Source organism: Medicago truncatula, chromosome 4 (genome assembly GCF_003473485.1).
Source record: "Medicago truncatula cultivar Jemalong A17 chromosome 4, MtrunA17r5.0-ANR, whole genome shotgun sequence".
Classification (NCBI taxonomy): domain Eukaryota; kingdom Viridiplantae; phylum Streptophyta; class Magnoliopsida; order Fabales; family Fabaceae; genus Medicago; species Medicago truncatula.
Genome location: NC_053045.1, coordinates 64,613,845 through 64,751,493, shown reverse-complemented (window position 1 = coordinate 64,751,493; position 137,649 = coordinate 64,613,845). Strand labels below are relative to the sequence as shown.

General features: G+C 33.4%; 11 protein-coding genes and 3 pseudogenes across 16 annotated transcripts; 6 read left to right on the top strand and 8 right to left on the bottom strand.

Moving 5' to 3' along the window:
• Positions 1–2,812: 2,812 nt before the first annotated feature.
• On the bottom strand, positions 2,813–10,035 carry LOC25494387 (ankyrin repeat protein SKIP35). The gene is made up of 4 exons (XM_013603286.3): positions 9,878–10,035; positions 8,864–9,561; positions 8,004–8,436; positions 2,813–4,225 (listed from the first exon to the last, which is right to left on the bottom strand). The coding sequence occupies exons 2-4, from the start codon at positions 9,424–9,426 to the stop codon at positions 3,419–3,421; spliced, it is 1,803 nt and encodes a 600-aa protein (XP_013458740.1). The 5' UTR covers positions 9,427–9,561; positions 9,878–10,035; the 3' UTR covers positions 2,813–3,418.
• Positions 10,036–11,040: 1,005 nt separating this feature from the next.
• Positions 11,041–14,727, bottom strand: LOC25494386 (outer envelope pore protein 37, chloroplastic). The gene is made up of 5 exons (XM_013603284.3): positions 14,137–14,727; positions 13,880–14,071; positions 13,647–13,741; positions 12,005–12,125; positions 11,041–11,483 (listed from the first exon to the last, which is right to left on the bottom strand). Exons 1-5 carry the CDS (start codon positions 14,605–14,607, stop codon positions 11,352–11,354), a joined length of 1,011 nt encoding a protein of 336 aa, XP_013458738.1. The 5' UTR covers positions 14,608–14,727; the 3' UTR covers positions 11,041–11,351.
• Positions 14,728–18,348: 3,621 nt separating this feature from the next.
• On the bottom strand, positions 18,349–18,930 carry LOC120580002 (secreted RxLR effector protein 161-like). The gene has a single exon (XM_039832844.1). The coding sequence runs from the start codon at positions 18,928–18,930 to the stop codon at positions 18,349–18,351; it is 582 nt and encodes a 193-aa protein (XP_039688778.1).
• Positions 18,931–19,823: 893 nt separating this feature from the next.
• On the bottom strand, positions 19,824–21,291 carry LOC120580001 (uncharacterized). The gene is made up of 3 exons (XM_039832843.1): positions 21,162–21,291; positions 20,636–21,086; positions 19,824–20,169 (listed from the first exon to the last, which is right to left on the bottom strand). The coding sequence occupies exons 1-3, from the start codon at positions 21,289–21,291 to the stop codon at positions 19,824–19,826; spliced, it is 927 nt and encodes a 308-aa protein (XP_039688777.1).
• A 5,263-nt stretch (positions 21,292–26,554) lies between these two features.
• On the top strand, positions 26,555–35,904 carry LOC25494385 (uncharacterized). The gene is made up of 6 exons (XM_024782850.2): positions 26,555–26,868; positions 26,979–27,167; positions 28,051–28,167; positions 28,283–28,432; positions 34,281–34,339; positions 35,468–35,904. The coding sequence occupies exons 1-6, from the start codon at positions 26,653–26,655 to the stop codon at positions 35,601–35,603; spliced, it is 867 nt and encodes a 288-aa protein (XP_024638618.1). The 5' UTR covers positions 26,555–26,652; the 3' UTR covers positions 35,604–35,904.
• A 1,985-nt stretch (positions 35,905–37,889) lies between these two features.
• On the top strand, positions 37,890–39,454 carry LOC25494384 (cx9C motif-containing protein 4). 4 transcript variants are annotated; one of them, XR_003011157.2, is made up of 3 exons: positions 37,919–38,045; positions 38,931–39,051; positions 39,135–39,454. XR_003011157.2 is itself a non-coding variant. In XM_024781477.2 (2 exons), exons 1-2 carry the CDS (start codon positions 37,960–37,962, stop codon positions 39,053–39,055), a joined length of 192 nt encoding a protein of 63 aa, XP_024637245.1. In that variant the 5' UTR covers positions 37,890–37,959. The 4 variants fall into 4 exon arrangements, 1 of the variants encoding a protein (XP_024637245.1); XR_003011156.2 differs by having other exon boundaries at positions 38,005–38,045; positions 38,950–39,051; XR_005645603.1 differs by lacking the exon at positions 37,919–38,045 and adding an exon at positions 38,066–38,560 and having other exon boundaries at positions 38,950–39,051.
• Positions 39,455–41,924: 2,470 nt separating this feature from the next.
• On the bottom strand, positions 41,925–47,700 carry LOC25494382 (uncharacterized). The gene is given in 9 exon segments (XM_039833881.1): positions 41,925–42,827; positions 42,830–43,259; positions 43,487–44,304; positions 44,422–44,533; positions 44,633–45,240; positions 46,467–46,552; positions 46,680–46,711; positions 47,016–47,110; positions 47,205–47,700. Coding segments are annotated over 2 exon segments (516 nt in total). The 5' UTR covers positions 43,217–43,259; positions 43,487–44,304; positions 44,422–44,533; positions 44,633–45,240; positions 46,467–46,552; positions 46,680–46,711; positions 47,016–47,110; positions 47,205–47,700; the 3' UTR covers positions 41,925–42,698.
• LOC112420989 (ethylene-responsive transcription factor 1B-like) lies at positions 42,111–42,640 on the bottom strand. The gene is made up of 2 exons (XM_024780867.1): positions 42,573–42,640; positions 42,111–42,372 (listed from the first exon to the last, which is right to left on the bottom strand). The coding sequence occupies exons 1-2, from the start codon at positions 42,638–42,640 to the stop codon at positions 42,111–42,113; spliced, it is 330 nt and encodes a 109-aa protein (XP_024636635.1).
• Positions 47,701–51,543: 3,843 nt separating the features above from the next.
• Positions 51,544–85,964, top strand: LOC25494381 (DExH-box ATP-dependent RNA helicase DExH7, chloroplastic). Its single transcript, XM_039833669.1, is given in 36 exon segments — positions 51,544–51,841; positions 51,914–52,231; positions 52,310–52,366; positions 52,597–52,747; positions 52,835–53,235; positions 53,844–54,062; positions 57,124–57,235; positions 57,604–57,795; positions 59,046–59,125; positions 62,166–62,288; positions 62,457–62,543; positions 65,895–65,995; positions 66,482–66,539; positions 68,073–68,138; positions 68,654–68,736; positions 68,853–69,036; positions 72,558–72,704; positions 72,785–73,061; positions 73,064–73,089; positions 74,120–74,224; positions 75,900–76,040; positions 77,126–77,215; positions 77,298–77,354; positions 77,565–77,577; positions 77,580–77,647; positions 79,215–79,313; positions 79,400–79,511; positions 79,514–79,539; positions 79,992–80,062; positions 81,439–81,508; positions 82,256–82,348; positions 82,926–83,109; positions 83,112–83,137; positions 84,391–84,483; positions 85,357–85,479; positions 85,728–85,964. Coding segments are annotated over 36 exon segments (4,389 nt in total). The 5' UTR covers positions 51,544–51,583; the 3' UTR covers positions 85,806–85,964.
• Positions 85,965–86,614: 650 nt separating this feature from the next.
• Positions 86,615–89,321, bottom strand: LOC120575838 (prolycopene isomerase 1, chloroplastic-like; annotated as a pseudogene).
• Positions 89,322–91,500: 2,179 nt separating this feature from the next.
• On the bottom strand, positions 91,501–93,865 carry LOC120580288 (elongation factor 1-gamma-like; annotated as a pseudogene).
• Positions 93,866–95,914: 2,049 nt separating this feature from the next.
• On the top strand, positions 95,915–101,232 carry LOC120580165 (non-lysosomal glucosylceramidase-like; annotated as a pseudogene).
• A 7,307-nt stretch (positions 101,233–108,539) lies between these two features.
• On the top strand, positions 108,540–112,904 carry LOC25494376 (chloride channel protein CLC-c). 2 transcript variants are annotated; one of them, XM_039832846.1, is made up of 7 exons: positions 108,540–109,540; positions 109,615–109,815; positions 109,938–110,115; positions 110,250–110,512; positions 110,963–111,232; positions 111,320–112,445; positions 112,602–112,904. In XM_039832846.1, the coding sequence occupies exons 1-7, from the start codon at positions 109,341–109,343 to the stop codon at positions 112,689–112,691; spliced, it is 2,328 nt and encodes a 775-aa protein (XP_039688780.1). In that variant the 5' UTR covers positions 108,540–109,340; the 3' UTR covers positions 112,692–112,904. The 2 variants fall into 2 exon arrangements, with proteins under 2 accessions (XP_039688780.1, XP_039688781.1); XM_039832847.1 differs by lacking the exon at positions 108,540–109,540 and having other exon boundaries at positions 109,675–109,815; positions 109,933–110,115.
• A 10,296-nt stretch (positions 112,905–123,200) lies between these two features.
• LOC25494375 (dynamin-2A) lies at positions 123,201–133,981 on the top strand. 2 transcript variants are annotated; one of them, XM_013603268.3, is made up of 18 exons: positions 123,201–123,457; positions 123,558–123,608; positions 123,715–124,454; positions 124,645–124,792; positions 125,573–125,674; positions 125,779–125,898; positions 126,043–126,126; positions 126,204–126,331; positions 128,076–128,160; positions 128,272–128,407; positions 129,210–129,280; positions 130,047–130,103; positions 130,823–130,970; positions 131,081–131,229; positions 131,675–131,788; positions 131,872–131,939; positions 132,645–132,820; positions 133,403–133,981. In XM_013603268.3, exons 1-18 carry the CDS (start codon positions 123,326–123,328, stop codon positions 133,633–133,635), a joined length of 2,742 nt encoding a protein of 913 aa, XP_013458722.1. In that variant the 5' UTR covers positions 123,201–123,325; the 3' UTR covers positions 133,636–133,981. The 2 variants fall into 2 exon arrangements, with proteins under 2 accessions (XP_013458722.1, XP_013458721.1); XM_013603267.3 differs by having other exon boundaries at positions 132,645–132,844; positions 133,403–133,536.
• The last annotated feature ends 3,668 nt before the right edge of the window (positions 133,982–137,649 follow it).

Below are 137,649 nucleotides of genomic sequence, written 5' to 3'. Positions count from 1 at the left end.
TTTCTTCAGTCCATAAGTTCATAAAACGTATTTTAGCATCAAAAACCTCAATTTCAAGTCTCCTAATGTACCTTATACTTTCGGAACACATAAAAACAGTCAAAGATAAAATGCATGGCAACATTAACATGTTTTCGACAATCATGGCACAATGGGTAATAAAATCCCTAATCATTAGAATCTAACTCCACACACCTTCTTACACAATCAAACACACAAACCTAAGGGTATGGACTATCTAAGGGAACTCCACACACCTTCTTACACAATGCGTTCTAATTTTAGTGGTACGTTAACCTTTAAAAATTCTCAAAGTAAAAATAGTATAAGTTAGTATAAAGGAGTTTATAAAAAGTCAAGCTAAAATTTATTTCAAGGCATGTTATCTTGAAGGTAATGTTATCTTGAAAAAGAAACTTTAAAAGGCATCATTGAATCTAGATTGAGGAAGGGGGTAGGCCCTACAACTTCCTACGTGAAGATGATGTTTTAAGGGGCACCATTGAATCTAGATTGGGGAAGGGGGTAGGCCCTCCAACCTCCTACGTGAAGGTGTTGTTCCTTAAATAAAGTACACAAAATGTAATTGGCAAAAGATCAAAAGGTCACAAAAACTCCCATCTCTCTTATATGAAATGAAGGAAGAATTTTTCTTGGTTGATTTAGTACTAGGATTAGAACATGTTCCTCATTATATCTATCTTATACAGGAGCAAGAAAATGGTTGGACTACACACACACTCACTTAAGACTTGATTTATGGGTTGAAAAATGATTACAAGAAATGCTTGAGTTTGTGATTAGTGTACTCTTTGAAATAAAAGCCTTTGAGGAGACATGTGCTTTAATTTAATTGTCAGATGATAATGTTATTTTATGCTACCATGTTTATGCCTTTTGCTTGAGGACAAGCAAAGATTCAAGTGTGGGGGAGTTTGATGAGTCATTTAATATCTATTTTTATATGTTATTTAGTTTAGTTTTAAATAGATTTTATTTTGAGTTAGTTTACTACAAATTGCACTTTATTATATTTCAGGAACGAATATTCGATGGATTGAGTCTTGGAGCAAAAGAAAGGGACTTGGAGCTGATTTAGTACGAAAATATGAAGATTCAGAGACAAAAATACGTCTCCCCAAAGTCAGAAGCTTCGCACGGCCCGTGCTAGCATTGGCATGGCCGTGCCACCCTCCAGAGTCACTTTTGCTGCTTTTGCTTAGATTTTAAGCTACTCTATTTTAGCCCGCAGTTTCTTGTGGAACATTCCAGTAATGTAATTGCTTAGATTTTAAGTCGAATGTATGCTATAAATAGAGTAGCTATCCATCACAAATATTCATCTTTTCTTGGAATTCAATAAGTGACAATTGCTTTTCTAATAAAAGTTCTTTTCTTTTCCTTTATTTTCTTGTCATTTACTTTTATGCTTTCTCTCTTCTTCCCCGTGTCTACGATGAACATGAGTGAGTAGACTTCTCCTTGTCTTGGGATTGTTGGATAAGTCTAAATGACATAATCCTAATCAAGCCAAGCTCTAAGCCTTAATCTTATGTAACCCTAATTTCTTATCTAAATTCACCGCTTTAACATGGATCAATCATTATCAAACTGTGGAAACGAAAGTGGAGGGTTTGATAATTGTTTATCCATTATCTCAAATATCAATTCATAAAACGAAAGTGGAGCTTTGATATTCGAACAAGTGAATTTAGACAAGGATTGCAAAGGCAGCGAAATAGTCTTTGCAATCTTTGAGACATATAGTTTCGATCTTCAAGGGAACTAATAGTGATCAAGTCAGCGAAATAGGCTTGGTTGTTAGAGGAACCAAAATCTAATAGTAATCAAGTCAGCGAAATAGGCTTGGTTGCTAAACGAACACAAGAGAAACTATCTTGAGAAATTAGGTCTAACATAAAGTTATAAGCTTATAGTTTGGTTTGTGAAGGACTTGTTATTTAGATGAACCAATGATCCCAAGGCTCCTTTTATTATTATTATCTTTCAATCGCTTGAAAACCCCAACTTACAACTCTTTTCTCCTCTAATCATTATCAAAGGTTAATTGAATTAAACTACTCCCTGTCGGAACGATACTCTTTTCATACTACTTCGGTAAGACCGTGCAGTTGCGGTTTTATCTCATCACTCCCTACGTGCAAGTATCAAAATACCCTTCTTCTTAAGCGTACCAAAATCTAGGTTATCAGATAAAATATCGTGGAACCGATAAGCGGGATATTACAAAACCCTTCAAAAATTAAACTTAAACACAGTCTGGGACGGTTCGGATTATACAATCTGAAAATGCTTTGAATTTTGGATTATATAATCCGAAATCTCCTAGATTGTGTGGACGCTTTGTGTGTTTAATGCATTTTTGGTCTGTTTATGCTTTTTAAATATTTCATTTGACTGTAGTTACAGTCTAGGATAGGTTAATGACTGACCGCTCATATTCATTTAAACAGATTGTATGAGTGTTTACGACATTTTCTTTATATTTTGTTTTGTTTCATATTATAAAAACCGAAAATACCTAATAATCTGTTTCAAATTATAGAATCCAAACAGAGGGTGTTTTCGAAGAAGAAGAAATAAGACGCACAAGAATAAGATAGCGTGGGAAAATTAATAGTCTTTAAAAAATACAGTTAGTTGGGCTTATACATATCACCTATCAATTTAGGGGGTTTGGACCCGAACCGATGCCCAACCATAGGCATTTGTGGCATTTTTTTGCCTGATGTTTAAAATTGGAAATGTTATTTCGACATTTGTGATACAAGGATCTCATAAACTTACCATGTTTAAAATTGGAAATGTTACTTGGACATTTGTGATATACAAGGATCTCATAAACTTACCAAAATGCATTACATCTTCCAAAAGAAATCTTAACCCAAAAAAAAATGGGAACATTATCATAGACATCACTAATCAATCCAAAAGAAAGCCCTCTTTTTCCCAAGCAATCTGCAGCTTGATTAGCACTTGTAGGAACATATCTAAAACTACTAATCGCCATAGGTTTAGCCATATCCACTATTCTGACCACCAGCACAGAACACAGATGAGTCGGACAACAATTCTGCTGTAGCAGACTTTTTGCCATAAGAGCATCCGATTCCATCATCGCCTGATTGTATCCACCTCCCTTGCTAACTTTATACTCATGTACACAGCCAACAACTCATAAACTTACTATGCATGGTATAACACGCTAGTTCTAATAATAAATTAAAAAATATGAAATTTAAGACACTAGGTTGTAGATGGTGAGAAAAACCTACCATAAAACTTCGTTTCTCAGTAAGAAAAGAAAAACATCAATAGTGGCATTCATTACATAATAAAGAAGGGTGGCAAAAGGAAATAAAAATGCAAAATATATAACAATGGTAGCCAAATCTACCTAAGCGACGCTGGTAAGAGGGAGCAGAAATTGGGGAAGATGACGCTCCAAAATCACTAGTAAATCTCTAGCATTAGTCACTTCATCAAAGACCCTATCCCCAAGCCTTCTTGCAGCTTCAACCAATTGTCCCCTAAGTCGTTGAGAAAACAAGCAGCCACCCGCCTTGACACACTCTCTATAAAGTGGGAGATAAGCAATTGCCACAGTCAGTGGGGATGGAAGATCTCTCAAGCAAATAGGAGACTCACCCCGTTCAATGATTCTCACAAGGTTCATGTAATGCTCTTGCCCTAACTTTAATCCTTCTATGTAAGCTCCTTCTGACCAATGCTCTTTAAGAAAAGCCTTTAGCTCGGGAGCAACAGCCTCATCCTCCAATTTAGCAATAATGTCTGCAACAGCATAAGTTGCTGCGGGATCACCTAAGAAGTCAGATTGGAGGAGAAATGACACACCTTCAAGAGATCCACCACTGCGTTCACCAGCAGCTTTGAGAATTTCAACACTAAGCGCTGCAAGAACCTGTTGGGGTACATGGGGAAGAAGATACGAAGCAATGTGAACTTGACAGCTAGAAGTGGCTGCAGTAAGGGCAAGGCAGAGTTCCATGTCTCGGCAACCCCTCTGCACAAACCACTCAACAACTTGCATACAACCCCTTTCAGCAGCTCTCATCAAAGGGCCCAAAAAGGCTATGGCATTTCCCTCTTCCACCAAGCACTCCATAGTGCCTATCTTGCAGTAATGGGAGGCAAAGCCCAAGGCTAAGTCAACATCAACATCCAAGTTGTTTCTTTGTGCAATCTGCATCAGTTTGATTCCCAAACCAGACAAACATGAACCAAATATTTTAAGAACACTTTGCATTATTAAAATATCCAAAATCAGTAAAATTCATTACCTAACTTCACATGTATATATAAAGGGGAGAAAGTGATAATGCTGAAACATCTCATCCCAAAATTCCTCTAACATATGTAGTAGAATGGATACCCACTGCTAAATTAACATAAACAAGACAAAAACATATATACACAATCCTTAGTTAAGAACCATAGCATTTCGCGATTCATTGGTAAATCTACTTTGATTCTCTATCAACCAATAATTTTGGAGCATTACCATGGTTAAAGCTAACCAGTTTGAAGTTTAGACGCAATGTAGTATTCTTTCTACCACTATGTTAATACGGAAATTGTAATTTTTTCGATATAGAACACTCATGTCGATAAAATGACTTGAATTCTCTTTACGATGAAAAATAGGAAAAACAGGTGTTTTGTTTAACGCCTCCTTTTATACAATGCGGAATTGATGACCTACGTATAAATTAATCAGAATTCTTTGGATTTGAATAAAAAAAAAAAACAACTTTGCGATATGACACTCGGTAATAATACAACTGGAACTAAATGCACCATCATTTAATAAATATGCTTTCAGTCACTGTCCAAAATAGCTGCTTTTAAAAAAAAAAATTGGTCGAATAGCTGCAATTAACTAAAAAAAATATGTGTTAACCCTCCGGTTCATAGGGGACGGGGCCTAGTAACCCGGAGTTCGGCCGGGAGGTAAGTAAAGTTTGGCTAGAATTATTCCCACCAGGTATCAAACTCGGGTTCTCTCGAACGATTCATCCCAAGGGGAGCTCATTAACCACTTGAGTTCAATCACTTGGTTTACTTTTAACTAATTACTCCCTCCGTTCCTTTTTAAGTGTCACTTTTGGAGAAAAATTTTGTTCCTATTTAACTGTCACTTTCAAAGTTCAATGCAACATTAAATATTGTTTTACCAATATTATCCTTAGTTATTTATTGTGGAGAGAAAAATATATGAAATGGATATTAAATGAATAAGGTCATTATAGTAAAAGTATAGCTTATTGCATCAAAGGTAGTATCAATTGTTGATTATCTTGGTTTGTGTAAAACGTCAAAATGTGACAATTAAAAAGGAACGGAGGTAGTATAATAAAAGAAGTTGGCTAATACCATTAGAAATTTAAAAGGGAAGGGGAACTAACTATGAAGCCCAGAACGTGTCCGACACATTCATCTTCGAAACGTTTTACTCGCTAAAGACAAATTTTTTCTGTGTTTGCGACACGTTCAGTTAGAAGGATATATTCTGGTATAGATGGAGAAAATATGTCACTATGGCTTCTTGTTATGATCACAAGCATTACTTTAAAAAAGTCATGTGACCATCTCATTGCAGTCAGGTTCTGGTTCTTGCTATTTTTGGCTCCCTTTCATGCGTGACACAAATGGTTTACAGTTTACACATTTCCTCAACAGCATCTTATCTCGATTTTGTCTCAACCCAAAGACTAAAAACCATCCATTGCTATTATTACTAGGCTTTGACTTATAAATTCAAAACAAAAAAATTGATGTCTAAATTCAAAAAACATTATGATTCTATTATCTTAATAAAAACAATAATCTTAACCGAAATTATAATAGGACGAATCAAGAGATTTTTTTGAGAGAAAAATGAATCAAGAGATCGCAAATTAAAACTGGTGATTCTTCATCATCTAAAAGGTAAAAAAGGCATGGAAGGATATTAAGTTAAATATAAATATATTTTATTCTTTTTTCAATTCATCTCCACCACTAATTGAATTATGGGTTTTTAATTTCTATGAGCAGCACATTAGATAAACAAAACCTATGAACAGGTGCACGCAATGGAGAAGGAGATGAACGAAAACCACAAAAAGCGCAAAAGAAGGAGAGAGTGAAGAATGGAGAATATGAGGGTCACATGCAAGATTAAGTGAATTCAGAGCCTTCGGATTAAATGAGATAGATATGGTTTGGTGTCAAAATAAAGTTTGACGCATGGTGTCAATTGATCCTATCTCATATATGGGGCATATCTAATGGGAATGCATTTTTTATGTGAGAATGAGAGGAGCAATTAGTAACCTTTGGATTGATAAATGGCTAGGATTAAAAGTTATATTTTGAATGATCACGTGCCGGGTATCATAGACGTTTCAGATCCATTTTCATTTGCAGACTATTCACTCAATTCAACTTTTCATCTTCTCCCCACTATCATCCCCTTACACCACTAACATGATGTTTCTCCCTTATTTCACTGGAGTTCTATCTCTGCATTTTTTACTTTCTAAGCAAACAGCCCAAAATGTTAAAATCCACCTGTCGCACAATCTCTATTTAGCGACACCTTTTCTCATATTGTATACACCTAACTGTTTCATTTAACACTTATCTTCCGTGTCTTTCTGGTGCTGGAATAAAAATTAAACCCTTTTAAAAGTGTTCATGGAACATATATTTTGAAGTGGTGTGGATCATATATTTTCATACAAAGAATAAAGTTGGTGGGAATAGTTTACTAATTCATGAACTTATACTTCTGTCATAGATATTTAAAAGAGAGCCATTTATACTTTAGCAGGAAAATGGATAGTGCTGGAAAAGATTAATCGGTCCACTTAGTGGTTGATCGATGTACTTCCTTTGTGATTCGCCTCAAGAATTGCTAAATAAAAGAGATGTCAATATTGTGCAAAGTGAGAAACATAGGAAAGTATGGATGAGGCAGAAGTGCAAGCGCTGCATTTTTTTCTATGAACGAAGTCATGTGAATCTCAGCCATAAGTTCTGATCTAATGGTTGTAAATTGTTTCTATCATTCTCAAATACACACACACATGGGATGCATCAAGTGAGAGGAGTTTCTAATGAGAGGTGAGAGGAATACATAATAGCCATTAGATTAAGTCCATGGTTTCAATTAAATTCTTTTCTAAAGTATGTCGCCCTCGCCTCTTCTGATTTCTCTCTCACAGAAACCTAAATGTTATGCCTATGATTTATGTCGCAGAAACCTAACAAAGATTTAGCGGTGGCTGTCTCTTTTGTTTTTGCATCTTTTCTCTTACTCTCCTCTCATTCATTGTTATTTGATTATACCCAGTATGTTGATTTATAGGTAGAGGCAGTAAGCAGTGATTATAGCATTCAGTGGATAAAAAATACTCCTTATTTATTATGGATTAAATCAAACATATTGTAAAGTAACATATAAACACAATTGCCCAAATGAAAAGGTAATTCTCAGGTGGGTCCAAAGAGTCGATGCATATGTGAAAGATGAAGGCAGAGTTTGGGTTTATATTATCCAACAGTGTCTAACGTGAATTTGGGTAGGTTTTTGCGAGAGAGAAATCATAAGGGGTGGTATACTTTAAAAAGGAATTTAATCTGAACCATTAATTTAATCTAATGGCTATTATGAATTCCTCTCATATTAAGAAACTCATCTCACTTGATACACCCCCTACACACACACACTCCGGAATGAAATATAAGCAAAAAGTGTATTTGAAAAGTTGACGTATGTGGTCAAAATTTAAATCACATACATCAACTGTTCAAATACCCTTTTTGCTTATATTTCATTATGGAGGAAGTGTGTGTGTATAACGTATCTTGATTATAAACATATTTAGATATCCTTGTATATGTCTCGTATGATTTTCTTATCTTAGATGTGGAAACATTAATTGTTAAGGAATAGAAGAATATGAAAGCTAGATTACCTGCAACAGTACACGGACAAGTTCTGTACTTCCAAAACGTGAAGCCTCCAAGAAACACTGATTGACATTGTCTGCACCCCCCTCTACTAACATGCCCAGCAACCCTTGGATCACAGCAGCCGACATGCCAAATGCCCAGCCTGGATCAAATGAGCTTGAGAAAAGAGTAAGAGGAAAGCAAGCCGCATCAAAGGCCTCACTGAAGTCCTTCCCCGTAAGGCGGTTGCCAGCAAGATCAATGAAGGTCTTAAAGGCAGATAATCGGAGCTGGGTCTCAACAGCTGAGATGTGTATCACATTATTACTATCATCCTGAAGATTGGAATGGATGCCAATACATTTCAGAGCCCATTCAGTAAACTTTTGCACCTTAGCACCAGCTTCTGCCTTCAAGACTTCATCTCCATTGCATTCCTGGAGACGCTCATGCAACCTAGCAAAAAGTGGAGTTCACTTTACTGCAATTACAATAGCTGCAGAAATTTGAACAGAAACACGCTAAACGATGCATTTATTGTTTCCATATTAGTCAAACCCCTCTACCATATGACTGGAAAAGGCATCATTTGAGATTACCTAGTAACACGCCAGCTGATAGAGTCATAGAGAAACTAGCATCAAATTTTACTTGTAAGCCATGCATTGCATGAATAACCGAGATTAAATAAAATATAAATCATATAACATTTTAAGAATGTTTTAATCCTAACAATACATCCAATAAAACTGCTAATGTTTGCTCTCATTCTGACAAGAAACAAGTTCTCTTACCATCCTACCCTCTTTCCCCTCCCGAAAATAAATCTTTAAAATCAACTACTTTATTGATGACTAGAGTAGAAATGGAAACTTGTACATACCTCTGAGCCATTACAGTAATAGTATCAACAAGACTCATTGTTCTGCTCTGGCATGCAGAAACACATGAAGCAAGGAATGAAGTCCTTAGAGTAGCCCTAGTGAAGTCATAAGCACCGTTCGCAATGATCTTCTTGATAAATAGAGTTATTCCATTAAGTTCAAACTCAGTGGTCAAAAACCAGATGGAATCGAGGGTAATACACAAGGCATCATTAAGTGTTTGTGGATCAGCAACAAGAATCAAACTTTCTGCAAGATCCCAGTTATGGGAACTGACTGCACCTTGCAATGACCGGCCCAATTCAATCCTGTCTTGTCTACATAGTTTCTTCTCCAACAGAATATTGTCACTACTCCCAAGCTCATGATCCGTTGTAGCGGCCCTGGATTTGAGCTTCTTGGTATTACAACAATGAAGAGAACTGGACATGGTTGAGTCTTTCCTCATTAGAGGTGTTTCCCTTGAGAAAACTACACTGCTATTTTCTCCTTTCTCTGATGCATAAGCTTGATTTTCATTTACTTGGAATTCAACTTTGTTATCTTGTGATTTGATTTCCATTTAATTAAACCCAATGGTGGTGGTGGTGTTTCAATCAATGGTCACAAATAAATTATTACTCTCACCTAGACAGATATCATGATGTCCTCTTTTAATCAAAAGCTAAAACTCGTTCTTCAAGAGACAATCCAAAAACTAGCATATGAAATTTCAAACCCAAACAAACACAATTGAGTTAGTTAGTTAATATTGTAACAACCAATTGAGAATACATACATGGATAGATGGTGATGATATGCTTAAATTAAATTAAATTAAGGAATCTAAATTGTCCGATCAACCCAGCCACAGTAAATAACGATTATTAATTAGAAATTAACATTGCATACAACACGATTTCATTTCGAAAGGTAATAGTTGCGTTGCGACGGGGAAAGAGAAAAATGCCACAAAAGAATCAATCGTAAATAATAATAAATAATCGAAAAGCATGAATGAATTGGCAGAAAACCTGATTGCGTTACGAGATAGAGAAAGACGAAAACCCACTCTGCCTGACCAATGAATTGTGAATTTTATTTTCTTTTTGAAGAATTGTGATTGTTTATGCGAGTTCCATTTCATTTCAGACGTCAAATATAGATGATAGCAATACCCTATATTATTTGTCAAAAAAAAAAAAAAAAAAAGCAAATACCCTATATTAAACTTTTATTTTATTGTCCCCGTCAACTTAACTTACTCGGTTCAAACCAGAAACATCTCACTTATTTACCTTCCGAATATCTCTAACCCCTGGAGTATTTGACAAAAAAAACCTTTTGCAACTTGCAAAGACAATAGGAATGGAATTTAAGTGAGTATTAATGTTAGGCTATTTGATCCAAAAAATATATATTTTATTTTACTTTTTATTTAAACAAATTTATCATTTTTATCTTGTCAAAAATAAAATATTTTAGCATTTTTATAAAATCATTTAAATTATCAATTAAAAATAGTTAAATCTTATTAAAATATTACATATTTATAATAACAACATGATTAACGATCTACGATAGTATCATCTCTCAAAGAAAAAATACACGATAGTATCTTTTAGAAGAAAAATAAACAATCCACGATAGTATAACAATATTGGACATTCTTTAAAAAAAAATATTGAACATTACAAAAAACCGTATTTTGATCTTATATAAAGAAAAAAAAATGCTAACAAATGTTTAAAGACATTTGTTAAGAAGTCTAAAAAATAAATTTTTCCTTGGAAATCAGTTAATCAACACATTGAAAGTATAAAAAGTAACCTTTTTTACATAAAATTTAAAAATTCTTACATTTTTGAATTCTTTACTTGTTAGCAAGACCGGAAGAAATATTGTATCTCTTTGTTATCATAAAAAGATTTAGAGTTTGCTTGTTCTAGTTTTTTTTTAAATAATCACTTTTAACAATATTGTATCTCTTTGTTATCATAAAAAGACTCCAAATGAGAAGTAGTTATGAATAGCTTCTCAAAAAATGCATCTTTTTAAGGAGAGAAAAAATATAAGAGATATTTTCGGAAAAAGATATCTAAAAAAAATTAATATTTCAATTTTATCCTTGTGTTTCCCTATTTTTAGTATCCTTCATAGTAATTTTACAATAAAAAAGTCAACTTTTGTACAGTTGTATCCAAACAAGTTAAAAATCATTTATTTAAGGTCGTGTTGCAAGACGGAGAGTAACTAACTTCAGCGTCATCTTTCTGATAACTATAATTCGCCAGCAGCGTACAAAGATGAAAACAATCTTTACAGATTTTGAAGGATTGAATATTGTTAAATTATCTGACAGTAACTTCGTGCAATCTAGCCAGCCACACCGCTAAGGAATTAGATGGACTTGCAGATATCGACTAGCCAAATGCCACCTTTGGAGAATACCCATATTTTTTTTTAATAATTGACATATGAATTGCAGGAAATTTCGGTAGGAGACCATTAAATGTCCCATCTCTTCTTAATCCGAAACATCAAAACCGAAGATTTTATGTCATCCTGTGGCACTTGAAGCATGAATTGAACTTTCATCTTCATTGGAGCTGTTTTTGCTTTCCCACCTTCATCTCCAACCTGAAGGAAGCTAATGTGTCACTAATGAATTATAGACACTAAGCTTATACTTTTCATGCTATCATTCTGAATTTCTCAGTATAAAGATGAGAGACTAATTTCCGAATACTGAAAACTGAATTTTAATTTAATAGTTGAGAGATAAAATTAGTAGAATTTTGAAATTACAACAAAAAAAATAAAAAGGAGATAAAAGCAAAGTATTGACAATAATGTTATACTGAACAAACGGCTAAAGCATTAAGCTATTTTAACTAGATCATTTGTTATGGTTCAAAAAATCCTTTATATGCAGGAAGGAAGCAGTATCGTGTTATGTCTAAAACTGTAAAATCCCAATTTAAGTGCAACATATCTCTAATAGTAACATCAGTTGTAATTTGAAATATGTGCGCCCAAAGTCAACAGATAGTTAGTAGTGTATAGCCACAATTAGAAATGTAAAATCGAAAGGAGTATTCACAGATGGCATTAATGAAATTGGTAATGGAAAAAAAAAAATTGCGAAATGAGACACATACCCAAAGGGATGCCCAGCCAAGGCGAACCTCTGAATCATAACCAGCTTTAAGTTTGAAATCTTCACCATAGGTATGCTTGTAGACAGCACTCCAATAGTTGGAATCACAATTGTACCAGTAACTATCCATAAAGCATTTTAAAAGCCATATTAGTAAGGAGCTTATTATTTTAAGGATCTTGTTAACGAATACCCTTAGAGCATCTTTGGCCAAAAAGGTAAGTGGGACCCATGTGATTTGCAAAGGAAACACCAAAATAAGGGCTCAAATGAGTGTCTTAGGCCAAAATACCTTGTTCTCTTGTTGGTGCCCTACCCATCAACGTGTGTCTCCACTCTCCAATGAAGAGACAGACAAAGGAAATAACCCACAAACCATAGCCAAAAAAGAAAATGCTAACAATCAATTACTTTTAGGTTGGATTCAGTAAGTGCATGCTATCGAAGGAGCGTTTAATTGGGGTAAGCTGTATCGTGTTTCAGTAGTGTTCTTGTTTTAGATTATGCAGAAACCAGTTGATGCTTACATTGTAGTTGATTACTATGTGTTGGTCCGAATGTAAAGTAGTTGATTAAAGTTTTAAACAATAAATGAACGTTTCGTGTAAAAAGAGTCGGTAATTCCAATGAAATTATATTAAGGGTCATAGTTCTCACTCACAGCAAATAAAAAAAATTAGGGACTAATCACTTTTTAAAAACATTTTTAATTTTCACTTTCTAAAATTTGTTTATTTTAAATTACAAGGAGATGGAACACTCAAGTAGTAACAATTGTAATAGAGAGAAGATGGAAGACACGTTATGAAGAATGTAATTTTAAGAACAATGAAAACAGTGTTGTGCCACTGAAAGTTTCTGAAAATTTGTTTTCAAATATCATAAAAGAAAATGGTGAAGGAAACATTTGATTTTTATTCCCTTATGTCTATTAGTTGAAGTTACTCAAAACCCGTCTAATTTGCAAAAACATTTCCTATTTTCATTTTCTAAGATTTATGTTAATTTTACTTGCTAACAAGAAGTTAATAGACTCTTGCAGTTAACAATTGTCTGCATTTTTTGGAAACTATGAAAATGACAAAATGTTGTTTTCATTAATTCAACATTCAAGAAATGAATAATCTCTAACTAGCATCTCATCTTCTCTTCATCACAATGGGTTCAATTCAAGAGCCCCACATCCCTGTATTATCAAGTTAAAATGAACACATATTTTTAGAAAAGGAAAAACAAAATGATTTCACAAAGTGAATGGGGCCTCAATTTTCCGTTCTCTTCATTTTCTTTCTTATTTATCTCATAGGGTTAAAAACAAAACAAAGAAATGTAGCAAGGCGTGACAAGCAAATTTGTGTAGAGTAGTTTTGGATGGGATTGACTGTTTTGTTCCTTCTTCCTGAGGCTGTATTTTCTTTCTTTTCTAACCTGTTTATATTTCAAGAAATTCAGAATTCTATTCTGATAAGCAGCTAGTCTGAGTGGTCTTCACTTTTGTTATCAGTAAAATCAGTTCTTATCAGATTTGAACTCGAGTGTCACCACCACTTGATAAAACAATTTTAACATAACATTTATAGATGGATCACATATTATTGCAAGTAATAGAAAAAAAATCTTGAGAGGGTGTTATAAGTTCTAACCTTAACTTGTCGGATAGACCAAACCTACGCTTGAAGGCAAATGACAAATCATTTGAAGGGAGAGAAAGTATGGGAAGAAATGACATCTCGTCGTCCTGCATTTATTTGAAACATTTAAAAACAATCTTATATGAGTGTCAAATAACTACTCAAGCAGCTAAGGTAATAAATTGAAGAGATGGTAGAAATTATAGATAAAATGATAAAAATTGGGAAGATAAGCAGTAATATACCTTGTAGCGGTATCTTAACTTCAATTCATCATCCTTGTAGTGGGCAGTGCAGACACCTTTCAAAAATTGACCTTTAAGAATCCCGCTGACTAACAAGGAATTTTTTATCTTGACTTGTTCCTCCTCCTGCTGCTCCTCCTCTTTCTCTTGTAACGAAACTTCACCTAGAGGAAATCTGAAAGTTGCTTTTGGCTGCAAAATAGAAGTAAATGAATGATAGTAGAGGCAATCAAATCAACTCAAGAAAAAGAACATACCAATCCAGCGGATGGAAGTGGTGTTGATAGTTGAAGTGCATAGCCGGGGTCAGCGATATTAGCAACCATTGTAACCTCTCCTTGTTGAGCCTTAACATCATGAGCACCAGTGAGTTTGAATCTGGGACCAACGTCAACGGAACTCTTAACGAGAGCGCTATGGTCTTCAAGGTCGTAGTGGAGGCTAAGGTGCTTCGATACGAAGCTGATCTGAGGCTCGGAGATATCGCCTTTACTGTTGTTGTGAAACGATAATTTCAATTTGGCGAGACTGTCCAAAAATTTACAGGAAACTTTGTGGAAGAAGTTTGCGCTTTCGCTGTCGAACTCGGTGGTAATTCTGAGGGCAGGCCTACTCGGAAATGACAAGATATGATTGGTTGACGACGGCGGCGGCGGATCAGCTACCGCCGGTGAGGATTGGATTTTTTGGAGCGTGTAATTATTAGGGTTTCCGGTTGCTGAATCCATCTCCACCACCCACTAGTCACTTATCTCACTCTACTCTGCAACACTAACTAAAATTGAAACAAATCCCTTGTGGCCAGCACCGCGGATTTTATTTTATTCGCTAAAACATGATAAAGTCATTTTTGCTGCTTAGTGCTTACATTTGCCCATTTTTATTTTTCTCGTTGAAGTGTCCAAAATTTTGAGAATTGTTGTTTACACGTTACATAAGGCTGTGTCACACGAGTACTTTACAAAAATGCCCTTCGACAGAACTGCCGAAACCTATTTTTTTTTTATAACAAAAATCATAAATTGTAATTAATAATATTTATTGATTTTGAATGTTTCAATCATTATTTTGGTACGTTTCAAACAATTGCAGTATTATATTTATGCGTATATATCTTAATAAGAATAGCATTTAAATCAATGTAAAAATTAAGCATTTGAATATTGTTTTGCACATTACTTAATTTTTACATTGATTTAAATGTAAAAATACTTCAAACTCTTGTGATCGCTAAACTCTTGTGATCACTAAACACCTCAAATCTCGAACCATACAAGTAATGTCTCCATATCTTCAATACAAAGACCACAGCAGCTAACTCTAAATCGTGCGTAGGGTAATTCTTCTCATGAATTCTCAACTGTCTCGAAGCATAAGCTACTACTTTTCCATCTTGCATAAGCACACCACCTATACCCAACTTGGACGCATCACAATATACCACAAAAGGTTCATCGAACTTTGGCAAAATCAAAATCGGAGTTGTCGTTAACCGCTTCTTCAATTCACTAAAACTGTTCTCACATTGAATATTGTAACACCCCGTTTTCCCAACTTAAAAATTTCAAACCCAAGACATATACACATAAATATAATACTGCAATTGTTTGAAACGTACCAAAATAATAATTGAAACATTTAAAATCAATAAATATTATTAAGACAATTTATGGTTTTTGTTAAAAAAAATAAACAGTTTCAGGTTTACTCGGCAGTTAACTGCCGAAGTTTTCAGTAGTATTCCTCGGTAGTTAACTGCAGAAGTTTTCCTCGGTAGTTAACTCCCGAGGTTTTCCTCGGCAGTTAACTGCCGCCGGTTTACTAAAACTTCGACAGTTAACTGCTGAAGAGAATTTTCGTAAACTACTCGTGTGGCACAGCCTTATGTAATGTGTAAACAGCAATTCTTCAAAAAATTTCAAGTGACCAAATTTTTTATTGTTTTTTTTAAAGAACAAGTGACCAAATTTGTAGACGCACGTTTAAATGCGATCACATATACTTGTGTGCTACCTAACATCAACACATTTTTAAATATATATTTTTCACGTTAAAATCATATTTAATGCATGTTTTATTAAAAAATTAAAAAAAAAATCTAGAAATTGTTATGATATTCTACCTATTTTTGAAAATTTTATTAAAAAATATAAAAATTATAAATAAGTTGACTAAAAAGTATTGATGAAAAACATATTTAACCTTCTTTTTTTAAAGCCAAAATAAAATATGTATGAGATGTGATAGCCCCTGGAGCATTGGTTAAAAAATCTATAAATGAAAATTTTATCTTAAAAATATATTCCATCTTTTTTTTTTTTTTGTTGCAAAAAATATATTTCATCTATTTCAAAGTAAATGTCGTTTAAGATTTTTACATACATGTTAAAAAATGCAATTATTAAAAGAAAAAAATATTATTTTATCAAAATCTCCTTATTAACGATTGGTTTTTTTTTTAGGGATTATTATGGGTTGATTTGTTTTCGACTAAAGAAAGATTAATATTTTGAGAGTAGTGTAAGCGATATTAATTGAAATATACAATTGTCCTCGTGAGCTTAGCTCAATTGATATGGACAATGCATAAAATATGCAAGGTCTAGGGTTCGAACCCCGAACACCACAAAAAAAAAATTAAAATGTACAATTGAAAAGAACAAATTATTATTACATTGATAACTGAAAATCGGATTAAGATCCTCTCCATTTATAAAAATAAATGGAAGATGCAGTTTAAAGAGATATAGACACAAAAAATAGGGATAAGGATCATCTCCATTTAGCAAAATAAATGTAGTATGCAATTTGGAGAGAGGGAGATAGACACATAAAATATATAGTAGGTCCCACCATCATTAATTACTTTTGATTTTTTTCAAAAAAAAAATATGTCTTTATCTCTCCAAATGGTAGAAATGGAGAGGATCTTGACTCAAAAAATAGTTAGTGGATCCTATCATTAAATGTAGAGTTGTCAAATGGGTCGGCCCTACCCAGCCCGCCTCAGTGGGCCAGCTCATATAAATGGGTATGAGTGGGTCAGCCCACTGGATTCATGGGCTACTAAAATTGAGCCCAGCCCAATTAGTAGTGGGCTACAAGGCCCGATGGGCCAGCCCAACCCATATTTTAAAATGTGTTATTTTGTTTTTTTCGAAAAAAAATCTTTGGAATGAACAATAAAGCTACATATCACATATTTTTTTTAATAGAAACATATTACGTAAATTATTATACATCAAATAAATCACATGTCCTCGTAAACTTAGTTAAATTATATATAAAATGTCTATTAAGTCAACATCCATAAAGATAAATAGCACAAAAGAATCAATGCAAAAGTAGAGTATTTATCATAACTCACAAAGTGAACCTTGAAGACAACAAAATTTAATATTACATAATAAAATAATTCAATCTTACCTAATAAAACTATTTATAAACTATTTATTTTTTTAAAAAGGGCCGACCCATCTAAAATGCAGGCCCGATGAGCTGGCCCAAAAAGATAGGGTCGTTTTTTCATGGCTTTTTTACGGCCCGGCCCACACTAAAATAAAGGCCAGCCCGGTCGCCCTGACCCATTTTGACAACTCTAATTAAATGGGTCCCACCATCATTGATTATTTTTTACTTTTTTATGTGTCTTTATCTCTCTAAATGGAGAAAATAGAGAGGGAAATAAATGGAGAGGATCTTGACCCCTGAAAAATCACTTTGAAAAAAGACACCCATTTAAAAATGGATGGAGTAAGTTGTTATTTTTTGATCAAGTAATAATAACTACACAACTTTTCATAAAAACTTACTTATTTTTATTGCTTAATTTATACCCCTATGACACTGCTTAACATTCTCCATATATAAATAACCGCAAAGAATCCTAAAAGCAGCCACATACAAAATACTGAATCAACGCAAAAATAAAAACAAAAAAGTCAGTTATAAGCTATAAAAAAATCAGGTGGCAAACTCATACATTGAAGAAGATTTTGCCACATAAAATGTCATTATTCGCTTTCAATCATGAAAAAACTAAAAGTTTTACTTTGTCGAATAAATGGTACATTGAAGTATCATTATGATGAAAGACGCAAATATTTCTTTCCTTTCAAATAACTCAAATTTAACCCACCCAAATCAATTGAATGGTAGACCGAATTTGAGGTATTATCCATATTTTTTTATTGTGTTTTTTGTAGTCATTGTAGTAACATTTACTACTCAATAGGATGGCATGTTAGGTCGACCAAATTAGTGTGTGCATGTCGACATGGCAGAATTGATGGAACAATGTATGAAATTAGAATGAAACCAGCACTTAAAATTAGCGTGTTAACTACCTTGGTTAACACGCTAACCAAGGTTTGTTAGTAGACTCTGCTTCTGAAGACATCAGAAGCTGCACTTCATAAGCTAAAACTAACTAAACTGAATTATTAAACCAATACACTTCCTTAATTCATTTAGTTAGATGCTTCAGCCATTCCTAACTTCTTCTTCAAGTAATCAAAGCTGCTTAGCTTCAATGGCTTTGTGAGCATGTCTGCTATCTGTTCATCTGTTTTGCAGTGCTTTACTTCAAACTTTCCATTGTTCCACTGGTCTCTTAGAAAATGGAATCTGGTTTCAATATGCTTGCTCCTACCATGTGCTACTGGATGTTTTGCCAAGCCTATAGTAGATTTGCTATCAATTCTGAGTTCCATCTTCTCATCCTTCACCAATTGCAATTCCATCAGTAACATGTTGATCCATTTAGCTTGACATGCTGTCATGGAAGTTGCAATGTACTCTGCTTCACATGAAGATAGTGCAACTACTGATTCCTTCTTAGAACTCCATGAAAAGGCTGCATTTCCAATCATGAACACATAAGCAGCATTGTTTTTCCTGTCATCTTTATCTCCACTCCAATCAGAGTCTGAGTACCCTACTAGTTCACCACTCGGATTCTTAGAGTACTGGATACCATAATTGCTAGTACCCTTCACATATCTCAAAATCCTCTTTGCTGCAACTAGGTGTGAGGTGGTAGGTTTCACCATGTACCTGCTGATCAAACCTACACCATATGTAATATCAGGTCTTGTATGGCACAAATACCTTAATGAACCCACAATTTGCTTGAATAGAGTTGGATCCACTTCTTTCTCATCATTTACCAAAGACAATTTCACTCATGTGTCAACTAGAGTTGAAATTGGTTTGTAGTTCATCATATTAAACATTTTCAAAACATTTTGTGCATACTTCCTTTGATGTATCAGAATTCCTTGTGAATTCATTTCAAACTCAATTCCTAGAAAGTATGTGAGATTGCCCAGATCAGACATCTCAAACCTCTTCATCATGTTTTTCTTAAAAACCTTCATTTCTTCTTCATTGTTTCCAGTAACAATCACGTCATCCACATATAAGCATACAATAAGCTTATTAGTGGTGTTTCTGCAGTAAATTCCATGTTCAGTTACACATTTCAGGAAACCTTGTTGAACAAGAAAACTATCTATTTTCTTATTCCAAACTCTTGGAGCTTTCTTTAAACCATACAGAGCTTTGTCAAACTTATATACATACTCCTCCTTTCCCTTTATCTCAAATCCTGGTGGTTGATTCACATATACTTCTTCTTCAAGCTCACCATTGAGAAATGTTGATTTCACATCTAACTGGTACATTGACCAATTGTTCTTGACTGTTATAGCAACAATCAATCTGATTGTTTCCATCCTTGCCACTGGAGCATATACTTCATAATAATCTTGACCATACTTCTGTAAGAATCCTCTAGCAACTAGCCCGGCCTTGTATTTTGCAACCTGACCATCTGGCTTCAGTTTTGTCTTGAAAACCCACTTAACATCAATACACTTCTTATCAGTAGGTAGTTGAACTAATCTCCAAGTTTCATTCTTCTCTATAGAGTCTAGTTCTTCAATCATTGCTTTCTTCCAGTGATTTTGTTTAAGAGCTTCCTCAAAAGATACTGGTTCAGCTTTAGCAAGCATTGTTGATTGCACAATTTCACCTTCATATGTGACTGCTTGATCAGGAAATCTCTCAACCTGACTGGTGGTTGAGTATTCCTTGTTGGCCTATTAACAACACCTGCACCTCCTTCATCTGTATCACCAACTACTTCTTCTTGTTCTTCAGTCCCAGCATCTTCTGTTTCTGAATCAGATAGATAGAAGTGACTTTCAAAGTTATTTGATGTCTTGTCTTTCCAGTTCCACCACTTTGTTTCATCAAACTTTACATCCTTGCTGAATACTATTTTCTTACTATTTGGATCATATAGTTTGTAGGCACTAGTCACTACAAGAAATTTAGCATTTTGCGACACTTAGTGTGTGTTTGGTTTAACTTTAGATAGAATTGATTCTGACATAATTGATTCTGATAGAATTGATTCTCACAGAATTGATTATGAGAGAATTGATTTATGTTTGGATACAATAACGCAGAATTGATTAAACAAACTGAATGTTGGTTGGATAGTTTTATCAAAATTGCTTTTGAATGTATAATTACTAAAATGGACATAGCTAACTAAATTAGGATAATTAAGTGCAATATAGTTAAAATATAAGTTATTACAATACTAATAGCATGAAAATAAAAATTACAAATAGATAATAGAATTTAAATTGCAACAAAGTACTAATATTATTACAAAACTAATTTAAAGTGTATTATAGTACTAAAATATTGATATAATAATTTAAAGAACAATACTAATTATTTTGCCTGTGCTCAATAATTTCATTGCGAATTATGTTTCGAACGCGATCCATCTCTGACGACGAAACTACATTTAAAACATGGGATTGATCCAAGTTAGATGAGCTATCATCATGGTGAATGATCGTGCTTTCATCTTCATAAACATTAAAATCAATATCAATTTCTGCCTTCCTTCGGATAAAGTTGTGTATAACCATTGTTGCGACAACTATTTGAACTTGTGTCTCAAATTTAAAGTTAGGCATGCGACGTAGGATTGCAAATCTGTTCTTCCATACCCCAAAAGTTCTTTCTATTGTGCACCTTAAACTTGAGTGATAATAATTAAATACTTCATTATGATTTGCAAACCCGTTAGAACGCCTAAATTCAGGAAGATGATACCGTTCATGTCTGTATGGACCAATGTACCCTATTGGTGTTGGATAGCCAGAATCTACCAAATAATACTTACCTAGAAAGAAAGAAAAAAATATTTAAACGTAAGTTAAATATAACAAATCATTTGGAGTAATATTAAATAACAAACCTGGCGGAGGGTGTGGAAAATTAAGATTTGCATTTGTTAAAGCTTGGTAAAAAACACGAGCATCATGAGGAGTACTTTCCCAACCAGCCAATACAAAAGTGAAACACATATTCCAATCACATACGGCCATTACATTTTGTGTAGTATCACATACATGGCACAAGTATAGTTTTTCCTAAATTGCGGTAGCACAAGACTATGACCATATTGTGATTTGGTTGAAGTGCTCAACTATGTTTTTGCCTAAATTGTCTGGTAGCACGTTTTAATTCTGTCAAACTCACCACGAATCCAAACATACTTTTGCCTTTAGTTTAATCTGCCCTGCTGCTTTATTAACAGCTTAAATATGTGTTTCTAGACTAGTGTGAGGTGAATACTAGCTCAAGTTTTGTATCATTTATGAACTGAACTTATAATCCTAGATCAGTTTTGCTTGGTGTTTTTTGTCCATCCTTGCGAGGCTTCTGAATTTTTTTGGCTGTTGAATTTCCAGAAAGCCATGTTCAGAGTATAAGATGAAGGAGATTACTGGCAGTGGAATATTTGTAGCCAATGGAGAAGATGAGGCCTCAGAGGATGGCAGTGCCAACCCTTCAGCAAATAAAACCGGAATTTGCATGTACCAGGTATTGCGTTTTTTATAAAAAAGAAAACAGACTTCGAATTATTGTATCTATCAGGCTAGCATAGTTTTGCAATGGATTTATGCTAACTTGTATTTTATTTGTTTGTTTTGCAATGGATTTATGCTAACTTGTATTTTATTTGTTTGTTGTTGAAAATTGAAGCGGTTTTTCTATATGAATTTATCCAAGATTTTGCTGTGATTTTGTGCAGTTGATGATTGAAGGATGACGACTATAGGCAGACTTGTGACAATGGAGGGATGACATCTACAATTGGACTTAATTACTGTACATGTGTATACCACATTTGTTGTGGGGATTATTACATTTAGTAGTTAATTCTAATCTATACTTGTCTATTGAAATTGTCTACGATGAGTAGTTAATTTTTTTTAAATGTCATTTTCGCAGTGGCGAAGAATATTAGATACATGGATTATATGTGTACTTACAACTCTTATAATACAAATATTAGTTTTATTAAAAAGGTTTTTTGTTTCAATATTTTTCTATTCTTACAAGTCAAGTTTTAGAGAATAATCCAAATTCATTTCCATTTCACGTGATTTTGCTAATAATTGATGTATAATATGCCAGATGTTTAATAGAAGGAATTATTAGGGAAGAAAATATAGTTATTTTGTTTCAATTATTAAAAAAAAAAATGAACGATTGTAAAAAAAAAGTGAATGAAATCGAGTCAAGAAATTTAATAAATTATGATAGAAAAAAATTTAAATTAATTATTTTTTTAGGATTTTTTTTTCCAGTTAATTAGTTTAAAAATGGAAGTAATTATAAGAAATAAAATGTAGTCAAATAAAGGAATTCAATTACTTTGTCATCCAAACAATGAATTTTGAAAATGAAGGAATTCATTCACTTTACCCAAACAATGAATTTTGAAAATGAAAGGAATTCAATTGAAGCATTTGAATTCCTTAGAATTTCAAATTCCCTTGAATTTTCAAATGCTCTATCCAAACACACTCTAAAGAATTGGCAAATTAAAAGGAACGCCAATCATGATATGTCAAAATTAATACCCTCTTCATCGTTACTATTTCCTGCAAGGGTCCATAAATTTGAATTAAAACTGAACAAGCCAAAATAAAATTCTGCCTATTATTAATATAGCATGCCTTTTCAATTTGTTTTGCACATGATTACTGTTAATGGAATCAAATTTGGTTAAAAACTCACTGGTCTGCATATTTGGTGCAGTCAGACAGATTTGGCACAAATTCAGTAAATAATCATGAGTTCCTTACAAAGCAATAATATAACAGGGGTGAAGATCCTCTCCATTTGGCAAAATAAATGGAGTTTTGCAAGTTGGAGAGAGATAGACACAAAAAATAGATGGTGGGTCCTATCACTAAGTGGGTCCCACCATCATTAATTATATTTTACTTTTTTCAAAATTTTATGTGTCTTTATCTCTCCAAATTGAAGAAATAGAGAAACATATAAATGGAGAGGATCCTAACCCTATAACAGAAGTATACGATTAAGCAAGATGCAAGAGACAAGTAATGGTGTGAAGCCAGTTGTGTTTTGGTGGAAAAGTGATGAAAGGTCAGGTGACAACGATTCATATTCCTAGTTTTTGGGAGAAAAGGCAAATTAGGGTTTAACTTTTGATGTTAGAGATAAACAGTGGATGTAGAAAACGTTAGTTAACGGTATCAGTATAAGGGAGGTTAATGTTTTTTCTAAAAAGAAGTGTTATTTGAACAACTATTTTTTTTAGAGGATTTGAACAACCATTTTTTTTAGAGGATTTGAACAACCATTTTTGTTGACAACTTTTGGGACAACCTAAATATAGAAAGAAATATGAGTATTGGCACAAATACCAAAGCAATAGAGAGAAGGTAAAAACACAATGTGAGTATGAGAGAGAAAATTGTCACAAAAGTTGTCATAAAATTGTTGTTCAAATATCATTTCTCTTTTCTAAACTAAAGGCGAGGTGAATGTCTTTTAAAAAAACCTTAGGGGAGGTGAGTGCAATTTGCTCTAATAAATGGTAAAATATGTAATGAAAAAGGTAGTTTAAACTCACGTATCTTCTTTATATATAGTAATAAATCAATTATTTGAGGTTCCTAGTTATTATTCGTGATGTTTTCGTGAACATTTTATTACGTATTTTTAATGTTTGAATTTACTTTTATTTATTTATTTATTAAGTGTGTTATTTGTATTGAAAGTAGATAATAATTTTGAAAAGAGAAAAAGTGTTAGCTATTTTTTTTAAGCTTAAATATGCTTTTCATCCCTCTAATTATAGGCCGTTTGATTTTTCATCCATGAACTTACTAATCCTTCCATTTTGCCCCTGTAATTACTAATCATTTGAAAGTTCGTCCCTCTTCCCGGATAATCACTGCCACGTCATCAAATTAGCAAAATGGCATAGGAATTGACAAAAATACCCCTGACTTATTTTTAAAATTCTGAAAATTGTTTTTATAAATTAAAAAATCTGAAAATAATTTTAAAAATAACTTTTTCGAAAAAAAATGAAATAATTTTTCACATAATTTTAAAAAATATATAATCAGATTTTTTCGAAATTAATATTCTGATTTTTAAAAAAATCTTTAAAAAAAATCAGATTTTTTAATAATTTTCGAAATTATATATTCTGATTTTAAAAAAGTATATATAATTTTCCATTTTTTTTTCATATTTCAAAAAATATATTTTTTAAAATTATATAATCGTAAATTTTTTCGAAATTATTATTATGATTTTTAAAAAAATCAGATTTTTTAATAATTTTCGAAATTATATATTCAGATTTTAAAAAATTATATAATTTTATATTTTTTTCATATTTCAAAAAATTATATTTTTAATTTTTTTTTTATTTTTCAAAATTATTTTCAGATTTTTAAATTTTTAAAAATAAGCCAGGGGTATTTTTGTCAATTCCCATGCCATTTTGCTAATTTGATGACGTGGCAGTGATTATCCGGGAAGAGGGACGAACTTTCAAATGATTAGTAATTACAGGGGCAAAATGGAAGGATTAGTAAGTTCATGGATGAAAAATCAAACGGCCTATAATTACAGGGATGAAAAGCATATTTAAGCCTTTTTTTTATATATTGTATAAAATATATGATTGTTGTTGACGTCATTACAAAGATAAAAATTTAGATCATATATTTTTTTTATATATTGTTGGTGTCATTTAAATAGATAAAGATGGTCAATTTAGTACTCCATCTGTTTTAAAATGAGTGTCACTTTAGCAAAAAAAAAATTGTTTCAAAATGAATGTCACTTTACATTTCCAATACAACTTTAATTTTTTTTCTTCCAACTTTTCTCTCACACAATTTTCAATGTAATGTTAAGTTTGTATTTTTCTTATAAAGCAAGGATAATTTAGTAAAAGTGTTATGTCTAATGATTTCATTCAATTCCTTAATCTGTGTGCAATTGGTTAAAGCGACACTCATTTTAAAACGGAGGGAGTATTTTTTAGTGGTGGCCGGAGTTTGAACCTTGCACCTTTCATATATCCTGCACTGTCTCTACCAACTGAGTTAAACTCACGAAGACATGGTTAATTTAGTTTGTTATAATTTGAATGCAACAAACTTTTTGTTTTTACTTTTAATCAAAATTTTATAAAATCGTTCATACTTTTCAAACGTTTACATAATAAAAATAACGGGAAGACATATTCTCGTTAGTTTAAATAAAAAAGGTCTTGTAACGAGTGCCCCAGATGCAACTCTTTAAGGATTCCAAATTTAGAAAATATTTCTCCGTTTCAAAATGAGTGTCGCTTTAGCAAAAAAAAAAATTGTTTTAAAATGAATGTCACTTTCAGTTTAATAACTTTTTCTTTTCAATTGTACATTCCAATTAATGCTCATTCCAAAATATTACTTTTAAAACTAACAATAGTTAATAAGGATAATTTGGTAAAATAACCATTTTTTTTATTGGTGGTTCATTCTCTTTCTTTTAAAACGGAGAGAGTAAATTTTTTTTTTGGTCAGGTAGCCTAACGGCTAGAGAAATTCACCTTAAAGGTGAATAAGTGGGGTGTTCGAGGTTCGAACCCCGACCCCTGCATATAAATGCATTATCCCTTTACCATGTGAGCCTAAGCTCACGGGGACAAATTCAAATGTTACAATTTTTAATAAAGTCAAATGTTACAAATTCCAATACATTGGTGGTAGTAAAAAAAAGGTCAAATGCATCTAAAGGTCCTTTAAGTTTTTTCGTTTTTCCCAAAATCGTCATTTAAGTTTCAAAAGTCCCAAAGTGACCCTTTAAGTTTCAAAAGTCCCAAACAAGTCTTTTTAGTTTTTGAATCGTTTCAAAGAAGTCATTTTAGAGGATGATGATGATGATGATTCAGATAATAGCAACAAAGAGCATTATCCACCATTTGTCATGCCTAAAAAGATGACTAATTTTAAGTGGGTGTCAGGAGCCAGATTTGGTACCAAAGATATGTTATCTACAATAGGACTTGTTTGAAACGATTCAAAAACTAAAAAGATTTGTTTGGAATCTTTGAAACTTAAAAAGACCACTTTAAAAAAAATGAAAAACTTAAACCCTTTAGATACATCTGACAAAAAAAAACAAAACTTCCGATGCATTGATTACCATTTTTATTTTTATTTTTAAATATGGATTTTATTTTTGGTAACGGAATATGAGAGAAAAGAGTGGGTGGAGGCGGTTTTATTATCTGAGAAAGGTATAAGCATTTAGTAGGAGTAGGATTCGAATAATCGTAAAGAGAGAATAAAATATTAAAAAAAAAAAAGAAGAAAGAAAGCAAAGCAGAGGTGAGTGAGGGAAAAATCGAGGAAGAAGGAATGAGTGCCACTGCTACTCTAACTCCAAACTTGTTTGGGGGTTACTACACCACCAATACCATCATCGCTTCATCTTCATATCTATTCTATCCACATCCACATTTTTATTCTTCTTTCAACAAGGACAAGCCAAACCCTAATTTCAATGCCTTCTCCTCCACTTTGTCTGCGTCTCTCTCGCCCAAACCCAAACAATCCCTCTCAACACGGACAACGGTATCTCTCTCTCTCTCTCATACTCTTACTCTTTTTTTATTTTGAATTTTAATGTATTACTAGCAACATCCACACACTTCCCAATCCTATTATTGTTTGTTATATTACAGTGTCATTATGGACATAATAACATGAATAGAGATCAAGATCCCGATTACCAATTCCAGAATGGTCCAGGCTTATTTGATTCCGATGAAGAACGCACTCAAATTCCAACCCAGGTTCAAACTATGGTCGAAGGTTCAGGTTCCATCAGGGTATCCGACTACAACCCTGCTCCTGATGTTGATTATCTACAGGTCTCTTTCTATTTTCTGTTATTTTGTTTTTTTATCCAACTCCTCCAACAGCGTTCACTTGTGATATTATTTCATTTCTATTAACTTAATTTATTATTACTGTTCTTCACATATTCTGTTGGGGGAAATATTTTACACCTGCATATTAAATGTTTTTTTTTGTAACCGCAAAATATTCTGATGCAAAAATACTATCCATCATCTTCATCATCCCTGCAGAACTAATTGCTAATGTAACACTGATACACTAATTTATACAATTGGGAATTTTCCTTTTGCTCATTTTCTTTATCACCCCCTGTATCCTCCTTTTTCTCATAGTGTATTCATCATGTCTTGTAGTTTCGGATTTTCTTTTGTTTGATATTCAATCGGTAGAAAAGAAAATCAGAGAATCAATGACTTTTATGTTTTGATCATAAGAAAAAAAAAAAAAAAACCGAGAATCAGTAGATCACGTCCTTGATAGGTGTGTGGGGCTATGTTTATTTACAAAATTATTCTTTTGTTAATACTAGTTTAAAATAGTAGAAAATGGGTTTTTAGTCAATACTAAGTGGGTATAGGTTACTAACTTACTCCTTAATGTTTTTAGGTAGGAGTAAGTTATCAGCCTCCTATATTGTGTGTCTGTAGGTGTGTGTTTGTTATTGTGGACGCTTTCCCCCTGCCACATCGCCATTGACCATATTTTTATGACGGATTTTTGGCTTGCCCCTATGAATCGCAGCCATTGACATAGCACTGCACTTGTTTTTGACTTGACAATGCCTTTTCACACAATCATCAAATATTCATTATCTATAATGGTTACAATCTTGAAAGCAACCTCAGTTGTCTGCTGGACATTAAGTTGTGCAGTAATTAAATTGATTTGTTGCAGGAGTTATTGGCTATTCAACAACAAGGACCTAGAGCTATTGGCTTTTTTGGAACACGGAACATGGGATTCATGCACCAGGAACTAATTGAGATTCTTAGCTATGCCATGGTTATAACTGTAAGAGATGCTGCTTGCTTGTAGAGCACAAGTGATGCCGTACAAGCTCTATGATTTTTGTTGACAATCCCTATGACTATGTTTCACAACTTAGGTTGCAAATTTTTCTTTGTAGAAAAACCACATATACACATCTGGAGCATCTGGGACCAATGCAGCTGTTATTCGGGGTGCTTTAAGAGCAGAGAAACCTGAGTTGCTTACAGTTATATTACCCCAAAGTTTAAGCAAACAGCCTCCAGAGAGTCAGGAGCTGTTATCCAAGGTAAAGTTTACATTTGAAAGTTTTTGTACAATATCTTTAAGGTTTGAATTTTAAAGTGTTCTCGTAATCTATTTTACATAGGATTATTTTAACTTTGTGGTAGGATCGTTTGCTGAACATCTGTCCTTTTTCTCTTCCTGTTTGTGATATTTTATTCTCAATGAAGAAAAGATGTTCATATTTTTTATAGTCTGCTCTATATGTATTATTAGTTATAACGACTGGGATAAAGGCAGGTAAAAATAAGAGAGTTCAACAAAAAGTAGAATATGATAGAGACATGATAAAGTCTTATTCTACCTGGTGTTTAATGCACATGCAGTAACAAACTAAATATATTATTCTACTATATATTTGAGATAAACCAAATAATGATATACTAGTATATAGCTAAAATTCTCCTTGTTATAAATGTATATTTAATTTATTAAATAATTTAAATTTGAATTAATTTTATATTCTTAATATTAATTCTAGTTTTAATTTTAAGTATTTTTTTATTTCTATATTTTTTTATATTCTTAAATTTAAATTATTTCTATATTTTGATCCGTTTTAATATTCTTATAATGATATGTAACAAAAATAAGATTATATAAAAATAATTACTCTTGTGTTAAAATTAAACATACATTTTAAAATTTAATCATAATTTTTTATATTAAATTAAAGTCAATATATTTATAATGTTAAATATCAATTTTTTATTTAAAACATGTTTATGAAATTATTGGATAAGAAGAACAAAACAAAAATTACGAAGACCAATGCAATTATTTAATGTTATAAATTTGATAGGTACCAAATATGGCCCTATATTTAAGGATGTGCATTTCCTTAGTGCTTATCGTATGGTTCTTAAATAAATTAACCATGATTTCCTCAAATCCATAATTTTCTCAAAGTTTGTTATAACCAAGGAAAGTGTATTTTTAGTTGAGAACCATACAAAAAGCACCTAAGGAAATGTACCTGAGTTTTCAATTATCTTTAATGCTCGTAGGGAATAGGGATCATTCACGTATATAGAAAAAATTCATTCATTTATTTATTTTTTGACAATGATGCATTTTTTTAAATATAAAATAAGGGCATAAAAGTAAATTAAGCAACCGATGCATCTTAACATGTGTGAATTTTTCTTATATTTGGGACTTCAAAAAATTCCAATATTTTCCTTATATATGGGATTGGAGGGAGTATTTTATAATGGTGAATTTGGAAATCATTTTCTTATCTTGGTTTTTAGTCTGGCCTCCACCACGGAACAAAATTTAACTAGAGAAACATGATTAACTAACATTTGATGATGTTGGGTTAAGATATGATATCTTATGTCAATATTTTTGGTCCTTTTTATAAGAAACATTGACCAATTTTCAATTGTATTAGACGCTCTTAGCTCAGTTGGTAAGGACAATGCATAATATATGCAAGGTCCGAGGTTCAAACCCCGGCCACCACAAAAAAAAAAGCTAAATTTCATTTGTGCCCTTAATTATTATTAGAGAGAATACTAAAAGCAAGTTTGTGGAATTAAGAGTAATTAATATAGGGGTATACATGAAATAAATTTAAATTTATAGGAATATTAAATGAAAATAACTATTTTTAATGTGTTTCCTTGGTCTAGATGATTTATGTATTTTACTTCTTCCTTTAAAAAAAAAAATGTATTTTGCTTCATATATTGGGTTTTTTAACGTGTCCTCGCCCCTCGGAGCACTATTAAGGAATCAAAGAAAAATTGTTGATTATAGTCATAATTATAATTATTCTCTCTATTTAATATCATAATACAGTTTCCTTTGATTATTATTTTTACTTATTTTGAGAGATCCCCTTTTGTATATATTTGTACATCTCTTTTGTGCAATGCATGTTGATAATTCTAAATCAATGTAGTCAAACACGAGATCCTGATAAAGTATGATCAGGAGGGGGATAGAAGATCGTAACTTGACCGTAATACAATTTGTAAGATCCTACCTAAGGGTAAAATTGCACTTATATGTATAATGCACACACACACACACACACACAAACGTAAGCATAAAAATCATCATACATGAACAACATAACCTCTAAATCTCATCATCAAAGTTAATTAAAAAATTCATAACCGTCATTCCCTAAGTTCACAACACCCAAGTATTCATAAGTAACTCAAAAGACTAAGTTCATAATAAGTAACTGAAATTACACAGGAGGGGCAAAGGAGTGTGTTATACTTGTTATGGATCATATTCAACGTGGAACACATGTAAAAGATTGTTTTGGATTGAGATTTCCATGACAAAAGTGGATCAGAAGGCAACAGATTCTTATGAGAATTTAAAGGGGAAGGAAAACAAGATATGAGAATTTAAAGGGGAAGGAAAATAAGATGAACCTGAAGAGTAATTGATAGAACTTGACCATTACCAGTGAAACTATGGTTTGGTCCTTCAAAAAGAGCAATCTGTTAATATTCTGTGAAGCTCGAGATAGGGTGCCAATTTTGTGAGTTGCTGTAATTGGCAACCAGGGTTTGATGTTTCTGTTGCATGAGATCATTGTTATTGGAAAAAACTTGAGGTTGCTGTGGGCAAAATTGCTGGAGGAGGTTGTCCATAGGACTATAGTGACAGGTGGCTCTCCCTTGAGGTACGGGAGGGTTGAACAGCATGTTAAAATGATGATAGCTAACTCCAGCTATGTGGCTGAACTTGAAGCAGACCTGCTATTGCAGAGTTATAATGACCTGCACAGCCACGACTAGAATGGCCATAATTTGATAAGGAGTTGGGCTGATTTGACGAGAATATGGAATCAACTCTGGCTGAGCAATACTTGCTTGTGGTGGACGATGGCTGATTATTGAGAAAGATTAATAGCGGGGCATTAGAAATTTTTTTCTGCATCTCTTGATGCAAGTTTTGTGGGCCAACATTAGGGCGTCAATTCATCCACACTGATAGGCTCAAACTTGCTATTGGCAAAGCATTCAGAGACTCATTCTTGTAGTAGACGTTTAAGGATGATATCAAAACCAACAACGGCTTTGACTTATAAAAGGAACTCTAAAATGGAGTGCCTTCCAAAGTGTTATTGCATAGTTTTGTATGCAATTGATGAGCTTTTGCTCATGTTCGCGCATGAAAATATGTATGAATCATCTCTGAGTTCTTATGGGGGCACAAATCCAATTACACTAGTCAAAATAGCATTGTAAAGTGACAGCTGTAACCAAGAAGGCAGAAACTGGTCTTGTTGTCCATTATTTATATGGTTTATGGAATCAACTCTGGCTGAGCAATACTTGCTTGTGGTGGACGGTGGCTGATTGTTGAGAAAGATTAATAGAAGGGCATTAGAAAAAAAATTCTGCATCTTTCGATGCAAGTTTTGTGGGCCAACATTAGGGCGCCAATTCATCCACATTGATAGAGTCAAACATGCTACTAGCAAAGCATTCAGAGACTCATTCTTGTTGTAGACGCTAAAGGATGATATCAAAACCAACGATGGCTTTGACTTATAAAAGGAACTCTAAAATGGAGTTACCTTCCAAAGTGTTGTGGCATAGTTTTGTATGCAATTGATGAGCTTTTGCTCATTTTCGTGCATGAAAATATGTATGAATCATCTCTGAGTTCTTATAGGGGCACAGAATTACACTAGTCAAAATAGCACTATAAAGTGACAGCTGTAACCAAGGCAGAAACTGGTCTTGTAAGACAGGCTTCATTATATTTTCTATATCTTGTCTTCTGTCACCTCATAGTGGTGAAAACAAAAATATTTTATAACATGTTCTGCAATTCTTATAAAAAAAAAAAAAAACTATTCAACCATTGGTCCATGGAAGGAAGTTATGATCATTGTGCTTCTCATACGATCATGTGAAAAAAATTGGTTGGGGGCAGAATGTAAAACAGAAGTTGCAGAAATTTATTTTAGGTGTTTTAATTGAAGAGGCAATGGTGCCACAACCTCCAGCGAAGGTAGAACGTGTGAAGCCATCGGAGATCTCCAGCTCTAACACCATATTAGTTTTCATGCAAACTGAAAATAAACTTTGAAAGAAAAATTCTGAGTTCAATCTGAACATTTTGTATTACACATAATCAATCAACGAGGTACATGTGATTTATAGTAGAGTAACAGTTACTATAGTTGCAACCAACTGGTAACCAGAAGTTGTAAAATAGTTACCAGATATTATAGAAAATATTAAAATAGAAGACCCTAGATTTATGAAAATGGAGCGACGACGACGAAACCTGGAGCTAAAATGATAGTTAATATAATACTCTTCTTAAAATTTGGGTTGGGTCTAACTCAACAATTGCAATATCGGCTTGTAAGCGGAGGGATGTTTTCCACTTATAAACACATTTTTAGGTCATACTCATTTCATCCAACGTGGGAGTCTCAACACAGATGCCTAGGACTAGACATCTAGAGTGTGACATGAGTAGCCCAATGGTGGGTGGCCCAACGAATCTTGAATAATATTGATACGTCTTAAAATTTGGGTTGGGTTTAATTTAACTCACACAGAACTGGCTTGTAAGGCGAGAGATGGCACACACTTCTAAACACATTTTCATACCATACTTCATCCAATGTGGGGATCGGAAAAACTCTATTACACCCTTTGCAAGGTCAACGAGTTTGGGAGACTGCAGAAGGCTCACACACGCACAGACACACTAAGCTTGGAGCACAAACCAAGAAATCTGGTAGGGAAGAGGTGTGGTAAGAATATCACCCATTGTTCTTGAGCTAAAACATGAACTACTGCAAGTTGCTTGAAGCTAAGCTGAATGCTAATAATCTGCTGATACTATATCACCCTACATAATACTCCAATTTGTCAGTTTTACTCGTCTACTTTGTCTAACTCTTGACTTTTGCTTTTGTTAGAATTTGTTCATTTTTGTACCAATTTTGATATAAGAACTCAGACTCTTGACTTTCTCTTTTATGTTTTAAATCTCTTTTTAGTCTGGATTTATTCTCTTAGTAGATATAGATTTTTTTTACAAACCACCTGGTAATCAAAAACCCCCTTTCATGTCTATTTATTTACCTTTTTATCTGGACTGCTGTACTGAACCAGATGAACTCTAATGCCTGCTATAAAAATTTAGGTTTCATTCTGCTTTGTCTCCTAGTTTGTATATATTGTACCGTTCTCGATCCAAAACTGGATTTATCTCTTTTTGCATTGGTATGCCGCGATTTTTCTTTGGCATGAACTCTTCAGGTCCTTTAGACATTGGTTATGCCCTATGCTCTTTTGTGGTTTTGGCACTCGTGAATAGAAGCTATGGTCTGTGTTGAATTACTTCATCTTTGCTGTTCTCTGGTGTTTACGACAGCCGTGGCTGGAAATAGGCATGGCTGGGTAGAGAAAGTGCAGAACAACAAAGAATGCAGACCAGAGCATGTTTGTTTGTGATTATGGGTATTTCTTTGTTAGACCTACAGAGAAACACATGTTCTGTTACATCTCAATTTCAGTTGCTTTCTTTTGTTGCCTTGCTGTGAGGATGTCTTGTTCTCTTTCTTTTTACTCTCCTTCCTCCCTGAATATACTCTACGTGCAAACACACCTTTAATGTTCCCTTTTCTTTAAGTAGGGTACGGTGTTCCAAATAACCTCAGACTAGATTGTATTGTAAAATACTCAAATCCATATTCTGGTTGAAGTTCTTAAGCTCCCTATATATGGAGAAAAATAACCTTGCACATGGATAAATGACACTTCTTAAGGGTTGTGCTGTGCACAAGATTCCCCGTATTATGGTCGAATTTATAATCATTAGTTGTGATTCCAATGATTTTGTTGAATGTGCAGGTGAAAAATGTGATAGAGAAGCCCTATAACGATCATCTACCTCTTTTAGAAGCCAGCAGGTTTATACTACTAGCCTTTTCTTGCTGTCTTTTATTTTGGAGTGATTATAATTTCACAGGCTTTACACTCACAAACCCCGTCTTAGACTCTCGTGCAAGGGCAAGAGCTTTGTCCTGCTGTAACTTTTTCTGAATAGTCCATGAGTCTCTCACTGTTGAGTATGTAAGGGATTTCTTAGTTTAATGTTTGTGCATTTAGCTTTACTCATGGAAAAAAGAAATAAAACTGAAAGAGCTCGTGCAAGGGCAAGAGCTTTGTCCTGCTGTAACTTTTTCTGAATAGTCCATGAGTCTCTCACTGTTGAGTATGTAAGGGATTTCTTAGTTTAATGTTTGTGCATTTAGCTTTATTCATGGACAAAAGAAATAAAACTGAAAGAAGGGATCTTCTAATTAGGAAAAGATCATATGTGTGGCATATTTTAATACTTAATTGTTTCTTATCAGTGGCATTTAACACTTTTTCTCTTGGATTATTATTTTTTTCTTTCATGTGTAACAATTCACTTAACTATATATGATTCTCTTCCTCAATTCGTAATTTAATAAATGCATTGTTATTTATTTGAGGTAAAATTGGCACAAAAAAGTCCCGTGAGCATAGCTCAATTGGTAGGACAATGCATTATTATATGCAGGGGCCGGGGTTCGAACCACAGACACCCCACTTATTCACTTTAAAAAGTGAATTCTAGCCACTAGGCTACCTGACAAAAAAAAAAAAAAAATTGGCATAAAAAATTTAATGTTTAATTCACAGTCTAAAACTTCCCAAGTATGAAAATTTTTGTATGTTAAAACATTACATAAGAAATTGGGGCAGTATAATATGGGTATGATACCAATTTAGAGAATCAATGGCATAGAACATATCACTGTATGATATTGTAATACATTCCGTTTGTTAGTTACTTATATTATATTGTTTGGAAAAAAAATTTGTTTTCTAATCCAAAAGTGCATGATTGTTTTGCACGTTTAGTCTAATGTAAATTGGATAAATAAGCTCGGTATTGGTTGCAAGTTGCTACTGCAACCAGATTGTATTTAGTATTTTGAGCAAACTATGTTGTCATAGCAGCTTGTAAGATTATGACATTATTTTCTCCACCATTGTTTCAATTTCAGGCTATGTAATATGGATATCATTTCACACGTCCAGCAAGTCATCTGCTTTGCTTTCCATGACAGTAGGTTGCTCATGGAAACTTGTCAAGAAGCAAAAAATTTGCGGAAAATTGTGACTCTCTTCTACCTTGACTGAGGCAATTTTTATCCCTGTGTACACATTATTTCTGTGCCTAATGTGGGGATTGGGAGGGTAATGCTTATTTTTTTGTTTGTAATTATCACTTTATGCGAAATGTCATATTGCTTTACTTGCCTCTTTGAAGTTTAGTTAGAAAGGTAATTTAACCACGTTCTAGGAGAATGGTAGAATGGTTGTAGATTTCATTTTAAAACGTAGGACGTTGTCACTCCTACATAACTACTGAAAACTCTATTTTTGGAAGTGTGCATTTGTGTTACACAAACCGATTCCAAGCACACTTTTGAACAGTTAATTTATTTTTTATTTTTTTTATATATTCACACATTTGAACCGATGGTGCGAGTGAGAGAAATAGCACCCTAAAACATTTAATTTATTTTTGAAAGTTAGAAATTTGTTGTGTTAAGAAACTCATTAAATAAGAACAATAATAGAGATGGAGGATATAAAGAGAGAAGATACAATATTCTATTATTCTCTTGTTCTATTTTCTGTTGCAAAGGAGCCATATTTATGGGAAAATACAAGGATGAGCCAGTTATATGGGTCAATGATATGACTCAATAATAACTAATGAATATCCACTTACAATATTCATATCACTCTCCTTTTGATATTTATCGATGGAATGTCTCATTAAAACTTAATTTGTGTAAACCGCCTCCTTGTTGAAGGGGAAAAGAGAATATAGCACATTTATTTCTCTTACTCGTAATGGTTTAATATCAAAGATATAATTAATTAAAAAAATTAAATTACCAAATTATAAATATTTAAATATTAATTGATATAAATTTTATTATGAATTAAAAATGCTCTTTTATGTAAATTTACATTTGTTAGCTAGTTGAACCGTTAATTTTACCAAATATTTAATTAGCTTATAAGCTATCAGCTATCTGCTATTTTTACCAAGTAGAACTTAAATTAATTTGGGGGTTTTCATGATAAAGAGAGAGGAGGACTAAATAGAGAAAATAAAATGGAAGAAGATAAAGAAAGAGAGAAGAATAAAATTTGTTTTTTTCCTTCAAAAATAAAATTTGTTTTTGTTAATGTAAATGGAAAGGAGACGGAGAGAGAGACAAAAATTAATATGGATTTTTTGTTGTTAAAGAAAGTGAGAAGAAAAAATCTAGATTTTTTGTTGAAGAAGGAGGTGACAAGATGAAGAAATCTAGGTTTTGGTTGAAGGAGAGAAAAAGAATGAAGAAAATTTTATTTTAAAAATAATAATATTTTAAATAAATAAATAGTAAAATAATGAAATTATTGACATGTCATTGCTACGTCAACATTTTTAATAAAAAAATAGAAAAAGGATTACCTTGTGCACTTTGTAAAAGAAAAATGACCTAAATAATATAACAGTCATTTGAAGAAATTTTGACAAAACACTAACATTTTCTTATAAAAATGAAATATTAACAATGTACTTTCTAGGGATGACAATTGGCATCCATGGAGTACTGATAGTATATGATAGTCTCCGTCCCATTGGATAAATATGATATTTGTGTCTGTTCCATACCCGCATGGGTACCTACTTCGAGGGTATTAAGGTATCCATGGGTACCCATGAATTTTTGAATTTATTTTGTACATAAATCATACAAAATTCATACAAAAAACTTCAACTTTTAAACATCCATACATAAATCATACAAAATTCATGATTCTTACATAATTCGTACAAAATCTTGAAGTAAAATAAAAGCATAAAAACATCCAAATTTCATATGTATAAGAGAAAGTTGACACAAGAGAAAAGTTGATGTATAATCGTAGAGTGAGTAAACTAAACTAGAGTTTTTTGAGACCTCAAACTCATATAATATATATATATATATATATATATATATATATTAATAATTTACTTAATTTAATATCGGGTATGTGTATCCATACGCGAGCACGAATATCATCAAATCCATGTCCGTATCCATAAAAATAATAGGTAGTCAAATACTCATGGGTATCCGAAGACATCAATATTTTTGTCACCCCTGGTACTTTCTTTCCTCCTTAAAAATAAAAGGAAGTACTCTATTTTCTTTCATTTTGGTCTTTGACCATACTACTTCTATTTCATTTTTATAGGAGTAGTTTACAAAAAAAGTTATATCTTTAAATATAAGATCATATGCAATTTTTTTAAATGCATTGATTACTATTTTAATTTTATAACTCAATAATATTTTCTTAATAATACCGTATTTTTTTTAAACTACTAAGGTAAAAAGGACAGAGGGGAGGAGTTGTTATTCAGACTTGCCACGTTAGCAAACAATATTTTGATTATTAGAAAACAATATCGAGAAAAAGATATTGAAGAAGGTTTGAGAAAATGGGGCAGGAAAGCAAAGAGCCGTGCAAGAAAGAGGCTTGTAACATTCAAGCTTGCCTCTCCAAGAACAACTTTCTCCCCCAAAAGTATGTTTTTGTTTGTTTCGATTTTATTTATTTAATTTGTGTTTGCATATAGTGATTTGATACCGATTTTGACTGTGATGTATAGAAAAATCCCTAATAATATAATTGGATTGAAGATGTTGATTATATCCATAACGAAGGCTACCTATTTGATTTGATTTCTCCTATGTATGTATTGTATATTAATGTTAATATAATTGGGTTAGAAGATCAATTACCTCTTCATTCCTGTCAGACTGTTAATTAAATAACTGACATAGTTAATTATAAGTTGGAATTAATCAATCTCTTAATGAATTGTAACGCCCTCTGTCCCAATGGCTTCTGCATATCCACCATTAAACCCTCACCACGCGTCTATTCCGGCATAACCAACGCCCGAGACTGTTTTCGCACTCCATCTTGGAAAAGTTAGAAAACTTTCTTCTGCGGCGCCTCATGAAAGGTGTTTGGTTTTGCATTAAAACAACCACGGACATCACAATTGTGCTGAAAAACTCTCTTCGTGGTGACTGGTGAGATCAGAACTTCCTTGTGTTAGAAACAAACAACTAATACCTCTTTATACTACTAATTCATGTCAATTACTATACATCACAACTAGTGTGAATCTAATTCAATAAGACTGTTACCAAATGATGCAAATGTCAGACGGTGAACAGTGGTATCATCTGAATGGCTATGCGGAACACAACGCCAATATTGGAAACTGGAATTTTTTTGTAAGCAAATATTGGTAAAGTTAGTGGTTATGTTAATTTTTGGAATTGAACTTGGAATGGATCTCGTGCTTAAAACTTCTTGAGTGTCCCTTAATTCACCAACCAAGCTATCTTTACAAAACATTGTTGAAACAAAACTGTTGGACTGAGTTGCTGTCTGAAGTTTCTTATAATACTGCTAGGTGCCTTAAAGTTATTGAATTGCTGGACTCTTGCTGCTCAAGATGCGATTATAATTCAACTCACTGTGCTTCGCTCTCTGGACTATTGAAGCAAAATTCCAAGTAAGTGATGAATTATACTTTCATTTTTCACTATTTCAGATTCATACCGATGACCGGCTTGCATATTTTTGTTTTGTCTGCAGATTACGAGACTCGGCCAAGTAATTGGATAAGTAGTTGAGGTGTAGGAAAAAACAATGACTAATTTCAATCAAGTATTATCTTAGTTTTAAAAATTATGTGTAACTTCTGATAATGATAAAATTTAGATTAAGAAAGGGAAACCTCAATGTTAGGTAGGGAGATTCACCAGCAATTGTGAATTTAAGTTTTGCTTACCGATTGTGGAATTTCATATTAGAACCCAAGTCACAGTAGATGTGAGCATAAGCTCTAACGATTTGTGCCTTTTTTTTTATTTGAATTCTTAACGATAGTTATATGAATAATTTGATCAAAGTTTCGTCGTGGTGTGGTGTACTTGTATTTAGAAAAGACGAAGGACAAGAGGTGATGACAATATTTTATGAATTGCAAAGGGAAGATGTTACACCCACCCATTATTTTTACATTCTCACCCATTATATTTTACAGCCATTGAAAGGACCGAAGCTTGGATCAGGATTAAGCCCTAGTCAAAGACCTCATAAGCATAAACTTTTTTTTTCAATGCTACTAGTTACAAACCTGTGCTTCGCACGGGTTGAATAACGTATCTCGTAAAAAAATTATTTCAAAGGAAAAATAAGCAAATTAAGAAAAGTTGCACAAACATTAGAAATATTTATCAATTATTTATGAAAGTCTTACCAGGTCTTGTTTCATGAAAAAAAAACATATATTTTGTTCATGAGACCAGGAAAACATCATAATAATTAAGATGAAACTAATTGGAACCAATGAAGGAACCAAGAATGTGCAAATTACGATTATATATTAGCCCAAATTATAAAAGCAAGTGCTACTGTCATAGAGTTACGAAAAAAGGATTAACATCAATATTCGCATCACACAAAATGAAGGAAAGAAACAGTATTCCCACATCAAGATAGTTTTGGATTATAGTTAAGGCGATTTGTCAAAGTGGCGGATGTTGAACAACGAAGATCTATTTGGGAACAACTTGAACGTGCATGTTTTTAGGTGGTTGTTCAAGATTAAAGATTAGTTTACCACCTATCTCTAACGCACATTCTTGGCAAAAGTTGAACCATTGGTCACCTAAGTATTTTTCATGATTTGCTCTCTCTGCAGTAATCAAGCAACACTTATACCTCGTTTGAGTTTGGTCATCAATGAGTGTCATCGTTTTCCGTTTTCCCTTTAGAACCGTCCTTGATATATCATTGGGGAAATGCTAAGTCGGAAACGAATTGTAATATTAATTAGATAATATACCATGACTTACAACTTGTCTTCCTTAGTCATCCATTCAACCACATTCTTTTCAAAGTGTTGTTCATCTACAACTTCCATCTTTGGATTCGCCTTAGCAGAGCTAGGTTTGATCTTTTTGAGTCTCTTGCACTTTTCTTTCCGAACTCTTTTTGAAATTTTATTGGGGATATTTTGAATAGAGATTAATATTTGTGAGATTGATAAAAGAATAAGAAAGGGTAAAGGGTATAGAAATAAATTTATTAAGGAATTAAAAATTTATTTAAACTTATTTTTGTTGGAATTTAGGCAAAAAAAAATGGACTTCATTGAGTCTCTCTCAAATTTTTTTAACATTTTCGCTAATCAATTATAAAAGTTGAGATTTGATTAGATGTGATACAATAAGCAACCTATTTTGAACAAAAATAAGGTGTATTAACTCATTAAAAAGCTGATAACAATTTGTATGAAGGTTTCTTGCAATCCATAAAAGGATTTAGTAACCTATATTATTTAATCTAAACAAATATACACATAATGAACAATGCAAATCCTGATATTTGTTAATTAATATCATCATGATCATGCTCAACAACTTAAACTCCTTTACTCTTCACCAGAATTAACATTCACAGGGTCCAATATAACTCATTATGTAAGGCTCATGTACACTATGCAACTCACCATATTAGCCATTGAATGACAAAAAGTTAGATGGCAGAGATTGAATGTATACATGAATGAACTGAATCAATATATTCTTTCCAAGTTTATCATACTAGATTCTTTCACACATTAAATACAATTCAACAATGTGGCACTTAAGTAAACAAAGATTTGAGCATGCAACAAAGAGAGAGAAAAATACAAACAACACTATTTTTCATGTTTTTTAAATTCTTTGTTATATGTTTGAATGAGTTGCATTTAAAAAAATTTGTTTACTGCTAAAACTTATTATTATTTGAACTTGAATCACTACTAAAATGATAAACTGTCAAATTCATAGGTTTATAACTTAAAAAGGAGAGAATAAATAGATGGATAGAAGAATGCCTGATATAGATGGATTCGAGGTCGCCGCAAGGATTCGGAAGTTTAAAAGCGGAAATAGGCCTATAATTGTTGCCTTGATTGCAAGTGCAGAAGAAGATCTGTGTGTGGGAAAGGTTATGCAGATTGGTGTTAATGGTGTAATCCGAAAACCCGTTTTGATGCAAGGAATTGCTAGTGAACTTAGAAGAATTCTGATGCAAGGAAATATTTGAAAAATGGATGGTGCAAGTTAAAAAAACACTACAACATCTCGTAATTAATTAAAGTTATTTGAAGTCACATTCTTGTTCTTGGTAGAAATTTATAGAACATAGTTCTCTTTGGATCTACCTTGCTACCAATTTTCCACGTAGTCATACATAAGAAGAAAAAATGTTACACAGATTAGTTTCTTTCTTTCTTTCTTTCAATGTGTTCAGGTTATTATTATTATTATGTATGCAATGTCAAATCTAATACACATAATAAGAAAATACATCTATAAATATAATCAGTAGAATCGAAAACGAAAATCTAAAATTAGAAAATATGATTAATTTTATCACGAATGTATGGAATCACATGCTTATTTGTTGAAGGTAATCTCACTAAAGCTGTTGCTGCATGTACTTTGATTATCAGATATTATTAGAAGTTGCTTCCCTGCTTTACTATTTACACCTTTGGATAACATCTTTCTTTGTTCACAGTGTCTCTCCTTGTGAAAACTCTTCTCTGCAATCATATTGAATCTCTTGCAAATATCCTTTGACCCTTTGAACAGAAAAATTGAGCACAACATTATTACCTCTCAATGAAAATGCAGCTTGATCGTAAGCTAAAGCAGCATCCTCAGCACTGTCAAATGTTCCAAGCCAAACACTTCTTCCTTTTCTTGTTGTGTTCTTTTTCTTGTTGTGTCTCTGATCTCTGCTGCATATTTTCCCCAAAGACTTTTTCTCACACCTATATATGACAGCTTTAAACCAAAAAACTCAATTATGTCATGAACCAACCTTAGTCAATTTCCTTTTACCAAGCAAATCTGCAGGCACCATCTTAGGCAACAAAACAGAACCCTTAACAAAATCATGAGGATCAGCAGTTACCCTGGACAACATTTCACCTGATTGCGCTCCAGCAACAACATTATCATCCTTATTCACTGTCCAACCTTGACATTTGAAGAATTTGCATCCCCATCCTCAAACACTTCAATAATTTTAGCATCCATACAGACCCTCCCAACACGATAAGATCCATCAGACCTGGAAACTGCATTGGATGAATGATCAACAACAAAAAGCATCTTGACCAATGAGATTTTTCAGCTCAGATGGATAAAAATCAGCATTTTCACCCTGCACATTTGAAATTGTTAAACATGACATATAAGTGTTAAACATACACATAAATTTACTTGATTACCCTACTTTACTTGGCACACACATTTGATCTTGAAACTAACCTTCACATCAGCCACAAGTTTAGCACAAGACTTCTTAACAATGAAACTCACATCGTTGTCAAACAAAACTAATATAACTTTACATTCACCATCACTAACCTTGACCTTAACTTTGCAATGCCTAACACAGCCATTGCAATAATATGACCCGGAGGCAGCTAAAACACTCCTATTGCATCTATATGCAGAGTACCACCACTCAGCACCTTCAACCAAGCCCTCAACTTTACCACCAACAACAAAAACACCTTCCTCATCCAAACAAACTAACTCATCAATTGTTTTCTTCGGATGCGTACGAATAAATTCATCCTCTAAACAGGGACTGACACGCAAACCCATAGCATGAACTTCACCAAATGCATCTATGCCTTGAACAGCAAGTCTGCATATACAAATAATAAGATGGATTAAAAACAATAACCACATGAATGAAAAACTGAGTGAAAAACCTCCGATGACAAACAGTAAAATCTAAAGTAGATCATCAACATACAAACATATTTTTTTTAAAATATTCTGTCCACTAAATTAACTGAAAAATAGGTACACTACAGTTCCCGTAAACACAAAAGTGAATTGAATTTAATTTGTACTTAAGATTGAACTTACCAAGACCCAGAAACTCCGTCCACAAGCCCTTTGATTCTATCACCTGTGATGCAACCAACTCCAATAACTTCTTCAGCAACATCCATATCTATTGCTTCCAAAGCAGCCAAAGCATTGATTTGTATCTGAATTGGACCTCTATACTGTCCCTCCCCTCTTATAGCAATCAAATCCTTCTCAAAAACCACTACCTCAAACTCTTTCCTCTTAGCAGCCAAAGCAAAAACCAAGCCAGCAATCCCTCCACCAGCCACAAATACCTTAACCTACTTCTTCATAGGAGTTTGATCCTCATTAATCTCAGCTACACTATGCGTTGACTTTGAGACAGAAGAAAGTGCTTCATGCATTACTGTTGCTTTTACTTGTATCAATTTCTTCCACAAAACATGAATGCAATTTGGTTAATAGGCAGATTATGCATTCTCATTTGCCAATGAAACAAATAAACCTCTGCAAACATTTACCTGACTACTACCAAACTTCAAGTCTGCCTCATGAATTAAGAGAATAGATGCACTTAAATTGTCGTTACTTTTGAAGCCTTCTCCCCACATATTAATCTGGTGAATAAACTCATCCTTCTCGAGGAACAAACTACGCGGAATGAATGAATTGAGTTGAATCTAAGCATTTCAACTGCTTTCTTAAATCAAACATTAGCTGTTAAAATAAAACTATAATAATGATCAGTGCAAGTAGTTTTAAACTGCATTTTACCTCGTAACAATCTGCGCCCATCAACAAAGCGTTTCAATAATCGCACCTTCTGATATGCAAGACCGCAGCCCGACCACTGAATGGAAGATTTTGCAGTTCTAGGAAACAGAAAAAATTAAAGTTTCTCACAATTAAATCCATTTAATCATATTTGACATCTTTGTCAAGAAAAGTATAAATCTCACATTCTTTGAAGAGATTCGGAAACAATTTACCTTAATCACACATCCTTCCCCGATAACCTTATCAGTGATATCAGCATCAAGCATCTTCGACGGAGGCAAACATCGCGGTTGAGTGTAAATTGGAGATGAACGATCATAGAAACTGAAATTAACATCCATTGACACCGTGACCAAGATGCTCTAATAGAGTACACTGACATGACAATATGATGATTATATGGCATATAGTCTATTTATTTACCTGAAGTCAGGTACAGGCTTTTTGGTGATTTCGAGATTTGCATTATAGACAACCTCAATGGTCATTAACTCTTCCCTACCACCAAATCTCCAAAAAAAAAACTAAAGATCTGTGAAGTAAGGCGAAAGAGGAAGTTCACAGGCACAACTAAGTAATCATCTGATACACAATTTGATGTCAGAATCAAATTCAACATTATCAGTGTCAAAATAAAACAATGCACCAAACACACAATAAAAATGACATGAATTTGGCAAAACATGATTCAAGAAACAATCAAAATGAACAAACTGCACGGATAAATGCAACCAGGAAGAAAATTCAAAATCTTAAACAATAGTAGAAAGGGATCTTAATATAGATAAAAACTGTGAGAAACTCAGGCAACTAAAACATTCTAGATCAGTGTATTTGTGACTTGTAAAAGGTTCAAAATAAATGACAAAAAAGCAAACCAAAATGGAACAACTATTATATACTCACTTGTTGAGTGTCTCAGCAGCATTTCCTTCCTTAGAGATCACAAACTTGCTCTTAGTCCTTTGTGTCAAAAATGGACTAAACATTGAATACAACATGCTGAAGTACCATGGCACATTGATGAAAATCTATACCACCAAAAAGGCAAAAACAAACACTTAAAAAACATAAACATTTAAACCAACCAATCCACTCAAAAACAATAAAAATGAATAAAACAATCTCAATTAAAAGTATACAAAAGTAATAAATAGTTTCTAAAGTACATGAAATTGGTCAAAAAATGGACTGATACCCATATTTACATCAGGCAAAATGAAGCAAAGAAGTAACTTCAGTAAGTCAAGACAATCTAGTCTAACATCAGAGTTAGCATGATATCACACAAAATATACATTTCCAGCATTCAACCTCCAAAGATAACATAAATATCTGGTTAAAAGTAAAATTGTTGAGGTTTTACAATAGTAGGTGATTAACTTGGAATGATTAACCAAAATATGATTGTTTAAGTTAAAACTGAACAATCAGGTTAAAACTGAGAAATAATTCATCTATATAACCTGATATCTAAATAATAATCATTCCAAGTTAAATTTTACTTTGCATTTGTGGAATGATTAACCTCATCTAAAAAAAAAAAGTTAATCATTCCAAGAAATCAATAATTCATAGGATTTTTCAGTTCTAATATCCCTTTTTTAATCTAGATGAAATATTTTCCCAAGTAACATAATTTCCACCTCGTTAAAAATCGATCAAATTTTTTGCCACACCCTCATAAAGAATCTCATATCTGGTCTCATCTAAATTTTTAAGATTCATCAACCAAAGTCACCAAGATCCGAGATAACTTATCGCTAACAAAACCAGTCAATCAACATTCTTAAATCTCAACAACTAACACATAATAACTATCATCTGTTCAGCCCAGAGAGAAAAAACCTTCAAAATGATAAATTCCGAGTTATGAATTTTCAATTTATTCTCTCTTTAACTTACTCAATTGATTCTACATCTACTTTCTTAATCCAAGACATTATTACTATGATACAATGGTATAATAGTATTATTCGCAAATAATATTAACTTTAACATCCTTGCCAAATTCAATCAAATGCATTTTACACAAATTTTCAGCACTTACCCACAGTTTATACTTTGAGCAATTCTTGTCATTTCAGTCCAACAGAAAACATATAGAAACATAGAAAATCAAGTAATAACAATAAAAAATCAATGCATTCATTTGGGGGAATTTCTAATCATGCAAAACAACCTAATTTATTTATGTTATCTCACTCAATTTCACAAAATCAAACCCAAGGGCAGTACTACACTAACAGGAACTCACATGTTTTGAGTTGATTCTCTTCAAAAGCTCCAAGCTGCTATCAGACCCCAAGCTTCTACTTTAGTTCAAAATTCCCTTTCTTGCATCTAACACCAAAATATATAGAATCAAAACAGCTCCAATTAACACAAATTTAGAAATTGTAACTTAGCAAAATTCAGAACACAGTTCAATCTTAATTTACACACAATAGCAACATATAAAATATATTACCTTTCCATTAGCATTGAAAAGAAGAAATGAACCTGTAACAAAAAAAAAAAATCAACAGTGATAGATCATTGTTATGAAAAATGAAAATGCAAATTCAGGCATATTCAAAAAAGATAAAGACAGAAGTAACCCTCAAAAAGAGACTTAAGTTTTCAAAAAGTGACTACATTTTAATTTTGTTAAAAGTTTAGATTACATCCTCATCCCCTAAATTTGAAGTCCAATAAATACATGAGTTTAGAATTTACTTTTTCAGTCCACAACTCATATTCAATTCATCACTCATATTAAATACATAGAGAAGGGATCCTATTTGTTTGTGTGTTTAGAATTTACCTCTTCACCACTCATTATCAACATACTTTTATCCATTATCGAACTTCTCCTCAAATTTTGAATTTAACGTTCAGTTTCAAATCCTTGTTCTTCACCTGCACTTAGTAACAACAAAAGGGATTGTAAATGTCCCAATAAAATCAATCAATGTAAAGAAATAAATTTAAGACCAAAATTGCATGTTCAAACCTTTGTGGCCAAAAAGCTATCTTATGATCCTGGCTACTCACATTTCCTCCTTGCCCTAACTAATCTACTAATATTTGCCTATAAAAATGATGATGTAATCTTAATTTTGGTAACAGATACATCATAAATTTCATCCCGTTCCCAACAATAAATAGTTCAAGTCTATAATCCAATTATACCCAGCATTCACAAATCACAATCAGAGTTTGTAAATTGTAACCCACTTCAATTCACCATCCATATTCCCCACCAACTGCTATACAATATTTAGACACCACATTCTGTCTCCATTTCCCATACCAGCAAATTCAGCAGCAGATAAATATCTTTGCCACCATAATGATGTAATTGATTTGATTCAAAAGTATATGAAGGTGAGAAAAACACAAGAAGGGGGGTTGAAGTGATGTTCAGAACTAGTTGCAGCGGATAGAACAGCGAGAGAAGAAAGACACAAGCAATTTGTACAGGTTCCTTCCACAAACCGGAAGTCAGTCATGTCTGCCTTGCACTTCCAAGGAGAGTTCACTATGTAATATCTGATTACAATTGCTCACTACTAAACTTAGTAAGAGACTTCAAATTGCTCAAGCACAATTGCAAGAGACTTCCTATGCTCCTGAACACAATCAAGAAACTTCTGATGCTCAAGCACAACTGCAAGAGACTTCTAAAAATTCAAACAGAATTACAAAGAATATGTTTGAGGTTGAACACTTGATATACAATTAGTGGTGTTCACAATACAAATCAGATATAGACTCTAAAGACTTTAGAATTTCAAAGATATGAACTTTGATACGAAATTTTAAGTGAACTTTGAATGCAGAACAATTTCAGCAGAGTTTTGGCTCTATTAATTCTTGGTATTGTTCTATTGAAACTCTGAGTCTTCACTCCTTTATATAGAGGTGTGAAAGAAACGTTGAATTGCCAGCACATTCAAATTAGAGTCGTTTGAAGCTTTTGATCAATCATCAATGATCATTTTCCTGATATGGTTATTGTCCTAAACAGGATCAATTTCAAATGTATTCTCATTGTGAAGGAACATCGTTGCAGGCAGAGCTGTTTTTATTGTCTTGTAGCAGAGACAAAACAGAGTAGTGGAAGTAGTGGTTGTACACTTCGTACAAACGTACTTTGTCAACGCTCTTTTGAGGAACAAACATCTAATGCATTCAAATCCTTTCAAAATAGCCGTTGCTTCATTTTTTCAGTCTTCTGCAATCCTTAGACGAGGTTGAATCCCATAAAACAGCTTTTGAAGCCTTAAGTTACATCCTCTAATGAACTGCAGTTTCTGGTGATTTTTGGCTTCTGATAGTAATCAAATTGAATAAAACTTTATGATGTTGAATTGAATCTCTAACTACAAGTTTTTCTAGTGATCAAATTGTTGTGTGATGTGATATAAGGGAAAAGTCAGAACTTGAATGGGGAGAAGGACAAAGAATAATCTCGCGGATATAGAAAGGAGAGACTACTTTAAAATTTGAACCGTTAAGATTGGTTCAATGGTTGTAATTTAACCCTCTCATCTCATACAATAAAATTCTTCTCAATATAATATATATATATAGGGGTTTGCTAGAACACACCCACTAGTGGAGTGTTTTAGAAAAGCTACATCTTAAATGTATTTAACCATTTTTTAGTTATTCACTTGCTAAAATACACCTAATGTAGCTTTGCTAAAACACTCCCACATGAATATTAGTGGGTGTGTTATAGCAAACCCATATATATATATAGGACATTTCATCCCATTTGATATAATATAGAATTTGCTTATGATATAGAATTCCATCACAAATTCAAGATAAAATATCTTGCTGGCCTTCATAATCAAGCTCCAATTTTTCTTCCATCATGATCAACAATTGACTTTAATATCCTGTTAAGTTTTACTGCATAATCAAGTTCCAATTTTCCTTCCTTCATAATCAACTTTTCAAAATTAAACTCAAGATCTGACTTAAAAAAATAAACTAAGAATAATTATGTTTCAGATAAAACAAAATTGAGGTTACATAAAAGGTTACAAGTGAAGGTCACAAAAAGAATCAGTAATCGAGAGTGAAGGTCACAAAAAAAAATATTGAGGTTGTTCAAACCATGAATAAAATTGCAAAATTCGAAGGATGAAGGTCACACATCGAACAAGAATTTGTGAAATCATGTAGTGTTCCTACGAACCCTAATTTGAGTTTGCAAAGGAGTGAACAAGAAGGGAACGAAGAACAGAGAATACAATTTGAGGTCTTTGACAAAAATCGTAATTAGAAGAAGAAGAAGAAGAAAATTCTAAATATACAGATCGTAATTAGCAAGGATCAGACCAGAGAGGTCACGTGATTTTTTTAAAAGGTAATATAAAATCTGAACCGTATAACTAATCTAATGGTTGTTATTTTATCCTCTCATTTAAAATGTCCTCTTATTTGAAATGCCCTCATATATATATATGAGAATAGTATGTATATGTGAGAATGATGAGAATGAATGTGAGTCATCATCAGATTAAAAACAAATGGTTAAGATTAAAAATGTTAACATGTGCCAAACTCCCACTACTCTCACGCGTTCATTATTCTTCATCTGCATTCCAACCAGATTCTTCCTCTCCCACAGACCACAACGCATTAGCTTCCTTTTCCGGTGCTCAAACATTGTTCCCATCAAAAGGGTCGTCGGAACCAGCCAAACTTTCCAACAATCACGAGGTTGTCGTTCGCAAAACCCCCAGACCCCACCACCACAAGGATCGCTCCCCCTTCCCAAATCCGTTGTATTTGCGGTGAGCCATAGTCACCGGCGTCGAGTGCCGGCAGGTCGTCAGTGTGCCAATAATTGATTGAGGGGTTATTGTTTTTGTTAATTTGAATTGAAAAAAATTATTGTCAAGGGGTTAGAAAAAAAATTGATAAGTCCCTGTGAGCATAGCTCAGTTGGCAAGGACAATGCATTGTTATATGCAGGGGCCGGGGTTCGAACTCCGGACACCCCACTTATGCATTGTTTGATAAGAGGTCTCGTAATTTTTTTTACGATAATTGCCAAAACAAATCCACTAATGAAATTTTGTGGATGGATTCAAACTTTTGATTTATTTTCAACTATAGTTTACCTTTATTTATAACTCATGAAAATTCAAGGCATCATGAATTTTCTTAATAAAATGAAATAGAATATTGTTGGTGATTCATCAGAGATAACATAATGTTCGATGCTAAAGCATTGAGAGTTGGGCAGCCGACAATGGTGGTGTGTGGCTAGAAGAAGAAGATGAGAATGATAGGATTAAGTGAGAATGCGTGAAATGAGTTTGTGAGTTTGACACATGTTAAGTTGTTTTAATCTTAACCCTTTGTTTTTAATTTGATGATTCTCATTCATTCTCATTATTCTCACATATACATATCATTCTCATATGACACATCCTCTCTCTCTCTCTCTATATATATATATATATATATATATATATATATATATATATATATATATAATTATGTGAGAATGAAAGGAATGAATAATGACCATTAGATTAAAATGTATGGTTGAGATTAAAACATAGTTAAGTGAGGCATGTACCACTCACATGTTCCTTTCTTATGTTATTTCCCCTCTCTCCCCAACCATTCTCATTCATGTGTTTCCACTTTCAAGTATCTTCATCTCTCAATCTCGCTATGGACACAATATTAAAGAGTGGCAATATTCAGAGCTTGTCCACAATTTCAACAAAAGAATAAAAGCATGTTTCTTTTCTTCCTTTTGAATTTATGTTGAAGCTAAATAGAAAATTAAACAATCAACGATAGATGATTGACTGCAATGGTGTTGATGGGTTACTACTGTTGCTGGGTTCATTGAGATGTGTTGGTAGTGGTGATGGAAGAGAACAATGGTATTGCCGGTGGTGGTGGAAGGAAGAAGAAAGAAGGGGAAATAATAGTCATTTCACCTTTTGTCTAATTTTGTTAAGGGTAAAATGATCATATTAGATGAAATTTGTTTAGTCATCCATGCACTTTTCAAGTAAGGTCACTAATCATGTGTCACATAAGTAATCAGTGATAAGAACCAAATATCAAATGATTAGAAATTGAAGGGAAATTTTGGAAAGATCACTAAATACAAGGACGAAAATTAAAATGAGTTCTGATTAGTAAGTACCGAGACAAAAATTCAAACGAACCATGTTTCAGACCACTAATCATGTGTCACATGAATAATTAGACGTAGATAGAACCAAATTTAAAATGATTAAAAATTGAAAGGAAATTTTGAAAGGACAAGGAAACACGTGTTGGCAAGTATATGTATATTTTACCGAATAGATATCAAAAAGAGAATAAGAAACAGTCGCTATTGAGATGGCGCCGAAACCGAAAAGGAATTGGAAAGAAGAGAACCGGCGAAAAGGTCCTCAGCTGCAAATTTCTGCTGAAAATGAGAATCGGCTTCGGCGGCTGCTGCTGAACTCTGGGCGGCCCACCATCCCTGCTGCGACGGAGTTTGACGATACTCTAACAAAGGATCAGAAAGCTAAGAAGCTTAAATCTGTTTATGAGAAACTCTCTTGCGAAGGATTCAGTGATCATCAAATTGAGCTTGCTCTTTCGGCTCTCAAGGTATAGTAATAGTATAGTATGCTTTCAATTGAAATAATTGATTAATCGATTCTCTTCTCTTTCTCTTTCTAGGAATGTGCTACCTTTGAATCATCTCTTGATTGGTTATGCTTGAATTTGCCCGGTAATGAACTTCCACTCAAGTTCTCCTCTGGAACTTCCTCTCATCCCTCTCAAGGAGGTTCTGTTGGTGTTATATTCAATCAGCAACAACAACACCACAACAATTCAAGGACCTATCCATCCATCACAGACACAGTCACAACTAAGGACCAATATCCGCTTTTAATCCACAAGAGACACGATGATGATGATGATGATGATGCTTTACATTCTTCTCAAGCAGATTGGATCAGGCAATATGTGGAGCAGCAGGAAGAAGAAGAAGAGGTAATTTAACCATCTCATATATATACTTTACATTCTTGTCTTCAAAATATACCAATCTTAACTGTGTGGTATTTGCAGGATGAAAATTATACTTGGGAAGATGGCATTTTTGATGGAAGTGGTGCCGCAAACAAGGTATTTCTCTTTTTCTTTAAGATCAATAAGTATTTTTCTCCACGATATTTGCATTGTCTCTATGATTTGTATTCATATGTCTGTGGTTTTGGTTTGCTAACTAGTTATTTTATGCAATATATATGAATTTTATGATTTTGGTAGGATCTTATAATCTGTTACAGTCCCATGATTTATGATCTTGACTACCATGTCCAAAGAGTTCATGATTTATTTTTCTCTCTTATTAGCTCTGCGAACCTAGGCCTTATGATGTTATTGCCAAGGAGTATCTTGCTGCAAGGTTGGAAGCTACAAAGGCAAAGGAGAAAAAGGACAAAAAACATCAGGAGCAGGCAAGCCGTATCATACGAAAACTGAAACAGGAGCTGTCTGCCCTAGGTTAAATTGAATTTTATTTTTATATTTATTTCAATATTTTTTCATGATATTCAATCCGTCTTGTTGATTGTACAACACATTGAGCAGGATTATCAGATGACAATTTGGCCTTAGAATACGAGCAAATCAGTACTAACCATGCATCTGAGGGAGCATCCATGGGCCACGAGCCTTTGATAGAAAAAGACCCAATTGATGAAGAAAGTAACTCTGCCATTGTTTTTCCTTCTAATGAAGGAGCAATAAATGGTAGTGATGCAGAGCATCATAGTGTGGAGGAAAATCTTGCTAAGTCTTGCTTACCAGCTGTACATGTTGAAAAAGATTCTGCAGAAGGAGTGGCTGGAGACATTGAGCTTGGTGGTTTCTTCTTGGAGGATGTGCCGTCTAATGAAATACACCCTGATATTTTGAAAGCACAAAAAATAGAAAAAGTTAAAAGATTATCTGAGAAGAACTTGGATAAGTTAGATGGCATTTGGAAGAAGGTAAGTTTATTGGCTACATTTCATGACTATCTTGATGGAGTTTAATGCAATTCACGTGTCTTCCAATTACTCTCATTGGAGTTCGAAGAAACACCTTAATTATTTTGGTTGGGCTTTAGACATATAAATACTTTGCTGAAACTAATATACAAATGTCAAGGAAGGTGAAAGGAATGTTTACATGAATTTTGATATGGCATCTCCCGTTTCCCAATTTTTTTATTTTATTTTTCCAATATTCCCTAAATAGTAAAACAAAAGGCCACATGAACCTGCACTTGAATTTAGAACTCTTGTTGTGTGATCAGATTATATTTTTGCTTCAGTTCATTTTGCTCCATCAACTTTATCTTTTTATTTCGGGTTGGTTTTTGGTTTGGTGTTTTTTTTGGGAGGATTCCTTATCCCCTCGTGTAATTATTTACTCTTCATCTTTATGAGTTTGTTCTTTTGTAAAGAATAGTATTTAAAATAATTATGCATGTCATTTGTTTCTAAGCATTGGGTGGATAACAATGTATTCTATTTATGTTTTTCCACGTGAATATATATCTTGCTATGGTCAGACAGTATCCATCTCTTACTTGGTACAACTTGTTTTTGGATAGGGGGACCCTCAAAAGGTTCCAAAGGCTATTCTTCATCAGCTATGCCAGAAATCAGGATGGGAAGCTCCAAAATTCAATAAAATACTTGGCAGAGGAAAGAGTTTTTCCTATACTGTTAGCATACTGCGTAAAGCTAGTGGCAGGGGCAAGAATCGTAAAGCCGGGGGGCTGGTCACACTTAAGCTTCCAGATCAGAATGAGATCTTTGAATCTGCTGAGGTGAGTGATTCATATGCCCGTATTATGATTCTATGGTTTAGAAAAAGGTGCGAGAGGGATGAGATTTGATTGGAAACTGTATTCAATGTTCCCTAACTAATTGATACTGCACACACAGCTTTTGTAGAAAGGTTATGGTTTACCAGAAAAAACAAAGCTGGTACAAACAGTTACATGAATTAGGCAAATTGTTCCCGTGGTCCTTTAAGTTATTTTATTGTAACAAATTAGTCCTTTATATTTTTGTTTTCCCAAATTCGTCCTTTAACTTTCATAATGTTAATGAGATTGACCGGTCGTTACAGTGATGATGTGGATTTTATAAAGCTGATATGAAATGTCCAACCAGACTTTGAGAAAAAGCTCAGAATAATTTTAATTGAAAATTATATTTTTTAAATATTTTTTTAATTACAAAAAGAAAACCCCAAATTAAAATTAATCTGGGTTCTTAAAACCCATTCAAATTTCTAGGTTTCCCATTCAAACCTAGATATTGTACAGTAATCCAACTTATTCTGAGGTCGAATTGCCCTAGTTTTATGAGGATGACGACGAACATTGCATTCTTCTTATCAAAGGAACATTGCATTCTTCCCATGAAGTGCTGCTCAGTGGTAAGAGCTTATCCTTGTAACATCAAAATACATAGCTCAAATCCCGTCGAGGATGGTTGTAAAAGGGCCATTAATGGCACTCTAATTAATAAAAACCCCTGTCCTCAATATTTTTATAATATTTTTCCAAACACTCATCTAATGCAAATAGAGCCAAGTCTGACATTTCCAAACCTAGACTGGTCCTACCATTCTAACTGCCCACTTTGAACCACGAGACACATTCAACACCAATCATCCGTGACAAACTGCAATCCTGCCATGATATGAACATCTTCAGTGAAGGCAATTAAATGATCATGAAAACATGTTAACAATAGGTTGTAGAGTCGATGAGACACATTTCGCACCAATCGTCTGTCACGAACTGTGATCCTGCAGGATACCAATATCTTTAGTGAAGGTAATTAAACAATCATGAAAACAGGTTAACAGACTTATAGATGGTAAATTAAAGGGACACCTTGCGACACAAATGACAAAATCAACTGATAGGGAAGAGAGGGGGCAGGTTGTTTCAATCCCTTGGGATTGGGTTTGGGCACCATTAGCTAGAGTCACAATACGTTATAACCAGATGTAGAAAAAGAGGAGAAAAGAGGAGAAAAATTCCTTCTTTCGATCTTGCAAACTCCATACCGAGAAAGTATTTTAATTTTCCAAGATCCTTGATGTCGAACTCAGCCTCAAGTCTTCTCTTTAGATCACTAATCTCTACAATATCATCTCCTGTCATAATAATGTCATCAACATACACTATTAAGATGGCAATCTTACCTTCACGTGAGTGTTTGAAGAACATAGTGTGATCTGCTTGACTTTGAGTGAAGCCATGTCTCTTGACAACACTTCCAAATCTCTCAAAACAGGCCCTTGGCGATTGTTTTAATCCATACAAGGATTTCTTCAATCTACAAACTTTACCTCTTCCAAGCTTATCTTCAAATCCCGGAGGCAAGCTCATATATACTTCTTCATGTAATTCTCCATTCAAGAAGGCATTTTTAACATCACAAACAGGTAAGGATTCTTGGGCACTATCTGTCCAAAACCACTCCAACCCCTGGATAATAGATTCAGGGGCATCTGAACAGATGACTAATTGCTCTGATACCATATAGAAATATGCTCTATATTTCATATATATGTAAAACAGTACATAGGAGGTATTTATAGGATAGGCAGTGTGCTAGTCTTGCCAGAAAATAGGAGAAATTATTCTGTCTATGAATGCTACTTATTCTCCCTTTAAATGCTAATTCTAATACAACTATTAACAATTAATTAGTATTTACAATAAGTCAAACATGACAGAATCTGATTGATTCTGTGCTAATATTCAACAAATACAGACTGGATTATCGGTCTCAAGTGAAAAGTTGCTGGACATACAAGTGTCCTATAGTGATGCACTTTTACCCAATTTCAGGGGCTGTCTCTCTCTCTCTCTCTCTCTCTCTCTCTCCTGAGGGAACTATCCTTCACTAACCACTCTACTAGTTTGATTGTAAGACTATCTTTCTTTCTAAGGATATTGCTGATGACTGGGCTTGGTTGCTTCGGTTTGCTGACTACATTGTTCTTTAGGGTTTGATATAGTCTCTGAAAGGATATAAATACGATCAACAGTTTGGCACATTTGGCTAAGGATTATTAAATACTCCCTACAGGGACATGGGGCCCCTCGGGCACGTACCTTGCTTGTACGACAGTTGCTCAAGTCAGTTATACCTTGATTGTGCTTAGTCAGATAAGCTGTCACTATAGCTGTTAGGCAGTTACACAGTTTTCTCCTTAATTCTTTGTCGAGAAATGTATCTCTGATCTGTATGGTATAGGGAGTTAATTCATCCAGTCACGCTTGGTGAATATTTTCTTTCCATGCACTTTTTCACACCTTCACACGCAATTGATTCATTTCCTGTTATAGACTTTGTCTGAATATTAGAGTATCTCTGTTTTGTACTTCTCTGTACCCCTGCTTACTGAATTGTATTTGCGTGTGTGTATTAAGTTTCTGTTGGGCTTCTGTTAGTGACAGCTGTCAAGAATCTGTTAGAGGCAATTACCTTTATAACTGACTTAAACCTGAGCTCAGTTCTCCGCAAGTTAGAATTTCATAATACAACTTTTCCATTTCAGTTTCACTATCGCTCAACTCTATGTTTTCTCTCTCTCAAACCCTAGATCCAACTATATTACTGAATGGGTTGTACTAGATTTTACTTGCATATGTGGACTGTGTCTCTCTTCACATTTAACACATAACACAGAAAGTAAATAATGGAGTTGATCGTTGCACATTTATGTAAAATGTTTTGAGGAATGTGCTAGATCAACGTTTTTCTATGGTGCAACCTGGGTGCAGCCCATGCATGCCAGTTTTATCATTTACAGGAATTGCTTCTGTGGATACAATATTTGCAGTGTTCACTTGATTGCAGGATGCACAGAATAAAGTGGCTGCATATGCTTTGTTTCAACTATTTCCTGATGTTCCAATTCATTTCCCAATAACCGAGCCTTATGCTTCAGTTGTTATGAAGTGGATGGAAGGTAAGCCTTTTCCTTTTTATATGTTTATATGAACTCTGATTTCTACCATTCTGTACTGCGCGACTGTCATGTTATTCATATAATTCTTTTGATAGTTAGGTTAAATCTTTTTAGATCTAATAAAATATCTCTCATTTAAGTTTAGTTCTTATAAACTTTTTATCCATTTTTAGTCTCCACCTTTTACAAAAAACTGAGTGGTTTTAGTCCCTGACTAAAAGCATGCAGTTTTTGTAAAATGTGAGAACCGGAAATGAATAACTTTTTATAAGGAATAAACTTAAAAGGTGATTTTATAGGGACCATAGACATATTTAACACTTCAGTATAAAGGTTTCTTAAAAGACGTGGACTTTTAAAACTTACAGGGGAATCATTGACCAAGCTAGAAGACAGTGTGGAAGATCACAAGTCTCGTTTTGTGGAGTCGTTATTAAGTGGTGATGGTTCTGGTAAAACTGCATCTGCTGATGTTACAGACTACAAGTTTCCTCAAAACAACGGTAGACTTGATGAAAATAAAAGTTCACCCATTGATGGTCATCAATCATTTGCTCAGAGTAGGTTATTCCATTTCTTATCTAAGTCAATTTGGATTTGGAATCTTAGTTCCTTTTCTTTTCTGCATATTTTTTGTGATGTTTTTTTAAACCGGTCTGGCCATTTTTTAAACAAAATGTTTCTTTGAAGGTTGAAAATATTAAAATCTAGACGCGTGTTTAGTGTTGGAAAGAAACATTTGGATATCACAAGTGTAACTTGTTAACCCAGAGCAGTTTGTTACGTTTTTTTGGGTGAAAAAACTACTTTAGAAATTTTCACCCATTTTTACAGATTTTTAAAAAAATTAGAATTTGAAAAAAAAAATCCGAAATTGCTTCAAACGAGAAGTATTTTTTTAAAGGGGATCAATAGTGTTCTCTACTGCCCTCGCCATGACTCGAACCCACGACCCTTCGGGTGTAGCTGAATCGTTACCTAAACTGCTTCTAATGAGAAGCTGGTCTGAGTAGTTACTCCAAAAAAATCATTTTGATAATGAAGTTTTAAAAAAAAATGATTTTCATTATGGTAAACAACTACAACTTTTGTTTTTTTTTTGGTTACCACTTTTTTTGGTTACCAACTTTTGTTGTTTTTAAAATCTCTAAATTATTGAATCAAAATCACTTTTTCTATAATCTGTAACAAATGAGCCTTTAACTATTTTATCAAATATAACTGCTTACCAATGATATTTTTTTCCGGTGAGAAATATTTGTGGGTTTGTACGTTGTCAACCTAACTTTTCCATCAACAATGAATTCAAGTAAAGGAAAGGCTTTGGGGATAAATCCAAGAACACAACCAAACCATTCAGGAGAACAAAAGGAGTGAAAGTAGAAATAGCAAGAAAATAAACGGGACTTGTGTTTTTATGAATATAATGAACTTTCTATGGATGATCCCCTAAATCCTGGCGTTAGATGAAGTATTAGAAAGACGACATAAACCGAGTTATCCCATAACCAATAATATGCTATGTTTACAATGAACAGTAAGCATAGGAAATAGAAGAATAGAGAATCTCTAAAGATACTTAACCCCATTTCCCTGAGATTGCTATTTTGATAGATAAGTTTTATATTGCTTTCGATTAAATCTGATATTGCATACACTTATGAGATATGGAGGATCTGTTACGAACACAATACTTTGGTACCTTTTGATTTTGATAGTAATTGAATAATAGTATTAGAAATAAAATGGGCAAAGTTTAAGTGGGTGTCAACTTTTGATTGTACTGAATTTAGAATTATATATTTTGCAGGAGGAACCTATAGTAAGGAATTGGAGAGTACTAACTTGAGACAGGGGCAATACATTAAAATGGGATCACAAAGATACCAGGTCCGCACTTATTTTGTTTGATTTCTCATAGCAACTCTATGATTTCTTTTTAGCTGTATTAACACATATTTCTTATGAATTCAGAGGAAAAAGTGATAGAATGTGTAAGATTTAGATCAGTTGTCAAACTTGAGATCTTGCCTAGTAGTGTGAAAAACCCAAGTCCCACATTGAAAAGAGATAAGGCTTGAAACCAGTGTATAAAGAGTAGCACCTCTCACTTTACAAATCGGTTATGTTAGGATGAGTTAGGCATAATTTGAAAACCTAATATGATATAAGTGTATCCATTCGGGTCACACACCAAATTATCCACGCACCAAACCCAATAGTTTTGGGTGTGTGGGAGTGTATAGGGAGAAACCCAAGTCCCATATTGCAAAAATATATGGCATGGAAAAAGTTTATTAAGAGTGACACCCTTCAAATTACAAGCCGGTTTTATAAAAATGAGTTAGACTCAATATAAAAACCTAATACTAGATCCGGATGGGGTGAAAGATTGTAACTCGTAGGATCTTAACACAAATTATAAGATCCTACCTAAATGACAAATTATGTATGTATTAAAAATAACATAAAGAAAATAACCTCTAAGTCACAACATTAAATTAAGTTTGACTGAAAGTTAATAATCATAAGATTAAGATCCAAAACATAACACACAATTCAGGTTCATAATACAACCCCACAATGTAAGTTTATAATCAATCCATCTCTAGAAACTACAGTTCTGGATATCCAGTCTAAGATATTATTCAACCCCATTCTTGAAATTCATGATCATCCTTCATACCATCTTCATTCTCATCAATGGCATTTCCATGTTCATCTTCGTCAACATTAGGAACCTCAATTCATTTGCACCACCACAACCACCACCACTATTAGCTTCTCCAATTTCAACCAAGTCATCTACAATTGGAGCATCTAAATCCAAACTTTTATCATTATGCACAAACTAATCAGCATAAGAACTAAGAAGAAATATTCTCATATTACAGTAAATTGCTTTTCTAACCTGCTTTATTCTTGAATTAACGATCATAAATACAACATCATTCACGGTCTTTTGCTTTAAACAATTTTTTTTATTAATGTGGATCTAAATAATTATAAAATCAACTGAGTCATAATAAACTAAGCAATTTAAAGAACAAAATAAAGATTATTTCATCAGTAGGGAAGCTTACCATCTCAGAGGCACTCCAATTACACAACTGTCAAACTCCATACTCTAACATCAAACATTTTTAGTTTGAGATGTCCATCACATAAGATTCCCACCTATGTGCTGTAGTCTTATTTTGAAGTGTGCAATTGCACTACCAAACATTTGATTTACTTTTGAATTCCTCAATCTAGAAATCAATCTGACTTATTTCATCGATGTCTCCCACCATCCTTTCTATACAATTGTATGATCCTTTTATGACTATAACGAAACTTTGGGTTAAAGTAATAGCTTGCACCATGCAAGGGCCTATGCAGTTGGTCATCACATCTTTGATAAAGGATTTCTTGGAGGGGTGTGTGTAGATAAGGAAAAAAAGTTGAATTAGGTTCCTAACGAAGTCTATAAATTATAAAACCAAACTTAGAGAAGATAAGTACATTTCATTATAAATTGCAAAAAAAAAAGTACATTTCCTTATAATCTTTTGACAACATTTACATTTTATTTTTCTGTCATTAAAATCAATTGAGATACTACGGTTCCATGCTGTCAAAACAGGTGGCCCGACCCGTTTAGGTCCGGCCCTAACGAGCTTCGGGTTTTATCGGGCCAGGCCAAAAAGCCCGGTTGGAAAACAGGCTTGAAATATACCACCCGAGCCCAGCCCGTTGGGCCGCGAACTAAACGAGCCGGCCCGTATTAAAAATTAAATTTTAAAAAAAATTACTATCAAATACTCGTGTAATTTTTTTTTATAAATAATACTTTTAATATGTTTAAATAATGTCTAGCAAAAAAATAAATTGTAAACATTTTCGTACAAACGTCGTAAACTAAAACGGCGAAGAAAACAATTTTAAATAAATTAGATACGTTATGGTTATAGATATTTATATATTCGATCTTTAAAATTATAAATAACGAAACTAGTAAATATAATTTTATATTACATTTATATTTTGTTAATTCATTTAATTTTCACTTTTATTTTTTACTTTGATAATCAACTAAGTAAAGAATTATTTGAAAAATATATATAATTTATAAGATTTTTTTTGTTATGCAGGCTAACGGGCTACCGCAGCCCGTTTGGGCTATCCCTAACGGGTACCGGGCTTTTTAGGGTCGGGCTAAAAAGCCCTATTAAAATTCGGGCTCAATATTTAAGGACCAAGCCCTATAATTAATCGGGCTAAACGGCCCGGCCCGTTTTGACAGCTCTACATGCCACATTACTCTTCATTCCTATAGCATTTTAAACTTAATTCACTCTAGTCCTAGGCCTTTCACTTCCATTACCGCACCTTGAACATTTCCATAAGCCCTAGGCACAGCAACACTTGAAGACATTTTCATCATTTGAATTTAGAGTGCACAAACCATGAAGGTTTAATTCTGCCGCGATCAGAGAAAGCGAAACCAGAGAGCACTATGCAGCTTTAACAATAAAGACTTGCAGTTTTCCCTTCATTTTCTCACCCCTTCTCAATTCATCCAGCCACGGGATTGGTTTTATATCCTTAACTGATTTTATCCTTCTAACACATTTCACACAATAATCCTTTGAGCTTGAATTATGAAGATTGCATGGACCGATTTATCATATTCTGAAATTTAACTTGTATATGAAGAATGAAACTTTAATCTTGACCTCTGTCATATAGAGTACTGTTGCAATTTTAAGGCCAACTATTCTAAATGCCTCGGCTGAGGTAGAAGCTTATAAATTGTTTTTTTATCTCTTACATTTGGCGTTATATGTGCAATTACCAAAATTTTCGTAAAATTTTCAATACAATTGATTGACCTTTCTTTGCAGAAAAATATTAGTTTGTACTAACCTAGATCTATTTTCTGCTCAAGGATATGTTGAATTTTAGAGCTACACTTCCTATTGCCACACTAAAGGGTGATATATTGCAAATGCTAAAGGAAAATGATGTTTTAGTGGTTTGTGGGGAAACAGGCTCTGGAAAAACAACCCAGGTAACATTTCAGTTGAAGTTTATGATTTCTTGACACATCATATCAAAATTTAAGTCCTCAATTCCATTCTTCTTGCTTTAGGAATTTGAGTATAGTTGATTATAGATGCCAAACTCCTCCTTGGAGTCAGAGAATCTGCAGAATGTTTTAAGATTGACCTTAATGTAGGTTCCGCAATTCATATTGGATGAGATGATTGAGTCAGGTCATGGTGGACACTGCAATATTATTTGTACACAACCAAGGAGAATAGCGGTAGGTACAAATCTTTTACTTGCATATTTTGACCATGCATTATTACTTCTGCAATTTTAAACTTTATATCGGATTCGGCATTGTTCTTGTTGAAAATAAGATTAAGATCCATGTATACTGTAGAAGATAAACTTATCATATCTGTAGAAAGAATAGGGTAAATGTTGTTATGTTTATTCCTCAGATAAAGGCTGGTTTATATAGAGAGAAGAGAACATCCTTGAACCGAGGAGAAACTTAAGGAAAAAGAAACAATAAAATCAGAAAATCTTTTCTAATAAACGGAGAGAGAATCACAAGATTCTGCTCCCCACCCCCTCAACGTTGGTTCATCGATATCTATCATATGGCCAACTTGCTTATCAAATGCTCAAAGACGGGTCTTGCCAATCTTTTGGTTAAGATATCCGCAGTTTGTTGACTAGAGGTCACAAATGGTAGGCATATGATTCCAACATCTAATTTCTCTTTTTTTATTTTTTTTATTTTTTTATTTTATAAAATCACGGTCAATCTCAATATGCCTGGTCCTATCATGCTGGACCGGGTTGACGGCTATGCTTATGGTAGCGTTACAGTAAGAATATTTTGATGGAAGCCCGATTTTCATCTTAGGTTCCGCAAGGACTCTTTGAATTCAATCCTTCAAATATACACCGACATTGAGCAATAGCCTTAAACTCAGCTTCTGCACTATTTCTTGCTACAGCTCCTTATTTTTTGCTTCTCCATGTTACAACATTACCCCAGACATAGGTACAATATCTATAGGTTGATCTTCTCTCTGTGACTGAACCTGCCCAATCTGCATCAGTGAAGATAGACACATTTCTTTCAGACTTTCACTACTAAAAATTGAGCCCTTTTCAGGTTTGGCCTTTAAATATCTCAATATTGTATAAACTTTCTCAAGATGTTCCTCATAAGGAGAATGCATAAACTGGCTCACTACACTAACTGAGAAGGCGATATTAGGTCTAGTGTAAGGCAAGTAAATTAACTTACCGACCAACCTCTGGTATCTTTTGGTGTCAACAAGAACACTTCCTTCTCCCCAAAGTTTTGCATTAGGATCCATGGGGATGTCAGTGGTCGACAACCCCTCATCCCCGTTGCTCTCAATAAATTGAGAATGTATTTCTGTTGTGAAACCACAATTCCTTTCTCTGATCTAGCAACCTCTATACCAAGAAAGTATCTCAGGGATCTTAAGTCCTTAATTTCAAAGTCTGCAGCAAGTCTATCTTTTATCTTCTCATTTCAACTGTATCATCTCCAGTGACAGCAATATCATATACATAAACAATTAATGCAACAAATTTCCCATCAGAGGAGAATTTGGTGAATAAAGTGTGGTCATTTTGCCCTTGAATGTAATCTTGGTTCTTCATATAACGTGTAAAAATTTCAAATCAAACTCTCAGAGATCGCTTTAAGCCATAAAGAGACTGCATCATGCATACCTTCAATCCGAATTTGTCTTCAAAGTCAGGAGGACCATCCATTTATATTTTTTATTCTAGATCACCATTGAGGAAGACATTTTTAACATCCAACTGATGTAAAGGCCAATCTAAGTTAGCAACATGGGATAAAAGTATTCAAACAGTGTTCAATTTTGCAACGAGAACAAATGTCTTTGAGTAGTCTATGCCATAGGTCTGAGTGAAACCCTTAGCCACCAAGCGAGCCTTGTACCTTTGAACTGACCCGTCTGAACTATATCGACTTACATCCCCCATTCTTCTTTCCATCTGACAGTGCCATAACACTTCAAATTTTGTTCTTTTAAAGAGCTCTCATTTCTTTAAGTAGAGCTTTCCTCCACTTTGGAACTTCTAGAGGATCTTATACATTCTTTGGAATCTCCACACTAGACAATTGTGAGGTGAAAGTAGAAAAAGATGAAGGTAAATTTGAATATGATATAAAATTGGATATTGGGTGATTAGTGGAAGATCTGACATGTTTCCCAACGGCTATGTGATCATCGATACCAGGATACCAAATACGAATCTCTAAAATAAACTTACCTTTCCTTTTTTGAGGAGGTTGATCCTACACCGGTTCAGATTCGTGGCAATGTGGAGATGTAGACTCATCACCTTTATGGTTCTTCACAAAATTTTTCCATGTCCCATTTTCTTTATGACTCATCATTTTGTGGCATTTCAATTAGTTCATCATTACTATCATTTTCAAGATTCTCATTGTTTTCTTCGTGAGAAAATGTAGACACAGATTCACCAAGTTCTTACTCATAGCAGAAGTAGGTTCAGGTAATGAATCATGGCCACATTCTATTGGTGCAAAAGTACAAGTCTCAGAACTTTGTGATACAAGGAAACTATTATAAACACTTATGTCCTTAGTTTGAAACTATTCTTCCTTTAAGTTTCTCCCCTGAAGACGAGTATCATAAAAAAAAAAGTTTGTTTTAAAAGAATGTGACATCATAGTGACAAACATTTTCTTGTTTTTTGAATCAAAACATCTAGGGTCTTTTGTGTTTTCGGGTCGAAGGGTGGTATACACCACTATGACACTTACATAACACGCTATGTAGTGTTCTCATAGCGAGTCAATCCAATATAAATATTACTCATGATATTTATACGTATGTGAAGACTTGATAACTCTTTATCCATTATCTGTGAGATTTGATCATTAATCTACCTACATAATAGTCTCTATGTTTTAATACTATCGTTATTCACAATAAAGCTTGACTATAGATACTTCAAGAATAATGTTCTATATGTTAATGAAGTCTCACAATTAAGTCACAATTAATGTTTCATTACTCTAACCATCTATTCTAAGGACTTTATTAATCTTAAAACAAATATAATAAAGAAAGTCTCATTATTTAATAATAAAAGTAATGATACAAAATATAACTTTAACTTAAAACTATTGACCTCTAGGGCTGACACCGAGACTTGGTGCATATGAATCAAGCATATTGAGATAGATTGCCATTTTATTAGATATAAGATTTTATCTGGATATATCACCACCAGCTTTGTTAGTTCAAATGATCTATTGGAAAATGTTTTTACCAAGTCTCTGAGCAGTCCTTGTATCTATAAGCTCCAAGCTTGAAAGGGAGTTTTAGAAATAGTGAAAATATGATTGTTATTATTTCAAAAATTATAAATATGGTAACTATTACTCTTCGTATTTATTAGGATTCAATATCCATAGATATAACATAGCTTAGCTGTCAAATATATGTATTTTCTCGTTCTCAACATTGCTTATAATTTAAATTTTGTGATCTCATGTTTTTACTTTCTTTTCCACATCTATGAAGTTGGTCCAAGCTTATTATCTATTGTTTTTTTTTAGGCTATTTCTGTGGCTGAAAGGGTAGCTGATGAGCGCTGTGAACCTTCACCAGGTTCTGATGGCTCCTTGATTGGTTATCAAGTTCGTCTTGATAGTGCCAGGTGTTCAGTTGTCCGTTCAACATTTTATTTTGAAGTGATGGATTTAATTACAAAATTGCTTATTGACCCAAACCTGCCAAGCATGAAGCCCTAAAAAAAGCTCTAGATAGCATAACTGTGTTTTCGAAAATGCCAACACAAAGAGTACATGCAATACTGTGTGAGATAGAAGAGACGAGAGGAAGAGTATAAATCCTACTCTTATCCACTTTCAACTGTCATTAATGAAATATATGTTTATGCAGCCAAATATTTTTTATCGTTTAAGGTTTTAAGGTTGTTTAACAATGCACATGTAGTATCTTGATCCTTTTGTAAAGAAAATTATTAATTCTTAATTAGTGACATAAAGAAAGTATTATGTAATGGAGTGCTAATTGGATTGTGTTTTTTCCTTCCATATGTGCAAATGCATGATATTTTATCTTTTTGCTATGTTATACTAATATATGTATGAGTTTATTGACCGCTTATTTTCATTGCCAGGAATGAGAAAACAAGGCTTCTGTTCTGTACAACAGGCATCCTTCTGAGAAAATTGATGGTACATTATTCTGTTTGAAAAATTTAATCGGTTTATTTTTATACAGACAGTATTCCATGATAAGAAACTTAGAGAACATTCAGTGATTCAAGAAAAGCATAGAAAACGAAGAGAAAGATATGAGACCTTAATTTCTATTATAATTAATAGAATGTATTACAGAAAGACTCAATTTGAATTTCAACTGATAATACTTATTTATAATCTGACACAATGGAAGATTAACCGAGATTTAGTTATGGGAGAATAATTAACCTCAACTTACTAAATTATTTCAATGGTAAATAAAATGCTAATTACAACTAAAAGGTACACAAATAATAGGACTAAAATACTCTGTCACATCCCTTCACAAGCTCAAGGTGGCTGAGCAACCAAAGGGAGTATAAGTTAGTATCAAATCATTATCAGTAATATTACACTATTATTGTATGAAGTCTTTATTATTTCTCTGCTCCTTATTTTCTCTAAAACTCATAACTTCAACATGGTATCTAGAGCATGGTTTTCTCATCAGTCACCTGTTCCACTACTATATCACTGCGATTTTCCACTATGTATGAAAGGATTCTGATATTGTCAGCCATACAAAAAGAGTAGTGTTGCCATTTTTCTCTCATTCATTGGTTTCCTCTTTTCGGGAGTGACCTCTTCCATCTACGGCTACGACACAGCCGCCAGCCACAATCCACTGCCACAAGAAATATTTTTTCAAAAAGTTCCCGAGCAAAACCCCTGCCATCTGGAGTGCCTCCAACCGATCAATGTTCTTCCTAAGTTTCAGCTCCAACGGCCTTGATAGTTGATACAAGCTCTCATTGGTCCTCTCCTTCCACTGCATTTTTGTGAAGGCTCCACCAGTCTCTACGCATGCCATGTGTCAAGCTGTTGTCCTGTCCGATGTGATCACTGACACTTTTTTGTCACACATCTGTTTAGACACTACTATATCGAAGGTCGGCTGCTTTCCATTTCGCATATACAGCACTTTTCGGCGTTTGTTTTCTCTCCCTTAATTGCCTTCGCCATTGTTTTTTGGCCCTCCTATGCCTATTTCTGCTCTTTCAGTGTGTCCTGGATCTGTCTGGTGGTTTCTTGGCGAATCTTTGTCATTCACTCTGCTTCTCGGATTTGTTTATGCTTACCTTTCTGGTTCCATATATATGCTTTTTATTTTATTGAATTTTAAGTTATTACTCCCTCCGTCCCAAATTGTATGTCCCTTTGGAAAAAAAATTTGTCCCAAATTATAAGTCGCTTTACAATACCAATGAAATATTAATGTTACTTTTCCTATTATATCCTTAACTATTAATTACTCCCTCTTCTTTCAATTATTTCGTTTATCTTTTCCATACCATTTATTAAGGATAATTTTGTAAAACAACTCATAATTTCACTTCCCCGCACAATATTAATTACATTTCTTAATACGTGTGAAATGGCCAAAACGTCATACAATTTGGGACGGAGGGAGTAGTATTTACCTTGCTCATTTTGTTAAAGTTGTGATTTACCTTATTCATTTTGCAGGGGAATCGAAGCTTGACGGGCATTACTCATATCATAGTTGATGAAGTTCATGAGAGGTCTTTATTGGTCAGTTAAACCAATTAGGATAGTATACAAAAACATTTGCATGAATCTTACATGACATGGTTCTGATTATTTATGCCTTGTCTGACTTGATGTGTGGTTCTTTGTAAGATATCCTTGAATCCCACGCATAAGTATTTATGTCATATATCAACCTAAAGATGCTATTGTTGATAAGTGAGAAAACTTGAAATAATTTTTGGCAGGGAAAGTAAGAAAGAAAGCAGGCTTTTAATGTTATTTTGTGTATGTGTAATACAATATAATCATCCAAAAGCTGTATTTATACTAATATTTATGTCAAAAATAGTGTACTATTACTAGGTACAAGTGAAATTAAAAGATTTACAACTTTTTCTCTTATCATAAAATTTTAGAGATCCCTTGGTTCGGCAATATATTTTATGGTTTTTAGGGGACTCATAATGCTTTTTTATCTTTTCCATCTTATGCTAATAATCTATTATTTTTCTTAGAAATATGTTAATCTTGTATCTTTTATTTTCAATTTGTTACAGGGCGATTTTATTCTAATTGTGCTAAAGAATCTAATTGAGAAGCAGTCCAGTGAAAGCTCTTCAAAAGTCAAGGTCATTCTAATGTATGATCTTAAGTATTTAAATTTGTTCCATGAGTTAGTTGTTTAGTTTTTTTTTTTTTGTTTTCCATTTCCTTTTAGCTCGATTTCCTTTTTTATCTTACAACTATAAATATCAGGTCAGCAACTGTGGATTCAGGTTCATTTTCTAGCTACTTCGGTCATTGTCCTGTAGTTACTGCAGAAGGCAGGACTCATCCAGTGACAACATACTTTCTTGAGGATGTATATGATCAGATTAAATATCGTCTTGCTTCAGATTCACCGGCTTCTTTAACAAATGAAACATTTCCCAAAGGACAGGTAATCTATAGCCCTCTTAAGATTACTTTTGCTGAATTTAGTTATAATTTAACTGGTTTATATTTGTTTAACCATTCCTTCAGGCTAATAAAAGTAGACCAGGTAATATAAGGGAATTAGATATAAACAGTATCATTTTATAGGAATATGATAGAAACTGGTGCCTATAGTGAAAAAGTTAGTAGAAACGACAATTTATTTATAACAATCTCCGGACTGTTAACTCAACGGAAAATGAGTTCTCTTACAATACAACAAATTAGGAATTAACACAAACTAGGGAAAGAAATAGTCTGCTGTTACAAGACAATTCATATCCAAAAAATTCGAGAGTTTTTGTCCCAAAATAAACACCTACTCATTTTTCCTTAGGTTTTCCTATTATTCAAAACTTGTTTAAGAACCTAATTGCTGCCTAAAGCATAATAATTGTTGGTTGTTGCCTAATAACATGATTACTGACACACTCCTCTTCCTTCTCCTCCTCCTCCTCCTCCTCCTCCTGAGTTCAAACCTAATTTGACAGATAAAAATTTCATCAACATTATAAATCAAGTAAACGATTGATTATCCCCGAGAAACAAACCCAGGTGATTGCTCCAGATACACATTCCTCTTCAAGATCACCATGCAAAAACATTTTTACTGTCAAGTTGATGGCGAGACCAGCTGCAATTGAGAGGAGTCTAACATATGCCATTTTGGCTACCGGTTAAATCCGTGTATATCCCCTGGCCATAAATCGACCTTAAATCGACCAGTCCTACCATCAAGACAAATTTTCACCATATAAAGCTAACAACAACATACTCAATGTTGAAATTTGGGGCCTAACTCATCCTTACAAAATCGGTTCATAAGGTGAGGAGTGCCTCCTCTTTATAAACTCTTATCAAGAGTCTTATCTACTCAATGTGGGACTTGGGTTTTTCCCAATACACCCCCCTCACGCCCAGCTCTCTTCTTGGACTTGGTGCGTGGATAGGTAGGTAGCCCTTGAATTCGACAAGCTCTGATACCATGTTGAAATTTGGGGCCTAACTCATCCTTACAAAACCGGTTCATAAGGTGAGGAGTGCCTCCTCTTTATAAACTCTTATCAAGAGTCTTATCTACTCAATGTGGGACTTGGGTTTTTCCCAATACACTCAAGTCGTCCCAATGGGTGGAGAGCACACATCTCGCCAGTCACTGCTTGCCTCCATTCATGGTGGGGTGATGCACTGATGTGTCACCTGGAGATTTAGGAATAAAAACAAAAGACAAAGAAGAAAAACAAATATAATGCAAAGGGGAAAGACTGATAGCACAAGTCAATGTGATGAGGAAATGGGTTTCGAGTAAGACATATACCTTTACAAATAATGGGAAGATCCACGGTTGGATCCGGTAAAGGTGGCAGAGGAGTATGGAATGACTTCATTATCATAAACAGGCGTCGGGACATGCACAACAGAGGGCGGTTGACGACAGTGGTATGTCTGAATAAGTTATGCAGTGGGAAGGTACTCGAGAGGGTTTGAAGAAGGATCCGCGGGAGGGTCTGCCAGAGGGACACTTATAGTGGGTTCTGGTGGGATTGACACCATAGGATGAAGTGGGATGATAGGAGGCGTGATAGGTACAACAACCGGAAGAGGATCAGGAGGTACGTAGGTCTACTCAAAGTATGGAACAGACTCAAAAATATAATATAAGCCAAAATGAGGCACCGTCAAAGAGTAAAAGTAGGGAAGCGAGTGTAAAGGGATATTAGGAAAAAGGACAGAGCGGGGGACCAGGTGACCTAGGACAGAAGAGGGCATGCAATTTATAATATAGCATATCGTTAGGACAACATCTCCCCAAAAACGAGATGGAACATTACCGTGAAAGAAAAGAGTCCAAGTAGTTTGAATGAGATGCTGGTTTTTGCGTTCGGCTCCCCCATTTGGTTAAGGTGTATGGCGCAAGAAGTTCTGATAAGAATGCCATTAGAGGCCATAAAATTTTGAAATTGACGGGATCCATATTCTTAGGCATTATCACTACGCAAAAACCAAATTGACACGCCTAACTGAGTTTCAACTTAATGATAAAATTGCTAAATAGAGAATACTTCCGATGTATTTTTCACTAAAATAATTTTGTGCAACAAGAATAGTCATGAATAAAAGTAAAAAATATTTGGACTCAGAAGTCGAGAAAGTATGGGAAGACCCCCGAAAATCTGAGCGAACTAAATCAAAAGGGGACGAAGCTCATTCATTGACTGAATCGGTAAAATCACTACGAGTGTGTTTCCCTAACCGACACGACTCACAATGTAAACCTGATAACTTGGAAAGACTAGGGACGAACATTTGATGTTCGATAAGACTTGGGTGACACAACTGAGCATGTATAGAAAGACGGGAATTTGTGGTAGGGCACGTTGTTGATGGGTTTGAGAGATAATAAGGGCAATTAGACTCGCATTCAAGACCAATCTGCCATTCCAAAATAGACTCAAAGGATAGAACTGGAATAGACTCAACTAACCTTAATTTGTGGTAGGGCACGTTGTTGATGGGTTTGAGAGATAATAAGGGCCATTAGACTCGCATTCAAGACCAATCTTCCATTCTGAAATAGACTCAAAGGATAGAACTGGAATAGACTCAATTAACCTTAGTTAGTTGAAGTCACATTAGTAACTAGAGTTATACAAGCTTCATTGGCTTAGATAACTATTGAAATTTGGGGCCTAACTCATCCGTACAAAACCGGCTTGTAAGTTGAGGAGTGCCTCCTCTTTATAAACTCTTCTCAAGGGTCCTATCTATCCGATGTAGGACTAAATCCACCCCCTCAAAGCCAACACAATGAAGGTGTTGGAAGCTGCAATGAAGGCAAACCAAAGGCCGCGATTTAGGCGGACTAGGGGCGGACCGCAATAAAGGTGGAATTTCATTAACAGCGAAACCAAGGTCTAGAGTCATACAAGTGTAATTATTTGGCACAGTAAACATTTGGGTTTCGGTTTGTTTTTTGCGTGCTGTTTTTGTTAGTGTGGGGGCTTGCGGTTTTCGCTCGCAGTTGGGTTTTCTGAGGGGATTGATATTTTGGGCGTTTGTTTTAAGTGCTATTAACCCGCTTGCTTACTTTGCTGCACACTGTTCTTTCGCTTTTTACCTGTGTTTGGGTGGTTTAAGCCGTTATACACAGTGCTGGAGACTATACTAGCTCTTGCAAGCTCTAGTCTAACTATTCCTTTGATAATATATATAATTTGGTGTGATTTAATGTTATTTCCTTCTACTTAAAGCAATATTCAATCATTTCACAGCTGTGTCGTTCCTGTTACTCATAGTACAGCTGTAAAGCCACACATAACACTGATTGGTCATCCTCAATCTCCTACAATTCAGTTGTCTGGCCCAATTTTAGAACTAAAGATATTTCCTAAAAAATGCATAAGTTTTACATTGAAGAATCGAACTAGATGTTATACTGATCAGCCTTGCTCTAATTAATGTAATGCTGCAATTTAGAACTTGCAGAGAGCTCCCGTGACAAACAGCAGGGGGAAGAAGAATCTAGTCTTATCTGCATGGGGCGATGAATCTGTGCTTTCTGAAGAGCATGTTAATCCATATTTTGTTCCTAGTTATTATCAGTCATACAGTGAACAAGCCCAAAAAAATCTGGTGAGTTTCTTTTAAAACGTGAATCTTCGTACTACCTATAATTGTAACTCTGATTTGACCATTCAGAGAAAATTATGCAGAAAAGAGTCAACGAGGATGTCATTGATTACGATCTTATTGAAGATCTAATATGTTACATTGATGAAAGTTGTGGTGAGGGTGCTATCCTTGTCTTCTTACCGGTAAGACCATTCGGTTTTCATTTGAGCTGGTATGCTTATCTTATCTGTATTTTCTTGTATATTAATATCTTTTCATTGTAATTTGACTTGTCAGGGAGTGTTTGAGATAAACCATCTTCTGATTGGGTTATTCCTTTGCATTCGTCAGTTGCATCAACGGAACAGAAAAAGGTGTTTTACGCCCTCCAGGAAATATACGAAAGGTGAGTTTGATCCATATGTTATATTTACTGGTACTATAAAATACTAATATATAGTCTACTAAAACTCATGAGGAGAACTTTGATGATACCTTGCTCGAGAGTCTTGATACCTTGGAGCATATATATTGTATGCATCCAATTCAATTTGTTACAGATAAAATCAATGTGAGGTCCTTGTAGAGATTTGATGAACATATCGGCCTACTGATGGAGTTAATTGAAGAGGTTTAATGATGTCTGAAAGGATCTTCTCATTGATGAAGTGGCAAATAATTTCATGTGTTTAGTTATATTATGAAAGTAGTGTGGGGCATAACACAATAGTCTGAAGTAGACCTCCTATCACCGATATGCACTGCCCAATCTGCATCTAAATATCCAACAATATTGGCATGACCTCAATCTGTATAAATAAACCCTTTCCTAGGTGATCTCTTGATATACCTCAGGATCTAATCCACTGTATTCCAATGGCTATTACAAAGTGAATTTAGAAATTGATTCGCAATACTGACAGCAAACGAGATATTTGGTTTGCTCATAGTGAGATAATTCAATTTTTTTTTTTTTACTAATTTCCTGTTTCGGCTTCGGTCAAGATATGGCTCCCCGTGATTTTGCTTGAAGTCACATTTGGGTCCATAGGCAATCCAGTTTCAACCAAGGATCATCTTGATGCTGTTCTTGATGATCTTTTGGAAGGATATAATGTCTTCACCCTGTCAGTCAATAATAGTGTTCAAGTTCTCGATGCTCATGAAGCAACAGTCTAGAACACCATCAAACTTGACTGTCAATTTTGCAGATTGTTTACTATTTTTAACACCAGCAAACTTGACTGTCAATTTTGCAGATTGTTTACTATTTTTAGAGCATAAGAAACTATAATATATTTGATCTTATGTACCAGATATATGATATTTTCTCTTTCAAAAAAAAAAAGATATATGATATTTTCTTATATTCCATAAACTTAAATGATTTTTGTTTATCCTTATATATCTTAAAATATGTTTTGTTGTACTTATAGGTCGTTATAGCAACAAATATAGCAGAGACCAGCATAACAATAGATGATGTGATATATGTAATTGACTGTGGAAAACATAAGGAGAATCGATACAATCCACAGAAGGTATGTTCTTTTATTCTGATTTTGATGAGTTTCTATTTTACTTGGACAAGTCAATTGCGCAAATCTAATTTTATGAATCTCTACATTCTCTGGATCAAAATCATATGAGCTATACATGAATAAATTATTTAGAAAGCAGAGCCACAAACACATAATATGATACCGACATTGTACAATACAGACACAAAATATTGGGAAAATTTTAAAATTTATATGTCATGATATGAGTATAGTGCAACACATAATGTGTAAAACTAATATTAATTTGAAAACAAGCATAAGCACGTCATAGGATACCAATAATGTAATATAGACACAAGTATGCAGAAATTTTTCAAAGCGCAACACATAAAATTAATATAGAAACACAAATATTAAATCAAAAGAGAGAATTAATAATTTTTAAGTTGGCAAAAGTCATTGTTGAGATGATAAGTTTTTCTCATGTATTTATTTTTATGGTACCCCCATTTGTATTGGTATAAAAGTTAACGGAATGGAAGTAAAAAAATGTGAAATACAACCAAAAGTACCCGAAGTATCACAGAAGTATAATACTTGAATATATTATAGGCTTAATTGCACTTTTCACCCTTATCTTTTGCCAATTGTGCAATTTTGTACTCCATGTTTTTAATTGAGCGATTTTGCACCCCATCATTTTCCCCCTTTCTGATTTGAAGGCCCCTCGTGTGTTTTAGTGATGATGTGTCTAATTTTGATGATGTGTGTAAATGATATTTTAAAAAACAAAATAAATCATAACAATTAAATATTTTTTTTTGAAAAATAACAATTAAAATTATTAAAAGTGGTTAAATTATAAAAAAGAAATACATGTCCCTCATGGAACACCATTGAATTCATGGTGCTGACATACATATTATCCTTGTTGCGTTCCTGTACTCAAACAAAACCATTGGATTCGTTCATGTTCTTCGAATGTTGAACAGTTCAATCCATTTCCATTCCTCACAATCACTCTACATAACACTCTAATTCCAAATCCATGTCACTCTCACACTCTTCTTCCTCAAATCATTACTGTGCATTACTCAAACTCTACTGCGAAACCCGCAACTTCACCAAAGCAAAAACCCTCCATTCTCACATCATCAAAACCCTTCCATACCCTGAAACCTTCCTCTTAAACAATCTCATCAGTTCCTATGCCAGAGAAGAGAGTGCAGATGTGGTGGGGGTGGGAGGTGTGGGCGGAGGGATTTAACCCCAAATCTGGGTTCCATTTTTCTTTTTTATAATTTAACCACTTTTTAATAATTTTAATTCTTATGATTTATTTTGTTTTTAAAAATATAGTTTGCACACATGTCAAAAATTAAATGAAGGCACATCATCAATATCAGACACATCATCACTAAAACACATGGGGGCCTTCAAACCAGAAAGGGGGAAAAAGATGGGGTGCAAAATAGCTCAATTAAAAATATGGGGTGCAAAATCGCACAATTGGCAAAAGATAGGGGGGAAAAGTGCAATTAAGCCTATATTATATATGTATGATGCTCAACCACACCAACCAACCACTCTTATTGTTCACTGATTTCACTTTCACTTTTTGAAGGGGATTACAACTAAAATATTAATATTAAACTGTTAACATGTGTGGAATGAGATGATAGAACACCTCACTAACTGGTTTGATTGAAATTAGAAATTGTCTAGCATGGTTGAAGATTGGATTTCTCAAGCAAATGCAAGGCAGCGTCAGGGTAGAGCTGGACGTGTAAAACCTGGAATTTGCTTTCGCTTGTACACTCGTTATAGATTTGAAAAGCTCATGCGTCCTTATCAGGTATGCATTTTGAAAGGAAATGCTTACAAGAATACTCTTACCTACAGAATTCTTTTACCGACAGCTTTAACTGCTTCTGATAGTTACAAATGTTCTAAGACTAACCTACAATATATATACTCACTCATGTAACCTCTCTCATTAGGATGAACATTATTTGGATTAGATATTTCAGTTTCTCTGAATTACTCTCTGTTTCTTTCTACCATGAATTCTGAAATTAAAGATTCTTTAATGTGCATTTAGTTTGTTTTATGTTTTCATTTACGATTGATATATTTTTGTTATAAATATCGGATTTTTGTAATTATTTGTAATAATTGTATTTAGTCCATTAGATTTAGAATAGTCTATTTTTTTTAAACGAATAGTCTATTTATTTAAACGAATTAGTGTTTTAATCTATTGAATGAGATTATTTTAATTTCTTCAGAGAAAATAAAATACTCTCAGCCTTGTTATTTATAACCGAGTGATTACAATTAAATCTAATGATTTCCCATTTTCATGATTTTCCACTGAAAAATGTGAAATCTTATGTATGGTTTGAAATATTTTGATTACAATTTCTTTTGAAAATCATTGCAATAGGAAACACAATAAAAATAGAATGCCATTTGTACTATTATTACTACTGTAAATATTTAATTATTATCTATTGTAAACAAAATTGAATATTTTGTAGTTATAAGTGGAGGTTGTGCTCACCCCACTTAGGCTTTGTTTGGGAGTTTAGAGGGGAGGGTTTTGAAAAATAGGAAGGAGCAAGTGCAAGAAATAGAAGACATTGGGAGGAGAGGGCTTTGGAGGTTAATTTTTATACATAATACAAAATCTCCCTCATTTGGGGGAACTCAAAAATTGTATTGGGGAGGGTTTTGGGAGGTTTCGGAGGGTTTATATGAATTTTTCAAATTCAATCTATGTTGTGATGATATAAATTTATAATTACAAAAGTACCCAATATCCCTCATTTTCAAGATTTTAAGAATGAAATGCCAAAAGCAAATGTTGTTTGTTGTCTTTCCATCATTCTAATATCCTTTCTTTTCCTTATGCATCTATGTTATATTCTTCTTATCCAGGTGCCGGAGATGCTTCGGATGCCATTAGTTGAATTGTGTCTGCAGATTAAATTACTATCTCTTGGGTATATCAAGCCGTTTTTGTCTACTGTAAGCAATAATTTTTTCGGATTTATAAGAATTATGTGATCAGTTATATGGACTGCTCTTTACAGTATATTTCCAATAACAGGCTTTAGAACCTCCGAAAATCGAAGCAATTGATTCAGCAATGTCTTTATTGTACGAGGTACTCTGACATTTTCCTACTATGTTTTCTCATCCTTCCAGTTTTTTTCTTCAACAACAAATATTCCCTTCCCTATTAGCTTTGTGTTTGGAAATATGTTTTTATATAGTCATAAGTTCATAACCTGTTTGTAGAACTATGTAATATGATAGATAAAATGTTTCCTGATTTATGTATCTGCTTTCTTATAATGAAACCAAAATGGTGCAGGTCGGTGCTCTTGAAGGGATGAAGAGTTGACACCTCTTGGGCATCATCTGGCAAAACTACCTGTTGATGTATTAATTGGGAAGGTGTACACATTATTATTTCCTCTTATTTTCAAAGGATTAAAAAAAATCTTGTTTTCATTTCAATGCAACTTTATTTCTCTAGAATTCATTTATTTTATATATGATTTTTGTCTTTTTGTTTATCTATTCAATGTTCTTCACCTAAATTAAAATTGTTTGATATTAAAACATCGACACACACTCCCATTTCCATGTAGCTAAGGTTCATTGTATAGCAAGCAATGTATCTTAGGGGTTAGCTTAGCTACTCCATGTAAATGGCATTGTTCATTTACTATCAATGTAACTTCCATGGTCATAAATTATATGTTGGATGGCTCAAATCGATGGTTCTATTAGGTTTTCATATTGAGCATAACTCATTCTGACCATAATAAGCAGATTTATTCTCGTTATTATTTGATAGATTTATCTCCTTAGGGCCCGTTTGATGCCCAAAATAAGAGACAAGATATGATTATTGTATCATATCTTGTCTCAATCCAGTGTTTGTTGAGGCAACGAGATATGGTAAACTAATCTTGAAACTTATCCTATCTTGTCTCTCTGATTAAAATTCTTATCTTGAATATGAGTTGGGTTAGAAATTAACATGATAGGATAAAATAAAATAAAAATTATTGATTTATTCCTATTATATATAACTATGTGAAAACTGACATCTGATAAAATATAGATATAAATAAAAGATAAACAAAAAATTGATATGAAATTAATAAATAAAATATTAATAATTAATTTATTGAAATTAGAATCTTTTAAAATAAAATTATTATTAAAAATTACAAAAACATGATTATAAATTTATTTTTATTGACGCATTAAATATAATTTCTTGCAAGGGTAATTCTGTTATTTACCTATAATACATACATACATACATACATATATATATATATATATATATATATATATATATATATATCTTTATTTAGCATATTTAACATATATAGTGTAATTATTTATTTACTCATTTTGTTTTCTAATAAAAATTAATTTTTTTTACTTTTTTTTAGTATTGTCAATGGATTTTTTTTTTAAATTATATGAATTGTTAAATTACTTATACAATTTTTTTAGTTTTATAAGTTTAAAAATATTAAAATTTAATTTCAAAAGAATATATGTAATTGTTTCACAAGGGTAATTTTGTCATTTAAATATGATATAGTATATAATATCATGTCCTTATTAGGTGTGTACCAAAAGAATGATATGATAAAATACTGTTATCATGTTTGTTATCATGATAGGATAATTGTTTACCCTGCCCCTATCCTATCATATCCTTATTGAGCTCTATATCGTATTTTGTCTCTATCCTATCATAAGTCATAACCATCAAACATGCTCTTAGTTTCCTGTAATTAGAATATATTTGATTTAATTTTATTTTAGTAAATGCCCTTTCCTTATTTAGGGTAGATTTGATACGGTTTATATTTTATTTACACCTTAAATACCGAAAAATGGAAAGAAAAAAATTTAGACCTTTTTTCTACTATTTTTCTTTTCATATGATATAAGGTTGCTGGGCCAGCCACTAATGGTGTTTCTGTGACTGCAGATGATGTTGTATGGTGCAATTTTCGGTTGCTTGTCACCGATTCTTTCAGTTTCTGCATTTTTAAGTTACAAGTCTCCATTTGTGTATCCCAAGGATGAGGTCTTCTATACTATAAATTCTTTGATATATATTTAGTCTGGTTAGCTAATTTGACTTTGAATTAAATGCTGTGTGTCTATCTTCAGAGGCAGAATGTTGAAAGAGCAAAACTAACATTGTTGAATGATAAGCAAGATGGGCCTGGTGAGGGAAATGATATTGATAGACAATCTGATCATTTACTTATGATTATAGCTTACAAAAATGGGAGACTATTTTGAACGAGGTCAGTATGTGATTCTGATTTGTTTTTAGGCACGCCCTGTGTAATTAGTTTTAAGATTACCCTGGTTGAGGGATGCAATATCTTATGGTATGCTGCCTTCTAAGTATTACTATTACTAATGCTCTCAGAAAATGAGATTGCACATGAAGAAAACTTACAAGTAGAAATGACTACCATGTATCTCCTTGCGAGGGAAAATAAGTAAATAAATGAATAGAGAAACTGCCCTTGCTTATCATAATCATCATGAAACTTTAGCTGTAGGTATACTTAACTATTAGCTGTAAAAAATGTGTTTATAAACACAGGCGGTCCTCATCTTACCAGCTGGTTTTGTAAGAGTTGAGTTAGGCCCAACCCAGATTATAAGAGAACTTTCATATTTTGCAAGACATATTTCGTCATAGTATTGCCTTCTCTCAAAAAAATATTGATTACATTTACATCTGCAGAAAGGACCAAAAGCTGCACAGCAATTCTGCAATTCATATTTTCTGAGCAGCTCTGTAATGTTTATGATAAGGTATTCTATTTTTTACTTCATCTTATTCAAGGGACTAAACTTCAGAGGGGCAATTTCGGTGGGCTAGTTTGGCTTCTTAAAAAAGGGACTAAACTCCAAAGGGGTCTTTTTTTTATTATTTCTCCTGCATCTATCTCTTTACTATTTTTCATTAAGACATCTCTCAGCTACCTCTAAGTATTCTTTCGTCTCGTATTACTTAACAATTTTTTTTTTTTTTATCTTCCCTTTCATTATATCATTTAATTAGTAATGTTCCTTGTGACATGTCTCTTGGTCCAAGTAAAAAGAAGAATATGCTGAAATGTTAAGTTTCAACACACCATAGGTTGAATTTACATAGAATGGACATAATGAATAGTGAATACTACAATACAGTTTGTGATCCTTGTTTCGTTAGCATATTTATATATTCTAGGATTAGAGAAAATGTATTTTTCTCAATGAAATCAGAATGGAGATACAATAGGCGTTATTGCTTCTTGCTGCACATGTAACTAAGTTACCCCAAACAAAGGTGCAATAAACAGATGTAGATTGTAGACCTCCTATCTCCTGGGTTCCTTCCTTGTTGTCCCCAAGTTTTTTATATGTTACATCCTTTGTCACAAAAGTAATTATCGTAATTAAATAAGTAAAAATACCAGACAATTAGGTATAATAAAACATTTAAAATAAATAAGTAACAAAACCATAACCGCAGAAATAACAAATCATACGAATTAAGAATCTAAACTCCTAATTATCACTATAATAAGAGCCGATTCTAAGTAAATCTCAAAATTAACCAAAAGCCAGCCAACACAGAGGAAACTAATGTGATCACATCCTGATGATCACTCATCAGAATCATCATTGATTTCATCTTATCGTGCCAGATCATCATTTACTCGCACGATTGACGTGCAAGCAGTCACAGGGGAAACAAACGAAGCTGAGCCATCATACTCAAGCATAAAATGAGCGGAGTATGATATTTCAAATGCAATGAAAAATTATTTAACTATGCAATCATCATAAATACGTAAACATTCATTTAATATGTTATCATGTATGCATGGCAATACAATAAGCACGTTAATCATCAACTGTCTCTCAATTGGATCCAGCTAACTCCGGGTTTACGTGGGTAGAGAAGCCATATAAGAGTCTTGTCAGGGTAATTTAGTATTCAACGTGAATGTCTTCCCCAAGGCTTCATCAGCCTTTTACTTCGATTTTATCCTACTTATATGAATGCATACATGTAGGATATATATTGGTAGGCATTAATATATGTTAAGGACATGCCAAAAGGCATGTTACTCAAAGCTTATTTTTCTGAATTGTATTTTCTATATCAGCACTTCTCAAGTACACGATTTATATGTATGCAGGGAGATGAGGATACAGTTTGGAACATTGCTAGCAGATATTGGTCTCATCATTCTTCCAAAATTAAATCAGGTTTGATGCCTTTTATTAAGCACTCCTTCTGTTCCCTTTTAATTTTCACTTTTGCAGAAATTTTTTGTTTCTAATTAACTGTCACTTTCAAAGTTTAATACAACATTAAATGTTGTTTTTCTTATATTACCCTTATTTATTTATTGCAGAGAGAGAAAAATATATGAAATGAGATATTAAATGATTAGGGCTATTATAGGAAAAAGATAAATTGTTGTATCAAAAATAGTAAAATGTATTTGTTGTCTTGGTTTGTGTAAAAAGTCAAAAGGTGACAATTAAAAAGAAACAGATTAAATGGCAGCGTTGCTGTCCAATGCACTTATAAACATGTTCCCTTGCATTCTGAAATGACGATCATTGGTTTTCGTGGGGTTTATATAGTGAAGGTTGGACCTAATGATCATATTGATCATTTCAAAGCTCGTTTGATGGCAAAAGGATATACACATATTTATCTACAACTTACACGCATTTCAGAAATAGACAAAAACAAATTACACCATATTTGACATCAAATATTGATGTCAAAATACCATTTTTCTTAGACTATTTATATTATTACAAATATTCCTACATATGTTTTCTATGTTTAAGTGCTATTAAGGATATACCTTGCTTATAGTGCACTGCACATAGGATAGCATTATATTTGTGTAAGCAGTATGTCAAAAGTTTGATAAAATTGTAAGTGTGAATGCTTTGTTTGTTATTTTCTCTGATGTATAATCTGGACAACCACTTCAGATGGATGGAAGAAAGATAGGAAGTCTTGACAGGTGGCTTTCTGATTCATCACAACCATTTAATATGTATGCACATCACCCGTCAATTCTAAAGGTAAGGCTTGAGTATATTTAGTTATAACTTTTAGACAATGCTTGCTTCTTTTTCGCCAAATCTTTAAGGTGATGTTCTGTGATTCTCTCACTTAGCCATTTGTATCTGTTCTCCAAGTTATGTTTAAAATATGATGTCATTTCCTTCATTTTGCAGTGTCCTAGTTGAGTTTATGCCTTGACTTTTTCTATCTCTTTTGTTATGTCCTAGTTGAGTTTACCACCTAAGTGAAAGGCTTGACCCAAGATTCTGCAAAACTAAAGCATCTTACATTTTCTAATTGTTATCGGACTTCTATTTTTTATTTTTATGCAATCTGTGTCTTCCATGTCTAGAATACGAATAATAGTCTTATTACATATCATTTGAAAGAGTAATCCATTTGTATTTCTTGGGAAAATTGGGCCAAGGGTCAGTCCTTGTACAAGGATACTCATTCTCTAAACCTCCTATTTCATGACCTATCTATCCTATACAGAAATTAGAAGTGGTATAGAAGTGATGTTGAAAAAAATAATGACAAAATCTCATGATCAGATGTTATTTCAAGCAAAGATCTCTGAGTGTACCCTTGCAGGCTATACTATGTGCAGGTTTATACCCCAATGTAGCAGCTGGTGAACAAGGTATTGTTTCAGCAGCTCTCACCAGCCTTAAGCAGTCTCCTAGCACTGCGAATTCTAGTCATAGAGTCTGGTTTGATGGAAGAAGAGAAGTTCATGTCCACCCGTCTTCTATCAACAGTAGCACAAAAGCATTCAAGTACCCTTTCTTGTCTTCCTTGAAAAGGTTTGTAAAGTTTTTGCTGAACTTTGTTAAGATTCCTTTTTTGCTTAAAATGTTGCTTGAACATAATTTGGAAATGTATTATCTCTTTAAGTTTGTTCATTTAGTTTGTTGCTTTGAAATCAATGTAATGTAATAATACGTATATCAATATTATAAAATATCTTAGAATATATTAGAGAATTTTAGTTTAGTTCTTACGATTTGTTTATAATCTTAGAGTATCGTAGATTATCTCTTTGGATTAGTTTTTTATATTACATATTATGATTTGTTTCTTAATTTCTCTATTTATTTAGGATTAAGTCTATGTATCCTTACAACGGGGACTAGTGTTCGGTCTTTCCTATCAAGTTATTAGCAATAATATTCAATGTTATTAACTATAAATTTGGATTAGTGTTCACCATTTTGTATCAAGTATATTATAGAAAAAAGTATTTATCAAGTTATTGACAATAATATTCAAAGTTTTTTTTTTGTCCCTGTGAGCTTAGCTCAGATGGTAAGGACTAATCAAGTATATTATAGAAAAAAGTATTTATCAAGTTATTGACAATAATATTCAAAGTTTTTTTTTTTTTTTTTGTCCCCGTGAGCTTAGCTCAATTGGTAAGGACAATGCATAATATATGCAAGGTCTGGGTTCGAATCCCGGCCACCACCAAAAAAAGTTCTTATTTTTTTTCTCTCCTCCTTTTGTCAAAATTGCATAATTTCAACATGGTATTTCCAGCTTGGTTTGATATTACGAGTCCGTTTATTTCCTGATTTCCCTATTTATTTTAGATTGAGACTATGTATCGCTATAAATGGGAATTAGCGTTCAGTCTTTAGTATCAAGCTATCAAATTACTAATAATAATATTCGAAGTTCTAATTTTTTTTCTCTACTCCTTTTGTCTAAAACAGATAGCAGTATGTGTTTACAATTCTAAAATAATTAATAACCCTGTAACTAGTTTGGTTGTTCTTTCTAGAGAAATTATGTGCCTGGCTAAATTTTCTTACTCAGTTTAATATTTTGAGAAAGTGAATTTTGTCTCAATTGCATACATCAGTTACATACAGGAGAATATATAAAGAGCGTAAATATAAGGATTTATATTTTTCCTAATTAATGTAATTGCATCATTATCCTGTTTACACTAATTCTAAAACACCCCTTCAAGTAATATATAAAATATATACATCAAACCTGTACATTTATAATCAATCTGTTTACATGTAAATGACGTAAATGTTAAAATTTTCAGGTTGAAACGAACAAAATATTTTTACGAGATACTTCAGTCATTTCTCCATACTCAATTTTGCTCTTTGGAGGGTCAATCAATGTTCAGCATCAGGTACATATTCTATTACTCTATTCCCAAATAAATTATACTTATGGCAATGGCTAGAGACCATACTCATGGGGCTAAGATAGACTTATTCATGTTATATTTATTTCTTTTTTTTCTAGATTTATAAAATCATTCCTAAAATACTAGATTTGATATTTTTTTAAGCCTTGACTGTGATCTTGTCCATTCAAAGTTGTTCACTATTTTTCCGAAATTTCACAATGAAATTCAGAAACAATACACCATTTTATTTAAGTTTTATTGCGGAAAAAATACTCTTTTGCACCTTTTATCGTTTTATGGTGTTTATGCCAAGGTTTGTCGGTCCTCATGTTCACAAACCAGTCAATGAAACTGAAGTATTGAGAAAAATACCATGATTATTGAAATTCTTGATACCATTTATTTTATTTGCCAACTTGCCTTCAAAATTTTGGGGTAATAATTGTTCTTAATGCTCATTTTGTGGGTGCCTGTTCTCTAGTTTAGACTTGTTTTGATGCTTTTTCCTCTAAGTATTCGTAGTTGAATTAGTCATGGGGACTTTGTTGACATTCTAATCTTATTCTAAAAAATTCTTTATAATTCTAAGTAATCCCCACATTTGAATCATATTTTTTTGATGGGTTTAGAACCTTGCTTTCTAATTTTCACCTATTTACTAATTCAACTAAATAGGAAAATAATAACATGCAACAAACGCCTAATTGAAAAATATTTACTATCTCTGACATGGAACCAAAAGAGATCTTTGTGGCTAATTATTAATCGGAGGAAACAGAACCATGTGTTAGCTCTCTCTCTAGATTGTTTAATGCTGCTCATTCAAGTGTGAAATTCTTGTTTGTTTTGAACTTTCTTTCCTTTACATGATAGACTGGACTAGTCATCATCGATGGATGGTTAAAATTGAATGCACCTGCCCAAATAGCTGTCTTGTTCAAGGAGCTACGGTTGACTCTACATTCCATTTTGAAGGAACTTATTAGAAAACCAGAGGTACCACTTTATAGATATATTCCATTTCTAATGATATTTTGAATGTCTTGAAGCTTTCCCGTTGCCCATCATGTTTCTCTTATCCTCTTCGCTGGTTTTAATGCATCAAAATCTACCTTAATATTGTTTCAGTTATATTAACTTAAAGCTTATATTCTTCTGTAATTTGTATGGTATGGTAACTTAATGCTATTTGTTTTATTTTGTTGTAGTAACGACACGGTTATTTTTTGTTTGTTTGTTTTCAGAATGTGATCGTTCTAAATGATGAGATCATTAAGTCTATCATCAATCTTCTTTTAGAAGAAGGCAGTGTGCCTAAATGATTGAGTGTCAGAGTTACATGGAAGAAAGCTGTATCTGCTATGCACTTCAGAGATTTGGTCATTCTTAGGAGTAAAGGGAGCTGAGCCTTCTCATCCCTGAAACAAACAAGAGCCCTTTTTTGGACCATTGAGTATGAACTGGACCTCAATAATAATCATGTTGCACTCACTAGGTAAATGGTAAAGGATAGCATATTAATTTCTAGGTAGGCAGAGTAGAGAGTTTATTCAAGCATAGACAAAGTGTAGCATATTAATCATGTTGCACTAGGTAAACATGGTAAAGGATAGCATATTAACCTTGATGCCAAACCTATAATTTGTGTATGGTGTTTTGTTCATGAAAATATCTTTGTACTCGTAAATATCTTATTTGGTAAGATGTGGTTGGATGCAGGTGTAAACAACTTTATACTAATGGTGCATACCAATTAAATTCATAATATCATACAGTATAAAAAACATGAAATTGGGGTTTTTCCTGAAATTACTTGCCAAACAAGTTAATAAATGCTTTGAATAAATAGGTAAAATAACCAAAATCTGGACCTTATCGTCCCTGATATGAGCCTTGAGGGCTAATTGTGAAGGTGGAGGTGATGTTAGCAGAGGGTTGAAGGCGATGTGTTAGCGGGATGGAATGATGCAAGGCCTAAACAATGGAGAGCATATGTAAGAAAGAAAAAGAAAGAGAACGTACAAAAAGTGTGATCGCCTAGCTGGAAGATTTGTTACGATATTATCCTAATAAACAGTAGTGCATGGGGAATTGGTTAGTCATTCAATCATTTTCATGCTCGCCTTTACGGTTAGACAATAAGAGAACCATGTATATATACAAAATATGATGTTTTAGAAAAGTTCATCAAAAACAAATGTTAGGACACAAAATTCTGAATTTATAAGTATCAAATGAAAGAGTTTCTAATACTTGGTAGATGGGCAAAGCCGCAAATTCTTGCTCAAGATAAAATCTGTAGAATGATCCTTACAAAGTTTATGTACTATTTCATGTGTGAGATTGCATCATGCGTGAATTCAAATGCCAATTGCATCAAGCAGCTGGAATGCTGAGACACCGAAACTAGTGAATTAGCTACAATTGCACCACTGGCAGCAACTGCAGGACGCCAATGCCAGGAAAAGTGGAGTCTCCACAACAATAAAGGTGTGGAATTGGAGTTGAATGTCCAGGAAAGGTATCTGTACCAGCTTGTATAGCTGGTCCATATGTTCCTCTGTTCCTCCGAAGAAACCTTTGATGTGTGAGTGGACTTCCAACTAACTTCACTTCACATTTCTCCCTGCTGAATCCTGGTCCCACTGCTCTCTCCACTGCTCTCCACATTATCTATTTGTTGTTTGAAATAATAATCATTAATTAAAACACATACACGCTGCTTGCTGTTATTCATTCATTCAATTTCATATATACCTCTGATCTTTGAGCTTTAAGATTTCTGTATTCGGCACTCTTACGATCAAGTCCTTCCCACAACTCAAATGGTTCAGTTCCTGGAAGATAAGCATGTAACACATGTTTTCCAATAGGTGCCAGATTAGGAGTAAGTACACTAGGAACTGATATCAACACAACATTCTGATCTGCATCAACTCCTCTTTCCCAATCATTTACAACTATATGATGAATTCCTAGATCGCTGCGTATACCCTGCTCACTCGATGTTGAATACTTCAAACAGATGCATGGCAAGTGAAAGACTAACTAAAACAAATCATCAAACCTCACCTCAGCATCAAATCCCAAATGGAGATGCATGAAAGATTCGCACTGACTAGTCGTGTTAATCCTATTTGAGTAAGACTTTGGAACAACTTCTTGAGGGAGCAATTTTAAAGTATCCCACATTGATGCATTGCTCACAACAGCCTTCTTGGCACGTATGAACTGCAGCAAGCATAGCAGATGATAAAGTCGATATTTTCATATCAATATTCATTCAAATTAATATACTTACTTGGCCGCTCTCAGCTTCACTCCAATGCTCTGTCATTTTCAACAACAATCTTTCCACGTGACTTTGAAGAGAAATCCGCCCACCAAACTTCTCTAGTCCTCGTATAAGAGCATCAACAATACCTGCAGCTCCATCAAGGGGTACTCAAGACAGCCCCCTGGTTTGTACCATTCTGCAAACATGTAACCTGAGGGAAGGGAGAGCAACTGTTTTGTCATCAATAAAATATTAGCAATGACGTTTCACTAATGTTTCAACCAGCGCTATTTCGTTAGTTTTCTATCCATTTAACTGCTGCTTTTAGGTGATTTTTAAGAAATGAAATTGGTCAATCAGTCTACTACTGTCTCTAAGTGAACAGCAGGAATCAAAATTAACAAAAGTCCCTTTAGAGATTTATGTGTATGCACACTGTTAATAATCTATCTGCACAAAAAAAAATGAAGAAGATAGAAACTTGTTATTGTGGTCGTAAATAATTTAATGATATAAATAAATGATTGCACATTGATGAGTGGTAATGGCAACTGGAGATATGTGAAATATAGTACCATCTCTGCAGACAATATACTATCAGATTTGACACCAGCAAGCAAGAAGAAGTAAGTCAATCCAATTGCGTATGAAAGGATTCTTTAGTTGCAAAGAGTCAAGTATTTGGGAAAAAGGTGAGAGAAGTTGTGTGGAACGAAGAGCAGCCTGAGGACCCATTTGGAAAAAGGTATTGAAAAGAGAAGGGCATATCTAGCAGCAGCGGTGTAAAGAACACCGAAATCTCCTCTAACAGATAGAGGGGGAAGAGCCATTGCAGCTGTAGACAAGGGAAGTACAGCATCCAAAAGCTTCTGCCATTCTTGAACAGCTTCAGGACCTGCATAGTTGTGAAGGTCCTTTAAAAACTCAGTAGGACCTATGCGTGACAAGAAATCAGCTTCAGGTACATGGACATCCATGAATCATAAGTAGCGCAGGGGACGGACTCTCCCAAAGCATCAAGAACTTGAGCAAGAGGTTAGCCTGTGGACCTCTTGACTGCAACCAGAGAATAATGATGGACCGGAATCAACTTATAGCCTTTGACATCAAAAGAATGAGCAGCACCTCCAGCATGGTCGTGGCTTTCGAAAACGACAACATCTTGTTCATATCTTGCCAACAGTGCTGCACAACTCAGTCCACCAATACCACTCCCAATCACAATTACATCTGTTTCTGTTTCATCTACTTTGTTGCTGCTGTTTCGCACCACAACCCCACCTTTCCTAATCCTCCCATTACTATGACTATGATGATGATCATCATCAATTCTTGAACAGTATTTTCTCACTCTCATTACATTACAAGGAAACACACCAACACTTACACCCCTCATCGCATTCATGGCATGGCATAGCATGGAAACCAAACACCAAATCAAATATTATGTTGTTGTTTCTTTTCAAGTTGCAACTCCTGTCTTCAGTTTAGCCACGTCACTACCCTACCCAATTTCCTTTCTTTCAATATCCTCTTCAAAAACATTCACCTAAACTAATACTTTCTCCAGGCTTAAATATAAAAGACAATCTTTTATCCAATTAATTTTAATATATCAATTTTGTTGACTCAGTTGTCTCTAATATCTACACTTATGACCCGAAACAATAATATTCTTTAAACATAAAATACATTCTAATATGATTATAAATGTTTAACAATAAATGATTTATCAGTCCAAAAGTTATTAATTTTGATTCATATTTAAATCGTGATAAATAATGAAATATAATTGTATGCAAGTGTTAAAAGTATTTATATTATTTAGAGTAAGAACTAAATTTCATATGACATGAGATTATGGGTGCGTTTTTTTCAACTTTGAAATACAATTGATAGATTTTTTTAAAAGATTTAATATAGTGTTCCTAATATTTAAAAAAAAAAAATTTGAAATGATTTTTACTTGTTATGATTTAGGAAAGGTTAACCCTAATAGCATTTCATTTTAGAGTAAAAAATTGTTTTTTTATGAAAAATATGATTTTTTTTTAAATTCTAAGCAAACATTTAAAATGAAAAGGTGTTATTTTAATAAAAATAAAAAAGCTAAAACAAATGAACCATATGTGGTACGTTTGTGTTCAAAAAAAAAAACCTGAAGTTATTTTCTATTTGTTTATCACCTATAAAATCACTCTTTTAAAAAAGAAAAAATTGACTTGTTCATGTGTTACCTCTCATTTAAAAAATAAAAATAAAAAGATTTTGCAATGTGTTACAATGAGTTAAATTACGGGGACTTTTATACTCTACTCTACATAGGGACAGATTCAATGCGAGGGCAATAGGGTCAGCCGACCCCACTTATTCCACTTGCTTATTGTATTTTTAACTCAAGACTATATTTTATGCAGTTTGACCCCACTTATATAGTATTCCTCGGGTCCTTATTATAAGCAACAAATGACTTTTTAAGTTCATTGAATAATTAATGTACCTCGTTATAAATATAGACTAGATACATTACTTATACAATGAACCTAAAAAGTCAATTGCTGCTTATAATAAGGACGGAGGGAGTGTTATTGTCTTCACATAGTCCATTCATAATACTACAAAAATTACAAAACTAAGAAAAATCTAACGAGTATTCTAAGAGCACTTGTGTAGAAATCAAAAGAAGTAATTTTTTATAAATATTTGGAATTATTATATTGATAAAAATAACGCTTATTTTAAGATAAAATTTTCTTTATGAAATCTTTAATCAATTCTCTTATAGCATCTCTATTAGGAAGATCATAACATTTCTATTATATTATATATTATTCTTATATTTGTTGAAAAAGACTCTCTGATTGACATTGGTGGATGAAAAGAATTTGTTGAAAAAGACTATGATTGACGTTGCTGGATAAAAAAATAATTAATTAGTGTTATATTTTTTTATACTTTGCTACAAATGGAAAAATATTTTCAAAAATCAACATTTTAGAGCAATTATTATAAACATAACTTATATAATTTTTACACGCTTATGCAATTATACAATTCTATATAATTTTTATGATATAACTTTGACTCCACTTATTTAAAATTTATGGATCCATGGATCCGTCGTTGACTCAACATCCAATATAAAAACATATGAATTACGTAAAAAATTATATGAATGGTTAATCATATTTTAGCTCAGTATATTTCTTTAAAAAATGTAGAAATACATTTCTACATGTGAACCCTGTCTTTAAATATAGGACTTTGCTTGCTAATTAATGTGTAGCATGGATTTATCTTTCCCACAATATCTATCTATTTATCTTTCTCGCACCTTAACGTGAACACTGCTAGACCAAATTGTGTTCTAAATTATTTTTTATGGGTCCAGATAACACTCGTCTCTATTTACTCTAATTCAAAAACCAAAGTTTTGTTCTTAACTTATTTTAAATGGACACTACAATTAATCCCCACAAATTATACTTTCTATGATAAAGTATTTGCTTTATTGACACAGTTTCATGTCATTTCTCTCCAACGCTTGGAACAAAACAAATTGTTTTAAAAACACAACGTAAAACCTGCGTTGGAGAGAAACCCATCAAACGCTTCTTCAAAAAAAAGAAACCCATCAAACGTGAATTATCTATTTGTCTTGTTGCCGCTTTTAATTTAACAAAATACCTTCGAACCCATCAAACGAGGGGGCGGGAGAAAACATGAATCCATGAATTTCATTTTCATACATACTAAAAAGTACTTCTAGTCTTTGTCAAGCACTTAAAGGTTTAAATATGTCTCAAATCAAATTTCAGCTAGTTCTTCCATGAAACTGAGATAGGAAAGAAGCTATCAAAAATGAACACAAACATATCCTTGCAATTTCACTTTTGTCGACAAATAAAAATTCACTTGAAGCACTTGGCATCCAACAGAGGTTCCCCTCAAAAGGTTCAAAATCTTCAATCATCTGACCGACACGCTCCTTTTGAGCTTCATCTGAGATGTCGACCTTTGTCCATTCATACAGCTCCATGTCATAGCATTCATCCATCACAAATTTAGGGATTTCTTGCCCACGGAAAAGCCACAACCCTTTTACCTTAAAAGGTGGCTCAGAACCGATAACAAGCATCTTTCCAAAGCATATTTGCGGGCTAAATCATCCGCTGAAGAAATCCACCAACCTTGTTCAATGTCACAAAGGAAACAGTGTTCTCATCATTGTATTTGTAATCACAGAACCAAAGAGAGTACCCTTCAGGATCATACATGTCCCAAAATCCTGCAAGATAGAAGACGGATTTAAAACGATTTTGCCTATGTATGTCTTATAAAAATCTTTGACATTCTTTGAGGGAATATATAGAACCGCAAATTTCACAATGAACAGTCACAAAATTGAAAACAATAACATCAAAGGGGACACAATAACAATACCTTTGATAGCAACCTCTCTGAAGTTGTTTTTAGTGTTCGAGTAGAGTCTTTTCCAGTCATCCAGTATCATCTTGCTTGGAGGAAGAAGATCAAGTGGATTCTTGGGTTTGGCTTGGGTGCCTCTTCTTCTGCTTCTTCTTTCGGCTTTTCTGGCACCTTCTTGGCCTCCTTCTTGGGTCGTCGTTTACCTTGGCCTTAGAATCTTTAGGCTGGGAAGGCTTCTTTGCAGATTGAAGAGGTTGTACAGCTTCAGCTGCTTGACTTGGCCTAATATCTTGCGGAAGTTTGGCTGATTGACCAAGGTCCAAAAGTATCTCTCAACATGAGGAAACTCTGAGGAGAAGCTCTTGACAAAGAGACGGTGAAACCAACATACAAATTGCATGTCGTTATGATGTCAGCCAGGGTAACAGAGTGGCCAACTAGGTAAGTATTGGAGGCAAGGTGAGTGTTCAAAGCATTCAAAGCTCTCTTCAGGCCAGTAATTGCAATCTCTTCAGCCTTCATCCAGAAAAATAATTAAGATCAGGATAAAATATCATAGCAACAAGATGTTAACAAGAACAAAAATATTGAAGATGTAAATAAACCTATGAAGCACAGATATGGACACCGACACGTTGACACCGCTAACAATTTGAGAAAATCATATAATTCAGGGTATCATATGTGTCAATTTCAGACCGGGACACGCCTATAATCGGAGGAATGTTCGTGCTTCATAGAAATAAACCAACTAGGGTGAAGTATCCGTGTCGATACATATCTAACACTCTTTAAGATTCTCTGACATACACATCTGAGAAATATCCAATTAATTTAAATAAGTTTGGGATACGGTGTGGCATGGATTGCTGGATATGTCTAATCATCTATTTACAATTATTATATAATATTGATTCTAAATAGAGTTCAGTGTATGGAAAATGTTGAGGAGAGAAGACTTACTGGAGGAAGGTAAACCCCATATCCCATCTTGGATAGAGCACTTGTTAATATTAGAATCAACCTCCAAGGATGAAAATCAATCCATTGTTCAATTGAGCCTGAAAGAACAAGAGAATGAATAGTTGAATACATAGAAGAAATAATAAAGAAATAGAATAGAATTAAAAGAAGAAAACAAGACTTACATATTGAATCAAAGAAGAACCATACAAAGTGTTGTTGTTGTTTTGTCTGGCAACATAACGAGCAATAGCATTGCTCTCAAAGACAGGACCATCAGGGGTTTCCAAGACAGGAACCTTGCCAAGAGGATTCATGTCGAGAAATTGAGGTGTCTTGTTAGAGACACCCATCTCAAAATTGGGAGTCAATTGAAGTTGGACAGAAGCATATTCAGCTGCAATGCGTGCCTTGTAAGCATTTTTGTTGATTTCCCGGAATGAAGGATCTAATTGATATTAGGGTTAGATTAGATCGATGAATGAAGGGAATGAATGAAAAGAGTTCACTTACCAGAGCCATATTAGGGTCGATCTGGACTGAACCTGCTTATTGCTGCGATAATAATCAAAATCAAAATCAAATCAAAGATAACGATAATGAAAACTGAAAGAAACCAAATCTGCCAAGAGATTTTACTTACAGAGGCAGTTAGTTTGAGCGGCGGAGTGATTTAGGGTTTCAGTTCCTCTCACTGCTATGCGATTTACTATACTAGTATATTCCTTTCCTTTTTCTTTCTTTTTTAACAAATACTCATTTTCGTTTTTTATAAGATTATTTAATTTGTCCGAACTTATTTGGTTTGTAAAAACAGAAAGAAAGTATTGAACAGAACAGTGCCAAGACAATTTTTTTATGTCATTGATTGATTTTTTGTTTTATATGATTTTGGAGGACAAAATGTTATTTTGGTATTTTAAACAACTTGTACGCGTGACAAAAATATAAATTTTTGTCCTGTCCCTTGCCTCAAGTTTGTCCTATATCTGAAACAGTTTTACAAATCAAACACAACTAGAGTTGTTCTGTCATGTTTTCATTTTTAGCAAATCAAACGCACTATAGTTTATAATTTTATATTCCATTAATCAAAATAGTCGTACTAGCTTTTTCTTATATAAATTAATATGAGAGTATATACATAGTTCTGATATGACAAAAAAGATATTGATTAAGTGGTATGACTGTATTAACAAAACATTTTATAGGAAGAGACTGTTTTAACTTATATTATTATTATTTTAGAATTTCGATACGCAAGACCAAAAATAATCATTGTCTTTCTTTCTTTCACCACTTCCACCCCACGTTCTATTTCCTTCTCTTTTTCTTCTTTTTATTTTATAAATAAATTGTTTCTCCAAAAAAAAAAAAATTGTGAGAAATATTTCTATCATAATATGATAAGTAAATACATGATAGTTGATACTCTAGTAGCAATTTGCCGACCAAATTGTATAAATATTTATTAGTATTTTTGTATAAGGAAACTCAACAAAATTCATGTTTTATAAATGAATCAATTATTTCATCATTAAATTATTTGATCTAAATGATTAAAAAGATATTCCCTTTATTTCTTTTAATGGTTACATTTTGACTTTTAACATTAACTTTTGAAATTAACTAAGACAACAAATACTTTTACTACTTTTTATACAATTTAGATTTTTACTACAATAACCTTAATCATTTAATATTTCATTTTATATATTTCTTTATTTACAATAAATATTTAAAGGTATATAGATAAACAACATTTAATGATGTATTGAACTTTGAAAATGACAATTAATTAGAATAAAAATTGTATGCAAAAATTACTGTTATAAATAATATATTTTGTCGTTAAAAAAGGGAACGGAGTGTAATTTATACATAATACAAAACAATAAATTAGAGTTAATATGTCCATGTGATGTGAATTAGTACATAATATAGAGTTACTATGTCCATGTCAAAAAAAAAACACGTGAATTGTTGGTGATATGTCCATGTTAGAATTACTATTTCCGTGGCATGCATTGCATAGCCATAGGTGGATTAGATCTAATCTAATCTAATAATATAGTTAAAAAGTCAGATTTGGACCATTCCAATTCCAATTCATCATCTACCTACCCACCAACTTTTGCAATTTTAGGGACTACAAAACGCAAACCTCTTCTTCGTCCACTTGTTATTATATACATACTCTTACTTCAATTAACTAACTAATTCATAATTCATTGCTGATGATGATGATGTTGTAGTGTTTGTTGGTTCAAATTGGATCGATCGTTCCATTCATTCATTCATCGATCACTAATAATATTAAAATACTTTGCTGCATTCATATTGTTCTAATCCATCAATGTTGGAAGGAAAGATGGTAGAAGAAAATGAACATGAACACGGCCACGACAACTCTTCTGCTGCTGCTGTTGCCATAAAGGTACGTACATGGGTACATGTGACTGTCTAGGATCGATCCATGATGATTTTATTAAGTCACTCACTGCCTTTGTTTTTTATTTGGATTAAGGTTGTTGTTGACCCAGGGAAACCTCCACAACTTACATGGCAGCGCAAATTAAACAATCATGCAAATTCAAATGTTCCATCAGAATTCACCTTATCTTTCAAAGAGATGATTCATCTTGTACGTATTTCATTCATTCATTCATTCATTTTCATACATACATTTACAATTATTCTTTTATTTTCTATATAGGCTCCATTGGTTATCGTCTATGGCGCCATGTTCGTGAAGAAGCTTCCAAAGAAGGGTACTTAATCTTATACCTTCTTTTCATCTCTATATATCTTATGATATCTAACCATTATTCTTTTTGCTTTTCTTTCTCAGATTGGAATGATTGATCCTTTTGCTAAGCGTCATGTAACTTCTTCTCATGGCGTTCCTTTAGGTGGTGTTGGGTGGGTCTTCTCTCACTCTCTTTTCTAATATTTCCTTCATTTCACAACATTATTTCTTTCTTCTTTTCTTCTTCAGTTCAGGAAGCATTGGAAGAAGTTTTACCGGTCAATTTCAGCGTTGGCAACTATTGCCTTTAATTTGTGAAGAGAAACCAGTTTTAGCAAATCAGTTTTCTGTAAGTTTTATCTATCTCATCCAGATTGCAAAATACTTGTTTCATGACTCATCACGTACGTACGATCAAAGAGTTTGATCCTCCTTGCCCTCTTTGAAATTAAATATAAGCATAAGATTTTTGTCTCAGGTTTTCGTTTCACGTCCAAATGGTGAAAAATATTCAAGCGTACTATGCCCAGGGAAGCCAGATATAAAGAAGTAGGCCATTATAGATAGTCTTGTAATTTTACAGTTACTAATTCATCATTTTAGAATCTCTGAATTTGATTTTAAAAAAGAAAACTTATTAATAAACTTTATTTAGAGAAAATCCAGCATCAGGAATTGAAACATGGGATTGGAATATGAATGGAAAGAGTTCCACATATCATGCATTATACCCGAGGGCATGGACAGTACATGAGGGTAAGCCAGGCTAATTGGAATACTTTCAAGTCCACTATGATATTTATACTGTATCATATCTCTTATAATGATCATCTCTACTGCTCAAATGCAGAACCTGATCCAGCATTAAAAATAGTTTGTCGCCAGATTTCACCTGTTATACCCCATAATTACAAGGAGAGTAGCTTTCCTGTATCAGTTTTTACTTTTACGGTAGGAAAAGGTCACTTATATGTAAATTTGGGTTGCAGTTTTATACACATCAAGTTAACAATAATAAGTCAATTTTATTTGATATGCAGCTGAATAATTTTGGCAAAACAACAGCAGATGTCACCTTGCTTTTCACATGGACGGTAAGTGATATGTTTGTATTAGCTGTTACTGTTATAGTAAGTTGGTTTTAAATACATGTGCTTTTTATTGAGGAATTGAGTGCAAACCAATTTCTGTGTGCATTCAGAATTCTGTTGGAGGACATTCAGAATTTACTGGTCATCACTTCAATTCAAACATAAAGTAAGAAAAATTTCAGTTGGTTTACCTTCTACATGAAGATGTTCCAATTTGATTGCTTTCCCCCTCCACAGATTGCCTGTACTTTATTCTAACATTCAAGATACATATTGTCTCATGTTAGGATGCCTGATGGGGTGCATGGTGTGCTTCTACATCACAAGTAACTATAACTTGTTAATATCTTTTTAGGCAATGGATGAAAAGAAATTCAATCCTTGAATTTATAAATTGATACATGCATGTACAGGACTGCAAATGAGCAATCTCCCGTCACATTTGCAATTGCAGCAGAAGAGACCGAACATGTTCATGTCTCAGAATGCCCTGTCTTTGTTATATCTGGTTCTTACGAGGGTATCTCGGCGAAGGACATGTGGCATGAAATTAAACAGGTTATGGACCTGCTTTTAGAATTTATTTATTTTTTTGAAATGTGAGGTTTGGTATTACTACTATGTTATGCTATTCATCCTTCCTTCATGCTGTCTTCTCCCAGATAAGCTACCATCGTGCTCTATTAAGCATTTTATAACACAAGTACTTGGAGTTTCCTTTCTGTCACTTTCCTTTTGTTTTGTGCATCTGAAACTCTTTTTATCATGACAATTATCAGTACTTAGGTCTCTTTGGACGTCACTCTTTCATCATATTTCATCATATTTTTGTACATCTGAAGTATGAATACTGTCAAGAAACTTGTTTCAACATTACTGTCAGTTCATGGTTTAATCTCCACCGATGAAGATTTTAAGATAGAGATGACTGAGCTGGTTAAATGAAGATGACACTGATGCAGACAGTGTTTACCTTTTCTGCTTAGCATGCTATTTTCCTGGATTTGGCTTGACACTCAAATTCTACGAGTAGTAATGAATTTTAAGAAGTTCCTCTTCCTGTTAGTAAACATGATGCCATGTCCCTGGATAAAATAATAGTTCCAAGAATATATATTTTATAATGATACAAATTTGAGGATATCAGACTTCATGTGATCCATATGTTTATTTCACTAAACTGAATGATGGTAATCCTTTTCTTTTCAGCATGGGACATTTGACCATCTGAATTTTACTGAAACACCTGCGCCTTCAAAACCAGGATCATCCATTGGGGCAGCTATTGCAGCAACTGTGACGATTCCATCCGATGCTCAGCGTAATGTGACATTTTCATTGGCATGGGACTGCCCTGAAGTCAAGTTCCCTGGAGGACGGGTTTATTACAGGTTAGCGATAGAAACCTGTATAAGAAGATTTATTGTTTAAACACTGTACATAACTAATGAAACTGGATTAACAGGCGTTACACTAAATTTTATGGTACTAAAGGAGATGCAGCTGCAAATATTGCACATGATGCTATTATTGGTAATCTTCTTTGCTGAACTCCATCAACTTTGCATCTGTAATATGGTGATTGCATCTAAATTTGATATCAAGCATAACTATATCCATATATAGACTTTTAAGAGGCAGACTGTATGGATATAGTTTTTCTTGACGTCAATTTTAGATGAAGTTTCCACCATATATGCAAAACCATGCAGATGCATGCTTATTTGTGATTGTTGATACCATAAGAAATTACTTACTCAAACTTATATGAATTGGTGATGTAGAACATTGCCAGTGGGAGTCCCAGATTGAAGATTGGCAAAGACCAATCCTTGAAGACAAGAGACTTCCTGAATGGTACTTATCAGTTATTTATTCACTGCCTGCTTCTACAGTCAAAATCTTAAGCTTACAGAGTTCTGTGCAGGTACCCAGTTACCCTTTTGAATGAACTTTACTACCTGAATTCTGGGGGGGCAATTTGGACAGGTATTTTTATCTCTTAAAGTTTGAATCATACTTACCAGATAGTTATCCCTAGTCTATATTTCTTTTAAATTCATCCTAACCTCACGTTAAACGGTATGTACCATTGTCGATTTTTCTTCATAATTTTTCTTCTGTGCAGATGGTTCATCTCCTGTGCATAGTTTAGTTAATATAGGAGAAAGAAAATTTTCCCTGGATGGATTCATATCTGATTTAGAGAATAACAATAATATATCACGTCAAAAAGATATTGCTATTGACATTCTTGAAAGATTTACCTCAGTAGTTGAGCAAATACAAACTCCACCTGCATCAAAGTCTGCATATGGAATAAGTCTTCTCCAAGAAGGGGAGGGGAAGAAAACATTGGCCAGTTTCTTTATCTTGAAGGAATCGAGTATCAAATGTGGAATACCTATGATGTCCATTTTTACTCATCTTTTTCACTAGTCACTCTATTTCCAAAACTTGAACTTAGTGTTCAAAGGGACTTCGCTGCAGCAGTACTGATGCATGATCCTGGAAAGATGAAACTCTTACATGATGGACAATTGGTATCAAGGAAGGTTCTTGGTGCTGTTCCTCATGATATTGGAATCAGTGACCCGTGGTCTGAAGTAAATGGCTATAATCTTTATAATACAGATAGGTGGAAAGACTTGAATCCAAAGTTTGTTCTTCAGGTTTACAGGGATGTGGTTGCCACTGGTGACAAGAAGTTTGCTCAAGCTGTCTGGCCATCTGTTTATATTGCAATTGCTTATATGGACCAATTTGACAAGGATGGTGACGGAATGATTGAGAATGAAGGATTCCCTGATCAAACCTATGACACATGGTCTGTATCTGGTGTAAGTGCGTATAGTGGTGGATTGTGGGTAGCAGCACTTCAGGCCACGTCAGCCTTAGCACATGAGGTTGGAGACAAGGGCTCTGAAGTTTATTTTTGGCACAAATTTCAAAAAGCAAAGGCTGTGTATGAAAAATTATGGAATGGTTCTTACTTCAATTATGATAGCAGTTGTGGAAGTTCAAGATCATCCATACAAGCTGATCAATTAGCTGGCCAATGGTATGTAATAAGTACCTCGAATTTTTGCACATGTAGCCACGCTTCATCGATCTTGGTAATATCTAAAACAAAATTGGAACTTCCTGTTTCTTGTTTTGCAGGTATGCTAGAGCATGTGGTCTTTTGCCAATTGTTGGAGAAGAGAAGATTAGAAGTGCACTTGAGGTGGTTTATGATAACAACGTTATGAAAGTGAAGGGTGGGAAACGAGGAGCTGTAAATGGGATGTTACCTGATGGGAATGTTGACATGTCATCAATGCAATCACGAGAATATGGTCAGGAGTAACATATGCCTTAGCTGCAACAATGATCCAGGAAAACATGACTGATATGGCATTTCAAACTGCCGGTGGGATATATGAAGCTGCATGGTCTAGTGATGGTCTCGGGTAAAGTTTGCTAATAATAGCTTGTTCCTTTAGTACTTCACAGATCCATGTATCTGCTTTCTTTATACCACTAATAGCTAATTAAGCTTCTTGTTATATCTCATCAACAGTTATTCTTTCCAACTCCAGAAGCTTGGACTACTAAAGATGAATATAGATCTTTATGTTACATGCGCCCATTAGCCATATGGGCAATGCAGTGGGCACTATCAAAACCAAAGCTCGCTCGACATTATGAGAGTAATAAATCTGATGTGTACGAGGACGATATTATGTCTAGATCCCATGCTGGTTTTTTGAAAGTAGCTCACCTTCTAAAGTTGAAGGAGGATACTGGATCCAGAAGCCTATTTCAGGTTATATATGACTTTACTTGCAAGAGGTATATGACCTGAAATAGATGACATATCCTTGTTGTGTAGGATCTGAGCCTGATTGGATTGGTTTTTTGGAATTTATCTATCGACATAAACACTTGTGAGACCGCTTTGGAAAAGTTATGAAAACAGTTTATGGCATGTTCATAATTTATTTTCATAAGCTCTCCAAGATAGTTTATGAAAACAGCTTATAACTTATACATAAACAATTTAACTTTATTTTGTCTTTTGTTATGGAAATAGCTTATACGTAAGTGTTTTATCATGATATAAGCTTATGCTATGAGATTCAAATTAAGCTGTTTATCTAAATATATGTCTACATGTTTACCATTACAAACTGCAACTTATATTTCATGTAAATATATATTGTTGTCACTCCTTGTTAATTCTGAGTGGTTTTACTAAACTGACCAACATTACCATATTTTTTTAGTAATTGCTATTACACTGCTACTTCATTTTCATGTACCAGGCAATTGATTTTTTTTATTATGTTATGTAATTCCTGGTTTTAAATATAATCTCTAAAGTAAAATATATAAATTAATATGATGAAAGTGTGTGGTTTTGAAAAGTAAAAAAATAAAAATGTATATTTGTAGCGGGTACATATCCTCTTCGATGAATGGGGTGAACTAACGAAATCTCAACCCTCCAAAATAAAATATGAAAAACCATTTAATATTAAAAGCAAGAGAAAGAAAGTATTCAAGGGCTTAGACCTTAGATTTTCATGGGAGATAAAGTCATAGCAGAGAATCTCTTCACGGGAGATAAAGTCTCCATGCAGGGGTCAAGATCATGAAAAAAATTGCTCATCATATTGAAATTTATATGCAACCTATCGATAGATTATGAGTTTAATTTATATACAAGTTGAAATTTTTACACAAGCATTCAATGGTATGTTAACTCATTAATGAGGTATAACATGTGTTTTTAACTCATTAAATAATGTCAATACATCATTAGATATATAAGTAAATTTTTTACACCGACATTGTATAACAATTAAACTTTTTATTTTTGAGAATTAAACTCTTATTTTTATAACTAAAAACTTGTTTAGGAGAAAACTTTGTATCTTTTTTCCTTAAAAAAACACTTTGTATCTTTTTGTTGTAGAGTGGTTAGAGATGAGACCCGACATCGTATTTATTATGATTATTATTATTTTATATTTTTTATATACAAATGTAAATAAATAAAGGTTCACCCCTCAAAAAAGAAAGAATAAATTCTCGTGAACTTAACTCAGTTGGTAGGGATATTGCATATTATATGCAGGGGTCGGGTTCGAACCCCGGACACCCCACTTCTTTACATTTAGTTGTCTGAGTTCTAACCACTAGGCTACTTGACAAAAAAAAAATGTCATGTTAATAAGTGTTTATGTGACACTTTTTGATGAATCAAATATAGTATTATATTGAAAGTTGTGATGTTAACTCTTTAAAAGTCTAAAAAGTGTCATTTTTAACATAATTTTTTTTTTAGGCTTACTTAGCATTTTTTATAAATAAATGCAGAAGCATGCGGAAAAAGGTTTATCCCTTACTCCTTAATCTTATTAGGTTGCAACAACTTAACCCTAGAAATTTGGCTCCAAAATTGCAGCACTAAATGCTAAGTGAGATAACCCTTAAAAAATTTGGCTCCAAAGTATTTGGCTGTTTGAAATTCAAAAATCAAACCTAAATGTTTATACGGTTCCCAACTAATCCCATCTTTTTGTTTTCCCATGCAGGTGCACCGAATGCTTCCCAAGTTTATCCCTATTTTCTAGCCTAATTTATGGAAATTGCAACCAATTAATAGGAACGACTACGAGTACCGAGTACCGCATCTCATTGGAAACATGTTCAACTCCACACATGTGAAGAAGCACGCTACATATCTCTTCTCTAAGTCACCTTGCTCTTTACCCTTGAACACAACAGTTCCATTCACCCAAGTTTCTAAAGATTATCAACATAGGTATGTAATTTGTTCTTTCTCAATTTCTTATTTTCTTTCTAAATTTGACATCGATTTTGATTAACGATTTCATTTGCAATTTGACTGACAATTCCATAGTTAATTTTATACTATTCCAATTCAATTTTGATTTCAGCTTTTGATTCATTTATACTTTAGATTTTAGATTGCATCTCTATTAGTCTCTTTTGTTTTCATTCTCTTTGAGTTGATTCTCATAATTTTTTGTGTGCCCTTCTCTGTTCATGTCAATCACTAATTTATTTCTTCAATTTTTATGGTCTGCTTTTGTTCTTATTTTCTTCCTTTTTTTTCTCTTTGACAACCGAAGTGGAAAAGATTAACGTGTGCCATGCTCAATTGATTTTGTTCATTTTTTAAGTAAATCATTTTCCCACATATCTTCTTCAGCTCCACGCTTCTCATTTGCTTCTTCAGGTCAACTTCTTGATTGATCTCCTCTATTTTAGAAGCATGATCTTAACACGGTCATTTATCTCCTCTATTTTATTTTTCATGATGCTTATGGGTTTTGCATTATGTATATTTATCATTTATTTTTGCACTGTTTTCAACTTACTTTGCAAACCAATTTGTAGTCTGAACCTTTTGAAATTTGAAGGCTTCCTGTAGAGGTTACATATTTCAGTTTTATTGTTTTTGCCTCCAGTTTGAGATTCCCACTATTTTCTTTGTTCACTTTCAATCTAAAAAAATCCTTTATTTTAATTTTGCTAAACTCCATTTTAATTGTTAGTGTTCATAATCTTGGAGTTTACTTGGTAGTGTCTTTTTTTTTTTTTTTTGAGAAAACTTGCTTGGTAGTGTATGACATCCTCATATGTAACAAATGATTTAGTCTCCTCATTTGTTTTTTCTGTTTTCATATGGTGTTTGCTTATATTGATTATTTTAGTTGTTTTGGGTGTTTGCTTATATTGATTTTTTTTTATTTGATTGCATGATGATATCCATGAAGCAAGATGATAGGTATGAAGACTGTAGCTAAATGTTGGAATAGAAAAGAAAAAAAGACTGAGTTTTGATCGAGTAAGAGAGCCTTGGAAAAGAGCTTTTAATTAAGTTTGACAACAAGCTAGAGCAAGCATGATAGGAGTGACTCTGGTGTTCTAAAATCCAATTTCGATGTTCTTAAGTTTGAGTATAATAATATCAATCACTATGATTGCATAAACAAATAACCAAGTTGAATTATGTTACCTCAGTTATGTGAATAATCTTACCTTTTTTTTTTTTTTTTTTTTTTGCCTTTGTGGGCTGCAACTAATTAGAGAGATAAGAGAATTGAAAGAATTGAAAGCAGAGGGTTGATTTTCATATATTTTTTCTTAACAATTTCTATGAATCTACTTTTTAAAATAGCAATTAAAATGCACATTATTTCCTAAAAAAAGGTAAGGCACATTATTTGAAGGATAAATTTATTGTTTTTTTTTCTTTCATAAATTTATAGTTTTTAGTTATAGTTTATAATAGTTTTACTTCAGTTATGTGGAAGAAAAAAAAAAGTAACATGTTATGGATGTAATAATCTTTAACTTATATTACTGCGATTAGTAATATATTAAACATGTTGACTGGAAAAATGAATTAAATGATCAGATTGAATTTGAAGCTAGAGTTCGGATAGAAAAAGTATTGACGGTTGTGTTCCAACTGTATATAGGAGTCTATTGATTATAATTGAAAATAGGAAACGAAATAATGCATGGATTATGGATCGATAGATATATCTTTGACATTTGCAATTGCATTGTTTTGCATTTCATTATAGTTAATCACATTCAACAATAAGAACTAATGATACAAACTCCATAAGGCTAAATATGACTTAGATATTGTGTCCTTTGGCCCTTTTATAAGCTCATTTTGATGATAATTCCCTATTTAATTTACTCTAAGTATTGACTTTATTTAAAAATATTGATCCCTTGATATTGATGTAACATTAATACAAAGAAAGACGAAAAGATACTACTAACTATTGAGAAAAATGAAGATATAGATGTAACATTAATTGTAGTTTATAAAAATAGTATTTTAAAAATGTTTTGTAATTAATTATTAATATGTATAAAATTTCCATTATAACTATAAAGGTTGTTTTCTCAAAATAAAAAAGCTATAAAGGTTTTATTCAAAAAAAAAAAAAAACCTATAAAGGTTGTAATAAACTTATTATGTTCCATATATCAATACATTTGATTGTCTTATTGCAAACTTAATTTAAATGTCATGTAATATAACTTAAATGTTTCCTTAGCAATAACCTAATATGTTAAGGAATTTAGATACGCAACATGGATTATGCAACATAACCAGATTGATTATTACTAGAATGGGAAGATACGTACTCGAGGGGAAGGTAATTTCTGGAAGTAATATCGGTGACAAAGTGTTTATACCAAGGTTATCTCTATCTCCTTCAGATGTAGTAATTCCTTTTAAATTTCAACGAAAACAAGTACCGTTAGCTGTGTCATTTGCAATGACTATTAACAAAAGTCAAGAGCAGTCACTTAAGCATGTTGGAGCGTATCTCCCAACGCATGTTTTTTCTCACATACAATTGTATATTGCTGTTTTGAGAGTTACATCTAGGGAAGGGATAAAGATTTTGATTATTGACGAAGATGGTGAGGACACTACTGTGACATCTAACGTCGTTTATGAGGAAGTATTTCGTAATGTGTAGTTTAATATCTGAGTGATGTACTACGATTTTCAAACTTCAATTACCAAATTATTTTTACTATCAACGACTTCATATTTACTATTTTCAGACGTTCTACAAATTCATCTATGTTCTTATTGCTCCTAACATATATCATTTATCTTTCGTAACGTTACAATATTGAATGCATTATATTACAACTATTAAATTTTAGCTCATAAGACCCGTGCGACGCACGGGTCATCAATCTAGTTTAGTTTTAAAAATGTTATTTCAACATATTTTTTCAGACACATATGGGACAAGAGTCAAGATTGTATATCTATAAGGTTTTTTTCCTTCCATTTCTTTCTTTCTCTTTCATCTTCCCTGTAACACTATCTTCTCTTCATCGTCATTTGAGTTCTCTCTCTAGCATCATTGGCCACTGCATTGTCACGGACTCAATCACAAAGTTCACTCCCTGCAACATTGTTTCGTCTCTCTCCATCTTTCAAAAATGCAGATCTTGAAGGTTGTGTGGTGGGGGTATGAGGAAAAAAAAGATGAGGTGGAGGTCGCGGGCGGCGTAAGGTTGTGTGGTGGAGGTTAGATCGGGAAAGATTGAAGACAATGTTGTGGTGAAAATGGAGATGGTGTGGTTAGGTCGAGGTTGTGTTGTGGTTTATATGAGATGTGTGTGTGTGTGAGAGAGAGAGAGAGAGTGTGTGAGAGAGAGGGAGAGGGAGGGAGAGAGAGAGAGAGAGAGAGAGGGGGGGGGGGGGGATGTGGATGGAGGTAAGGGAAAAAGAATGAAGTACAAAGAGGTAGAGAAAATGTGAAGGAGATGGAAGATGACAAAAGGGCTGATAAATTTACGTATTTGTCTTTTTCATTGCATTGACCCATTTGTCAAGTATATGTCTCAAATTATGTGTTTCAATGACACAATCGAGTCTAGCGCAATGTTATTCAGACACGCATTTTTGACATAGAAACGAGATACCATATTTTACTATTCACGCTTTATTACATGGTTACCACAATTTAAATAGAGAAATGATATTTGAACAATCATTTTTTTACAATTTTTGTGACAATTTTCTCTCTTATACTCACATTATGTTTTTACTCTCTCTATTGTTTTGGTTTTTGTGTCAATACCTCATTTTCTTTGTAAAGTTTTGGTTGTCTCAAAAATTGTTATGTGAATAGATGTTCAAATAACACAACTTATTAAATATATGGTCAAAAGTGAAGACGTGACATCTGATGACATATGACTGTGCAAAAGGGAAGACGTGATATGCTGACTGGGATTTGACTGTATATAATTGATGACATTGCACAATGAGTTGGCTTTTTTTTATTCTTTTCCATTTATTTTTTCCATGCGTCTTTTTTATTAATTATGAGTTATTTAAAAAAAAAACAATTACATATTAAATCAAGTAAAAAAAACATCAATCTCTTCGTATGTAGATCAAAATTCATTTGATTCATCACTTTACTATTCATCTCATTGCCTTCCTTTCACTCACGCATGATAACAACAACAACAACACATGACCAAAACATCAATCTCTTCTCTCTTCCTCTTGATTGTTTTCTCATTTTCCTTTTATTTATCCTTTATGTTCTCTATTATCTTCTTTCTTTGATCCCTCTCTTCCTCCCCCCTTTCAATGTTTATTTTTTAATTTCTTTCCCCTACCCTTCATCATATTCATCTCCAAACTTAAACTCAGAAAAATCAATAAAAAAAACTCAAACAAACATCCACATTCAAATTAAGGTGCTAGGGAGTTGAAAACCAACATCAACAATCAAATTTATTCTCTTCTAACCAAAACCAACAATCACAAACAAGCACCTAACTTCAATCACAAAAACCCCAAATTCATAAAGAAAAATTCCAAACTTTCACCACAAAAACTCAAACCTCAATCATAGACTGAAACCTCAATTTACTCCACCGTATCACTCGTAGAAAACCCCACGAGTAAATAGGCATTTACCTCCCTGAAATTGTAAGTTTTGTCAATTACCCCCCTGAAATTAACAAAATTTCAATTACTCCCCTGAAATTGTACAACATTAATCAATTTACCCCCTCCGTCAAATTCTTCTGCAAGTCAACATGACGTTTTGCAAATACCCCCTGAAGTTTTGCAAATACCCCCTGAAGTTTTGCACTTATGTACAAAATGCCCCCCGAACTTGAAAATTTATAATTTTTTTTCTTATCCTTGACAAATGTGAAAGAGGAGATGAAGAACAGTGTGCAATAGCTAAATGGAGATACATGAACCAAATGTCAAGACTTGTATAATTTGTTGACTGAAGTAATTGAAGAATGCTGCAAATTTTGATTGGAGAACATTGTAGATTGTGATTTAATAGATTGCAAGTCAAGAGATAGAAGTATCATCATTTCTAGGTTGAGGGCAGAAGTATACTAGTTATCTTTGCTTTTGTCAGGGAATTTACTTTGAATCAATTTACTTTAAATTTACTTTTTTAACTTGATATAATCAGAAATCATTTTACACATTGTTTTTGGGTTAGTGTTCTTAATAAAGTCTTTCCTTTTCTATATTGAAAAAATATATGTTTAGTTAATAAAATAACATCTTATCTTTTGTTAAAGAAAATCTAAACTAAAAATATTAAAATCATGCAGTAGTTAATTGTCAACCATAAATAAAGAACTTAAGTTCAAGATATGTTGATCTTAAGTAGTTAATTTTCGTATTGCATTCGTACTATGTTGATAGAAACTCTCAAGTTGAAGATTTAGATTATTATTCATGAGTTTTGCCAAACTAGATAATTGTGGTTAATGAGTTTTATCAAAGGACAAATTGTTCGAGAGAACTGAGTTCAATTGCTAGATAAAACAATTTTTGATCATGTTATACTTACCTCACAATTAATGAGAAGAATGGAATGGTCGACATTTTTTCACAAAGGTAGCTTCTCTCTCCGTTAACTAATTAACCCTTATTTTCCATCCATTCCTCATTTATTTTATTTTTTGAAAGACAAGACAGCCATCTTTTATTTATGGAAAATGCTTAAGTGTGCGAATTTATTTTCGCACTATCTGCGAATGAGTTGTATTATTAACCACCGTCTGATATACCTCTATCTCAATCATTATTTCAGCCAAAACGACAAACATAATCCTTGACATATATTAAAGTGAAATCATGGGTGTTACACTGTGCTACTTTTGCTATCGGCTAAATTATTCACTGAGAAGATTTAGTCTCTTCACTATTGAAAACACCATTTTAGAGTCGCACATGATTGGAAACACTGCACTGCGTTGATTGTAACCAGGGTGGGATAGCCGCAATTTACAGACGGAAGATTGTTGCAAAGACCTACCCTAACGCAGTTCAGTGGTAGCAATGACCGCGATCGACCGCAATGACGGCGACGACGGCGACGGACAGCGGCGATGAAACAAACAGGTTGAAAAAAGGCTACATGTGGTGGCTGGCTGGTAGCTACTCTCCAAAAAAACTGCCGTGGTTACCAGAAAACGAGTCTTTTTCAATCCCGTAATTTGACCATTTTTTTTTAATATAATAAAAAGTAGCCTTGTGTGATGAGTTTGCGCGTTAAGCTAACTGTTCGTGTATTATGTGCGAGAAAAACCTTCGCACCATTTAGCATTGCTGTTTATTTATTATTAAATTAATCATACCAGTAATAAGTATGAGAATGTGCGCATTCTTCGGTTGTTACTATGTGCATCTTCCAAACAATTCTTTCTTAATTTGTGAGGTAATTATCTTTGTTAGTTGATAGATGATTGGTAATAATTATTATTGTGATAAGATAGGAGGCGAAATATGGAAATGGAAGACGATGGAAGGGACGTGGAGCATATGGGTAAGGAGGAAGATAGAATAATAATATCATCAAGATCTTCATCTGGCGGGTTGACGTTGAGAGAGCCTCTCCTTGTGAAGAATAACAACAGGCTCAATACTACCTCCCAGGTTGCCATTGTTGGAGCCAATGTTTGTCAAATTGAAAGTCTTGACTACGAGTATGTATTGATAATGACATATCATCGCTTTTGTTTCAATTTTTCATTCATTAATTAATTTAACCTTCATGTAGGATTGTTGAGAATGATCTATTCAAGCAAGACCGGAGGCTTGGAGCAAAAGCCGAGATTGTGCAGTATGCCATCCTCAAATGGACTTTTGCACTTCTTATTGGTTTAGGCACAGGTCTTGTCGCCTTCTTCAATAACATTGGTGTTGAGAATATTGCTGGTTTCAAGCTTCTCCTCACCAACCATCTCATGCTTGACCACAAGTATATATGCACCATTCTATCATGTTATTGCTTCCTTCGTTTTTATTTCTTTATTAATAATAATAATTAAATCAACATTACGTTAATGGAATAACTACGCTGTCCTTTTTACTGCAGAACAGATATCATCAGGCCTTTGCACTATATGCTGGTTGTAACATGGTTTTAGCCATCGCTGCAGCAGCCCTGTGCGCCTATGTCGCCCCTGCAGCAGCCGGATCTGGCATACCTGAGGTCAAGGCATATCTTAATGGCGTTGATGCTCCTTCTATATTGGCTCCACCTACTCTCTTTGTAAAGGTTAGTTTATTAGTTAATTAACTACTCGGTGCAATATTATATGTGGGGGTCTGTGTCATCCCTATTACAAATGCATATCCTTAAATGACATTTATTATAGTTTTTAATGTGGAAAAATGGCTTGAGTTTTTCAGATTTTTGGCTCAATTTTCGGGGTTGCAGCTGGTTTTGTTGTGGGTAAGGAAGGACCTATGGTGCATACTGGTGCTTGCATAGGAAATCTACTTGGACAAGGTGGTTCAAAAAAATATGGACTGACCTGGAAAGGGTTCAGATATTTTAAAAATGACAGAGATCGAAGGGATTTGATCACATGTGGTGCGGCTGCTGGTGTTGCTGGTGCCTTCCGTGCCCCAGTCGGTGGTGTCCTTTTTGCACTTGAAGAAGCAGCTTCTTGGTCCCCTTTCTTTCTCTATTATCTTGCACTTCCATAGATGTTCCTTAGATTGCAATTCATATGTGACAACAAACAACAATATCATCATGACCATTCCAATAAGCATCTACTCATGTCTTATATACATATGATAACTAGTATTGTATGACTAACTTTTTCGCCTCTACTTGGACAATTTAGATAAAATATTATAATTGTGAACATTTACTACATCAATGAAACTAACTTTTGGGGAAAAAAATTCACAAATAAAATACAATGTCTAGGGGGTTTATGTTTGTCATTCCCTTTAAGCATATATATATATATATATATATATATATATATATATATATATATATATATATATATATATATAATATTATACTACTTCACAAACAATCCATGGAAAATCATGTAGCATCAATTTATGTCTTGTTATGTTTTTGAGACTGCATATATGAATTGCAGGTGGAGAAGTGCTCTTATGTGGAGAACATTTTTTACTACAGCTGTAGTAGCTGTGGTGCTGAGAGGTTTTATGGAATATTGCAAGGGGGGAATTTGCGGTCTTTTTGGGGAAGGAGGTTTGATAATGTTTGATGTTAATTCAGTAAAGCCTGCATACAGCATACCTGATCTACTAGTAGTTATATTTCTTGGAGTTATTGGAGGTCTCTTGGGAAGCCTTTATAATTATCTTGTGGATAAGGTCCTTCGCACTTACAACATCATTAATGAGTATGTCATTCCCCCTCCGCCCCATTTCGAATTTTCTTTTTTTATTGTAGTATTCCCGGGTGGAATGATTTTATATATTTATTGCAGGAAAGGCCCTATATTTAAAATAATACTTGTGATGATTATATCATTTTTGACCTCTTGCTGTTCATTTGGGGTTCCATGGCTATCAAAGTGCATCCCTTGTCCTCCTCATGTGGGGGATCAGTGCCCAACCGTAGGGCATTCTGGACACTACAAGAATTTCCAATGTCCTCCTAATCACTACAATGACCTCGCTTCTCTCTTTTTTACTACCAACGATGATGCTATCCGCAACCTCTTTATTGCTGGCTCTCACAAAAGATTCCAGCTCTCCAGTCTCCTGATATTCTTTGTGGCAATATACTTCCTTGGAATCATTACTTATGGCATCGCAATTCCCTCAGGGTTGTTTATTCCAGTGATACTAGCAGGGGCTTCATATGGGCGTGTTGCTGGAAGTCTGTTAAGTCCATTTACAGTTTTGGATGTGGGTTTGTTTGCACTTTTGGGTGCTGCATCCTTCCTTGGTGGCACAATGAGAATGACTGTCTCTTTGTGTGTCATTCTTCTCGAACTTACTAACAACCTCCTCATGCTACCATTGGTCATGTTAGTTCTCCTCATCTCAAAGTCTGTGGCAGATTGTTTTAACAAAGGTGTTTATGATCAAATAGTGGAAATGAAGGGGTTGCCTTATTTGGAAGTGCATGCAGAACCGTACATGAGGCATTTAGTTGCCGGTGATGTTGTTTCTGGTCCACTGTTTACATTCTCTGGTATTGAAAAAGTGGGGAATATTGTGCACACTTTAAAGGTGACGCGACATAATGGGTTTCCTGTGATTGATGAGCCTCCATTCTTAGAAGCTCCAGAGTTATGTGGGTTGGTTTTGAGGTCTCATTTGCTTGTAATTCTTAAACATAAGGCATTTACGACGAGGCCAAACGAGAGGTCCTTGATTATGAACAAGCTGAGGGCACATGACTTTGGAAAGCCGGGTTCGGGGAAAGGGATAAGACTGGATGATTTAAAGATATCAGAGGAAGAGATGGAAATGTATGTTGATATGCATCATATTACCAACAAGTCATCGTATACAGTTGTGGAAACAATGTCTCTAGCTAAAACTGCAGTTCTTTTCCGTGAGCTTGGCCTCAGGCATTTGTTGGTGGTGCCAAAGACATCCGGAGTAAGAAACAATATACTATTACAATCTTGAATAAACATATCCATGCATTTAAGTATACATTGGCTGACTTTGCAATCATTAATTACAATTATCCTTGTATGTTGGCTGGGAGTGAGTATTAACTAACAATTACTAATATTTGTGGTTGTTATGCAGAGACCTCCAATTGTGGGGATCTTGACAAGGCACGACTTCATGTCCGAGCATATATTGGGACTATACCCCCACTGCAACTCCCGCAAGTAAGCAGTGACTTTGGGGACTCACCATCAACCAACCACATACTCATCTATAGTCTTATAATACAAAGTACAAAAAACATGTTCTATCTCTACAGTACTAAATTATCTTTACTAGAAAGAACCACCTTGTTGTTCTAGGATATGTGATGTGATGATGTGGCACAATATATACCTGAAATTGGAAGCACCTCATATTAATTTTCATATATTTTGTTTTGTTTCATCTCTTCTTGTTTTAGTTAGATTTATCTTTCATCTAGAATGTGAACTTGAATCTTTCGCCAACTTGTTATAAATATTTCTTCCTTAGTATAAATAATTTATATGCCTACAATAAAAAAAATAACATGAGGACTAATTAATGTAGTACAATGTATGTTTAATCAAAGAATTAAACGTAGTATGGTACATATTTGAGGGGGAGGGGGGGTTAATTCTTTAAAGAGATACGAAAATGTAACATTGGTTGAAATATGTTAGATGAGGTCAGTTTTTTAAGGTATCAATTTGAGTTTGTTCTTAATTACTTTTGGATTAATTAAGTTTTTAGTCCTTATAAATATTCACAGTTTTATTTTTAGTTCCTATAAAATAAAATCACACTTTTTAGTGTGATATTTTCCTTAAGTATTTTAGGGACTAAAAATGTTGATGTGGAAAAATTTTATAGGGACTAAAAATGCTGATGAAAAATTTATAGGGACTAAAAATGTTGATGAAAATTTTTATAGAGACTAAAAAGTGTGATTTTATTTGATAGGGACTAAAAACAAAATTATGAATATTTATAGGGACTATTTACTTAATTAACCCTGCCTTTTTTTACGAAACAAACTTACTTCATTTCCATAAAGACAATTTTTGTAATACATGTTAAACAAAGTCAAATACTTGGAGAATTGAAAGGCAATTTGATTCTCTTCTTAATTAAACTTATCTCATAATTTTGATTAACATTTTAAAAGGATTTAAAAATAGGGTTAATAGGTCTTTACCCCCAGTAATATTAGGTCATTTCTGGTTTTCATCCCTGTAAAAAATTTATTTTGATTCACCCCCTGTAAAATATTTTTGTTTTGATTTACCCCCTAATAGGCCAAACAAAAAACAATTTTATTTTATTTTTTCAAGAAATTTTCGTTTTTGTTTGGCCTATTAGGGGGTAAATCAAAACAAAAATATTTTACAGGGGTGAATCAAAATAAATTTTTTACAGGGGATAAAACCAGAAATCACCTATATTACAGGGGTAAAGACTGTCTAGAGGGTTATCTGAACAGACTTCGTATAATCTTTCTTCTATGCTAATATGAAAATTTCTTTCTTCCCATATAGTTCTTAATTCCTTAAGGTTTCCCTTAATAAGATTTAAAATTTCGTTTCTAGTAACTATTTTGGTTGTTATTATTTTACAATTCTTAAGGTTTCCAAAGTCTTTCCAACGAAGTGATATAGTATCTCTTCTTTGAGTAAATGGTTCATATAGCTTTAAAAAATTATTTCCTATAATTAAGTCTAGTCCTGAATCATGGAGGTAAATTGTTGGAATAAAAAATTTCTACCTTTCAATTTCTATAGAAAAATCTCTGAGGGTAAACCATATTTGATGTTTCGACTTGTCTGCAACTATAATTTCCTTTGGTTTTGTTAATCTTTCCCAATTTTTAGAGATAGATTTTTTACCAAAACAAAGAGTTGCACCTGTATCTGTATAGGCCATGAGTTTTTTATTTCCTAACACTATTTTTATGAATGTAGCACTTGGATTTTCTTTACCAAGTATTTTCTTCGACATCTGAATCTGTCTCAGTACAATATTCATAAAGTTCGTCATTAGAACTAATGTCTGATTCTATAGGTTCATATCCTAAAGCATATATAGCATGCAGGACATTTTTCTTTGGATTATCTTTCTTAGGGCACTCATTTGCATAGTGACCTTCTTCATGACATAGCCAACATGTACATGAATTTTTAGCTCGTGGACATGTTTTTCTTTTTGGATGAGGTGGTTTTTTCCTAAAGAATTTTTTATCTCCCTTCTTGAATTTTTTAAACGGAACTTTCTTAAACCTCTTTTTCTTATAATGATGTTTCTGAGTTTTTCTAGACCCTTTTCTAGAATTAGAGTTACATCCATAGTTTCCTACTTTGTCTTGTAATTTATTACAACAAAGAGATACTTGAGCTTCTCTTTTAGCTATTTTTTGGTTACATTTCTCTTGAAGCCAAATCTTTAAGCAAGTTATTCTTCCTCCAAGAGTATTATCTACTTTTTCTTCTGTGAGGGTTGAGGCAAAGTATAACTTAACTTGTTCTGATACTTTTTCTGGTAACTTGTCATAGAATAATTCTATCAAATTTCTAGAGTTTCTGATATTATTATCTATATTATAATAATAGTTTTGGAATTCACAAATAAAGTTATCTACATAACAATATTGCAAATTTTTAGATTAGTTATCTTCCAAAGGTTCTGATCGAAAAATGCTATTTTTGATTGGATGGTATCCCTCCATCCCTTAAATTCCTTAACTAATAGACTATATACCCAGTTTGTTACTAAGGATCCTGTTAGGGGTATGGTTGCCATAACTTCTTGAGGTAGGGTTGAAATGTATTTAAATGCATTTCCTCTAGTTTTATATTGCAGATAGTTGAAGGTATCAATAACACTCAAATTTCTAAGATCTTCATTTAATTGGACTAATACATTATTTGTATTATACCAATCTCTTAAATCTTTTGCAGTATATATACTACAATCTATATCTAGAATTCCTTGTCCTTGAAAAGGATTTTGTGAAGGCTCATAGTAATGAGGTATTTTTTGAAATTTTTGTTTTGTGAATTCTTTTTCAAAATCTGCAGGTCTTTTAGTTCCTGAAGTTTCAGCCTTTTCTATTTTTACATAATGAGGATTTTCATTTTCGATTTCATTATCTTCTTCTGAGCTAAAATCATAGATAATTTGATTATTATCTTCAAGTTTGTCATCAAAGGTTTCTTAGCTCTTATTGCTAATGTCTAAAGAAGCCATGAGTCTTTCTAGATTTTCTAGTTGCCTATTAAGGATTTCTTCTGTATCGTCCATCAAAAGAAGCTAGATGGTGGTCTAATACTTAATTGTTTAGATTCAGAAGTTTCTTTAGATTTAGAAACTTTGTCTTGAGGTTGGTTTTTTATTGTTCTTGGTGTTTTTTCTGGGATAACTATTTGCTTTTCCATATCTAACTCATCAAGAGTTAAATATCTTTCTTTATTTTCTAAGAGTTTCAAGAGATCTTCTAATATAATACAAATCTTTTCTTTACTTCTTTTTTGTTCTTCTTGAATTTCATCCATTCTTTGGTGAAATTTTTTATAACAACAATTCTTGATTATATAGGCTAACATACAAGCTATATTGTTGAGTTGTGGGTTTCTTGTATGAAAAATGTGCGGATATCTATGTGTTTCATCTTCTTCATAACAGGCGAAATTTTCTTCATGAAAATTCCATGTTTCATGAGGCATATACTTTTCTTCTTCAAACTGCAAAGTTTCTATATAGGACGTTTGTTTTTCTATCCTATACTTTAGATCAGAAAAGTCATCTAAAACTCTCTGTATTTTATTTGTTATACTTCCTTCAGTCATCTTGCTAAAACATAGTTATAATTTTAGATTATAGATTTATTTTGCTAGTTTTTTAAGTTTTTCTTTAAGAGTTTCGGCTAGCTCTATGTATTCTGAAAAAAGTTGGTAATCAAAATCCACTTTTAAAAAGTAATCAGCTGATTCTTCACACCATTTAATTTGTGCTTTTACTAAATTAATTTGTTGGTAATTAGGATATAAAATAAAAGGAGAAGGAATAATTCTTCCTGTAGGATTTCTAATCCAATTCATGTTTTTTTTTTTTACTTTTTAAGCCAGCTGCGGCAAAAACTGATTTAGAGTTTTGTCTTTATTGGTGAAGTAATTGCACCCTAAAATTTTGCCTTTTCCCTGATGTAGATGACATGTGTTAGGTTTTTATTTGTTGTGCCCAAGGATGATGTGTTACGTTTGTGTTCAAGGAAGATATTCTCACAATCAACATCATTTGTTTTTTATGGCTCACATCTTGGGTACAATCATTTGTCAAAAAAATAATAATCTAGGGTACAATTAAGGATTACTGAAAAATATTTTACAACTTTGTATTGTTCTCTTCCTCCTTTTTCTTTGTCATGCTACTACTTGTTGTTGCAAGTTAGGATTATTATTATTTTTTTAACCAAGTGTGATGGTTTCTTTCTCCTTTTTCTAACCCTACAACATGTTGTGGTGGGATTGTACAAGCGTTGATTTTGTAAATAGCCGGAGAAGAGCCACTCTAATAAGGGATAACAAATATTTAATGTGTAAAAGATAAATTATCATCAATCAATTTAACACGACAAAAGCTTTTTTCTTATAGGAGAGGTCAATCAAATGGATCCAATAACCTTCAATTGTTTTGCCTACAATTTTTCCAAATAAGGGGTGTGAGATGATTTCTTTTGATTTTGACGGAAAGGTTTGGGATGGTAGAAGGCTAGGGATTTGAACTCCCTTATAACATCACATAAATTATAGACTATTATTTTTCCCACCCTACAGCCTTCTCGTGCGCCCTGTGATTTTGACCAAAATACCCTTTGTCCGGATTGTATAATCCGAATCAGATTGTTAGTGATTTTCGGAAACAGAAATCCGGACCAGATGTTATGTAATTTTCTGTGTCTTTCTTTGATGTCAAGGGTCTCTGTTGACCGTTATATGAACCCCACACAAACTGCAATGCATTGCAATTGCATGGTTCCTATGAACGGTCAACAATGAGCATGACACCATCGACCCCCTAAAAAACTAAAAAACATTTGAAGAAAATGTAAGAAAATAGGTGAAGTGAAGGTATTTGTTGAAGATGGAAGCCTATTTATAGCCTAAAACAAGTCCACGGTCATTAATACAGTCAATGAAAATGTGTTAGTGGTTGTTGTAACCGTCCAAACCCACATTAATGGCTCCGAGTCTTTCCGGATTTTACATTCCAAAACGTCCTTAGCCTTATAGGAAGTGTCAACTTTCCCTCGTTCACCACCATTATCGCATTAATCTGAAAAATATATTCCGGAAAACAGATGTGCTTTCCGAATTATATATTCCGGAATGCATCAGTCATGGCAGGTGGTCTGCACCACACGTTTATGTCAGTGGTCAAGTAAAAAAAACATGGTAAAACGCATTTTTTGACTGCATTTATTGCCTCCCAACCGTTTTTGACCCACCCTCCCTATAAATAGCCTTCCAAACCCCACCATCCTCTCCCACCCTCTCCTCCTCTTCGTCCTTCTACAACCATGGTTTTCCATCGTTGGCCTTTCATAGATAAGGGCCTCGTTGAAAACTTTCAGGGTTTGTATGAACGGGCAATGAGGATGGAACCGCGCTGCAACGAAGTGCGGTTCATCTGAGGGACATGTGAGTCAGTGTGGTTCTTAGCTTGGTCTGCCTGAGTGTAAGTTTGAGCACCCCCCACCTTCCTCAGGGGCATTGTTCTCTTCTTCCCGCCCACCTCCTCCGATTTTCCTCCAATATGCAAACTATTGGTATGTCCCATCACATACCAGTGGTTAGGCTCTTAGGAGATTAGAATTAGGCTCATAGGACATTAGAAATAGATTTAGGATCTTGTATCATAAGCTTAAAAAGCTTGAAAATTATTGTAATGTATTGTTCATATATTAATAAAATTAGTTGTTTTTCTGTTTGTGTTTTTTTATTTCTGATTTTTTATTTTATTTGCATTTTATTTTACGAATTTTGAAGATTAAAATTGCAAAAGTTCTGGTAAAACATTATTTCGGATTTTCAAATCCGAAAACATCTGCAAAATTCTAACAATACCATCCGAAAAATGAAATCCGGACCAGGGTAAAATTGAAAAAAACAAATAGGGCGCGCGAGGAAAGGCATAGGGTGGAAAAAGTAATAGTCTAAATTATAAATGGGTCAACAAAGAACAAAGCCTATTACTAACAACCACACATCCCTTTAAAATTTAAGTAATTTTTGGGCCTAATGAACTCCTATTTATTTCTTTTTTGGGTCCAAATTTCGTACTTTTATTTTGGAACCTAGGATAGTCGTCCTGCCTTAAATACAGCCTTGTGCATAACAATATATATTAAGTGGCTTTTCAAGAAATGTTACTAACAAATTTAAAAATGGTTTTCTATAATTCACAATTTTTTTTCCAAAGCTCGATTAATATATTTTTAAAAGTCAAAGTTACTTAATTTTTTTATATATCAAGAATTACTTACACACGAATAGAAGGAAGACAGGCAATAAGCTGCGCCACTAGTTTATTTTTATTATTGGCAAAACCAATTCTCGTAAACACAACATTTATGGACTTAGGAGACATGACATTGTCATGCATGATCCTTTGAACTCTATGTAGAAGGTCAACAACCTCTGGTGCTAGGAAACCAAAAGTGTCTAAAACAAATGGTATAAAAACATGTTGATTGTCAGAACACGCTTTATCATGTTTGCCACTTTGTTTGACGCAACTTTTAGGGTGGTCTATACAACCGTAAAAGTCTCGACCCCTAATCCAACAAATGGTGAAACCTCAGTCAAGTCCACACATGCATGTTTTCCACCTACTCATCCGTACACCATAACATTCGCATGCTTAAGTGTCGATCTTCTATCTAGTGGATCAGCCAGGAATTTCACCTCCTTATTCACTGATACTCCTGCACGCCTGAATATATCAAAAAGTACATCCCTAACAAAGTCACACCTATACTTAAAACCAGGAAGCTCCTTACAGTGAACGACATGCTCCCCAAAATATCCAGGCACACCTTACGAAAAACAGGGCACACCTCATCAATAGAAAATAGTGGAATCATAAGGTTATATCTAAGGATGGTACGATACTCCATTGGTGATATATGATGACCTAACCAATCAATTATGATAGCTAGAAAAAAATCTTGAGCATGTGCTGTTTGCAAACATCCTAAAACTTCCTTCTGTCTAGTGGTCATGTGAACTTAACTTCCATATCTTGAACACTTTTACTAAAAAAAAGCACTCGCCAAAATATGTTGTGCTTTAGGAGGGACAATGTCCTTGCTAGTAAAACTGCCAATGTCAAAATCTAGAATCGTACCACGAAGACATCCAAAGCATTATTAAAATCTAAGTGCATACCACATATCCCACTGTCTCTCAAAATATGATCTTGTAGCACCCAAGATTGCGCCCTAGAAGCCACAAAAACGTACAAAGAAGCCTCTGCTGCTGAGTACAAACCCAACCTTCCAAACCTAATAGGTAAAGAAACCAACCTTTATTGAAGATCCCAAAAAAAGGACCTCCATCAACCACAATGTCTTCAACCGCTCCACGCAACTCTTTATCAAACAACAAGGATACATGGGCTTTACAATTGCCCAAGTTTTCTTCTCTACCGTCTCCCACATGGGCTTCGCACATACGAGTTTAGCGTGTCTACATGTGAAGAAAAGATGTCCATCTTCTTGAACTAGTTCATAACAAGGATACATACATAGACATGCCAATTTAATCTTTGACAACAATAATGTATTTTTTAGAGTGAAATTCAATTTAATCCTTTGCAATTTTCGTGTAGGATAATTTAATCTTTAACAAAAATAAAACCTATAGTAGCCTTTGAGATTTTTATATTGAGAACAAATTAATCCCTATGTTATATTGAATCAATTTGTTCTCGACATAAAAATGTTAGAAACTACTATGAATTTTATTTTTGTCATGACTAAATTGATACGCATAAATGGTTTTATTTTTTTGGTACAAACATAAATGGGTCTTCTATCTCTTTTTTTAGATATTATTATTAATCCCAACGGAAAGGCATCCTCTTGCAATCCTCAAAAGCAACAACTTCACTTTTTTTTTGGGAGTTTTAATTTCCACGTATATGTCCAGTCTCCTTCATTTTGGTACTCCACATAATCTATTAGCTCCTCCTTGCTAACCTAACCTTATACACTTCATCTATGTTTTTATTCTACACTGGCTTATCTTCATCAATGATGACGAAATAAATACATCCTCTTAATCAAAGAAGCCTCCTGTGGACCAAAAGAGCATCTATAGCTACATTATTCCACTCGTTATTTTCATGGTCGATAACATGGCTCACACGTAAATATTTCATACATGAGACTATGAGAGTAGAGTAGATTGACTACATGAAGTATGACCTCCTCAAATTCAACATTGGATTGATTTGGTTCACTTTAGTACTCCCTCCCTCCGTTTGTTAAAAAAAAAAACAAAGTAATCCCTTCATTTCAAAATGAATGTCATTTAAATTTTTTACATACGTTAAGAAATACATTAATTAAAAGAAAGAGATATATTATTTTACTAAATTATTCTAATCAGCTATAAGTTTGTTTTTCATTAAAAGAAAAAATAATATTTTGGAAGTAGTGTATATAATATTATAATTGAAGGATATAATTAAAAAGAAAAAGTTACTATTGCATTGAAAGCTGAAAGTGACATTCATTTTAAAACATTTTTTTTTCCTAAAACAACACTCGTTTTAAAACGAACAAAGTATAAAGAATCAATGAAGGTGTAAGCGTCGAACTTAGCATATTTACATCTTCCATAAATTTTTTGTAGAAGATGAATAAAATCAATCTAACATTTGAATTTATAGTTTTCATTAAGTAGGTCAAGCCTATAAAAAATAATAGAATCTTAAAACCATAAGTTAGCATAATTTAATAAATAGTCTTAATTATATATATATATATATATATATATATATATATAGAGGATGTTTCTAATGAGAATGACTTAATTATATGAGAATGGTGAGAACACTTATCAACCTTTAGATTAAAAATAAATGGTCCAGATTACAAAAACTTACATGTGTCTCACCTATTCTATCATTTCTCATCAATTCATTCCTTTGTTCATTTCCCCAGCAACGCTATTATCTCTCCACCCACAACCATTCATGTTGATATAACTCTTCACACAATTTACATGGATAGCAAGATCCAAATGGTTTTTTTTTAATTGACCGTAAACCTGAAATAATTCTCTCTTTCTTAATCTTTTTCAATTGACAATAAACCATAAACAGTACTTTTCCTTATCATATAGCAGAGTTTCTAACTTTCTATCGGTGAGGAATTGATTCCTTGTCATAAGCAATTTTTTTTACCAAATTAAAATACAGATCTGATGAATTACACTATTAGGTGAAACTAGATCCTTAAATGGGTTGAAATCAATCAAGAGAGAGATCGTGAAGAACAAAGATTAAAAAACACAGACATCTTGAAATTGGATTTGGAATGATTTGTTTTATGGGGTTTCCGACCACACATGTGTGGTGGAATGTAGCGACGGCGGACTTGGCGCCGGGGAAGATTGGGTCGCCGGAAAATATCATTGATGGTGAAGAGATGAAGAAACAGCAGCTTTAGAAGAAGAAGGAAGAAGAAGCGTTAACGAGAATGAAAGGACATAAATAATTGAGTGAGATTTAGCATATGATTGGCACATGTCCACGTTTTGATCTCAGCCCTTCGTTTAAAATCTAAAGGTTGATAAGTGTTCTCACCATTCTCATATAATTAAGTCATTCTCATTAGATACATCCTCTATATATATATATATATATTGTTTGTGTAAAAACTAAAGAGTTTTTACATTGTTAATCAATCATAATCATTAGAATATTAAATACATTTGATTTTAATCGTAACAAATTTTGAAGTCACGCATGTGGATGATTGTGATGTGTTAGCTACTAACAAGTAACAACCGTTAGCGGTGCTATCATGATGCACAAGGGCGGTGGATGGCCGCAACATAATTTATATTTTAAATATAAATTATTTTAGATGCATATTTTAAATATTTAATGTATGACATTAATGATTAAATTATGTTAAATGTAACAATTTTTTTAATAATGAAATGGAACTATTTAAGTAAAATATCATCAAATATTTGGACTACACTTGTTGCGGATTTTCCATGCTTATACATGCGAAAGATATTTTTTATGTAGTAATATGAGAAAGTCGATACGATAAAATTTTGAAAGTTTGCGATCAAATTCAAAATATCAACATTAATATTTAACCTATCTTTCTTTATAATTTTTGTTGTCTCACAAGTTGAGTTAAAAAATAGTTGTTCAAATAATATTTTTCTTAATATACTAGACCCTTAAAAAAAAACTTAATATACAAGTAATATCGAATAAATCATCAAATTGTTCTATGTATTATAAGTCATTCTTAAATTCATCCTTCACTTTATTAGTATTTTAAACTATTTTATACAATGTTTATTTTTTTAATTTGTCACGCGACCAAGGATCTATCTAATTGATTTTTTATTTTATTTTTTATATAAAGAGAAGGATTAGTTTTAAATGTTAATTAATAGAGTGATTAGTTTGAGAGTAGAGAAAGCAATTAACCTGATAATGGTAATTGAAAGGAAAAGTTAAAATAGCAATGGCGAGAGGTGGTGAATTAATTTGGTTGATTTAGAATCAGAAACAGAATCAGAATTTAGATCGAAATGGAAGAAATATCGGAATTGGTAGAACTGTCTGAATCAATGCGGCAAGTTTCTGCCCTCCTCGCCGACGAAGACATTGATGAATCCAAACGCACTTCCACTTTCCTCAACGTCGTTGGTCTCGGCAATGTCGTATGTTCATTTTCTTATTCATCTTCTTCTTCTTCTTCTTCTTTTTCCATTCATATATTGTAATTGTAATTGTAATTGTAATTGTAATGTGATCCTTCAGGGTGCTGGAAAATCTGCTGTCTTGAATACCCTCATTGGACATCCTATTTTGGTTCTTATTATTACTTTCTTTAACTCTCAATCAAATCAAATCTTCTATTATTATTATTATTATTATTATTATTATTTGATTCACTTAACTGCTACTACTGCTGCAGCCCACAGGTCAAAATGGTGCCACAAGGGCTCCCATTAACATTGAATTGAACAGAGACACATCTTTAACCTCAAATTCTATCTTCCTTCATATCAATAATAAATCCCAACAAGTTTCTGCTTCTTCACTTCTTCATTCTCTTCAGGATAGACTCAGCAAAGTTTCTTCCGGCACTAAGAGACCTGACCCTATCTATCTCAAACTTCGTACTTCTACTGCACCTCCCTTCAACTTGATTGATTTGCCTGGACTGGACCAGCGTATTGTCAATGACAAAATCATCTCTGAATATCTTGAGCACAATGACGCTATTTTGCTCGTAGTTGTTCCTGCCGCTCAGGCACCAGAAATTTCATCATCACGAGCCCTTAGAGTTGCAAAGGAATATGATTCAGAATCCACCAGAACAGTTGGTGTTATCACTAAAATCGATCAGGCTGCCACAGAACCAAAATCCCTTGCAGCTGTCCAGGCACTCCTATTGAACCAGGGACCACCAAAAACCTCTGATATTCCCTGGGTTGCTTTGATCGGCCAGTCTGTTTCTATAGCTTCTGCACACTCCCATAGTGCTGCACCTGACACCTCCTTAGAAACTGCTTGGCGAGCCGAAACCGAAACTTTGAAATCAATACTCACTGGAGCCCCTCAAACCAAGCTTGGTAGAATTGCTTTGGTTGACTCTCTTGCTGCACAGATCCGCAATCGTATGAAGCTACGACTTCCAACACTCCTCACCGGGTATTTGTTTTCGACTACCTTATTATTGTTGAGAGTTCCACTCATGATCTTGCCAACATCAATGTGCATTCATTTTTTTTAAATCATCTATATGTTCTTTGTCTTTAATGTTCACACATATTGTTTTTGTGTTTGTGGAGGTTTAAATGTTCTTACAACCCATCATAATCCTTCATTTAAAATGCTGCAGCCTTCAGGGTAAATCTCAAATTGTTCAAGAAGAGTTAGTGAAGCTCGGTGGACAAATGGTCAGTACTTCTGAAGGTACAAGAGCTCTAGGCTTGGAGTTATGCCGTGAATTTGAGGAAAAGTTTCTTCAACATCTCACTGGAGGCGAGGTCAGTTATTTTTGCATGGTCCAGCAACTATCTATGTCGTGAGACGGTCTATTTTATTTAGTTATAGATAAGCTAGACTTTTCAAACATAATTTCTTATCATTAAAATTTGATGAGGAATATCCTCAAGGAGCAAGAGATAATTAAGCACTAACTAACATCATAAAAATATTACAACATGAGTAATGACAACTCTTAATGCAAAAAAAAGGTGTAGCACAAATCAGTTATTAGTTGTTCAAACTGTTCAAAAAAAAGGAAGTTTATTTAGGCGTTCTTCATTAAAAGAAATTTATTTAGACTAAACAAAGGATTGCAAAGTTAAAGAAGGATGCAGAATCCTCCAAAGCAAAATAATTCAACAGAACAAACACTCAATCTTATCACTAATCAAGTGGTGTTCCAAAGAGTCCTTAAAAATAAAAGAGCTCTGCTCTAATCTCATACACCAAACTGTAGCATAGGTTTCATATTGCTTCACAATTTTTAAGCCTCTTTAAATTCACTGAGAATGCTGAATGTTGAATTCCATAAATTAACCACAATGGAACAACATAAATGTGTCAGAACTCAGAAACTTGTCAAACTGGCTCTGAAAATTATTCAAATGCTTGAAATCTTTAAATACTGGGCTGGTCGCCTGCTTCTTAAGATCTTTTTCCCCATTTATTTCAATTAAAGAAGTCGGATACTCAGATGTTAGGATGGGGGTTAGACCATTGTATAACACATGAATACTATTTGTTATAGATTTAATTTGTTTATTCATTTCCTTGCGCAGGGTAATGGTTGGAAAGTGGTAGCCAGTTTTGAAGGAAATTTTCCCAATAGGATCAAGCAACTTCCTATTGACAGACACTTTGATATAAACAATGTCAAGAGGGTAACTATTTTTCATTGAAGTTGTCATCTTGTTTAGGTGGAATTTAATTCATTACATTCTCTTGAGATGCTTGTTTCTTATATTTCTGTTTTGGCTTATGTCAGATTGTCCTAGAAGCAGATGGATATCAACCTTATCTTATCTCTCCAGAGAAAGGTCTGAGGTCCTTAATAAAAGGCGTTCTTGAACTGGCAAAGGAGCCATCACGCCTGTGTGTCGATGAGGTATGATTCTAAATGTGCTGTTTGTTTTGTTTCAAGAGATACTAAGGTTTCTAACCCACAAATGAATAGCACAAAGTATATTTTGGATACTGATATGAAGTGGTATTTCTTTATAACAAATTGTTTTGACAACTACCAAATTAGGTACATCGCGTGCTTGTGGATCTAGTTTCTGCTGCTGCAAATGCTACTCCCGGTCTTGGAAGATATCCTCCATTCAAGAGAGAGGTAACTATGTTTGACGTAATTTATATTTAACTTGGCCTGTTTTTAGGAGTTACTTAGCTAATTTGTTACATTTTCAGATTGTGGCAATTGCAAGTTCTGCCCTGGAGTCTTTTAAAAATGAATCCAAGAAAATGGTTGTTGCACTTGTTGATATGGAGCGTGCCTTTGTTCCGCCACAACATTTTATTCGTCTAGTGCAGAGGCGGTATGCTTAACATGCGACTCTTGTTGCATCTTAATTTTATGAATTTTAGAATCTTAATGTCATTTATGGGAGTCATACATGAAACTGAGGTTGAAGTTGAAACTCATTAGAATCTCTACCATTGAATTGATTTGATATTGGTATATGACTTTTTGAGAACCAGCAGGGACTTTATGAGTTATGATTATACGATTACATATATTTTAATGATAATGAATAAGTAAATGTATGTGATTCTTAAATATTGAATTTCTGTAGCAGCTTCATTATGTGATTTTACCTGATTGAAATCTTGAGTATATGCCTTTATTATTAACTGTCGCCAAAGTTTTCAGCTAGCTTTTTCTCTTTAGTAGTGGGATGAATAGTTTTTTCTTCATGAACACAATAATGTGCATTGTTAGGATTAGGATAAATGATAAAGTGGAGTGTTTGAATTAGTTAGGGCAAACAATTAGTTAGATGAGGAGGCTTAGTTATATAAATAGGGAAAAATAGTAAATAGATTCATTTTCTGAATTTGATTGCGGTGCATAAAAGGAGAAATTCTTTGTGAAGGGGAAACCTTTGGAGCTCTCCTATTCTTAATCATTCGTTCAATAAAACTGGCCTTTCTTTTCACTATCAACTTTCCATTTCTTTTATTTGAGTTGTTATCAATTTGACGTTGGTTTTTTGTACAAAATAATGCTGTCTTGAATGAGCACTTTGGTATTCATCACATTCTCTGCTATTAGGAAACTGTAGAAGAATCAGGGGAAATCATATTTGATTCTCTATGCTTTTATTTTATTCTCTTTATTTTTATTTTTGATTCCGACATTATTAGTAATTGTTACTATTGTTATTTCTTTTCCTATATAAACAGTCTTGGACTCTAGTAATAACTAACAAGACATGAAAGTATTGTTCCATTACTTTCTTTAGAAACCAAACCATGTTGGTCGGTTGTTATAAAGTGATGGGAAGTAGTTAATACATAGAAAAGTTAACGGCGTAAAAGCTTTTACTATTATCAAAATCTTGAACAAATTGGTTTCAGTATAAATTCAATATCCTGTATTTGTTAAGTCAAGATCCTCTCCATTTATTTCCCTCTCCATTTTCTATATTTAGAGAGATAAAGACACATAAAAAGTAAAAAATAATGAATGATGGTGGGACCCACTTAATGATAGGACCCACCACCTATTTTTTGTGTCTATCTCTCTCCAAATTGCATCTTCCATTTATTTCTATAAATGGAGAGGATCTTAACCCGTATTTGTCATGGTTCTTTTATTGCTCATTTTTTGTTAAAATAAAATTGGGGAAGAATGGAATTATTATTTAATGACCATATTACAATGTCCCTGTGGGGATTTGAACTCCGTCCCTTGATGTTACAAGGTCAAACATTTAAAGAAAAGCTGATAGCTCTTGGACTGGTTACCCTATTTTCAACCTATCTGAAAATAAATTATTTGTGAATGGTTTTTCTGTTGACTTTTTAAATATTTAGGAAAATTATTAGTTTGTCCTTCCACTTAAATAGTTAGGGCATAGATTGAAAAATTCTTAAATCTACTTTTTGTTGGGCTAATGGACAGTTATGATTAAATGAGGTTTGAGTTCTGTATCTATGTTGATGCCATGATCACATATTTTAGTATGTACATATATTCATTAACATCTCTAACTATTCGACTGCGGCTTTATATATTCTAATTTATTATGCTTTAACACTGTTAACTAATTTCATTAGAATGGAAAGGCAACGCCGAGAAGATGAGCTAAAGAACCGGTCATCCAAAAAGGCACTTGATGCAGAACAGTCGATTCTAAATAGGGTGTGGGATCATTTACTTTAAAAACCGCTGGCTTGAATTTGTAAAACATACCACACGAGTTTAGATTTTGGATTTTTATGTACGGGATGCTTGTTCTGTTTCCTTTTCTAGGCTACTAGTCCTCAAATGGGTCAACACAGTGGAGGAAACTTAAAATCAATGAAAGAGAAATCTGGTCAACAAGACAAGGATACACAAGAGGTATCTAGCTTGAAGGTTGCGGGGCCCGATGGAGAGATTACAGCAGGTTTTTGACATTCATCCTAAAATTTGTATTCTAGGTCTAATTTCATTGTGGCATCTCCATTCAGTGTGTTGCGTCCCATTATTAAGTATGTGGATTCCTTTTCATATTTTACTGATATCAATTTTCCTATCAAGATCTGGAGCTTCAGTATTCACATTTTTAAAAACAGTTACATTCATTTGCTCGAGTCATGCTTATCAAATATCACTTGCAATCGTGGAATATTTCCAAATATTGTTTGGCACATCTCAGTGATGGCCGATAGTTTAGTCACTAATTTGATGAATGATGATGATGCATACATACAGATAAAAATTTCAGAAGTTTCTTTTCTGTTTCTAAACAAAGAAAAGACAAAAATAGGATTCCCTTGCTATATTTTCCAATTAATTCCTGACAGAATACAGTCTATTAGTGTTTACTATCTAGTATCTCAATCATGTAAAATGGAAAACTTAATGGACTTTCTGTTAAGGCAGTAGTTAAGTTTGGTTAGAAGTAGTTTTAAATTGTTGAACTCATTCAATGTATAAATTACTAGGTTTTTTACACGAGCAAAATCAATCGATACAATTGTGTTTTCAGATACCCAAAATTGCTCTCTCTCTCTCTCTCTCTCTCTCTCTCTCTCTCTCTCTCTCTCTCTTGTGTGTAAATTCTTCCAGTTGAAGAATTCCAATACAAGAGGCATTGTTTGATCCATGTGACCATCTCCACCTAGCTTTTGTAAGGAGTCATATTGTTTTAGTTCTCAAGTACAGTATTTTAATTGAATTTCTGTAACCTTTAAAATTAAATGCAGGATATCTGTTTAAAAAAAGCGACAAAGGTTGGACTAAACGATGGTTTGTTCTAAACGAAAAGAGTGGCAAGGTTGGTAAATTTTTCATATTAGATTTTCTATTGCAGTTGAGATTGATATTGGATTCTTGTATATTGTTTAGACAATTAGACTAAATATTTATATGCAACAAATTATCTTTCAGTAAAAGGGATATTAGGAAACGATTAAACTATAAAAGGAAGCTTCTCAAGATTAATAAACAAAAAGAATAACTGATAAATATAATTACAATCAATATGCCCCTTCATGCAACAGCTTTTGTGTTTGAACTTGAAGCATGGACACAATAAATGAATTCACTCTTGATCTTGTGTTGAAATTCAACTTTTTAATTAAGGAGAATCAGGGTGACAAGCATTACGCTCTTAACGAATTGTTCATAGAGACTTTACTCCCATGTTATTAAAGCTTAAGCTTTTAGATGAAAGCTTGTGATTAATTTAATATATCTTATAGGGTCTTTAACCTGTTTTAAGTTGTGCAAAATCCTTTAACCTGTTTTAAGTTGCACAAAATCTACAATGACAGGAATCTTGAATATATTGTCCCATCAGTCTGTTGTGCTAATATTTTAATAAATTTGTTGCATGTATTAAGGCAAGGTGCCTTTACCTTTTATTTTTAGAGTAAATATCATCTTGCAATGTACCTTGATCTTGTGTATAATTGCCCTCACCATAAACACAGGCATTGATAACTCTTTCTAGATACCCTATATCACATGGACTGATTTGATGGGTGGCCGATGGTTAATGCTTTCTGAAATTTGATGGTTTAACGGTGTTCTTTTGCCAGCTTGGATATACCAAAAAACAAGAAGAGAGACATTTTCGAGGAACAATTACATTAGAGGTATGAATTTCTTGAATTTATGTTAGAATGCTCATGAACTTGAGCATCTACAGTTTTTTTAGCAAATTAAGAACCTCTGTAGTCAATAGCAGCTACTATAGCGGCATTGCATAGCATGGAGGCTTCTAGGTGCTACACAAAACCCTGTTGCATTTCCTTTTTTAGTAGTGGCTGTAGTGGTCAAATAGTGGTTGTAGTGACCGCTACTGTGATAGCCCTTTAACTTATAGCCGTTCCTATGTTTTTAGACTTTTTGGTTGTTTCACCCTGAAACGTATTTGCTTATATTGGGATTGAAATGAGATTTGATTATTAGTTATAAAAATGTCTTTAATTTTGTGTATTTTACTTTTTAGCTTTTATGCGTTTGGGTACTATGGTATAAATTTATTTATTTTCTTTCCCTAAGCTTTCAATGTAGTGGCCATACCACTACTCATTATCGTGTTTTGGTATGTTTCACTATCCGCCATTAACTACAATTTGTAGTTTAGAAAAAGATTCAAATAACCAGTGTAATCAGTTAAAAAAAAAAATCATTGTATTGTACTGTGTGATGATTTGGTCCTTTTATGGATATTGGCTCATGTGAGGTGAGGTTTCATATCTGTTTTATGCTTCATATTTTTGGTGGCATATAATCATGGTTCAGACATAATGCTTACTTGAAGGGTTGGAACTTGGAAGTTGATTTTGAATAATAACTATTGTCTAATCAGGAATGCAATATTGATGAGATTTCTGATGAGGATGAAGCCCCTGCAAAGAGTTCCAAGGATAAGAAGTCCAATGGACTGGATTCTGGGAAAGCATCTAACCTTATTTTCAAGATAACGAGCAAGGTCCCCTATAAGACAATTATGAAAGGTAGTCACCCGTATTCTAGTTTGTGTATATCCTCCCCCACCTCTCTCAAATCCATTACCAGATATAAACCATGCTTTGCGTGTGCCAATTTTGAAATATGCATTTTGCAGCTCAAAGTACAGTTTTGTTGAAGGCTGAAAGCATGGTAGATAAGGCTGAGTGGATCAACAAGCTGAGAAAGGTTGCACAGGCTAAAGGGGGTCAAGCAATTGGTGAACCTAGTTTTCCCATGCGACAAAGTCTTTCTGATGGTTCCCTTGTAAGTAATTATTTTACGCATTTGTTCTCTTTTGTGTGATTCATTTAAAAGTAGCCAATTATACACATGAATTTTTTGTTTTCTTCCCCTATCAATGATTCACACATGTTTTGTTGCCTGTTTGGGCTTCATCTGTTGAATACCTTTTTCACCTGACTGTCTCCTTATGATGAAGATACTTACATTGAAATGAATTATGATGCCTTGGAACATAGAATAGAATCCTTTACCTATGCTTTTAGTTTTTCAAAAGTTACAATCATGAAACAATTTTCATAACAATTTATTCATAACTAGAGTTATACAAGCTTCATTGGCTTAGATAACTATTGAAATTTGGGGCCTAACTCATCCGTACAAAACCCTAAATGCTTTTAGTTTTTCATAAGTTACAATCATGAAACAATTTTCATAACAATTTATTCATGCTTGTAAATGCTTATAGGATACTATGGCTAGAAAACCTGCTGATCCAGAAGAAGAGCTGAGATGGATGTCTCAGGAAGTGCGCGGTTATGTTGAAGCTGTTCTCAACAGCCTTGGTGCCAATGTTCCAAAAGTTAGTTAATTTTATTGTCTTCCATACTAATTTTTGTTCAGATTTGGTGTTGTTTGTGAGATCAGTTAGTTTTGGGCGAGCAGGCAGTTGTTCTTTGCCAAGTCGAGAAAGCTAAAGAAGACATGCTTAACCAGTTATACAGTTCCATCAGGTTAGTGCTGTCTTTTCTTACCTTATTGTCAGATGATTTTCAAATTGCATTTTTTCTTGATGAATATTATTTGGTGTACTGGCATCCTTCCCATATTCCCTCCTTTAACTCGTCAAAACATTAATGTTCATGCAACCTAAGTGTGATATCATACCACATATACATACTTGATCATAGTGTTAAGCAGGAAGAGAGTAGTAAGAGACATTGTTTAGATACAAGGAGGCTATGTGAGTAGTTTATGCCGATGCTCAGTTTATTCGGTTGGAGCGAAAGGCTTGCATCTTTAAGGATGTTTCTTGTGAACCTTCAACATGTTCTGGGATGTAGATTATAAATTTGGTGTCTCTGTATGATGTTTTTGCTCATTGTTATCCCAATGGAGTTGTCATTTATGTTATGTAGACAGACTTCGTAGATTTTGGGTATTCTTAAATTTAATTTCTTTCTAAGTTCCTTCTTTTATCTATATTTTTCTGTTAAATTAATTTCTTGTTTGTTAATTGTTGTGACCTTATCCCTTCCCTAGTTTTACTTTCCCTTTAGTCTGTCTAATAAATTTTATTTTTATTTCCAAAAAATAATAATACATAATCTCTGAGATATTCATTTTATCTTAAACGATTTCATTTGCTTACAATTATTCTTTAGGAATGGAACATTTGAATTTTTATTTTTTTTGCCTTTTCCTGTTGTTTTTGGCAGTGCTGTAAGCTCAGCAAAGATTGAAGAACTGCTCCAGGAGGATCAAAATGTCAAGCGTAGAAGGGAGCGTGCTCAGAAACAGTCTTCCCTTCTGTCAAAACTTACTAGGCAGCTAAGTGTCCACGACAACAGAGCAGCTGCCACATCCAATTGGTCTGATAGAGGGAGTGCAGCAGGTACTATCTACAAATTTGCTTGAGGTGCATTCTTGGAATTTTATAACATACCATTTTATACGTTATACATGAAAGCTTAGCTGGTATGCTAGTTGTTTGGGAAGAACTTGAAGTTTTATAATTTATCAAGGTCTCGACTCGTAAACTCATAACAGTTAACCTAATATTAAAATAACATTTATATGACATATATAGATAATATTATTCCATTAAAATAACATTAATTCAACATTTAATCTCCATAATAAATCATAAATATTTCGATGTAGATAAATATTTAGCATAGAATAGTATAGACCAAAATTTTACATTTTAAGGCCAAATCAATGTAGAATTGTAAACTCGTAAACTACTAATAAAATCTAGAGTTTACCAATTAGAGTGTACTTTAACCCGCAAGAGTTTATGAAAAAGTAAGTTTACATGCGAGTTGACTCGTTTTTTTGACTTAAAATCATATATTTGTAATAGATAAAGAGTTAACTCGAGAGTTTGAAAACCTCGATTGAATCTATATACTGTTAATTATTATTATTATTATAAGTATTGTTTTTCGTATGATTTTGACACAAATTAATACAGAAAGCAGCCCACGAAGCTCTGGACCCGCATCGGGTGATGATTGGAGGTCTGCATTTGATGCTGCTGCCAATGGTCCAAGTGATTCATCATCTAGGTATGGTTCTGGTGGTCACAGTAGACGTTACAGTGATCCATCTCAAAATGGCGATCTGAGTTCAGGATCAAATTCTAGCAGCCGTCGGACACCGAATCGGTTGCCTCCTGCTCCTCCACAGTCTAGTTCAAGATATTAGATAAGGCTACATATGATTTTAACCACAATTATGCATACTCGTCAGATGGATGCTTTCAGTTTTTTCTGCTTATAACAAGACTGTTCCACATCCTTTTTCAAGTGATTTAGTCGAAATGTTATAGGTTTGTAGAAAAGTATTGTAATTGCAAATATCTGAAGGTCATATGAAGTATGTGTCCAATTTTAATCCCATACTGGGTATGTGGGGTGGGGCATTGTTGGGTGAGATAATATTGTGTCTCCCTGACTATTTTTTCCTCTTTCAGATGTAATTGTTTTGTATCCCATGTACCAGCATTTTATCAATGCGCATCTAGCACGAGTGTTTTATGTTTTTCCTGGAACTTTACTTAGCACTATTTTGTTTTATATTTTCATTGTCTGTAGCTAATTTAATTGCCAAGAGATTTTAAAAAGTTGACTGCACCACGTTTTTTTTTTTAAAATTAACAAAGCGTTTAGAAGAGATGTCACGGGTTTCTTCTAGTTTAACCAAAGTCCTAGGTTCGAATCCAGCTATGGGCATGCAGCAGTGTTAAAACTCTTAGGGAGAGTTTGCTACCCATTTGGATCCACAAGACTTGAGGGATTAATCTATGCAATTGCGCGCAGAGGAATTTCTATATTTTTTCTTAACAAGTGTTTTTTTTTTTTTTTTTTTGTAGTGTTCTTAAAATGATAAGAATGAAGAAGATGGATATCTGGGTTTAAAGATGAAAATGGAATGAAGGGGTGAGTAACTCGCCAAGTTAAGCTAAATGATTGCAGAAGTTAAAGGTCCAGACTTCGAATCCTAACAGGAAAAAAATACTAACATATCAATTAACATACTAACATTTGTCATTAAAAAAATGAAGATTTAGACCTTTCACATTACCATTAAATAGTCATATAAGTAGTCTTTAACGGAGTTAAATGAAAAAGGCACATGTGCAAGCAAACATTGTGTGGCTTAAATGATAAATTTAATATTTTAAAAAAAAAAAAAAACATAAAAGACTGATCTGGTACAATCATCAATTTTAAAGGACTCTAAGATACATTTGACCCCTTTATGTTGTTTTCGGTATCCTATTATGGGTTGGGGCCTTCCCTTGTATCCTATAATTATACCATCACCTATTCAATTTAAGAATGAAAACTACAATCAGATTTTCCCTCGCTTAAATCAACTATCGATCCTCGTTATAAAAATTACATAACGTCGTCTCACACATTCAAAAATCAAAAAGATATATATTTTTAATAGCAAATATTAGTATGTTAATTGTTGGTTTGTTGTTACTATTTTTCTTCTTGTCCTAACTTAGTCCTTGGATCTTAAATTCCTCAACTTTTTTAATTTTTTTGCTTAAACCAGCTGAACTACTCGACCTCATAAAACCAAAATGGTTGTTCACTTGTATTATTAATGTCTCTTGTTATTTACTAATCATAAGTATTTTACTAAATTGAGTTATGGAGAATTTTACGAGTTGTTTTGGAGGTAGGAAGATGAGGGTTGGAATTAGATTACATTTGCGGTGAAAAAGATATGATATCTCTGTATTATTTTGCCCTTTCTCTCCTTTTATCTATTTTTTTCATCTATCTTTCTGCTTTGTAAAACACTCCATTCTTCCTTCACAATGCCAGTCTATCCCAATTTGAATTGGACTATGATAATTATTAATACCGTTATTAACCAAGTAGCATGAATCCTCTAAAATAACAATTTGTTTATGAAAAACCAAGTAGCATGAGCACTATGGACGTAGATCCTCTCCAACGCAAATTTATTTCAATGGAATTTGAGTCAACCATATTTTTGTACCACATGTGCTTTGGAAAAATTATAAAGTGGTAAGCACTACGAAAATCAACTTACACAATTGTAATATTTTGGATTTGAGCTTAGTTAAAGTTGTTGAACCTAATTTTTTTGGCATTCTAGTGATAAATATCTTAAAGGATGAAGAGTTTTGTAACTTACTGTGCTTCTATTCGGTTTGAGCGATTATCCTCCGCAGTTGCGCGGATAAAATATATGTTTCACACAAATATTAGGGGGATGTATTGGATTAAGATTCTAAGGAATTTTAAAAGACTTTTTAATTATTATTTTTTTGAACAATTAAAAATAGAATTATATTAACAAAAACACAAGAATCTCAATAGCACAAGGCGTTAAAAAGTTAAAAAATTCTATTTCGAATACCATTCAAATTATTACTTTTTAATAGAATTTATTAAAAAGTCTTGAGGGACCAATATCATGGTATTCAAAATCATTCAAATTTCGAATGATTGTTTAATAAATTGGATTTTGTGGGATTTTCTAGTGAAACTTTAGCAAGAAAAAGTCTTTCATAAAGACATGAGATTTCTTGAGATTGTTTTTCTTTCAAAGGTTTATTCCCCCCCCCCCCCCCCCCCCCCAGCGTTTGTAAAAAATGCCCATGCCCAAGCCCACATCCTCGTGGGCAACAACTTTAGTGTCCTTCCCCATACCTTATGGGCACTTAAGTGCCCATACTCGCACCCATTACCCGCACTTTAGCCATGAAAAGATAATAAAAAAACACCACAATTGAAATAAAACTATGATCCAAATTTTTTTAAAATCAACTCACAAAATAATATGAATCGTAGTATTTAGCCAAATAAAAAACATCCAAAATATACCTGAAAAAAAAAAATAGATATCTTACATCAGTTATACGTTAAAAAGTTGTAGTTCCATGTTAAAGTCCTAATAAATTGTTACTAAAGTCTTTATTAAGCTGTTTTAGGTTTAGGGTTAGGCTTCTTAAAAAAAAAGGTTTAGGGTTAGGCTTAAATAGTTAAATTAATTAATTAATTTTACACCAAAAATAAATAAATTATCTATCATATTATATAAATTCATATATGCGGGTTGCGGGGCTGGCTAGTACAGTGCCCATATCCATTCAAATTTACCAGTAATTACCCATACTCAAGCCCAGACCCATGAAAGCGGAGTTTTACCCTACCCATAGTGGATTTCTTTGTGGGTGCCCATAGGGTATGGGTTCAATTGCCATCCCTACTCCTCTCTTCCCCCTTCTCTCTCCCTCTCTCTGCCTCTCATAGAAATAAAATAAAAAATAAGAGTCTCTATTAAGAATATTATAATAGAGAGTGTGCTGTAATCATTTCTTTTCAATGAGTCCTTAAAATTCATAAAATCTTATAAATCTATAAAATTCTTTAAAATCTTATGATGTAAATCCAATGAAATCCAAATTAAAAATCCTGATAGTCTTTTAAAATCATGAAAATCATTAAAATCCTACAAAATCTGAGACTTTTTTATGTAAAAATTGTCCTTTAAAATGCTAATTCAATACACCCCTAATAACTCAAAAAAAAAAAAAAAAAAAGTGAAATGAATCTCAATTTATCCTAATTTTTTTTTTGAGTAAATAGTCAATTACCCTCCTGAAATTGTAAGTTTTATCAATTACCCCCTGAAATTAACAAAACTTCAATTACTCCCATGAAATTGCACAACGTTAATCAATTTACCCCATAAGTCAAATATTTATTTTAGTCAACATAACGTTTTGCAAATACCCCCCTGAAGTTTTGCACTTATGTGCAAAATGCCTCTAAACTTGAAAATTTATATTTTGTTTTCTTATCCTTAAAAGTGATTGCATTATCACTGAATTGTGGAGCATATTAGCTAAGTTTTGACGATATACAACCATATATTGACAATATTGTAGAACAAATTGGCAGTATTTGGTAAACCCTACAATAATGTTCAAAACTCAAGAATATTTACAAAACAAACATAAAAGTATTTCTTTGTTCCAACATCAGATGTTGTTTTTTCTTTTTCAAGCTGTCCTTAACCCCGTTAGAGATAAAAAAGATGGTGGTTATCATGTTTTTTTATTCTCTTAAAAAAACATAATGAAATATACATAATATAATTTTATTACCATTCCTTTGAATCCTAACGGGGAAGAAGACCATGATTCCTTCAAGATCCTTTATAAAGTGA

Excerpts from the sequence above, each read along its gene's own strand:
- LOC25494386 (XM_013603284.3), bottom strand. The coding sequence starts at position 14,607 with ATGGATTCAGCAACCGGAAACCCTAATAATTACACGCTCCAAAAAATC. Across the intron at positions 13,742-13,879 it reads AGTTAAGATACCGCTACAAG|GACGACGAGATGTCATTTCT; the intron begins GTATATTACTGC and ends AAATAAATGCAG. Across the intron at positions 12,126-13,646 it reads GGTCTATCCGACAAGTTAAG|TTACTGGTACAATTGTGATT; the intron begins GTTAGAACTTAT and ends CTTTATGGATAG.
- LOC120580001 (XM_039832843.1), bottom strand. The coding sequence starts at position 21,291 with ATGGCCGTATGTGATTGGAATATGTGTTTCACTTTTGTATTGGCTGGT. Across the intron at positions 21,087-21,161 it reads TTTTCCACACCCTCCGCCAG|GTAAGTATTATTTGGTAGAT; the intron begins GTTTGTTATTTA and ends CTTTCTTTCTAG. Across the intron at positions 20,170-20,635 it reads AATGAAATTATTGAGCACAG|TAAGAAAATAGTATTCAGCA; the intron begins GCAAAATAATTA and ends TGATCCAAATAG.
- LOC25494387 (XM_013603286.3), bottom strand. The coding sequence starts at position 9,426 with ATGGAAATCAAATCACAAGATAACAAAGTTGAATTCCAAGTAAATGAA. Across the intron at positions 8,437-8,863 it reads ATTACTGTAATGGCTCAGAG|GTTGCATGAGCGTCTCCAGG; the intron begins GTATGTACAAGT and ends ACTTTTTGCTAG. Across the intron at positions 4,226-8,003 it reads TTGTCCGTGTACTGTTGCAG|ATTGCACAAAGAAACAACTT; the intron begins GTAATCTAGCTT and ends AAACTGATGCAG.
- LOC25494376 (XM_039832846.1), top strand. The coding sequence starts at position 109,341 with ATGGAAATGGAAGACGATGGAAGGGACGTGGAGCATATGGGTAAGGAG. Across the intron at positions 110,513-110,962 it reads CTTGAAGAAGCAGCTTCTTG|GTGGAGAAGTGCTCTTATGT; the intron begins GTCCCCTTTCTT and ends TATGAATTGCAG. Across the intron at positions 111,233-111,319 it reads ACTTACAACATCATTAATGA|GAAAGGCCCTATATTTAAAA; the intron begins GTATGTCATTCC and ends TATTTATTGCAG.
- LOC25494385 (XM_024782850.2), top strand. The coding sequence starts at position 26,653 with ATGAGTGCCACTGCTACTCTAACTCCAAACTTGTTTGGGGGTTACTAC. Across the intron at positions 28,168-28,282 it reads GCTATGCCATGGTTATAACT|AAAAACCACATATACACATC; the intron begins GTAAGAGATGCT and ends TTTTCTTTGTAG. Across the intron at positions 34,340-35,467 it reads CCTCTTTTAGAAGCCAGCAG|GCTATGTAATATGGATATCA; the intron begins GTTTATACTACT and ends TTTCAATTTCAG.
- LOC25494384 (XM_024781477.2), top strand. The coding sequence starts at position 37,960 with ATGGGGCAGGAAAGCAAAGAGCCGTGCAAGAAAGAGGCTTGTAACATT. Across the intron at positions 38,046-38,949 it reads AACAACTTTCTCCCCCAAAA|GTGCCTTAAAGTTATTGAAT; the intron begins GTATGTTTTTGT and ends TAATACTGCTAG.
- LOC25494375 (XM_013603268.3), top strand. The coding sequence starts at position 123,326 with ATGGAAGAAATATCGGAATTGGTAGAACTGTCTGAATCAATGCGGCAA. Across the intron at positions 128,408-129,209 it reads CGATGGAGAGATTACAGCAG|GATATCTGTTTAAAAAAAGC; the intron begins GTTTTTGACATT and ends AATTAAATGCAG. Across the intron at positions 131,230-131,674 it reads GTCTTTCTGATGGTTCCCTT|GATACTATGGCTAGAAAACC; the intron begins GTAAGTAATTAT and ends AAATGCTTATAG.
- LOC112420989 (XM_024780867.1), bottom strand. The coding sequence starts at position 42,640 with ATGGATGCTAAAATTATTGAAGTGTTTGAGGATGGGGATGCAAATTCT. Across the intron at positions 42,373-42,572 it reads TCAAATGTCAAGGTTGGACA|GTGTGAGAAAAAGTCTTTGG; the intron begins GTGAATAAGGAT and ends TGTCATATATAG.
- LOC120580002 (XM_039832844.1), bottom strand. The coding sequence starts at position 18,930 with ATGGTGAAACCTACCACCTCACACCTAGTTGCAGCAAAGAGGATTTTG.